The sequence below is a fragment of the Callospermophilus lateralis genome, chromosome 7 (genome assembly GCF_048772815.1).
Source record: "Callospermophilus lateralis isolate mCalLat2 chromosome 7, mCalLat2.hap1, whole genome shotgun sequence".
Taxonomy (NCBI): Eukaryota; Metazoa; Chordata; class Mammalia; order Rodentia; family Sciuridae; genus Callospermophilus; species Callospermophilus lateralis.
The window spans coordinates 70992031-71136209 of record NC_135311.1 but is presented as its reverse complement, the minus strand read 5'-3'; the positions used below and the strand labels follow the sequence as shown (position 1 = coordinate 71136209).

At 33.7% G+C, this 144179-nt stretch overlaps 1 protein-coding gene across 2 annotated transcripts; it reads left to right on the top strand.

The window, feature by feature from the left end:
- Positions 1-23646: 23646 nt before the first annotated feature.
- Pkn2 (protein kinase N2) lies at positions 23647-143468 on the top strand. 2 transcript variants are annotated; one of them, XM_076863612.1, is made up of 22 exons: positions 23647-24039; positions 70392-70692; positions 87568-87722; positions 95398-95515; positions 96756-96901; positions 96994-97207; positions 105272-105415; positions 106436-106545; positions 117922-118065; positions 118386-118461; positions 119127-119301; positions 121801-121927; positions 122742-122869; positions 122964-123039; positions 123117-123208; positions 128681-128857; positions 132807-132869; positions 134814-134890; positions 136406-136548; positions 140807-140914; positions 141123-141203; positions 141291-143468. In XM_076863612.1, the coding sequence occupies exons 1-22, from the start codon at positions 23992-23994 to the stop codon at positions 141492-141494; spliced, it is 2907 nt and encodes a 968-aa protein (XP_076719727.1). In that variant the 5' UTR covers positions 23647-23991; the 3' UTR covers positions 141495-143468. The 2 variants fall into 2 exon arrangements, with proteins under 2 accessions (XP_076719727.1, XP_076719726.1); XM_076863611.1 differs by having other exon boundaries at positions 105272-105457.
- The last annotated feature ends 711 nt before the right edge of the window (positions 143469-144179 follow it).

Sequence of the window (144179 nt, the reverse complement as noted above, 5' to 3'; positions counted from 1 at the left end):
TCGAATTCCATTGTAGGACCAGGCCCTCCATTCTGCCAAATGCCCTCTCTGCATCCACCACTGGACATTCCAGGTAAACTCCTATCTCTGGCCAACCTTCAGGTTCAGGAAGTGACAGTTGATTGTCTGATACTCCCAGTGTTATCCTGTGATGGGGGGGGGGAAGGGGGGGGGAAGGGGGGGGCAACCCCAGCCACAGCTTTCACAGCTACGGCTGATCCTTACTGTTGACCAGGTATATAGGTGGTCTTTTATTTGGGTCCTGGGTTTTGAGAAAAACCACTGAGGGTGATTGGGAGTTGTTCCCGGTGAGACTACCTCTCAGCCTTGAGTTAATCTTTACAGACTTCTGCCCCTATGTAGTCCTCCTGGTCAGGCGCCCAAGTGCCTTTACAGACCCTGCCCCCAACACTTACCCAGCAGTGAAGATGACCCCCTGAGCATAACCATCCTCTCAACTGGGTGATGCTAGAGAATGGGGGATGCCCCACCTTTAAACTCACCTCCTACATCTCACCATGGGCAGCTCTTCATCTATTTCCTCCCATAGTCCTCTAGGCTGCCTCTTGGTTAACTTAAGGTTTCTCTCTCTCTCCCCCCCCCCCCTCTCTCTCTCTCTCTCTCTCTCTCTCTCTCTCTGACCTAAAACCCCAGAACTTATCCATTTGTGCAATCAGATCTGGCCTCAATATCCTTTGGACTCTGAATGGCCACTTAACAGCACTCTAGATCCCAATATTATCAGGGATTTTTTTAACTATCATGAGTGTTCAGGAAAATGGAAAGAGATCATATGTTCAGACTTTCTCCTCTCTACATTCTAAGCCCTTTCTCTGCAACTTTTGCTCTCCCACACAAGTCCTCTTAGCTCTCACCTCCCCTATGTCTGCTTCCAAAGGGACAGAAGATCCTACCCAGGACTTCTCCTCCTTTGACCCAGCAGATGAGCCCCTACCATACCACAATTCTCTTTCTGATGAAGCCACCTCAGCAACTGTCCCCTATACCCTTCCACCCTTGTCTCCTCCTGTTACATGCTTATGGGCTGCCACTGCCCAACTCACATCTCTGTGTCCTCTACATGAGGTGGCCTCGGTAGATGGTGTAATCCAGGTTCATGTGCCTTTCTCTTTGTCAGATCTTTCACAGATAGAAAAGTGGCTTGGGTCCTATACTTCAAGCCCCACCACATATATCAGAGAGTTTCAATATCTGACTCAATCATATGATTTGACCTTCCATTATAGCCATATGATCTTGTCTAACAATCTCCTGCCTGAGGAGCACAGGTGATTTTGGGAGCAAGCTAGAAATCATGCTGATGAGGTACATCAGACCTCCCCTGCTCATCCGATGGACCCTGAAGCAGTCCCTGATTGGAACCCCAATTGGGATTATAATTCACCTCGAGGAACTACTAGAAACCAATTCATTACTTGCCTCATGGCAGGACTTAGAAAGGCATCCCATAAGGCTATCAATTATGAAAAGCTACAAGAAATCATCCAAGATAAGAATAAAAACGCTTCAGCATTTTTAGATCACTGACCAAGGCTTTGTTACAATATAATCTGGACCCTGAGACTCCAGATGGGAGACAATTATTAATGACCTACTTTTTCTCCCAGAGTTTCTCCAATATTAAGATCCAACCAAGGCACTTCCAGAGGGGACCCCTAACTCCCCAAACTGAGGTTCTGGAAGGTGGCCTTTAAGGTGTATAACCTTTCTCCAAGGAGAAATGAGAATGCCTGGAAGCAGAAATATAAGGAGCTTGCTCAAGCCATCCATCCAGCCTCAGCAACTGCCCCTGGTTCCACTGGTCCATGGAAGGTCCCTTGGGACTGCCCCGACGGTCAGATGGATCACTGGGCTTGTACATGTCCCAAACCTCGCAAGCCTCTGGGTCCTAGTTCTAAATGCCATCAGGAGGGACACTGGGCTGATGAATGTCCCCAAGCTCTAGTGGCCCTGACCATCCAGCCCTTCTGGTTTCTCTTTCCAACTCTTAGGACTGGCTGCAGAGGACTGATGAGGCCCAGGTCCCCAACACCCGACCACTACCCTCACTCCTTGGGAACCCAGGGTAAATCTGCATGTTTCAGGCAGGCCTGTCTCCTTCCTCCTAGACACCAGGGCTACATATTCAGTCCTCAAGGAGTTCTGGGGGCCTACTACCAATCCTTACAGACACCTAGCCTTGTTTGAGCTTTTGGCTCTCTAATTTTTACCCATTTTTTTGGTCATTCCACAGTGCCCTGTTCTCCTTATGGGAAGGGACATCCTCACAAAGTTGGGGGCTATACTTACCTTCTCCCCTCATATATGCTTCCATCCAGACTTGCCTGCTGCTCCCCTGATCCTCACCCTTACCTTAGGACTATCTCCTATTCCATCTGCCAGTGCCTTCCCATTACCCCCTTCTGAGGTGGACCCTACTGTCTGGGATGTTTCAAGTCCTTCTATTCCTCACATCATATCAGTCTCAAAAACCCCCTCCATTTTCTGGCCCAATCACAATACCTGCTCTCCCTCCTTGCTACTGCTGTCCCTTTCCTTTTGCAGAGCAGCCTTGTCAGGCTCCTGACAATAAACCCACTTCTTATCCCAGGTGTGTGTGTGATTAGTCCTGCACCACTTTTCTTTCATTGATGCCAGTGACTCCATCACATTCTCTCATCAGCTTTGCTCTCCTCTTGGGGCATTTGAGCTGCTTTGGGATCCTGGCCTGAGGGCCTAGGACAATGACCACACACCTTCTTCCCTTCACCTAGTGCTCTTTTTCTTCATCCACACTTGGGCGTCATCCAGGTTTCCCTGGTGGATCCCAGTCTCACATTCCACACATGCTCACCTTTAAACCCTGCTACTCTCCTCCCCACTCCTCAGGACTCTTCCACCTCTTCTCCTCTTACCCAATCATGAATGTCCCCAAGCTCTTAGTGGCCCTGACCATTGAAACTCTGGAGGAATTTCTTCCACATCCCTCCCACATACAGGAAGGCCCCTTGCTCCAGGCAACATACACATGTTTCACAGATGGCTCCTTCTTCCTTCAGGAGGGCGTTTCTTCGGGCAGGATATGCTATAGTCTCTAATCTTGGCTGTGGAAGTAGCTCCCTTTCCCAATGATACATCCAATCAGCAGGCTAACTTGTTGCCCTCATCAGAGCCTTCACTTTGGCAGAGGGAGCCTCCCTCAATGTCTACACTGACTCTAAATATGCTTTCCACATACTTCTCTCCCACTCTGCTATTTGGAAGGAGCACGGATTTCTGACCACTAAGAAAACTTTTATTACCAATGTCCCCTTTGTCTCTCATCTCCTTCAGGTCTCAAAGCTTCCCACTGCCATTGGAACTGAAGTCCGGCAGCTAAGTAACCCCTTCTCCAGTGGGCACTTCCTTTCCTGACCTCTGTCCTTGTCATAGGCCTTTTGCTAATGCTTGGCCCCTGCATCATTAGATTTACTCAAGACCAGATTCAAAGGATCTCTATCTCACCAAACTGTAAACCAGCTTCTGTTACAGAACTTCCAACCTCCGACCCAAATTAAGCCATCCAGAGTCAGAATTGCCCAGCATCTCCTGACCATCACCTTTGCCTCAGTGACACCCCACCCTCCTAACAAGGGTCCAGATGCCACCCCTTTCAGGCAGAAAGAAGCTACAGAGATTGATCTATGCCCCTGTCCCTTAAGGGGCCCAATAACAAACAAAAAAGGCGGGGAATATAAGGTCCTTGCTTAGCATCTGGGCGGCCATCTTAAGTGACAGCTGCCATTTCAAGAAAAAATTCCCTTTCCTGCCCAAGGGCATGTCTGAAAAAGGCCCGCCCCTCTCTCATACCAACTCAACCCTTAACCACAAGCATGAGGACCCACGGCGCTCTAATCTCTGAGCCTACCTCATAAATGTCCTGAACCCCAAGCCTGTTTTGCCTCTTTCTGTCTATGGAGAAATGTGCCTTTATTTGTCAGCTCTGACAAACTCTCATGTGTATCTCTGCCTGGACGCCATCTTTCATTTCTCATGGGCCTGTCTCCAGGTTCCTCACTTTCCTTTCACAATCATCTCTCAAAAAAACATTAACTCTCTTCCTCTTTTGAATTCAAACTCAATTTGCAATAATCTGGCTATATTTAATAGTGTGTAATTTATGCTCTGATTTTCTCCATCATGTATTTTCAATAAGATGGTGATGAGTAGCTCAGGTTGAATGTAATCCAAGGCTCAGAGAGATTTAGTGGCTTGCCTGAAGTGCACAGCTGTTACATGGCAGAACCAGGATTTGCATAGAAAGCCTGTTACTCCCTCTTGTTAGTCTGAACCTGTAACGTCAAATGAAAGTTAAGTTGTGCTTTCAATATCCTGTTCAAAAACAGGAAGATATATAAGAGCCTCAAGGAAAATTTTCATCTAAAATAGTTATTTTGTTAAGTTTTTTTGAATAGATAAAACAAAAGTACCTCAAATAAAAATTTCTTGGGTGTCTGGGATATCAGAAGTTTCTGTTTTGCTCATTGTCTCTTTGTTGTTGTTTTTTTCCTTCTTAATTAATTAATTTTTAAAATTTATTTTATTTTTGTTAAATTTATTTTTATTCTAATTTGTTATATATGACAGCAGAATGCATTACAATTCCTATTACACATATAAAGCACAATCTTTCATATCTCTGGTTATGTACAAAATATATTCACACCATTAGTGTTTTCATTCCACAATCTTTTCTACCCCCTTACCCCCTTCCTTATTATCCCTCCCCTTTGCCCTATCTAAAGTTCTTCTAATCTTACCATGTTCCCCCTCCCAACCTCACTATGAATCAGCCTCTTTATATCATAGAAAACATTCGGCATTTGGTCTTTTGTGGTTGGCTAAGTTAACTTAGCATTATATTCTACAACTCCATCAATTTACCTGCAAATGCCATGATTTTATTCTCTTTTATTGCAGAGTAATATTCCATTGTGTATATACACCACATTTTCTTTATCCACTCATCTACTGAAGAGCATCTAGGTTGGTTCCACAGTTTAGCTATTATGAATTGTGCTGCAATAAACATTCATGTGGCTGTGTCCCTGTAGTATGCTGTATAGACCCAGGAGTGGAATAGCTGGGTCAAAAGGTGACTCCATTCCCAGTTTTCCAAGGAATCTCCATATTCCTTTCCATATTGGCTGCACCATTTTGCAGTCCCACCAGCAATGTATGAGTGTGCCTTTTCCCCCACATCCTTGCTCACACTTATTGTTGTTTGTATTCTTAATAGCTGCCAGTCTGACTGGAGTGAGATGAAATCTTAGAGTAGTTTTGATTTGTATTTCTCTAATTGCTAGAGATGATGAACATTTTTTCATATATTTATTGATTGATTGTATTTTCTGAGAAGTGTCTTTTCAGTCCCTTGGCCCATTTATTGATTGGGTTATTTGTTTTTTTGGTGTTTAGCTTTTTGAGTTCTTTATATACCCTAGAGATTAGTGCTATATCCAATGTGCCAGTGGTAAAAATTTGCTCCCAAGATGTAGGCTCTCTATTCACCTCACTGATTGTTTCTTTTGCTGAGAAGAAGCTTTTCAGGTTGAATCCATCCATTTATTGATTCTTGATTTTAATTTTTGGACTATAAGAGTCTTATTAAGGAAGTTGGGGCCTAATCCTACATGATGGAGCTTTGGGCCTACTTTTTCTTCTATTAGATGCAGGGTCTCTGGTTTAATTCCTAGGTCCTGGATCCACTTTGAGTTGAGTTTTGAGCATGGTAAGAGATAGGGGTTTAATTTCATTTTGTTGCATAAGTATTTCCAGTTTTTCCAGCACCAGTTGTTGAAGAGGCTATCTTTTCTCCAACGTATGTTTTTGACAACTTTGTCTAATATAAAATAACTGTAATTATGTGGGTTAGTCTCTGTGTCCTCTTTTCTGTACCATTGGTCTACAGGTCTATTTTAGTGCCGATACCATGCCGGTTTTGTTACTATTGCTCTGTCGTATATATAGTTTAAGGTCTGGTATAGAGATGCCACCTGCTTCACTCTTCCTGCTAAGGATTGCTTTAGCTATTCTGGTCTCTTATTTTTCCAGATGAATTTCATGACTGCCTTTTCTATTTCTATGAGGAATGCCATTGGGATTTTGATTGGCATTGCATTAAATCTATATAGTGCTACAGTAGTATGGTCATTTTGATAATATTAATTCTGCCTATCCAAGAATAAGGGAGATCTTTGCATCTTCTAAGGTCTTCTTTGATTTCTTTCTTTAGCATTCTGTAGTTTTTGTTGTAGAGGTCTTTCATCTCTTTCATTAGGTTGATTCCCAGGGTTTTGTTTTGTTTTGTTTTGTTTTAGGCTATTGTAAATAGCCTAATTTTTCAATTTCCTTCTCTGTCTCTTTTAACTAAAAAAGGAAAAAAAGAGGAAAACAAGGCAGCAGCCACATGAAGTTAATAGTTTCTTTCTTTTTCTTTTTTTTGGTACTGGGGTTTGAACCCAGGAACATCTAACTACTGAGCAACATCCCCAGCCCTTTTTTATTTTTTTTTATTTACAGACATGGTCTCACTGAGTTGCTGAGGCTGCTTTGAACTCACAATCCTCTTGCCTCAGCCTCCCAAGCCACTGGGATAACAGGCATGTGCAACCACACCCGGTGAAATTAAATTTCTAAAAGGAACTATATCAAAGCTCAAATATCCAATTTGCTACAGAAAATTTGATTTTTTTAACTCAAATATTTATTTGTCTTAAATAATCACATATTTTAAATGAGAGTTCATAATGATTTTTAATTGAATAAAAATGCCTATATTTCTCATTAAATGAAACTAGAATGTATTACCCACAAGAAACACTTCAGCCTGACCAATTGCTAATTGTACTCAGTGTGTCTATTGTGCTGGGGCTGCAGGTGGTGTGATTAGAAAAGGAGATAGTTATTCTACGGATTATAGCCAAGCCTAAGAAGTTATGCCTTGTTCCATTAAACAAATTATACCTTTTTTTGTTATATTCAGGATTATTCAAGATATAACTCCTTGAACTTCCTTATATCAGTACAGAAAAGTTAAACCAGATTATAAAGGATTTTGTGAACCACCAAATTAATTGGACTTTCTCTGGGAGGCAATGAGGAGCCATCTTAGAAGTGGCAAAATCTGATTTACATTTTAGAAATTTCTTTCCAGTATGATATAGTTTGGATCTTGAATGTACCCTGAAGACCCATGTGTTAATACAGGATTGATCCTCAGTTTGGTGATAATTGGAAGATGGTGTACACCTTTAAGAGACAGGGCTTAGTAGAAGGTTCTATGCCATTGAGGGGTATAATGTCCAAGAGGACTATGGGACGCTGGTCTCTTCCTCTTTTTGCTCTGGCCACCATTAGGTGAGCAGTTTCCTCTGTTACACATTCCTGTCAGAGGCCAAAAAGAAATGAAGCCAATCAACTATAGACTGAAACCTCCAAAACAATGGGTCAAGATAAACTTTTCTTTTTAAAAAATTTATTATCTCAGGTATTTTGTTATAATAATGCCAAGTAATCCACACTGACAGTGTGAGAGATGGGCTGCAGAAGACTGAGACTAGAAACAAGGAAGCCTTTTAGGAAGCTATTTTAAAAATCTGGGAGAACTTGGAAGTTCTAAGAGAGAACCCTAAGTCAATGGCAATGAAGATTATGAGAAAATGAATCTAAATGTAAATATGAGTATTCAAAAACTAGGTTTAACAAAATTAAGTGACTAGTTAGATGAGAGGTAAAACATGACATGAAGACAATTCTGAGTTTTTCAGTTTTATCAAACTGGAGGCTTATAATACCATTTACTGAAGTAGATAATATAAAAGTTATTTTAGAGAAACAATAATGAGCTTAAAGATATAGCGATTTGAGGTAGAACTACTACGTTGTCAGGACAAAGATTTGAAGAGCATGTACATACATATGTACATCATAACCTAACTGATGGGAGCTGAGGAGTCTCACCACTGAATCATATATCACAGCCCATTGGTAACCATGGCAAGTTAGTGGCCTTTACTGAAATGTGTACTCAATATTCTCACCCTTGAGTTTTGAGAAGTAGAATAAGTGACAGAATCCTTGAGAATGGCAATACTTAAGACACCAGTGCTTAAACTTGTGTGTATGAGAGCACCCAGTGAGCTTGTTAGAATGAATATGCTCATAACCACCCCCAGATTTTGATTCAGTGGTCTTGGGCGGGGTTTAGGAAAATGGGTGTTTAAAAAGCAACGTCAAGTGTCTTATACACAATGAAGTTTTTAAGGTTCTTTTGGAAGATCTAGTAAAAAGGAAGAAGCAAAAAGTATTGAGAATTTGCATATGTTAATTCTGACATCAAAATGACCATGTGTTTAACTTGTGTCGGAATATATGTTTGCTTTTAAAGTTAATAATTATAGTCAAAACTTAAGAGGTTATTTTTCCCAGGAAAGTTTATAATAAATAAGCTTTTCTGCTTTGAGTCATCATAGCATATTTCCCTAAGCTTAAGAAGAAAAAAAAAGTCTACAAAACAAGCAGTGAAAAGCAATTGGTTTATAAAATTTGAAAATGACCAATTTAAAATTTTAGAGTCATGCTTACTTGAGAAGGATCTGAACTGAAAAATCAAAAAGCCTGCATTATGTGACATCAGTACTAACATTGAGCTGGTCCTTTGACATTTCTGGCTCTGTGTTTTCCCATTTATTCCAAGAGATCATAGGGATTGAAACAATCTCTAGATTCTGAATAAAACCAATGTGTGGTCTTTTAACTTATATTTTAAGTTGAGCCAAATTAAAAATGACTTCTAGCCATTTTGGCTTGGAAAAAATAACAGTTTCATATGGAAATGAAGGATGGAGATGACTCATTAGGCATAATACGTCCATGGGCTCTGTGTTCTTCCATCTCCCAGTGGACTTGCTTTGTTTTATTTTATTTGTTTCAAACTACATGTAGTCTTTCTCCATGGCCATGAATAGGCTCACCTATGCATCCATCAGGCCCTAACTTTGAAGGTCAACCTCCCTGTCTACCTTACACAGAAAGGTCCTAGAGAAGGACAAAGATTGTCATTTCTTGGATCATAAATTTACCCTACACAAACACTGTAGTCAGAGTACTATTATTGGTGAGAAATGTCTCACTTTCCTACTCTAGTGACCAGAGAGGTAGAACAATGTGCATGAATGGCAGCATTGTAAAACAGTGGTGGTGCTGAAAAGGCAAACCCACAAATATCCCCTACATGTCTGCATTTCTCTGGGTGTAGGGTTTTTAAAATATACTTAATTATTGAAAAGAGACATTGTAACAAGACTAAACTATGCCAGGAGGAAGAGATTTGGATTTAAAATTTTTATGACTTGGGAAGTAATTTTCCTCTTTTGAATTTATTTTCTCATCTGAAAAAGGTATTATAAATACCTCAAAGAGTTATTACGGAATTTCATGAAATCATGTGCATGAAACTATTCTGGAAATTGTAAAGCACTGTAAAAGATAAGGGATCCTTCATTCAATATGCATCTACTGAGTACCTACTGTGGGTTGTGAGCTTTATTAGATGCTGAGAATATAAAGATGAATGCAATGTGATATTTTTGCCCTCAATACCATCATGAACAATCTGGGAAACATTCAGTGTATAAATAAGTACAATACCTCTTAACTTTTTAATCTTTAAAATAAACAAAGTACTTGTGAATTGAGTCAGAGGGTATACTAGTTTAACAAATGCAGGGACAGACTATATATTACAGAGATATTACTCAAAATTTGAGTATAAAATGGATCCCTTTTAAGAAAAAATTTCACTTGTTGTTTCTCTAGTTTCACAACATTATATTTAATTCTGTTCACCTCTTCAACAAATTATTTCTTCCTAAGGTTAACATTGATTGCCTCTGTCTGACTTTTCTCAAAACTGATCTTGCCGCTAATTCTCTACTCAATGATTCTCATTCCTCTCTACATAATTAAACCTGAATACAATAATTCTTATAACTCTCTCTCCCACATTATCTCACCATTATTTTCCACACAAGTCACTTTTGTATCTCATTCATGTTACTTTTCATTTTTATCTTTTCTTAGTATAATTCTCTTATGTAGTCCTACCTGCACTCATGCTTTGGGAAGTGGATGATAAAATGGAGACTTGTCTATGTAATTTTTTAGACATTCTGAATAATCATTTATAATAATGATTATTATAAATCATTATATTATATATAATGTATAATATATATTATATATATAATAATGATTATTATAAATCATTTAACCATTTGCGTCATCACATAATCATTTTCGTCAATCTGATTTCTCTAATAACAGTTTATTTATATTTCTATCATCCTGAACTTCATTTTCAAATACAAATTTTTATAAATTTTAACAAGATCAAACAGGGAATTATAAGAAACTTTTCAGGAACTTCCTACCCCCCCAAAGAAATATTTGCATGCCTACATAGCCGAGTTTACATGCCAACTATATGCTTATTTATCCTGAACTAATCGTAGTATAATAATTTCTTACCTCCACCAGGGCCAAATAAAATTTTCAAGCCTAAAGCTGGCTTAGTGGTCATAATGCCCACTACTTATTGCTGGTACTTTACATCTATCATTTAAAGTTTCGTCATAGGTTCCTAACCCACTCTACTTGAAATTCTTTGCCCAGATTTGCTTCTTTCTTTCTTTAGGTCTAGTAATATGATAGGCGCTGTTCTTGGATGGGTAGGTATAACATTAGTAAGACACAGTATTTTCCCTCAAGGCTCTCACAAAGTATCGAGAACTAAAAAGATGATTACAATACAGAAAAATTAATGGATTGTGAGAAGTATAGCTTTTATCTGCCCCCTTTCAAATTCCTTCAGGAAATTCTTCCCCCACATTATTGACCTGAAAGAACCAATCATATGGGTTCAGGAGTGGATATATAACTATCCCAGAGTCCTCCAAAAGTCTATGTATTATCAGTTCACTCCTCAGCCTGTGGTGTTATTGGAAAATGGTGGAACTTTAAGTGGTAGGGCCTAGTTAGAGGTCTTCAGGTTTTTAGGGGTATGCCTTTGAACAAGATGGTGGGAGTTCATTACCTTTCTCTTTCTCTCTGGCCATAAGGTGAGTCGTTTATGTACTGCCAAACGCAGTTGATTGATCATGTACTGAAACTTCTAAAACCATAAGCCAAAGTAAACCTTTTACTTTTATATCTTGATTGTCTCAGGTATTTGTTATAGCAATGGAAAGTTGATTACTATAGGAGTATCCCTGCATTGCTTTTGGATCAAAAGCTCCAAGTATGAAGCCTATGCATGAAGGTAATTTCACTATTTGGATTAAGTGATGCAGGAGAAGCTTCTGAGACACTTTTCAGATCACAAGGAGAGAGTTCATCAGGAGAGATGGAAGCTACCACTCCAGCAGAAGTGGAAGCAAGCAAGACTTGAAGGATGAAAAAATTCTTGCCGATCCCTGGGTCTGGCATGCCGGAAACTATCACTTCCCTGGACTCATCAGTTTAATGTGGTAGGCAGTATGGTGGCTCCATGATCATCATGGGTCCAGGTTCCTTCTTTCTGCTCCACCATCTTTAGCAAGTAATTTCCAACTGCCGCAATTTGGCTGGGCACAAAATAACCAAGCCGCCACAAAGCCTTGTAGGTTCAAACAGCAACTCTTTATTCCCCAACTCTCACCGGCACTCTACACACACTTCCCGGGAACACACTCCCTCCACTGGGTTCCACACACCAATTCTCCCGAACCCCCATGAGAACTCAATGGGAACTCCAAAGTAGCGGGCGTCCAAGGCAGCAGGATCCGCCCTAAACCCAGCAGGATCCACCCTAATCCCAGCAGGATCCACCCTAATCCCGGAGCTGCCCTATTCCCCTCCCCCCAGGATCTGCCCTAATCCCGAGCAGGGTCACCTTTCAACCATTCCCTCTAGCAAAATGCCAGACATCATTCCAACTAAACTGTGGCTCTCAACATCCAACCTCTTGTAGTGCTGCATTTTTTTAAAAGGGAGAGTTTATATTGGTCTGTTTAAGCTATTATAACAAAATACCAAAAACTAGGTAGTTTATAAACAAAGTTTATACACAGTTCTATAGTCTGGGAAGTTAAGGTCAAAGCACCATCAGATTGAGTGTTTGAGGAGAGTCAACTTTCAGGTTCATTCTCTCCTGGGCTTCTTGTAAGAGTGCTAATCCCATTCATGAGAGCTTCACCTTTATGAACTCTAATCACTTCCCAAATGTCCAACCTATAATACCATATTTTGGGGATTAGGATTTCAATAATGTATTTTAGCACATATTCATACCATATTAGGGCTCCCCTATTTTCTTCAGTCCCAAGCATTTCTAAATATCTCTCAAACACTGAGTTCACTGAATTCAATGTCTGTTATCATTTATCCAAAGCTCACAATGTGATGTCTTGTGCTCTGCACTTAACAGTGCTTTTTCTTATTTACAAAAGATTTAAGGTTGTTCCAATAAGAACATCACTATTGTTTTTACTACATTCTTAAATGCATATAGAATGAGAGAGATCAATTCACATAATTTAAAGACTATTTAGGTTTATCCATACATGATATACTTAAACACATTTGAACTTTATCCTTTATGTATAGCCACAAGAGAGGTTGAAACTGTAGTCCTTAAAACAGAAAAATATGGTAAAACTTTGAAGGGGATAGGAAGTAGAGACCAATTGTCATCACCAAGCATGCAAGTGATTTCACTATTCATGGTAAGTGCTAAATGGGATTAATCTGTGGGTAAAAAGGTCCCTATGTGCTTAGTCAGTAGTCTTAGGAAAGGATGTCTGCCCTTATGTTTAAGAGAAAGACAGTGAGGTTAGATTTAGGGGATGAAGAATTATGGATGGGGAGAGAGAATGATTGATTTCTGAGACCATGGCTCACTTTTCTAGTAATTTAGAAGAAGGAAGTATAAACAAAGGAGTTCTAAGACTAAGACTATCTTCTGAATCAGAAATTGTATTAACAGAGAGATGGGCTGTGATACAAGATTTGTAGTAAATAGGAAATCTGAAGGAATCTACATACTTAGGGGTAGCTGCTAGCCCCAAATGTTCAAACAAAGAAATCTCCCAAGGGAAAAAAATACTGGAGAGAACCCAGAGAAGAATCTGATATTTGTTTTGTTGACTGTAAGCAGATCCCAGAACAGAAATTGGTACAACAAATTTTGTAGGAATAGTTCATCCAAATATCTTATTTGATTACAGAGAACACTTAGTATGAGATATTATATGCTTATGAGATACATTGGGCCTTAACTATGTACGTGGTACTAGAAAAAAAAAGAGAGAGATGGCTTTAAGAGATATTAATAAAGTAATGAAGAGACAACACCTGGAAATTGACAATTGGTAAGGTGGGAAGGGAAGAGAGAGATAGGAGTAAAAAATAGTGAGCCTGAATAACTAGAACTAAGATACTTTTCATACAAATAAACATGAAGGGGAGGCTGGTTTACGGGAACAGATAAAGAGTCTCAGGTAAAGATTAAATTTGAGTTGGAAATATTCAGAACACTCAGTAGGCAGTATAAGATGTGAGGCTGAAGAACGATAGAAATTGATTTGGGTGTTTTCCCTAGATTTTGGAATCAGTGGAAGCAGGATAAGATCACTCAGGATAAGATCACTGTGGAAGGTGCTGAGGGCCAAAACCTGGCATCTGAGAGTGACTTTTCTCTTATTTTCTACACATTAATGTTAAATATGTAGACTGAGGATATATAATTATTGCCTTGAACTTCGGATCATTTATTGCCTATAGTTTGAGACACACAACATCCAGAGTTACTTAGTTTAAATTTGAATTTCAGAATTAGATTGGTTCTATTAAGAAATTTAAATGTACTGAGTACAATATCTGAATACCACAAATTTGCTTCTAGCTTTGTCATAGTGCTATAAAACAAATCTTGTATCAGATACATTAAAATTTAAGATTGCCAATCAATAATGAAAGAATAGGTGGTCTTTACCTTACATTTTTCCTTAAATCAATTAAGTCTGTTTTTAAAGAATTTCAAGATCATTTCTGAATTTTCTTTGTTTTATACCTTAAGTTCAACAGATGAAAAATATGCCTTTTCACATATAGTGTTAAAGAGTTTAATACAGTGTGTAATCCAAAATGCCTATGCAAATGTTTAATTGTATAAAGAACATTATGCAAATGTTTAACTGAATAAGGAAGTAAAATGTCATTACTAATAATGACTTGTGGATGTAATTATAAATGAGTAATTAGGAAAAATACCACAGTAATAAAGAGTATATTTCAAAAGTAGTACACTGGGGATATGAAAATCAGCCTTTTATATGTCCCTTACATACCAGTACAATATACATACAGTGTTCCTGCCTATAAAAATGATTTGAAATGAAAAGATATGGATAAAAGGGTCATAATGGCCACCTAATTCCTTTGAATAATTTTAATATATGAAACACTACATTCTTTCTATTACACAGATTTGAGTAGACAGGGTCAAATAAAATATCACTTTATTGTATTCTGCCTCATACCCATCAATCAATGGACTTCACAGTTCACAGCTGTGTGTCAGCATAAAGGAGAACAGGCCCTCAAGCCAGATTTTTTTTCCCATATTTTTATTGGCACATTATAATTGTACATAATGGTGGGACTTGTTGTTACATATTCATACATGCACACAATATAACAATATGATTTGGCCAATGTTATTTGCCAGATTTTCCCTTTTCCTCTCTCCCTCCCTCCCTCCCTCCCCCTGCTCCCATTATTGATCTCCCTCTTCCTTTTTCCTCTCTAGCTTCCACAGGAGAGAAAACATATGACCCTTGACCTTTTGAGTTTGTCAAGCCAGATAATTTTGAATCCTTGTTCTGCCTCTTATAGCTTTGAAACCTTGAGTAGTTCACTTAACTTTTCTGAGCCTGAGTTTCGTATACAAAACATAAGTGTTGGTAGTACTTACATTATAGAGTTATTGGGAGGAAAAGATACAACACATTTAGAATAGTACTTAGAATAAGTGTTTACTCTAATAATATTACTGACATAAGTAAAGTATATGATCCATGAAAACACACACACACACAGTTATTATTTTTTTTAATCTGTGATGGTATATCCAATAAGTAGACAGGCCAAGGTGAATAGGGAGATGGAGAATCTTTGCTGCCAGATGGTTGAGCTTAGAATTTAGATCTGGAATAGACTCCACTAGAAAAAGGTAAAATTAGATGTTTTATTTAACTTCTAAGTTAAACTTTTTTTTTCCTCTTCCCTGACTCATTGTCCTTTGACTATTTTACTATCTGTGGCTCAATTAATCAGAAGCCAGTACAGAAAGACAGAGAAATTCAAATAGTTCAACAGTTAGGTAAAAACAGTAATGAAAAAATAGTAGGGGCAATTTGAACTAAAGCTTAAGCTTAAATATTAAACTTTGCTGTCTGAAACAGAATTAATGAATTTTCTTTTTTGTATTCTGGCTGATCCAAAAGTTAATTCAAATGAAAAAGCAAACAGGACTCTAACACAATCAATCCCCTGACATTTAAGAAAATTGAATTTGGATTACCTGTAAACAGATTAACAATTGATGGACAGAGAGATTTAATAAGTCATCAAATTAATTTAATTCTAATAATACATATATCTGAAAGTTATTTCTGTTGGTTTCAAAAGCAGATAGCTATGACAAAAGTCAGATTACTAATTGACAAAATCAGAGCGCTATTCTATTTTTCAAGCTGAGAGTGGAGAACTAAAAATTAATTAATGAAAAATATACAAGATTTTGACAAATGGAAACATTTTAAGACCATAATTGAAAAGGACTATCGGGGTGGGAGGGATTTTAAGGTTAGAACTGTTCTCTTAGGATGGGTAATTACAACCTATGTATCTTAATCTATTTTCTGTTGCTATAACTAAATACCTGAGACTGGATTATTTATACAGAATAGAGATTTGTTTAGCTCATTGTTCTAGAAGCTAAGAAGTCCAAAAGCAAGGTGGCACTGGTGAGGGTTTCTTTCTGCATTATGACATGGTGGAGGGCATCACCTGGTGAGACAGAACAACTGTCAACTCACACTTCCTTTTCTTGTAAAGGAACTAGTTCCATCATGGAGTTGTCATCTAGATAACCTATATTTAATCCTACTCACCCCCCAAGGGCTCCACTTTTAAATACTATAATATTAATTTGGGGTTTAAGTTTCCAACACAGGAATTTGGAAAACATATTTATACCATAGTTCTGCATGAGAACAATGGATAAAAAAATATATGCAGAGATAGGAGAAAAAAATCCAAACCCTGAAACATCTGTAGAATACACCCTTACTCTACATCTCTTTAATCCATTTCAAGTAATTTCTAACCATGTGAGTTAGAGGAGGAGGAGAATAGGGGAGGGCTGGAGGAAAAATGATGGGAGACTGATCACATATTTTGACACATAACTACCATTTGTCTACAAGCTATCTCCATCAAAAAAAAAAAAACTACATCAATATCACAGCAAGCATAGAGGGAATGAATATGTAGAAAATCCTATAACACTTCAAATCTTTCCTAGGAAAGTCTTGCCTTTCATCCATTAATACTGCTTTAGGCAAAGGATGTCCTGTATAAACTGCATTCAGATAACAAATCAAACCCTTAACACTTTGAGAAAGCTTTGTTTTTCATAAAAGTCTTTATAGCTTCTGGCCTCATTTACCTTTCAAAGAAAAACAAATGAGTTGACAGGATCATTCTAGTTAAGGAATATAAATTCTTTCAGCATTAAGTGATAGGAGAAGGCCCAAATTGAGATCAACTTTTGACATGGTACCTAGGGCATATGAAACAGGTGCTAATGAAAAATGATTCATTCAGAGCTGTCATAACTAAAATTGTTAATCTACATCATAAATCAGTGGGATGAAAAAGATACATTTGAAGGTTAATGGTTTTAGAAAGACAGTTCAAAAATGAAAAATAGAGGTGATGTAAAATGATCAACAGGCCATAAGAAATTATTTGTTTTATTATTCTATTACTGTACTCACATAATGTCAAACCAAGAGACTGAAAAAATGTGAAATTCCAGTTAATCAACTGTTTTTTAAAACAAATAAAACTAAATTTTAATACTTATATGATACCTACACAGTGAGTTTTGACATTATAGTAACAGCATAAATAATATCTTTAAAAATAACTGATTTAAAGAGATAAGAATGAGCACTTACTTTCTCTTATTCTGATATCTATGTCATTTTATTTTTATTTATATACTTATGAATATACTATAAATAGTGAATTTCAACTTTGATCATGGCTTAATTGATATCAAAGATTATATACCATAACTGATTAATGCAACATATTTTATTAACTAATTCAGCACAATTATTTTTGGAATATAGACCAAGTCAGGATGGCATGCATTTTTTAGGCAAACAATTACTTCAAATACAGATTTCATTGACATGAGAAAACAGTAAGAAAAGGGTGTTGATAATATAGGAAAGCTATATTTTTGAAGAATTTATAGTAAGATAAAATAACCCAGAACAAAACTAAAGCATGACAAATTCTTTTGGGTAAAACCCCTTAAAAAACGTTTATATCTACAATAAATGGAATAATATTATTATATCTACAACACTACAGATTTAGTAAAAACTCAATTTATAAGATTGATCATTTTCATTCTGTTTTAAAATAGATAGTTCTTGACTTTCCATTCTTGGCACGTAGAAAATAGGAAGCATCTTTCTCTGTAGCAACTGAGCTCATGAGAAAACTCTTGAATATCTTCTCGGCAGCCCCAATTTCAAGTCAATAGATTAAGTGTCCACATTGTTTGCAACTAAGTCACAGCTGTCTAAATTGCCTCAGAAATGTTTAGCAGATTGCTTTATGGTAGGATAACACAGTTTGAACCATAGTTTCTTGAACACATCTTGCTGAGAGCTTATCTCATTCAAATAATGAAGGCAGCTGAAGCATGGTATTTGAATCATCTATATTTTGCTCTAATAAAGGAGAACTTTAAGAAGCTCTAGTTGTGATAGACAATACAGTAGAGCAATTGAAATGTGGATCTTATATTTTATACCATTCAAACTGTTTGCATATGTGTGTGTTGTGATAAGATATTTTAAAAATAAAATTTCATCTGGTGAGAGGCTTAAACTGTTAAAGCAATACACAGATCATGTGAATTACCAGCATATAAAAATAAATATGCAAATGAGTGTAATACTCTTTTCCAAAATAGCACCTTTAATAGGAAACCCTTCATAAGAATCTTTATAAAGTGACATTTAAAACTGTTTTTATATTTTACAAGTACTTATAACTAGCAGTTCTTATTTTTAATTAGAAAACGCGTGTCTTTTCAGTCACACCTGAATAAATGGTATGTTCGAACATAAAAAATGGGCACATTATTGATGCTTCTATTTTGAATTTAAAAATTATCAACAAGTTTTTATCAAGTGCTTTCTACTCATAAATTGGGGGGGGGGCAGTACTAGGGATTGAACCCAGGGGTGCTTTACTACTGAGATACTGAGCTAAATTTCCAATCCTTTCTATTTTTTGAGACAGGGTTACCTTTAGTTGATGGGGTTTTTGCTAGAATGCTGAGGCTGGTCTTGAACTTGTAATCTTCCTGCCTTGTACTCCCAAGTTGCTGGGGTGTAATAAGCTTTTTCTATTACTGGGTGCTGTGAAGTTTACAGAGGTCTAATATATTATTTTTCTCTCTAAAGAAGCTTGAAATCTACATGGTACACTCAAGAGTACATATAACTGGATTCTACCACTTGCAGTTTGCTGATATAACCCCAGTAAATTATATAAATATTATAAAATGAGTGGATGAATTGTAAAAGCTATGTTGCTTTCAGTTGTCCAGTTTAGAGAATTTAAATATTCCAGAAAAATTCTATCAATGGCAAGTTTGAGATGAGGGCCTATTTAAATATCCAATTCAGAGAGTATACTTTGGTTATTAATTGCCATGTTTATTACTGCACCCCACCAAAAGAACAAAGAAAAAAAATTATGATTATTATGCTCACAAATACTAGCTTTGGGAAACTGGACAAGGCAGAGAGGGATTGTCTTTTTATCAGATACCTGGGGCCTCAAATAGGATGAATCCAATAGCTGAAGGTGACTTTAACTGATAAGAGTTGCAGTAATTGAGAATGGTAATAGATTTTCACTGTCCTGTTTATTGACTGAGTAGGGATGATTTGAAGACTTGGCTTAGCTTGGACTAGTGAGCATAGCAGTTACATATGGCTTTTTCATGAGGCTTTGAAAGTGGTAGCTTGGTTCTAACAAGGTTTAAGCTAGAATAAATACCAAAATCTTAATGTGTGGTGTGGTATGTTATGGATTACTACTCAACCACATTCACAGTACCCTTGGCTGTGGTACCTCTCTCTGTCAGAGGATTATATAGCCCTGTCTCTTATTCTCTGGTGTGACAGAGGTTTGGCTGATAAAAAGTGAAAGACATATGGGCACAAACTTTAAAAACTTGTGCATGATTTATCACTTTTATTTTCTTTGTGCCATGACAATGGCAATATTCCACAGAGAGTGCTCTGTTAGCCCAAGTTCAGACTGAAAATGACAAGGAACAGGGTCATGGTGAACATGTGACATTAGAGATTAATAAATCTTTTTGTAGATAGCTGAGAATCTTTTGGAATACTTTGTTACAAAGCACAACCTAGCCTATCCTGGCTGATAAACATGGTCTCTGAGCTCTTGCTTATTATTCCATCTCTTTGCTACAGCCTCATTGGCCCTTTGGTGGTTAAAAAATTGTTCCCGCCCACATTAGAACATTAATCTGTTATTCTCTCTCTTGCTGTCCTTGGAAAGTAATTTTTTTTCCTTTGCCACTGAACACTTACCCACCAGTGAAATCCCAGCCTTATATGAAGTACTCAGGAAGAACCTGTGTTCAAGGTACTCTGTGTTCACACTGTTGTGTCATTATATCTGTTTCACTAAATGACAAGTTCCATGAAGACAGTGACTACTTATGCTTTGGTAACCATTATATTCCCAGTGACATAATCTTTTCTCTAAAGAGCAGCATTTTTTTGTATCTTTGTGCATGTGGCAGAAAATGGCCATCATAACCCTAAGACACTTCTCCACTTAGGGGCAACCAATTAATTAGCATTCCAAAGTTCTGTTTCCAAATTCTTATAGATTCTGATTATCTAAACTTGTGTGTCGTCTATCAGTGGTCCAATTACAATTTACTAGAAGATCTAGATTAAGCAGAGTTAACATGGCCACAGAGATGTCTACTCTGGAGACAGGGGAAATTCTCAGGAAAGGGGGTGAGGACTGAACTGACATCCCCAAAAGTATCTGCTATAGTCAGCACAGCTGATAGGAGCTTTATGTGTTGACTTTAACAAACTTCTTCTCAAAATTATCCTCATAGAGTATAGTTTCTAATTTTTTTTTTTTTTTTTTTTTTTTTAGGAAAAAAAGGTGATAATCAGGTAGTTGTTTCTGTCTTCCTGAGTTTTCTTTTCTCTGGGATCCTTTCATTTTGATTGTCACTTCCACTTCACCCTGTTCTCTTAGAATTGGGGAGGGGTTACTCTTTTTCTTTTAATACTAATATTGGAACCACGAAACAAAAACAAAAGAAAACAAAACCAACCCCTCCCTCCATTTTCCATAATATTTTAGGTACAAGGCAGAATTTTCAAACACTTTCTTAACTATTATGGAAGAACAAAAAGGAAATACAAGATGGAGGGCAATAAAAAAGTGTGACTCACAAATTAAAGGTTCCTGACCCTTTCCCTGGATTTACTGTTTATATGAAGAACTGAATGTCAGTTTCAACAACACAGAGAATGAACAGAGCAAAGTCAAGTTACTACATTTTTCCTGTAATATTTATTCTATCATAATAAGAAAAATAGAAGATAACATTTTCTAATTAGAAACTTTTATGTTTAGTTATTTCTACCTCTGAAAAAATTTTAAAAGTACTCTTATAACTAGTTTTACAAAGCAAGTATTTTCAAGGTCTTAAACACAAACTTAAAAAATCTTTCCCTCTTTTTTGCTAATATAAATTAGACTATAGTGAGATGAACTGAATTTAGGATTCCCTAAAAACATTTGTAAATAGGGGCTGATTACAACTCATCTGAATAAACACGATACACATTGCCATTAAAACTTTTTCAAGTGTGCTTCTGACTGATAAGTATGATCCATGTCCTACTACTTTTTTCCTGAACAGAGACTGTGAGCTGGGTAATATATTTTAGTTTAAATTAATTTGATATTTTAACTATTACATTTTCCACATGATCAAGCAGTTTTTATATTGTGTTACATACCTCTTGTGTTGTACTTCTTACCCAGCACAACTCAGAAGAAAATCTCAGAAAAAAATTCCTGTAACTTTCAAAACTTTGTATATTTGCTGCTTACATTTGCATGTGGTTTGTAAAATTTAAATTATTACCAATATTTATTTCAGCAACAGAAATATGTGAAATATGAAGTATTTTAGTGGTAAAAATTTAAGGGGGTATGATGCTTTAAATCTGGTTTAAATGACGATTCTGTTGTGTAGGTTAAAATGAGCAGAGGTAGCAATTAGAAGACTTAGGTTCTAGTCTCTATCTCTTCCACTAAGTAATAATGCTGTAATGTTCCTAATTACCTCAACTATGGCTAATTTTTTCTATTTCAACTAGAAACTTTAAATTTCTTCTAAAATTCCATGTTGCTGAGTAAACATTTTCTCATATTTAAATTTGTTTTTATAAAAATGCCCACTGATTGTAAGTCCTTACATAGGTAACTCTTAATTCCATCATTATTAATCATATTAATATGTGCATATCAGCAATCTCAAATCCATTCTAGAGTAAGAGAAGACAAAAATAAGTAAAATTATCAGCATGGAGTCAATGCCCTTGAATTATACACTTAAAATTATTAAAATGATGAATTTTACATTTTGTATATTTAAGTATAATAAAAAATTATACACACACACACACACACACACACACACACAGAGGGCTTTCCTAACAATTTGACCTACAATTTAAAATTGCATTATACTTGTTTTAGATATTAAGTCTGTTTCCCCAAAGGATTCCCCAATAACTTGTTATAGACTTTCTTAATTCTAGTTGTAATTCCAGGGACCAACTCTGTATGGCTCTTAGTTACCAGGGACGGTAATTATATATCATGGCTTTTCCAAGTGTTGTTAGTGTATTTTAATTATTATTTTGAACACAGGCAATTCATTAAACATAAATATTTGTAAGGCTTTTGAAGTAGACACCAAAAAAAAAAAAATCCTTCATCATTATATCATGAGTTGGAGCTTAGAAAATGTGGTCACAGAACTCTAGAACTTCAATAAATGTTGATTCACGAATGAGACTTGATTAGACAAAACCTAAGACCTAGCATCAGCCCAAAGAGACTTTGCCCAGAGTGTAAAATAAGTTCACAATATTACAATTTTTAGGATGTATGTCAAATAATACCCTTCTTAAGTAGCTACTTATCCAAATAATCCCTACCACTTTCTCTAGGTATCTTTTAACAAAATTGTACTTCAGCCTGGAATCATCAAAAATAAGGTATCTGTCTAGACGATCCACAAAAACTACCTGTTGGAGATTTTTGTTGATTATTCCTGAATAGCATAGTGTCATTTCTTAAAAACCCGAACTTAAACCACTTAGCCGTATGTTACTAAGTACACGGGTTAGTCCTGATGTTTACCACACCAAGGAGAGTTGGCTTCTTTCCATTCCCGAGGCTGATCCCGCCCCGTCTCCTTCAATTAAATTCGGCTAAAACAATTCAACAAGACACCTAATTAAATTCTGAGCTCAGTAGAAATTTCCAACCCAAACCACAGTAGTTTAGCACTCAAGGAAAGGGAAACTTATAAATTTCACGTTGAAAGTTGCCAGGGACCCAGCCGCTGACATTTCTTGAAAAGTTACAGATCCTATGCTAGTTAGCCAGCTGTGCACCTTGCTGATCAGGAAGGAGCGCTGTGGGTCGGGGCGAGCGAAGGGCAAGATTTTGAGTTTCGGTGGACGAGGATAGGAAGGAAAGGGGAATAATCCATAAGGACTGAGTCCCGAAGCTCTTAGGGGTAAGGATCGAAAAAGGCCTATTCAGATCGGGCCACTGGACAAAACCACACAGGGAACGGGCTCCCAGATCTAGCGTTCGCCGTGTGGCCGTTAAACGCAACAGGAAAGTGGGCGTGTTTTCTTCCTCTTCCCGCCTCCCTTGAGACGCGAGCCCAGTCCTTTCCCCTGGTTTTCACCCGGGCGGCTCCAATGGCTGACAGGCCGCAGACCTGAGTCGAAAGCGCCCCGCCCCCCGCGCCGCTCGCGTCCTCGGGGTCCCGTCCGCCCAATCTTCCCCGCTCGGCAAGAGGCGGTGGCTCCGGCCGTCACGTGTGCTGGCAGCCGCCAAGTGAGGCCGCTTTTGCGACACGGTGACAGCCAAATGGTGCGACAGGAGGAGCTGCAGCCGCGGCCGCTGCGCCCCGCACCGAGAGGTTTGAGACGGCTCCTGGCGTCGCCCTAAGGGAGCGATTGAGCGAACAGAGTCCGGCGCGGCGGCGGGCGGCGAGGGGGAGCCGCTACGAGTACCCTCGCTCCCCGCCGCTCTCGATGAACCCGGCGGAATAAGCCGCCTCTCCAGCAGGAGCTGCGCCTCCATGAATCCTTAGTTGTTTTTTTTTTTTTTTTTTTCCCCTCTTTCTCTCCCGGCTCCTCACCTCCCACCCCGGCTCTCGTCCCGCCTTCTCCCTTCACCAGCGGCGGCCGCTTTCAGGTGCGGAGTCCAGAGCGGAGCGCAATGGCGTCCAACCCCGAGAGGGGGGAGATTCTGCTCACGGAACTGCAGGTAAGGGCCGCGGCCCGGGCGGGAGGCGCTGGTCGAGGACGCCGGGAGAAAGTCTGGCGCCGGGTCAGGGGCCAAGGGAAACCGTGTGGCCGCAGCGCCCCTGGCCCGCTAAGTGCGGAAACTCTGGGATGTCACTGGTGAACCGCTTCCCTCGGGAGTCAGACCCTACGCCCGGGCAAGACCCGGCCTGCCGCCGCTTTGATTGGATTTGACCTGCGAGAGGGACCCCATCTCTGCCGGCCAGCCAGGCTGCCTTGGAGTCTGCTCTTGCCGGGTCCCGGGAGCGGCCAGCTCACCGCCCCCTCTTGGTGTCAGAGTAGCCCGCGAGCGCCCCCGTCGCCCCCTCCAGTGGCCCGCCCGGGCCCCGCCCCGTCTTTCCCCCTAACACCGCTCGGTAAACTCCTTTGAATGACTCCTTAGCTGTTTGCTCGTCCCTTCCCTTCCCCTCAGACTCTGCACAAAGAGCGCCCCCATAACTTCCAGCCCCAAAACATTTTTTTTTTTTTTTAAGGGAATCTCACCAATTACTTGCTTCGCTTCACCAGCTCTATTCAGGTGACTTTCTATCCTCGAATTTGCAGGCTACCTTTTTCTTTTTTACCAATTAGTAGATAGATTCTCCCTTTCTTGGCGACCCCAGCTCACATCCGGAAGTTCAGATGTTGATGCTTTTCAGACTTTCATTTTCCCTCCCGTTTAAACGCCAGGGAAAGAGCTGCAAAAGTTGTTTACAAATGAGAAAGCAGTCGACCAAGGGAAAGCATTGGGCACCACATGTCAACAAAAGATGAGAACAAAGTAGAACCCTTGATTATTTAAATCCATGTCGAGCAGCAATATTATTATTTCCTATTTCCAGCTAAATATTTGATATAGGCACGATGTTTTGTTTTTAGATCCAGGTTGTAGGAGGAGATATGTTATCTGTCGGGTTTATTTTTCTTTACTTTGGAGTATTCCCGTCATGTTTACATCTGGATTAAAATTTTATTCCTTTTTTTAAAAAAAACTTACTTTGGTTTGTTTTAATGAACTCATGTTTTGGTTACTCAAATATTAGAGTTGGGAATTAAGAGAAAAAGGAAAATAGCATGCTTGCATTTCTTTTTGAGGATTGGACTGTTAATTTTTAAAAAAAGTTGAATCTACAAACAAGGATTGATTCTTGGTGTCAAAATTACATATTGAAATTTTGAATTTCTTGTTGAAATGCATTTTTCAACAGATCTCTATATAAGTTTGGTTTATTGTGTAGTCAGACATAAGCTGGAAGGCATTGCTGTGAATCTTGATTTTTCACAAAAGAGATTTCAGCAAGAGACACTAATACACTGTTGCAAATTTGGAATTCTTTGGAAATGCAAAGTTCAATTTCCTGTCATTGAAAATATTGCTATGTTGTGTTTTAATTATAATTATCTTTTTATAAGCAGATCTTAGAGTATACCACATTTGCTAAATGATTGGAATTTATTATTTTTAATTTACATGAACTTTTAAAATGAGGATGATTTGAGGCACATCTCAGAAAAACTTTACCTAGTCTGGAAACATGAAAATCATACTTTAACTTCTATGGCTCATTTTTCTTTTGAATTGAGTGGGGTTAGAATTATGAAGTATTTGGCATCCTTGTTTGTATTTTACTTTTGGCACCAGAAGTGAAAACATTTTTGTTTATTAAAATATTAACAGTATCTTTTTAGTTATATAAGGCCAATTTGGGCAATAATAAGGAAGCAAGTTAAAGAAATAAAAATTTTACCTGACAATTTAAAACATAAGACCAAAGAAGGGGAATATTTAATATAAAGCTAGACTTTAAAATAAACTAAAACTTAACTTCCTCTAGAAAAAGAGTAGTTCTTGCTGTGAAGGGTGACCTGTGCATATAATCCCAGCCACTCAGGAGGCTGAAGCAGGAGGGTCTCAGATTTGAGGCCAACCATTTCAATCAGCACTTAAGATAAATGGTCATATAATTTGCTTTGCTAAGTATATCCTTTTCAAACATTTTATTATTTCGTGGGGCCATGAATCTGTCATATAGTGATCGTTAATCAAACTTCTAAGAATCATTTTTTAAAGCTCATAAATTATTTAAATTTATTTAGATTGAAAAAGTTCAATATGAATTTCTTAATGCTTCTCTGCTGAACAGATTTTATTTCCATAGTAAGTAATGCAGCCAGTTTAAAAATGTGTTTAATTTTTAAAAACTATTACTTTGCTGTATCTTGTCTTAGGAATACTTGTTTCACTCTGAACATTGGATGTTACAACTTAACTTTAATGATGCTGATATTTATTTAGAAACATAGTTTTTTCATCTTTTTTTTCAAATCATACTGCAGAATTTGAAATATGTTACTACTTGAGGACCTGAAATTGTTTTGCTTGTTAATAACCTCTGTAGAAGGATAGAACTAAGAAAATCTGAAATTATAGTAGTTTGTCTTGTTAATACTGTAATGTTTCTTTTCTTTTTTTTTTTAAGAGAGAGAGAGAGAGAGAGAGAGAGAATTTTTTAATATTTATTTTTCAGTTTTCGGTGGACACAACATCTTTATTTTATTTTTATGTGGTGCTGAGGATCAAACCCAACCACAACAATCCCCCCACCCCCATACCAGGCAAGCAAATTACCTCATCCCAGCCCCACTGTAATGTTTCTATGCAAAATGTTCCTAACTTTCTATTAATTTGGGGAACTTATTAAATAAGTACACATTACTAAAATACAAACTTTGGCCAGAGATTTCAGAGTATAAGGAAGAATATTAGCTATAGTAAAAATAAAGTGTTTAAATTATAAGCTTAATTGGCAATTTCTAATTTTTATCTTTTTTAACTAATTTATTCTGTCCTGTTATTTTATTTATTTAAGTATAGAAGGAAACTTCTATATTTTTGTGAGGCTAAGGAAACTAAATTTTATTTCCAGGAAACTGAATTAATAAAACTACAGTGAATCTGAAATGAAATGTTGGCTTTAATTTTGTAGAATGCCAAACCAAATAGTGAGCAGCATACTAATAAGGTAACCTTGTTGATTATTGGTGATTTACCTTCTTCTTCAAAATACTAAGGGAAGTGTTTGGTTGGGAATCTTAAATTCCATTCCCAGCAGACTTTATAGATAAAGGGAATTTGCTTAAGTGAAAATTTGTGGTAGTTTGCCCTAAATTATAGGTATTAATTTTAACAAAGTTATTTAGTATCTACCAAAGCAATATTGGAGGATGTAAAAACAACAAGAAAATGGCTTTTTGGTTCTAGAAGAAACTACAAATAACTTTTGTTCTAGAAGAGAATTATATGAAAGTACAAATAACTTTTATCATTTGCTACATATTTAACACTATATTTAGTATCCTGTATACTTTGACAACAACCTAGCAAGGTAAAAATTTTTTTTTCCCATTTTTATGGGTCTGGAAACTAAGTTCAAGAATGTTAAGTAAGTTGCCCATGGTTGTAATAGAAGTCTGAATTTGAACTCAGATCTGTATGTTTCCCACTACACCATTGTTTAAGCTGCCATAATGCTGTGGACCCATAAATATTTTGCATTCCATTGACCTTTTTACAGGCTTTCTTCATTTAATAGTTACTGTTTCTGAAGAAAGATGTCAAATGTTTGCCAAAATCTCCCAAAAGATTTACCCTTTCTCTGTAGACTGTCCACAGGATCAATTTTGTAACATTTTATGCTTTTGTACAATCTAGCTGTGTTTGGCACTTAGTTGGTGCTCAGTATATTAATGGGAAGGCTATATTTGTCTCTGTATTTTCACTATTTTAAGAGAAGTTTGTTGGAATTGTGAAATTACAGTTAGCCCTTGGTATCCATGAGTTTCATATCCATTGATTCAGTCAAACGCATATCACAAGTATTTGAAAACATTATATCTGTACCAAGCATGAGACTTTTTTCTTGCTACTATTCCCTAAACAATGCAGTGTAACAGTTATTTACATAGCATTTACATTGTGTCAGAGACGTTCATAGATTATATGCAGAGTTGCCTCTTGATCTAAAGGGGATTACTTCCAGGACCCCCATGGATTCCAGAATTCTCTGAGTCCTTCATATAAAACAGTGTAGTATTTGCATATAACCTATGCACATCTTCCTGTATACTTTAAATCATTTCTAGATTACTTATAATACCAAATACAATGTAAATGCTATATAAATAGTTGTTCTATGATGTTTAAGGAATAATGACAAGAAAAAGTTTGTTCATATTCAGTACAGGTACAATTTATTTTTTCAAATATTTTTTGATACTCAGTTGATTCCTCCGATACAGAATACTTTGATATAGAGGGCTGACAGTACTGCACTGTCCCAAGGAACTTGAGCATCTATAGATCTTAGTATTCTGGGGGGATCCTAAACTCGCCCCTGCTCCCAATACAATTATATTTAGTTTTTTAAAATTTACATTTCTAATCCACTTTTTTTAAAAAAATGCTTCTTCAAAAAGAACAAAAGTAATTTCTGCAAAAATTAATTACACCTATATACACCATACTTGTATTTTTCCCATTTGATGGGAAATTAGGAGATGACATCTAATTTTGCAGTGATACTGGAAAGTGGAAGGTTAGAGTAATTTGGGGAATGTAGTATAAAAAGGTATATAGATTTTACAGTTTATTTGAATTATAAGTGTAATGCATTCTTATTGTATGAAATTTGGAAAAATGCAGAAAAGCACAAAAGAAAATAAAAGTTGTTTTTTTTAATGGTTTGTTTTTTATAATATTTATTTATTGATTGATTTTAGTTTTTGGCGGACACAACATCTCTGTTTGTATGTGGTGCTGAGGATCGAACCCGGGCCGCATGCATGCCAGGCCAGCGAGCTATCGCTTGAGCCACATCCCCAGCCCCCAAAGTTGTTAATAGTTCTAATATTTAGAGGTAACTGACAAACCTTTCCAACTTGAAAATGCATTTCCTTTTTTCCTTCTTTATCCCATTTTACTTATTAGAATTTTAAAGAAAATTGAAGTTCAAAGAGTTATGTTAGTTGGCTTTCTGTTACTATAACCCATTCCTGATACTATCAACTTATGAAGAGAAAAGTTTTATTTGGGCTCAGTTTTGGAGGTTCTACTCAATCATCAGGCTGACATTGCTTTTAGGCCTTTTTGGTGAGTGGGTAGCACATCATGGTAGAAGTGCATATCAAAGCTCAACTTATGGCTGAGAAGAGAAAGGGTTAGGGTCCCACTTTCCTGTTTTAGGACAAGCACCAATTACCTGAAGACTTCTCATTAGATCCCACCACTTAAAAGTTACCACCGCCTCGCAATAGCACTAAGCTGGGAACTAAGCCTTAAACAGCTTGCCCTGTGGGAAACATTATAGACTCAAACTGTAGCAAGTTGTGAGATAGAAATAGCTATAGATTAAACTTTCTTTTTTTTCTTGCCACTGGTTTTAAAGAAGTAGATCAGTAACTTTAAGAAATAAATATAAGTATTTTGATTTTGTCTTTGTGCTTTGAGATATAGTTAAGAATCTGAACATTTGGTTTAGGTTTAGTAAACTACGATGATGATACATAGTAACAACTCTGAACAAGTAAAACAATGCAGTGTAGTTTTCTTTATTGATTTATAGAAAATTAAAATATTTATGATTTTTAGTGTATACTTAGAATTAGACATTATTAAACTGGCATATTTTTCTTTTGGCTGTCTCAATAATAGTCTCTGTACAGAAACTAGTGATATTAAATGATAATTCTAAAATGGGTCATGCTTTCTTACCATTTCAGTAAGTATTGAGGTTAGTTCTAATCTCCTGCAATTCCTATCATTCTCATGTGATCAGTGTTGAAAAAAAGAGGTAGGATATTTTGTAGACATTTTGTATTTGTTCCAGGTCTTAGCATCTGATTCTTTGGGCTCTCTATTTTACTTAGATTCAAATTTGACAACAGTAAATTTTTCATGCTATTCGTCAGATATTCCTATGTCTACTTTTAAACAATTATGAAGAGCAAATTAGTAGTTTGTAGTTTGTAGAGGTGAATATCACAATAGTAGTAGACTTCCATAACATAAATGATATTTGAATAAAATAATTCTCCATTATTGCCTAATAAAATATAAAATGTTGAACAATTGTCAAATGTCTATTATAGAGTCTAATAAAATATGACACTGTGCTTCATGTATGTCAGAATTCAAACTTGATAGCAAAGTTAGAAAATTAAAAACTAGTTTAAAACTTTAAAAAGATATTTAAAATTTTGAATGGGAAAAACATACTAATGAAAAAGTAATTTTTAGTATCTTAGGAAAATAAATCAAGAACATTTATCTTGACACATGTCTAGCTTCTCTTAATTTATCTGATGATTTCTTATTTGAACTTAGCTTTTTCATCACATTTGGATATTCCAGCATCAAATTAAATTTTGTACATATGCATAAATATTGTCTGGAAAAAAAGAAGAACAGGAAAGCCTGAGAAGATTGTACTTGGTAATAATAAATACCATAGATTTGAAAGTAAATGGTGAGCATGATGGTGTATAGCTGTAATCCCAATGACTCTGGAGACTGAAAAAAGAAGATCACAAGTTTGAGGCCAGCCTTAGCAACTCAATGAGACCCTCTGCACTTTAGCAAGAACCTGTCTTAAAATAAGAAATAAAAAGGACTGTGGATGTGGCTCAGAGGTAGAGTACCCCTGGGTTTAATTCCCAGTACTGGTGGTGGGGGGGAGTAAATGTTGGTGTATTATATTATAAAGATGAACTGATACCTAAGAATTATATAATAGATACTATTATTATTGGTACCAGGGATTGAAACCAGGGGCACTTTACCATTGAGCCATATCTACAGCCCTTTTTTAAATTTTGAGACCAGGTTTCACCAAATTGCTTAGGGCCTTGCTAAGTTAAGATGGCTGGTCTTGAATTTGTGATCCTCTTGCCTCATTATTTTGAATAATGTTATTTTCTCGGCTAGTTTTCTAGCCTCCCAAGTTACTGAGAAATATCTGTTTAAAAATTAATGATGATGACTTGGTCTTATTTGTTAAAGCCTTATTGTCCTCACATATGTACTTAGACAATTTGGAATTTATTTTTGGTAATAGAAGATACTACCATCTAATCATATGTTGATTATCACATTTTATACATTAATTTACTGCTTTTCCCTTTTTTATAGTAGCTAACTTAGGAACTCTTCAAGAAAGTGTTTTTTCTGCTTACTTCAGACATTTCATTGAATAAATGGTGTGAAATTTTTAGATTTTTAAAAATTAAACCTCAGGAATACTGCATTGAATCATTATCTGTCAACCATAATATAAGTACTGATGTACCATAACTTTCCCTTCCCTTAAAAAGCTAGTGACTTAACTTACATATAGTTTTACTCCATTCCATGCCCTTACTTCCACCTTCTTGTAACCCAGGTAATCATCATCTTGATTCTTGTTGTCATTCTTTTTCCTTGATTGCAGTTTTATTGGGTGTATAATTCTAAGTTGTATCTTTTAATTGTTTTTATATAATTATGTTAAATATAATTTTTTTGTACCAGGGATTGAACCCAGAAGCTGTAAACCATTATTATTTTTTATTTTGATAGGGTCTTGCTAAGTTGCTGAGGCCAACTTTGAACTTGTGATCCTCCTGCTTCAGCCTCCCAAACCACTAATATTACAGGTGTGTGCACTACCATGCCTGTGAAATATAATCTTTTTTACCTGGATTTTCCACTTAGTTTAGCTAAGATTTATCCATATTATGAGATGTTGCTGTAGTCATTAGTTTTAATTATTGCATAATATTTCATTGAATGAATATCTCCCCATTATTAGATATTTGGATATTTATCCACTATCCCTGGTGGGGCATCGTTATTTTCTAGTTTTTGTGATAGTGAACAAAGATACTATGGACATTCTGTGCATGTTCCCTAGTGTGTGTGTGTGTGTGTGTGTGTGTGTGTGTGTGTATTAAGTTTCTATTGGTAATAACAGAGATACAGTTGCTGCCTCACAGAGTAGGTGAATATTCACTTTAAGAGATGATATAGAACTTCCAAATAGTTGTATCAATTTATATTCATAATAGAAATATATGAGATAAATGCCCCTTTAGTTATCCATCCTCTTTAACACTTGACATTTTTGCAAAACAAAAGGTTGTATTATGTCATGATCTTGATGCATATTTTCCTGATTATCACTGATAAAGAATATTTCTTTTTGTTTCCTGGCTTTTTATGTTTTCTCTTCAGTGAAAATTCTGTTGTTGTATTTTTCTCTCTTTTGTATTGATATATAAGAGGTTTTTTTTTTTCTTCTTCTTTTTTCTTTTTTCCTTTTTGGTACCTGGGATTGAACCCAGGGGCACCTAACCACTTAGCCATTGAGACAGGGTCTCACTAAGTAGCTTAGGGCCTTGCTAAGTTCCTCAGGCTGACTTTAAACTTACAATCCTCCTGCCTCAGCCTCCAGAGCTGCTGGGATTACAGGTGTGCACCACCTGGCAGGAGTTTTAAATATTTATGCCGATATTCTAATGTCGTTCAGTTTCTAAATTGTCTTTTTTACTTTATTTTAGAGGGTAAGATAGGAGGGATAGTTTTGAATGTTTTACCATTTTGTGAAATACAATCATTAACATCATTGAGCTCAACAACCTTGTATTTCAATTGTATAGATTTGATATAAAAAGGATAAAGTTATACAGTTTATGTGCCATGGATTGGTAAACTAACCAAATGAACTCCTGTACACAGTTGTAAAAATATTGTATTGTGCTGGGCATGATGGTTCACACCTGTAATCCCAGCAGTTTAAGAGGCTGAGGTAGAAGGATAACAAGTTTAAGCATATTTAAGCAACTTAGTAAGAACCTATTTCAAAAAAAGAAAGAAAAAAATACACACATACACACACACACATATACACACGTACATATTTTATTGCTTCACACAAACTAGGCACTTATATGTTAATTGACTCAGTGAATTTAGAAGCAAATAATGAAAATAAGTCATCAACTGCTCATTTTCCCATTCCATATCTCTTTGTTACAAGCTACTTAAAAATTATTATTGCAATTAATATTTTAATTTTTTTGTTTGAAGGGCAGTATATTCCAAGTATAGATTATGTGAGTCAGTTACTCAAGTATTTGCATAGCTTGCAGTTGACATGCTGGAGTTGGCCAAATTTGATGTTAGATGTAAAAGAGAAAACATTATTCTCTTGCACAATTTACTAGAATTTACAAGCCTAAAATCTTAAATGTAGTTTTTGTAATTGTTGTTTGATGAAGAAAAGTTCTTAATTTTAATAGAGTTTTTTCATCTTATAATTGCTTTTTATGCCTCAAACCCAGATCCTGGGTTTAAAAAGGATAGTTGCTTGTTTTCTATTAAGAGTCTCAAAGTTTTGGGGCTGGGGATGTGGCTCAAGAGTTAGCGCTCGCCTGGCATGCATGCGGCCTGGGTTCGATCCTCAGCACCACATACAAACAAAGATGTTGTGTCCGCCGAGAACTAAAAAATAAATATTTAAAAAAAAATTCTCTCTCTCTCTCTCTATCCCTCTCTCTCTCTCTTACTCTCTCTTAAAAAAAAAGTCTCAAAGTTTTATTTTTTACACTTAAAAATCATCGCATCTTGAGTTACTGTTTTTCAATAGACGTTGTTTTTATAAGAGTGGTTTTATGTTTATAACAAAACTTGAAAGGAAGGTACAGATTTCATATAGCCTTCCTGCTTAAACTTGTGTTAGTAGAGTGGTACATTTATTATACTTGGTTAAGCCACATTAATACATCATTATCATCCAGAGTCCATAATTTACTTTAGGGCTTATTTTTGATATCATACATTCATTGGGCTTGTATAAATGTATAATGACCTGTATCCACAAGGTCATTATACATATAGTATCAAACAGAGTAGTGGAACTGGAACGGTACCAAGAATCCTCTGTGCTTGCTGGGCCAGTGGCACATGCCTATAATCCCAGCTACTCAGGATGCTGAGGCAGAAGGAGGCGAATTCAAGGCCAGATTGGGCAACTCTTGGAGCCTTGGTCTCCAAATAAACAAGGTTGGAGAGGAGCTAGAATATAGCATGGTGACACAGTGCTTTCCTAGCAAGTCTGAAGTTCAATTCCGTACCACCACCCTCTCCCACCCCGCGCAAAAAAAAATCTGTGTCCTGCTAGTCATCCCCCCCCCCCTCCTAACTCATGGCAACCACTGATTTTTTTTTTTACTGTTTCCATAGTTTTTCCTTTTCTAGAATGTCATATAGTTGGAATCATGCAAAATGTGATCTTTTCAGACTGGCTTCTCATATGGTAACATGCGTTTAAGTTTCGTCTATGTTTTTTCATGGCGTGATCCGTCTTTTCTTTTTAGCATGGAATAATATTCTCTTATTTGAATATACTACAGTTTGACCATTCACCTACTGAAGGACATCTTAGTTGCTTTCAAGTTTTGGCAATTATGAATAAAGCTGCTCTAAATATCCATGTGCAGGTTTTTATGTGGACACAATATTCAGATCCTTTGGGTAAACACCAAGAAACCTGGGGCTGGGATTGTGGCTCAGCCATAGAGTGCTTGCCTAACACGTGCCAAGCGCTAGGTTCAATCCTCAGCACCACATAAAAATAAATAAATAAATAGAATAAATAAATAAAGGTATTGTGTCCAACTACAACTAAAATATATATTTATATATATACACACACATACATACATACATATCAAGAAACCTGACTGTAACTATTGGATTGTGTGATGAAAAAAATTTGGGTTTTGTAAGAAAATTACTGAATTGTCTTCCAAAAGTGGTTGAACTGTTTTGTCCCACCAACAGTAAATGAGAGTTTCTCTTCTCATTCTGTTCAGTATTTGGTGTTGTTACTGTTCTGAATTTTGGCCATTTGAATAGGTATACTGTGATATCTCATTTTAATGAAGTTATTATTATTTTTTTTTTGGTAGTTGTAAATGGACAGAATGCCTTTGTTTATTTTTATGTGGTGTTGAGGATCGAACCCAGTGCCTCACACATGCTAGGCAAGTGCTCTGGAGTTGATTTTTTAATATGGAGTAAAGGTCTAGGTCATTCCCCCCCACCACCACCACATTTTTTTAGTATTTAAATCATTATTAAATGTTAAAATAATAATTATTTTGAAATCTCTATCAAACTTCTTTATAATATAAACTTAAGACAGACTTCTTTTTCAGCTTTTAGGACATAGTTTCTCTGAATGGCCATATTTGATTCATTTTTATAAGTTTGAATTAAGTCATATAAGAACAATACCTGAAGTTATCATAACTAGCTCATTAGTAGTTCGCTTTTTTCGTACAACATTAGTTTGTTTTATTCCCTGAAATCTTAGGTCAATAAAGATGATTCTTGACTTACCTCTTGTTGATTCCCGTCATGTTATCCAGTTATATCTCAAACTGTCTTTTCCCTTAAGTTTTCCAATCTACTTGTGCTCCTTTGTAATCAGGTAGTCGCTTACCCAGTCACTGCCTCTTAAAGATATGTGGTGTTCAACAGTGTGAACTTTCCTTCTCTTTACTTTAAAATTCCTTGGAATTTTAGTCATTTCCCCCACCACCACCACATTTTAAGGGAAAATTGTTTCACCTTGCTAGGGTGTACTTTCCTAACCTTCTACGTCCTCCATAAAATCATGTTTTGCTTTTTTGCAGGCTAAGACTTTCATTTTTTCTTGTCTTTTTGCCTAAAAATAAGTTTATCTGTTGGGTTTTTAAAGACTGCCCCCCCACCCCCCCACTATTGGGGATTGAACTCAGGGGTTATTAACTATTGAGACAGAGTCTTGCTAAGTCACCTAGGCTGCCCTTGAACTTGTGATCCTCCTGCCTTACTCCCTTCAGTCTCTGAGATTACAGGCATGCACTACCGCACCTGGCTAAAGAAATTTCTTAATGACTTTATTTTATACAATTTTTTTTTGAGGGAGAGGGTACCAGGGATTGAACTCGGGGGCATTCTACTGAGCCCTTTTTTTGTATTATTTGGAGAGGGTCTCACCGAGTTGCTTAGCACCTCATTGATGCTGAGTCTGGATTTGAACTTTCCATCCTCCTGCCTCATCCTTCCAAGCTGCTGGGATTACAGGTGTGTGCCATACCCAGCTTATTTTCTACCATTTTTTTTTAACTTATTCAAATATAACTTCTGTCTCAATTCTTTTAAAACTATTCTCTTAAAAGACATCATTAGCCTCCAGCTCCTTCTAGACCTTAGAGGCATTTGATACTGCCTAAGCTTTAATTAAGTTTTGAGGACCCTGCCAAACACTGGTTACTTTTTTTTCCACCATCATAGCTGCCTCTATTTGCTATTTATTTCCTTTTAACTCCTTCCCTGTTTAAATATTCCACTTCTTTTTAGCCTATTTTCCCTGCATCATTCAGATTAACTACCAGAATGATTAACCACCAAAGCCTTGTTTTGTCAGATTTACAGGGAATAGAGACCCATTTAAATTAGCTTAAGCAAAAAATGAATTTATTGGAAAGCTACAGGAACATCTCACTTAATCCAAAGGTAATATCATATAGCCAAGTCCCATGAGTACTGAACAAGAAACTGGATGTTCTCTTTCTATGGCTACTTATTCTCTTATCTCTTTAATGCTGTAGTGCTAGTGCTAGTACATGGCTAACTGACTAACTGTGTGTCTGGATTCTAAATGCTTGGATGAGAAAATCTAATTGATCTTTGTCTCTGGAGCATGCACCTCTGATCTGTTCAACTTTAGCATTCAGCAAATGGGGTTCTCTAATACCAATGTTAGGGATAGAGATTATTCTCTATGAAGGGAGTGTTAGTTAGGAGAGCACTTCTACTTAAACTCTTTCAGTAATTTTCCATCTGTTGTAGAATAAAATAAATTAGACTTTCCATCATCTGGCTTTACTAGTCCTTTCAGTTTTTTCCTTACTGTGTATTTTATATTTGGGCATATTAAACTACTTGCAATTTTTTGAACCATACTATTTTTTTTCATACCTAAGTAGCATTGCATATGATATTTCAATTTTGAGAATACTACTGTTGTTATCTTCCTGAACAGCATTTATAAAACTGAGCAGTTCTTAAACTTCTGCTAAGAAAAATGTTAATATATGAATTTGTAGATTTTTAATAAATAAGTAAATGTCATGCAACATTTTGGGCCACTTGCAAATCATTCTGTTTCCCATTTTGTAATTCCTGTCATTGAATATATAGGTTAGGGTGGTAATTGTTAAATTATATATGGTTTCTACTACTTCCAGGACGGGTACTAGTTTGACTCATCTTTGTGTCCCTAGCTCCTTATGGCTTATGCTTCATAAATGCTTGAATAATCAGATTCTTTTTGTTATGACCATTAAGTCAAATGTGCTTTCTCTAAGTGTGTAAAACCTATCCTTCCCTTGGTTGACCATACTAGAAAACTGTTCACTTTCACTTACTACTATCTCAGCCTCTTCAGCTGATATCTTTTAATTATGTATTTTGAATTAATTCATTACCTCTATCCAAGTGCAGGTCCTCATTATCATTTGGGTAGTTATAAAACCTTGATATTCTACCTCTACCTCTGTAGTCTTATTCTGCTTTTATTTAGACTGTGTACAACTGCTGTATTAAGAAGTTGTCAGGGCTGGGGCTGTGGCTCAGCAGTAGCGCACTTACGTGGCATGTGTGAGGCACTGGGTTCGATGCTTAGTACCACATATAAATAAATAAAATAAAGGTCCATCAACAATTAAAAAATATTAAAAAGAAGTTGTCACTAGCATTCAATGACTCCTACTGATTGTGGGATAATAGTCCTAATTCCTTAGAAGGCAGTCTGGGCTGTCATTGAGCCCCAAAGTACTTGTCATTCTTATCTGACTCATGTAAACAGCCTATTTTTCAGTCACAGGATGAGTAGTAATTTTTTCCACACCTATGTTCGTGGTATATTCTATAAAAACTAGAATACTTTTTTGGAGCCAATTTAAATTTCTACTTTTTAAAAAACATTTTTCCCTAGTCATGTCTAATCTCTTCTCTTTTTTAAAAAATATTTTTTTAGTTGTCAATGGACCTTTATTTTTTATTTATTTATATGCGGTGCTGAGGATCAAACCCAGTGACTCACACATTCTAGGCAAGCTCTCTGCCACTGAGCCATAACCTCAGCCCCTAATCTCTTACTAAAACAGAATATTTTCTATGATAACATCATTTATTGCATTGCGCCATTGCTGTATTCTGCCCTATTTCCCCTAGTGACTTGAATGCTACAAATCTTGAGGAAAAGGACTTGAATGAAAAGAATAACTTGTACATATGGCCCCTAATTAATGTTTGAATAAATAACAGTCTTATGTCCCCAGATCCCCAAATTGTACATTTATTACTCATTTTTTTTCCTATTTTGTTTTTGGTATTTATGAGAGCAGAACTACATTGTATGACTTTTATTATGTAGAACCATCTGGCAGGTACAAAAATTTGTTAAGTTATATAGTAATTCAATTTTCCATTTCAAACTGAGACTCTTTTGCTGATGGAAGGACCTGTTTTCTGGCATAATTGAAGCAAATAATAAAAATAACATTTTTATTTAAAAAATGGTAACTAATACATGTTATTATTTTACTTAGTACTAAAACAGCTATATTTAAGTTAAGTAAACTCTTCATTTTACAGTCAAGAGAGCTAAAATTTAGAGAAGTTAAGCTTTCTTTTATTATTATTTATTATTATTGTTAAATAACTTCACTGTTGTCATAATTGGCCTGAACGAAGATGCAAATCCAAGGACTTTATCCCTACACATTGTACCTCTTTTTTTGCAGGGGCCGGGGCGTGTACCAGTGATTTAACTCCATTCCCCTTTTTTGTATTTTATTTAGAGACAAGGTCTCACTGAGTTGCTTAGCACCTTGCTTTTGCTGAAGGTGGCTTTGAACTAACAATCCTCCTGCCTCACCCTCCTGAACAGCTGGGATTACAGCATGTACCACCACGCCCAGCTCTCTTTTTTCTTTAGACATTTTGCTGTGCTCCTTCATTCCCTACTTCTGTTCCCCACTCTAGTAACCACAGTTCTGTCTTCCCAGGTCTTCACCTGATCTTCATTTAGTGCATCATTCTTAATTTTATATTTTTCCTTTTCCCCAAACAGTGCTTCTACTTGCTTTTTCACCTCGACTTTTCTTGATGAATGGCTAGTTATCTGAAGGGAAAATGAATGCTGTCCCACAATTTTGACCCTGTTCGAATCCCAGATCTCCCTTAAGAATTGTATGGTTTAAGGGCAGAAGGTACCTAGGTTCACATGGCACCTTGTGCTTCCTGTGTTTCTATTTCTACACATGTTTATGGGAACATACTCTGTTTCAACAAAGATACCCACTTTCCACTTTGTCCTTCCCCTCATAGTACACCCTTTTTGACTCCTGTGGCTGGCTTCTCACTTATTAACTTCATCCTATTGCCTTAACCTTTCTTTCCTTATTTGCCCTAGAGACTCTGAGTTATTCTTTTTCTAAGGAAAAAAAAAATAGATCAGTTTCCACAAATTCTTCCTCTTGAACTGTATAGCCAAATTCATTAAGTGTTTGGCTAACAAAATATTTTATATGTTGATATCAAGTGGCCAACATACATGCCCACTTTATATAAATATATAGAACGCATACTCACATAACATTTTCCTTAGTGTGAAAGCTCTGGTCCAATAGCCAATGCATTAGGGATGCTTAAGTATTACGCATTTTTCACCAATCTAAGATTTTGTCATTTATGTTTCTTTTTATTCAGTTCCTTCACTGATTATAAAATGTATACTCTTTTGAGGAATGTTGAGTGTAATTGATAGTAAAGTAATATTTTAACTGGCAAAATAAAAACAATCAGTAATCTTATGTATTTAGCAAATTTCTTTTAGGAAATGTACTTATCAGTAATTCTAAGGTCTAGTCAAAATCATTGGTCTCGTAAATAATTCAAGTTTTGAAATCATGAAGACCTAGGTTTTAATACCATATTTGACACATATTAACTCTTTAACTTTGGGAGAATTACTTAACTCTCTGAAATATGTTTCATTTCCTTTTCTTTTTTTCGTACTGGCAATTGACACTTACCTCTGAGCTACATCCCCAATACTTTTTATTTTTTGAGACAGTCTTATTGATTTGCAGGGGCTCACTAAATTGCTGCAGCTGACTCAAACTTGGAATGCTCCTGCCTCACCCTCCCAGGTTGCTGGGATTACAGGAGTGTGCCGTTATACACAATTGAGGAATATATATATATATATATGTATATTACACACACACACATACATACATACACACACACACACATGTACACACATATTTAAATAAAAGTGGAGATAGTTTTTGGCCCAGAGGATTGTTATAATTATTAAAAAAGTTATGTACATAAATTATCTGATATATTTTAGACAGTAAGTCTTTCCACTATCAGGCTTAAATTTTAAGATTACTTAATTTTTCTTTCAATATTTAAGTTGTATGTTTCACATGCTGGCCTAAAATGGGCATAAAAGACCTCAAGAATTGATCCTATTTCACAGAGTTTTTTCCCTTCTTTCTTCTTTTGCTTCATAGAGGGGACATTGATGGGAGGCATCTTAACATGTGGTATTTCCATGACAAGTCTTAATGCTCTGCTGAGTTTATATGTAAGCATAATTAAGCAAATCTTGGTTGATATATGATAAACTTCTGTTATTGAGCTTTCATTTAAGAATCTGTAGGCTGACTCATAGTGTGGTAGGGAGGGGGAGCATGGGAGGAATAGATTAATTCTACATAGGGCAGAGGGGTGGGAGAGAAAGGGAGGGGGCAGGGGATTAGCAAGGATGGTGGAATGTGATAGACATCATTATCCAAAGTACATGTATGAAGACACAAATTGGTGTTGGTGTCAACATACTTTATATACAATCAGAGATATGAAAAATTGTACTGTATATGTGTAATAAGAATTGTTATGCGTTCCGCTGTCATTTATTTGTTTAAAAAATCAATTAAAAAAGGGGAAAAAAAGAATCTGTGATACAAGCTGGGTGTAGTAACACATACCTGTAATCCCACTGACATGGGAGGCTAAGGCAGGAGGATCACAAGTTCAAGGTCAGCCTCAGCAATTTAGTGAGGCTCTAAGCAACTTAATGAGATCCTGTCTCAAAATTTAAAAAAACATCTGGGGTTGTGGCTCAGTGGCTAAGCACCCCTGGATTCTATCCCTGGCACAAAAAAGCAACTATGATATGTAATTTATGCATTATATATTATAATTATGAAACTATACATCAGTCCATTAACTTCAAGGAGCAGTTTAAATGAATTCATACCTTTATTTTGTCCTTTCCCAGAAGCTTTTGGACATTTTATAAATTTGAACAAAGATTATATACCTGCAATGTCCAAAATGGTTCTGCTTGTTTCAATACTGGATTTGTGGTAATATACTTCTGAATATTAGTAAATAATATCCACTTTGTAGTTGAGTATGCTTTAGCTTTGATATGCAAATTATAATAAGTGCCCAATTGTTTTGTTGCTTATTGCTTAACAAAATTAAATTTCTAGCTTATTTCTATAAAAATTTTTGTACTCCAGCATTAAGACAATGTTCATTTTGCTATAAATTTTTGTTCTACTCTAAGCTTTCAGTGTTATAACCTCATAGAAAGTCTACACAAAATTCTATACCTACTTTTTTGTTTGTCATTTTGAGAATTAAGTGTCTTATCACCAATGGAGAACTTTATTTTTTAATTTGCATTATTTTTCTTTTTAGATATACATATACTAGAGTGTATTTTGACATATTATGTATAAATAGAGTATAACTTAGTCTTAGGAACCCATTCTTTTGGTTGTACATGATGTGTAGTTTCTTTTTTTTTATCTTTTTTTTTTTTTTTTTTAAGAGAGAGAGAGAGAGAGAGAATTTCAATATTTATTTATTAGTTTTCGGCAGACACAACATCTTTGTATGTGGTGCTGAGGATTGAACCTGGGCTGCATGCATGCTAGGCGAGCGCGCTACTGCTTAAGCCACATCCCCAGCCCCAAATGATGTATAGTTTCAAAGGTCATGTGTTCATTGTGAATATAGAAACATTATATCCTATTAATTCTTCTGTCTTTCCTATTCCCATTTCCCCTTTTATCTAATCCAATGAACTTCTATTTTTCCCTCTCCATACCCTTGTTGAGTATTAGCATTCATATATTAAAGAGAACATTCCATGGCTGGGGCTGGGGCTGGGGCTGGGGCTGGGGCTCAGCAGTAGAGCACTTGCCTTTCACGTGTGTGGCCCTGGGTTCTATCCTCGGCACAGCACCACATAAAAAAATAAATAAATAAAATGAAAGTATTTTAAAAAAATTTATTAAAAGAGAGAACATTCCATCTTTGGTTTTGGGGATTGACTTATTTCACTTAGCATGATAGTCTCCAGTTCCATCAGTTTACTGGCAATTGCCAAAATTTCATTCTTCTTTATAGCTGAGTAATGTCCAATTATGGATATATGCCACATTTTCATTATTCATCTGTTGAAGGGCACCTAGGTTGGTTCCATAGTCTAGCTATTGTGAATTGAGCTGCTGTAAACATTGATGTGACTGTGTCACTGTAATATGCTGAGTTAAAGTCCTTTAGATTTATACAAAGGAGTGGGATAAATAACTGGGTCAAATGGTGGTTCCATTCCAAGTTTTCGGAGGAATCTCCATACTGCTTTCCATAGTAGTTACACCAATTTGCATTCTTACCAGCAATGTGAGTACACCTTTCCCCCTATAGCCTCACCAAGATTTATTGTTACTTGTATTCTTGATAATTGCCATTTTGACTAGAGTCAGATGAAATCTCAATGTAGTTTTTAATTTGCATTTCTCTAATTGGTAGAGATGTTGAAATATATATATATATATTATATATTTGTTGACTGACCATATTTCTTCCGTGAAGTACCTGGTGTTCAGTTCCTTTGCCCATTTATTGATTGGGTTATTTGTTGTTGTTTTTTTTTTTTTTTTTTTTTTTGGTGTTAAGTTTTTTGAGTTTTTTTTATATCCTGGAGGTACAGGCGGTGCGTTGGCAAAGATTTTCTCTCATTCTGTAGGCTCTTTCTTCATTTTCTTGATTGTTTCCTTTGCTGTGAAGAAGCTTTTTAGTTAGATAGAATCCCATTTATTGATTCTTGATTTTATTTCTTGCGCTTTAGGAGTCTCGTTGAGGAATTTGGTTCTTAAGTTGACATGATGGAGAGTTGGGTCTACATTTTCTTCTAGTAGGCGCAAGATACTTGATCCACTTTTGAGTTGAGTTTTGTGCAGGGTGAGATATAGGGGTTTAATTTCATTTTATTGCATATGTATTTCCAGTTTTCCCAGTACCATTTATTGAAGATGCTATCTTTTCTCCAAAGTATGTTTATGGCATCTTTGTCTACTGTGAGTTAACTGTATTACATAAATACAGTTTGTCTCTCTGTCTTCTATTTTCTTCTACTGTTCTTCATGTCTGTTTTGGTTCCAATATCATGCCGGGTTTTGTTTGTTTGTTTTTTGTTTTTTGTTGTAGATTGACACAATACCATTACTTTGTTTATATAGTTTTTTTTTAATGTGGTGCTGGTGATTGAACCCAGTGCCTCACACATGCTAGGCATGAACTCTACCACTGAGCCAAAACCCTAGCCCTACCATGCTGTTTTTGTTACTGTAGTTCTGTAGTATAATTTAAGGTCTGGTATTGAGATGCCTCCCTTTTTCCACCTAAGGATTACTTTGTTATTCTGGGTCTTTTATTTTTTCAAATGAATTTATGACTACTTTTTCTATATCTATGAAGAACATCATTGGACTTTTTATAGGAATTGTATTACATCTGTTTAGTGCTTTTGGTAGTATAGCCATTTTGACAATATTAATTCTGCCTGTGCAAGAACTCGGGAATTTTTTCCATCTTCTAAGGTCTTTTTCAATTTATTTTTTTAGTGTTCTGTAATTTCATTGTAGAAGTCTTTCACTTCTTTCATTAGATGATACCCAAGTTTTGTTTTGTTTTGTTTTCCCCCAGGCTATTGTGAATGGGATAGTTTTCTTAATTTCTTTTAGATGATTCATTGGTGTATAGGAATGTAGTTGATTTGTGGGGTTTAATTTTATATTCTACTACTTTGCTGAATTCATTTATGAGTTCTGGAAGTTTTCTGGTGGGTCCTCCAAATATAGGATCATGTGGACAAATAGGAATAATTTGAGCTCTTCTTTTTCTGTTTGTATCCCTTTAATTTTGTTTGCCTGATTGCTCTGGCTAGGGTCTCAAGGTCTGTGTTGAATAGAAGTGGTAGAAGAGAGCATCTCTGTCTTGTTCCAGTTTTTAGAGGGAATGTTTTTAAATTTTCTCCATTTAGAATGGGTTTAGCATATATAGCTTTTGCATTGTTGAGTATGTTCCTTCTATCCCTAGTTTTTCTAGTGTTTTGAGCATGAATGGATGCTGAATTTTGTTAAATGCTTTTTCTGCATTTATTGAGATAATCATGTGATTCTTGTCTTTATGTCTATTTATGTGATGAATTACATTTATTGATTTCCACATGTTGCACCAACTGTAAATCCCTGGGATAACTCCCATTTGACCATGGTGTACTATCTTTTTAATAAGTTTTTGTATGTAATTTGCCAATATTTTATTAAGAATTTTTGTATCTATGTTCATCAGGGATATTGGTGTTAAATTTTCTTTCCTTAATGTATCTCTGCCTGGTTTTGGTATCAGGATAATACTAGTTCATGAGAATGAATTTGGAACAGTTCTCTCCTTTTTTGTTTTGTGGAATAATTTGAGGAATATTGGTGTAACTTCTTGTTTGAAGGTCTAGTAAACTAGGCTGAGAATCCATCTCGTCCTGGGCTTTTCTTTGTTGGTAGGTTTTTGATGGAGTCTTCAATTTCATTTCTTGAAATTGGTCTGTTTAAATTTTCTATGTGCTCCTGATTCAATTTGGGTAGGTTGTATGTCTCTAGAAATCTGTCAGTGTCTTCATGATTTTCTATTTTGTTGGAGTATAGATTTTCAAAATAGTTTTATATTAGTTTGTATTTCAGTAGTGACCATGGTGATGTTTCTTTTTTCATCATGGATTTTAGTAATTTGAGTTTTCTCTCTCTTTCTCTTCATTAGCTTGGCTAAGGGTTTATCAATTTTATTTATTTTTTTCAAAGAAGCAACTTTTGTTTCATTGATTTTTTAGTAGTTGTTGTTTTAATTTCATTGATTTAGGCTCTGATTTTAATTATTGCCTGTCTTCTACTGCTTTTGGTGTTGATTTGTTCTTCTTTTTCTAGGGCTTTGAGATGTAATGTTAGTTATTTGTTTGATGACTTTCTATTCTTTTAGTGAACTTAATGCAATAAACTTTCCTCTTAGAATTGCCTTCATAGTGTCCCAGAAATTTTGATATGTTGTGTCATTATTCTTATTTACCTCTAAGTATTTTTTAATTTCATCTCTGATTTCTTCCGCTATGCATTGATCATTCAATATTGTATTACTTAATCTTCTGGTGTTAAGAGTAGCTTCTATTTTTTTTTATAATTGATTTCTATCTTAATTATGATCTGAAAGAATGCAAAGTATTTTAGCTCTGTTTCTTTTGTATTTGCTACGAGTTGCTTTGTGGCCTAAGATATGGTCTATTTTAGAGAATGATCCATGTGCTGCTCAGAAGAAAGTGTATTCAGTCATTGATGGATGAAATCTTCCATATATGTCTGTTAAGTCTAAATTATTAATTGTATTTTTTTAGTTCTGTAGCTTCTTTATTTTATTTTTGTTTGGAGGATCTATCTAGTGATGAGAGAGCCATATTAAATCCATTCAGTGTTGTTATGTTATGTTCTTTTTGATTCTTGAAATTGAAAAGAGTTTGTTTAATGTATGTAGATGCTCCATTGTTTGGGGCTAAATATTTACAGTTGTTGTGTCTTGATGATGTATAATTCCCTTAAGCAGTAGAAATGGCCTTCTTTGTCCCTTCTAATTAACTTTATCTGATATGAGGATAGAAACCCCTGCTAGACATGTGAATAATGTTTTTTCCCATCCTTTTACATTCAGTCCCTGGGTGTCTTTGCCTATGAGGTCAGCCTCCTGGAGATGAGAACTTTAACAGATCTAAGGCAAAAGTTTTATTCTATTACATTTCTAAGAAGGTGGATCTTTCCTCATTTTGAGATTGGCAAGATTGTAGATAAATATTGTATTACAGTGGTGGTTGTAGAAAGGAACTGGTGTAATAAAAGAACCTCATAAAATAAAAATAATTATGCTGAGAAATTATGAATAGTACTACTACTAAGTCTATTTGTGAATGATATATTTGTGGAGTGTTTTTACATTATAAAGCACTTTCACATGTAATGCAGTTAATTCTTTAAAGGGTTAGGAGAGGTTATTACACCTATTAGTATTATCAGCTTTTAGGGCTTTTTTTAACATTAGCATACATATAAACTGGCTTAAGATACATTAAAAGTTATTGTGAAAAAATTGGCTTTTGAAAGAACTAAAAATAACTATAAAGGGGAAAATATAATTTGTTACCTAATTGTGCATAAGTCATGGTAATAACAAAGTTCTCTAAAATAATGTAACATTAAAATTGTTTATTTCTATTCACTGTTTATGTAAAACTTAAAAGTCATTTAAAGAAGCTATTATAAATTAAGTGGAGTGTTATATTTATAAATTAAGTTATATATAAATTAGAAGAAGCCAACCATGTTACCCACTTACTTGGAAAGTAAGTGCTGTTGTGCACTGAAAAAACATTCATTTTTTAATATCTTTTAAAAAGATAATATACTCCTAAAATATACTTTTGATGTCAACTTCGTTCTTATTTCAAATTTGTAGCTGTTTGTGGGGGTTTCTTAGTCTGTTTTGTATTGTTATAACAAAATATGCAGTTTGGTTTCTTGTTAAAGGAAAGAGGTTTATTTATTTGGCTAATGATTCTGGTGGCTGAAGGGTCCACACAGCTTGGTGCCAGTGAGTACTGCCCCCTACTCCCAGGCTACTTCACAACATGGTGGGAGAAGCTGAAAGGAAGCTGGCAGCAAGCAGAAGTGTTAAGTGCATTGGGTGGTCTCACTTTATAACCCTTGCTCTGCAAGAGCTAATCTGGTTACAGGAGACCTGATCCACTCTTTGCGAGGGTGGCGCCCTCAGGATTTACCTTCCAGTAGGCCTCACCACTAAAAATTACAGTAGGTTAGCATCACCACATTGGCATCAAGATTGTTGCATGTAAATCTCTTTGGGAGACAAACTCAAAACAAATTCAAACCATAGCAGGGGGTAAAGGTTTTTTAGTGGTAAACTGCCTTAAATTAAAAAAAAGCTGGTCCTGTAATTCCAGTGGCTCAAGAGGCTAATAGAGGATGGTGAGTTCAAAGCCAGCCACAGCAAAAAGCAAGGCGCTAAGCAACTCAGACCTGTCTCTAAATAAAATACAAAATAGGGCAGGAGATGTGGCTCAGTAGTCGAGTGCCCTTGAGTTCAATCCCTGGTACCCACCCCCAAAAAAGATTTTTAAAAGCCTCAGAATAAATTAATTTTATCAGCCTTGTTCACTTGAGCATCTAGCAACTTTTCTAAAGTATTTTGTGTGTGTGTGTGTGTGTGTGTGTGTGTGTGTGTATGATATGATGACACCATGAGTGATTATAGCATCTAGGTACTAAATACATTCAGCTATGTGAGGAAAAGGATGATCTCTTTATATTTGTTATCTACATTGATTTTATCCTTTTTTGTGCATGTGTTATTTCTTATTAATGGTGGTATTTTCATGCCTTACCATCACTTTTTCCTTGCTATGTTCTTTAAAACCTGAGAGTGGTACTTTTATTATGCCTTTGCCCTAATAAAGTTGTTAGTCTTTTTAGGAAGTTTAACTATATGATTACATTTTTTGTTTTGTTTTTCTTGTTGCTTGACTTGTGACTTGTCTTTTCTTCTCCAACATACCAATTTAAAAAGGTTGATTTTTAATGTTAGAGGCAGGGAAGTATTTAGCTAATGGTACAGTGATATTTTGTGTAAAAACTGTTTTATTATATTGAAGTTCCTGTTAAAATGTTTCCTTATATCTAAAAATAGTAGTACTTAGCCACCCTACCTTCCAACACCTACTCCCCTCCACTTCTTGGTTTATTATTTATTAAGTGAAATGCTGAAGTTATTTTATGTGACTTAATAAACAGTAAATATTGTTGCTTAATTTCACTCATATTTTGAGAAACCAAATTCTTTTGAATTTATAGTGAGATACTTTTTATAGTGGCAGTTCTGGTTTTTTGTTTGTTTTTTTATGTGGTGTCGAGGATCGAACCCAGTGCTTCGCACATGCTAGGCAAGCGTTGTACCACTGAGCTACGACCTTATGCTCATATGGTAATTATTTTCTGTATTATAAAGTCTGAAGCATGTAATCATATTACGATTTAAAGCACTGTTTTATTAATAGTTATTTTAATTATTGGACACCCATTATGTGCCAGGTGTGTGTTGATTTTATTTTACAACCACCTAAGAGATATTTGTTAATTTCTGTTATTTACATGTTTTTTTTTAAAAAGTGAAGCATAGGGCCAGGTACAGAGGTGCACGCCTATAATCCTAGTAACTCCGGAGGCTGAGGCAGGAGGATAGCAAATTCAAAGCCATCAGGGCCCTAAGCAACTTAGCAAGACTGTATCTCCAAATAATATTTTTCAAAAGGTAGGGGGATGGGATTGGTATGTTGATCAGTGGTTAAGAGCCCTTGGGTTTAAATCCCTGGTACAAAAAAACCCCGTGAGGCACAGAGAGAGAAAGTTACTTGCCCGTGTGCATTGCTAGTTAGTCCAACTGTAATTTGAACAACGTCTGCTTAAATCCAAGCAAATACTGTTTTCTTTGTATGTTTTTTCTTTCCATGTTTTAAATTATTGATGTTTTATAATAAACATTTTTTCTTCTATCATTGACTGTGATCTGATTACAAAATGATTTACTGTAGCATTCTGTGAACAACATAATGTGTAAAAAAGCAAAAGGCTAGTAGTCTACATAAGTTCATGTACCATTAAGATGAACGTATGTCAACTTAGCTTGTGGGTGGCCACCGATGAGCTATGTTGAGCATTCTCTCTCAGCCTTGAGCTAAGGGAGTGTTGGTCTGGCATTGCATGCTGTAGACTGCATGATGCAGGGGACCTCCACCTTCCATCGGCAAAGAAGTTTTGCTTTCTTGTGGCTCTAGACTTGGGTGTTACCCATTGGGTCTTGACCAGTCCACCCCCTGCCTTATTTGGTGAAGAACATTCTATCCAAAATTCTTAGTTAATTTCCGTATAAATAAAGGGATTCTGGGTGCATGCTCTCTGGACTTACAGCATAATAATAGGACCTTTAAGGTCGCAGAACCATCTTACCCCCACTTTGTGAAAAAATGACTTCTGTCATTCTGTGTGTTCTTTTTGCTGCTAGCCCACACTACGCAGAGGGATCCTGATTCCACCACCGTCTGGGGACGTGGGAAGTATTAGCTTATTCTCATTTTACAGATGAGTCTGCAGAAGTTAAGTGATTTGTTCACTGTGTCACATGTCCTATAACAGAACACCTGGTACGAGTAATTTATAATGAAAATTGTGTTTGTTTCAGTCCAAGATTAGAAGACCCATTGCTGTGGACCTCCAGTGAGCATGCTGAGTAGCACTGTGGGAAGCACAAGGCCAAGTAAATGGCTCACCTAGTGGCCAGGAAGTAAAAGAGAAAGAGGAAGGGGCTAGAGTCCTTTGTGGTTGTACCCCCAGTTGTATAAGGATCTCACACTAGATCCCATCTCCAAAGGGTTCCACCACCTCTCAATAGCATCACCTTGACATAGGGACTTCGGGAAACACTTTTGCAAAACATGGCATCCACCATCTCTAAATAGGGCAACTGGACTAGGACTGGGGTATCCTAACTCTAGCAGATTATAATTTTTTATGAACAACCTTGATGTTAATAAGGGCAAATATAATTGCATTTATAGGAAGGCATTAAAAGAAGTACAAAGGCTTTCCCCATCAGTACCCTTACTGAGATATGAGTAGGCAGTAAACAGCACATATTTAAAATAAACAGATTGGGCTATAATCCCAATGACGCAGGAGAATTACAAGTTTGAGGCCAATCTCACAATTTCTTGGCACCCTGTCTTAAAAAATAAAAAGAAGAAAATCAATAAAATTTGCAGTCTATATTTTGATACACTTTTATGGTTGTGAATTCATCACTACTATCAACATAATGAAAATATATACCCCAAGAGAATTTTTTTTCATCCCTTGGTAATCCCATTACCCAGTCTCCCAATTTCTAGGCAACCACTTGCTGCTTTCTGTTACTATAGATTCATTTGCATTTTCTAGAGCTTTCACATGACAAGCATCATGTAGTTTATATTTTGGGAAGTGTATATATGGCTTCTTTGACTTAAATAGTACCTTTGAGATTCTATCATGCTGTTTCCTGCATCAGTAATTCACTCTTTTGTTATATACCCATACATTGTAGGGGTATGTTACAATTTGTTTCTCTGTTAACATTTGGGTTATTTCTAGATTTTGGCTAGTACAGATAAAGCTGCTATGAACATTTATGTACTAGTTTTTTTTAGCAGAATTTGGCTATCATCATTGGGTAAATGCCTAGGAGAAAAAATGGTCAGATTATATGGCAGGAAGATATATAACTTTTTCTACAGTAGCTGTACCATTTTATTTTTCCACAGCAATGTTTAAAAGTTTCATTTGCTCTGTGTTTTTAGTAATGCTTGTTGTGGTTGATATTTTTAATTTTAGCCTTTTTGGTAAAGAGGTTTTAGCTTGCATAGTGTATCATCATCTTTCTGTTAAAAACTTTTGTCCATTTTAATAAATTGGGTTGTTTTCTTATTGAAGAAACAGACTTAAGATTTTTAATATATTTTGGATTCAGTATTTTTATCAGATATGCAAATTGAAAATGTTTCCTTCCATTCTGTAGCTTGTCTTTATTTCAACAGTGTCTTTCCAAGAGCAGTTCTTAATTCTGATAAAGCCCAGTTTATCAGTTGTTGCTTCCCCCCCCCCCTTTTATGGACTGTGATTTTAGTGTTTGTAACAAAGATATTTTCTTTTCTTCTAGAAATTTTATTGCTTTAAATTTTTGTGTTATGATCCATTGTAAGTAATTTTTATGGTGCTAAGTATAGGTCAAAGCTCGTATTTTTCTTTTTTTTAATTTAGTTTTTTAAAGATGTTAATTTTTCTTTCTTTCTTTTTTTTTTAAAGAGAGAGTGAGAGAGGGAGAGAGAGAGAGAGAATTTTTTTAATATTTATTTTTTAGTTCTCTGCGGACACAACATCTTTGTTTTGTATGTGGTGCTGAGGCTCGAACCCGGGCCGCACGCATGCCAGGCGAGTGCGCTACCTCTTGAGCCACATCCCCAGCCCCTCTTTTTTTTTTTTTTTTTTTATGAGAGAGAGAGAGAATTTTTAAATATTTATTTTTTTAGTTCTCGGCGGACACAGCATCTTTGTATGTGGTGCTGAGGATCGAACCCGGGCCGCACGCATGCCAGGCAAGCGCGCTACCACTTGAAAGCTCGTATTTTTCTATGTAGGACTATATTTGTTTTAGCATCATTTATTTTAAAATGCAGTGTTTTCTCACTGAATTGCCTTTGCATCTTTGTCAAAAACCCATTGTCCATATATGTGTGAGACTATTTCTGCTCTCATCTGTTCCATTGCAGTATTTATCTTCTTGTCAGTCCTGCTGTTTTGATTATTCAGCTTTTTGATAAGTCTTAGAATGTGGGAATGTTAGCCTTCCAACCTTTTTTCTCTGTTTTGAATTGGTTTTGACTCTCTAGGCCCTTTGCATTTCCTTATTAATTTAGAACCAGTTTGTCAATTTCTAGAAAAGAACTGCAGGGATTTTTGAGTGGAGTCTCAGTGAATCAACTTGTGGAAAACTGACTTCTTAATACTGCGTTGTCTGTCTCATAATAGTTGGGGTATGTCTTTCCCTTTATTTAGATTTTCTCTAATTTTTTTTCATAATATTTTTAGTATTTAATGTACTAGTCTTTTACATCTTTTATTAAATGTCTTTAAGACTACATGTTTTTGATGCTATTTTTAAATGTTTTTAAATTACAACTTATGATTGTTATTCTACTATATAGAACTAATTGATTTTTACATATAAATCTTGAGTCGTGTAACCTTACAGAACCAATTCATTCATTTTGATAGCCTTTTTGTAGATTCCATAGTACTTTTTGTAATAATAATAATACATAAAGAGCTTCATTTTTCTCTTTTCCGGTCTCTAGTACAAAATTGAACAGAAGTGGTGAGGATAGCCATCTTTTTCTTTTTCGTAATGTTATGGGGGAAAGTATTTAGACTTTCACTATTAACATAAGATAAGCTGTTTGATTTTGTACTTGCCCTTTTGTGGCTTTGGGGAAGTTTCCTCCTTTTCCTGATGAATGATTTCATAAGGAATAAATGTTGGAATTTTTTTTCTTTTTTTTTTTTCAGAATCTATGAAAAAATCATATGGTTCCCCCCCCCCCTTTTTAAGCATTACTGCAGAAATTTTAATATTTTTATTTTCATTCAACCCAGAATATCTGCTAATTTTGTAGTTCTGAGTGTTGGATCTAGGGTCTTGTGCATGGTAGGTAAATGTTCTACTTCTGAGCTATACCCCAGCCCTCTTAATTTAATTTTAATTTTGCTCAAAGAACATCTCATTTCTTTCTCATCTCTGGAATAACTATCTTGTCTATTGTTCAATGCCTTAAGAACCATTGTGTAATATATACCTTGTCTTTTTTTTTTTTTTTTTAAGCTACGTGGATAAATCTTCCCATTTTTATTTTACTCTCTTAATCAGAAGTGGAAATCTCTAACCTTTTTTTTTTCTTTTTTAATAAGGAATTATTTCAAATATACCCAGGAAGACTGAGTATAATTTGTGTTGGTTCCCTGAGTAAAGTTTGGCTTTCCCAAAAATCACATTGTGTTTTTTAAAAATAAATGTTTTACAGATATAAGCCCTACTTTTTCTACTCTCTCTATCCTATTACCTTTCCTCATTCTCTGGAGGAAAATATGTTACATGGATAATCTCATGTTGATATAGTCTTTTTGCAAGTTTTTTTTTTTTAATTGAACATTCTTTTCCATATGTATCCAAGGTGATACACGTTTAGGTAACATTTTTGGAAGCAGTATGATACTCATTGCATTCATATATTATAAGTAAGTTCATTTTTGTATAGATGATTATGATTTTTCTTCTATTACAATAGTATAACCAACATTCTTTTGCATCTTATAAACATTTTATAGTTTATATTCATGTAGAAATGGAATTGAATGCTCTAAGCAAATGAATACCTTCAAGTTAATCATATATTCATTGCCCTCTATATTATAGTTCCTTTTTCTCACAGATTATAAATTTTTTCAATCATTTTGGTCTGAAAATTTATTACATTACTTTAATTGCATCTTCAATGGAGGATTGGTGTTTTTTCCATTCACTTATTGTTCATTCCTCAATCTTTTTCCTAACCAAAACACTGTGGTAAAGCAATTCTATTGTTATCTCACATTTCTTTATCCCAGAACACCCTAGATAATGGCAAAAATAATCCACTTATAATTAGGTGTTTGGGGTCTATAATTGTTGTTTTTCTTTTGAAGCATTTTTATTTTATGTATCTGAAGGAAACAGCTTATTGAACAGTATTCAGTGATATAGAATAATAAGACTAACTGGTTACATTTAGCAGCATGACTAAAACCAATACCTATCACCAACCTGGGGGACGGACTCTCAAATTATTCATTATTATAGTTTTCCTTAATACATAAAGCCTTATGATAGTCTGTGAATCTGCAGTGATGGCATACCTGTTATCCTCTATTATGGTTTTTGTGGTTGAACCTGTTAAACCTGTAATTCTTGTTATATGAATGGAAATAAAGGAACTAGTTATGGGTATTAAATGATTCTCTACAGGAATTTGTTGTCTAACCCCACCCATAATGGAATATGTCATTTTATAAATTTTATTCCACTTAGTAATAAAGTATAAGATAACTTAAAGCCATGCATGGCTATTTGTTTTCCCCTGAGATACCACTTATGTCAATGGAAAAGTTCTTTATTTTGTAATATGTGACTTGAGATATTGTGATGTAATATCATACTTCAAAATAACCGATTCTAAATTGTTGTTAAATATAGTTTTGCTTTATTACATTTGATTATGATACCTCATTTATTTGGAATGAAGTGTAGTATTCAAATAAATTAGTCCTAATCCCAAATAAAATGTTGATTTTTTTTAACCTGGTTTTTAGAAATTACATTTACACAATGTATGTCATATTTTGCTGTTGATTTACAAAATGTATATAGAAAGTTTTACTTTTTCTTTAAGCATGTAGTACTCATTATTCCTATAGTAAATGGTCTTAGTGGTTGGTGTTTCATTTTATTTATCTATTTTTTGCCCCTTCATTTCTCAGCTTTTTGTCCTCAGCAATATGTCAGTCTTAGTAGCCATTTCTGTATTCAGTAGATAGTTACTAAGCATCTTCTATATTCATTCAAGCTATTGTTCTGGAACCTGACCATTTAATAATTATCAAAATATTTAATGGCAATCAAATATACTTTCTCATGGAGATTAAAATATGGTGAGGGAAGATAGTTATTAAGTAATTCAGCAAAAATTTTGGAACCTCAAGGTGTTCATGGATCACACTTTGAGAACTACTGATTTAGCATAATGAGGGGAAAGAAGTAAGCATACAGTTCAAATCACCATTAAAGCAAAAGCTGTTTACAGGATTAAAAATGGTCATAATGTATACTTTGAGTTAAAATTAGAATCAATATTAGAAACATATATATTGTCCTAAAAATGTTACTTATAATAAAAAATGATACAGATTAGGAAAATTAAATGGATTTAACTAAATGTAAACACGTATTAACCAAAGGAACATCTTCAAAGTTGTGATTTATTAAAATTGTGCATTCTTATTTGAACTTTGTTTTTTTAATTAACCTGGTTCTCAGACTGAAAAATGACAAGTCTCAGGTACATAATCTCTTTTTTCACACATGCATGTCATGAAGGGATCTTGCAGAGGGAATGAATGAACATTAGGATACTCAAGTTTTGGCATCTGGCTGGATGTGATCAGAAAGGGAAATGAAATATAAAAAATGATTTCATGGGATTGAGACTGGGTGACTGAGGGTTTTGGCATCATTAGCAGAAATAGGGAGATCTGTGAAGGTAAGTAAGTTGTTTGTTTGGAGGCATGCTGAGTTTAAAATTGATAGAACATCTTAAGTGGTGAAGTAAATAATAGTTAGAAATGTGAACCTGGTTCTGGGAATCAAGATAGAGATGGACTATTAGATTAGTTGACTAATAATAATAAATATCAAATTAGAACAAAACGCAGGAATGATTAGTTTGAAGATGAGATTATTTGAATGAGGCTTCCTAGTAATAGGTTATGATTAAGACCTTAAAATTTTTCTAACAATCATGGAATGTTAAATGAAATTTTTTCCTAGGCCTCTTCCCCTATTTTATACTTAATAACATTATAAAAAATCTTTTTTTTTAAATGTTATTTTCTTAAATTCTGTGTCATTTATACTTTTAAGTTTTTTTAATTCAAATTCTTTTTTAAAATTATTTTTATTTTTATTTTTTGTGGTCTGGGGATTGAACCCAGGGCCTTGTGCATTCAAGGGATGCACTCTACCAATTGAGCTAAATCCCCAGTCCTTAATTTAAATTATTAATAATCATTAGAGGGGTTGGAGGGGAAGGGAGTAGGCATGGGGTAATTAATGATGGTGGAATGTTATGATTATTATTATAAATACAAATAAAGTACAAATATGAAGCTCCATATATGTAATAAGAACTGTAATACATTCTGCTGTCATATATAAATAAAAAAAAGAAAGGAAAAAAGTAATCATTGGAAATTAGTATAGCTTGACATCACTTTTAGATAAAACATAATTGAAACACCATTAGAGAATACTAAGGATCTTACAATAAACTGAAAGAACTGTGAGTAGAATTTAGGTTTTCTTTATAATTTCTCTTAAATATCTCATTTTTGCTTAATTGGTCTGAATCTTTTTGGATATGACTTCTATAAGAGGAATGTGCTTTTAATTATGATTATTACATGCTATTAAAATTTTTGTCTAGAAAACAAAGCAAATCATAACCTGAATTATGAAGAATGTAAAACTCGTGATTCCTTCAAATGGATAATAATCAGGGTATGTTATAAATCATTAAAAACATTAATTCCATACAATGTAAAATTTAAAATTAAGTTCAGAATCCATTTGAAATACTAACTAGTAAAGATTTCATTTGACTGTAACTGTTACCATTTTAATTGTTTTCTTTTGATATATTAAAATAAGCAAACACTGTACAATTTCATAAAAATGGAAGAGATGTTACTAAATATATAAGTGATAGCTAGGAGACTGCATTTTTCTTGGTCATCAGCAGATATGAAGACCCATGTGAAAGACAATGGGAAGGTTGCACTTGTTTTCCTTCACCACATTTGAATCACAGCCAGTAAACATTTTCTTGCTCCCTAAATATTAACTTGTTTCAACCAAACACTTGAATCTTTAATTGATTGTTTGTAAATAACTATTAATTACTTCTGTTATACTTGATACATTAGTTTTATTTCCTAAGGGATAATTGGTTTGTATTCTCCATATAGTTTCTTTATTTCTTTAACTTCCCAGTCTGATACCTTGCTTTGTGATTAGCAACTTGCTTTCTGCTTCAGCCTTTTCAATAAAATAAAACATCTAATGAAAATCCCCAAACTGATTCCCTCTCTCCTTCTGTACCTTCCTGTCAGCCCATCCCTTCATCCGTCCATCTATTTGTAACCTTGGTTTGGTTGCTTTTTGTTTTATACTTTCCAACAACAACAAAGGCATCTCTGCTGCTGCTTTGTAATCTTTTCTCTTATCTCTTTATTTAAGCCAAACACTTCTAGTCATTATAGTAGTAGATATTCTACTGTGTTTTCTAATTTGACTATGTCTAGTTATTTTAAAAACAATTTTTACTCTAGTACATTGGAGGGTTTTGGATATATTAGATTCGCTCTAAATTAAACATGACACATTAAAAAATACCTTTAGTCCTATCTTTTCCTCATTTTGATATCCGATTATCCTTTGTCTTTTTTTTTTTTTTTTGGCTGTATTTAGTAATAATGTAATGTTAGCTCTCTTGATGATTGAAGAAGTAGTAAGTGCCAGATACTGTGACAAAGTTTTGTGTATGTATTACTAATTTAGTCATTTTAATCTTCCTTCAGGTAAGCAGCATTATTTACATTTTCTTAAAAATTAAGAATCTGAGATCTTTGAAAGTTATGTCATGTACCCCAAATTTTGTTCTTAACTATTCTGATATACTTGTAGGCCTCAGTATTGTATTAGAATCCCTTAGCTTTCTGTTTCATAGAATCTCCATCTCTGCCTAAGTCACTGCCCCACCTGTCTCTTTGTTTTGATCAGTCTCTTATTGTTACCTTCACTACCAGAATTTCCACAGATTTCAAAACTCCCCCCAGGAGGAGATCCATCTTCATTTTCTTTACTTTGAATATTGCTTTTACTGATATAACATAATCACTTGTGCTCTTTTATTATTATTATTATTATTCATGGTGTATGGTTTATCTTTTTCCAACCTTTTTCTTTCAGACTACTTATGTCATGATATTCAAAGAGAAGTTTTTGTAAATAGCGTATAATTAGGACATACAGTAGGCCTCCCTTATCCAAGAAGGATATGTTCCAAACCTACAGCAAATGTCTGAAATTACAGATAGTACCAAACCCTGAATGTATTGTGTATTTTCTTGTGCATACGTACTTATGATAAACTTTCACCTTTTCATTTAAAGGAAGCACTTTATAACTTCTCTTTGGCATATCTTGTGTTTTGTGGCTATTTTAATAAATAAAATAAGGGTTAATGAACACATGCCCTGTGTTACTTGACAGTTGATTTGATAACAAAGATGGCTAATAAGTGACTAAAGAATAGGTATCATACGAGTGTAGATGTAAGGGACAAAGGGATGACTCATATGCCAAATAGTATGGATGTGGATGACACAAAATTTTGTTGCACTGAATGGTGCACAGTTAAAAATTTGTGAATTGTTTATTTTGGTGGTCTTCCATTTCATATTTTCAGACCTCATTTGAATATGATTAACTAAAATACAGATAAGGGGGGACTACTCTGTCTTTTAAAACATCTGTTATGCCAGTATGTTTTTAATTTTTGTTGTTTAGACCATTTGTACTTACAGTAACTGTTGGTAGGTAAGGGCTTAAGTCTGCTATTTTACTGTTTGCAAAATGTTTGTTCTCTTTATTGTTTTCTCACTTGTTTACTTTTTCTTGCCTGTTGGCTACTTGGCATTTTGTAGAATTATGATCATTTGGCTGATCATAGTGTTTTTAATTATATTGCTAGTTTTTCATTTGTTTTGTGGTTTCTTTGGGTAGTAAAATATGCAGAGATACATTGTTGGAGGCTATTGGCATTGACACTTTACTAATGTTGGATGAACTATAGAAATCTTATTTCTATTGTACTTTGCCTTTTTCTCATTTGAAAATTATAGTGATCTTGTTTCCTTTATATTGAGCACAACATCAGATGAGGATTTTATTTTCAACTGCCAAAAAATTCATGAAGAGAAAGAAAGTCTGTTACATTTAGCCATATTTTAATTTACTTTATCTTCTTTCTGATGTTACAGACCTCCATGCAGTTAAAATTTTCTTTTGATTTGAGCAACTTCCTTTTACCATTCTTTAATGATAGGATTGCTAGTGACAGAAGCCCTTAGTTTTTCTTTGTCTGAGAATACTTTCATTTCCTCTTAATTCCTGATGGGTATTTTCACTGGGTATAGAATTCATGATTAACAATACTTCTTTCAGCACTTAAAACCTTAGACCATTTTCTTCTAGTTTCTATTATTTCTATTGAGAAATACATTTATTTCTAGTGGCTTTTAAAAGTGTTTTCTTTCTGTCTAGTTTTCCAAAGTTAATTTTGATATATGTTTGCTTTCTTTGGATGTCTCTGGAATTATCTTTTTTTTTTCTTTTTGGAATTTTCTCAGCTTCTTTAACTTATAGATTTAAGCCTTTTGCCAGATTTTGCATATTTACAGTTATTATCTTTTCAGGTTTTTTTTTTTTCCTCCTTCTTGGCCAATGCTCTGCTTCTCTTTGGGACCCCAATTACACAAATGTCAGATCTTTGTTGTTATCCTGCAGATTTCTGTACTTTATTATTTTTTTTTTCCTTTCTGTTGGGCAGGTTAATTAAGTTCGATTTGACTGTCTTCAGATTTATTATTCTTGTTATTGTTTGGTCTGTCACCTTCATTCATTATTGAGCCCATCTAGAAAGCTTTTGATTTTAGTTTTTGTATTTTTTGGTAATTTCCTAAGTCTTTGGCATCTTTTTTTTTTTTTCTCTCTAGTTCTCTGTCATTTTATGAGTGTTAGTATCCATCTATTTTAAGATTGTTCGTAATTGTTGGCTGAATTGAAGTCATGACCAATTAATTTCACCTCTGAGTCATCTCAGTATTGGCATCATTTGATTTTCTTTTGTTAATCATAATTTTTTTTTTTTTTTTTCCTTTTCTGGGTCCTGGGTTAGTGACTTAAAAATAGTATCCTGGACATTTTGTTGTTATGATACCCTCTATCTTATTTAAGTCTCCTATTTTAGCCTGTAGTCATCCTGTTTAGGTTTAACACATAGGTCCTAGCCTACTTTTGTTGGCTGGATTCTAATAATTTACTTTCTAGGGTGCGTGCATTGATATTCTGCTTTGCTTTGCTTTACTTGTGACTTACTGGAAGCCCACTCTGAAAACCTGGATTTCATTAGTGTGGTATATTTTTCAACTTTTTCACTTATTAATTCATGTGCAACTTGGTTTTGCCTAAACCTGGTTCTACCCAAGACATTTCATGCAGGCTTAAAGAATCATTTTTTTTTCTAGGTTTCTCATGTTCTGTAATCTCCCTTTCCTACCCAGAGGTGTAAGAGGCAGCCTGTCCACTCTGGGTAAGAATAGAATTGTAAACTCTGCACTTGGCCTTTATTGGCAACATACCAGTGAGGTGGGAGTTGCTTTTTTAGAATATCTGCCATTGCCAAGAGGGAAGTAAAAGTCAGGAATCCTTACTCATTTTCTTTTGATGTTATGCAAGTGGGGAACCAGAGTAATTACAGTTACTTAATCATCTTCTCCCCCAGAATCATCTTACACTCCTGGAAGTGTGGTAGATCTTCATGGCCACCATGTTGATGAGGGAAAGAAATGTTATTTCCCTATTCTGCCTACTCTTGCTAGGTGGGAGCATAGAGTTACAACTTGTTCTATACTGATCTCTGATCTCTTCTGTAAGGTGAATAAAGCCATGCTGTACTTGAAGGAGCAGGAGAGCAGATTCTCCATTTGATTTTTGCAGATACCGCTTCACTAATGGGAGAAGGAAACTGTATTCTGGGCCCTTCCAGTGCCAAATGGAGATCAGGTCTTCAGGCTCCCCATTACATCTATATGGACAGGGAAGAAGAATACGGATTGTCTTGGGATATCTGCTGTTGCTATGCTAACCTGTTACAAGTCCCCACTGAATAGCCCCTGACACAGCAAGGAGGGAAATATCGAAGGTGCTTGGCTAGAGTAGAATTAGTACTGTCAGAAAACTTAATATCTGTCCTTAATAAATAGCTTGCCCTGTTTCGCTATTCTTTGAACAAAGAAAACAGGTTTTTCTTGGGACCTCCCCAGTTGCCCACATCTACCTTTTGGCTTTGGAGGGAAAAGAGAAAACCTGAAAAATTTACTACTTTGTCTTCCTCAAGATCTAAAGTCCCTAATTGGTCTGCTTTCTTCTTCTACCTTTCTTAGCATCAAGTAGGGACACCTTTCATTCCTTTTGGATAACTCTTAATCTTTCTCAGATCTGAGAATACATATTAATTCCACCAAGAGTTTTGGATAGGCTGTCATCAACACTTTAACCTAAATTATGAGTGGGCTTTTCATTTATTCCTTCTCACTAGAATGTCACTTCTACCACACACTATCAGAGTTAATTCAGGGTCTACTCAGCGTCAGCATGGAAGGGTATGAATGGAGGGAGGCAGGATTCATTCAAGACCTATCAGCTTCAATATGGTTTTCCGGTATCCCTCAAATCTACTCTTTTTTTAAAGAAACTGTGGTGTTTATTTATTAATATTTATTTTTTAGTTTTCGGTGGACACAACATCTTTCTTTGTATGTGGTGCTGAGGATCGAACCCGGGCCGCACGCATGCCACGCGACCGTGCTACCGCTTGAGCCACATCCCCAGCCCCTCAAATCTACTCTTAACACAGGAGGCCAGGCTGTATCATTTCTTTGCCTTAACCCTGCCCTGAGTTTCCATTTCATTCATAGTAAAAGCCAAATTCTTTATATTAACCTACAAAGCCCTATAGTTTTGCTTTAAATAAACATTTATTTTTCATCTAAAACAAGATGATTAAGGGTAAACAAGTAGGCCATCGGGAATTAAGATTTTTTTCTCTCCTTCTTTCCTTTCATAGTGTGTTGGTTTTGTCCTGAAACCCTTATTGTTGGTGCATTTTTAAGCCTTGAGTCTGCATTCCAGGCAAAAAAGAAAGGGAGGAAGGAAAGCTTTCCCCCAAATCCTGGACTTAGTTATCTTTGACAAGATTATTATATGACTTTAGGCAAGAGAGAATTTGATCTTTATACTTTATTGGATCTAACACAAAATGAGTTTTCTTAGTAAGGATATTGGAAGGATGGGTATTATGTAAGCACTTCTGCTTCAGTGCTATGTGTTAAGAATCTGGGGATAACCATTATGAGACTTAGAAATAATATAATCAAGATAGTTGTAATAATTTCATTATACTTTAGCCTGGTTGAAGTATCAGAATTTATACATGGCCAGTCTGATTCCAAGTGCTTCATTCTTTCCATTATATTACATTCAAACTGAGCTTTTGTTTAAAACAAACAAAAAACACAGTATGGCATACATTTGTGTAAAGGCTTTGCTACTTCTTCAAAAGTTTGGTTTTCCTGGCTGTATTCTTTAATAAATTGAATACCTGAAAGAAAGAATGGTCATGTCATTTGTATTTTTATATTTTTGTTGCCTAGCACTCACTGAATGTTTTGAGTAGATAGTTTTTTAAAAGCTTAAAGATAGGAAAGATAACTCCCAAATTGTAGATGAGCAAATGGGTGGTAGGGCAGTGGGATAACATGTTTGTGTTATGTAGTTCCTGACAACGATTGGTATTTGAACTGTTTCTTTCTGCTTGATAGTGCTCTCCCCTCTCCCCTTGAAGTACAGAAGATTAGATTGAGGTGAAATCAGAGAGGAAAAGAAAATGGGTCTGCCAATGTCCCTGACTTAAGGAGGGAATATCCACTAAAATATCCACTAATTTAATGCAAGTCAGTTAGGTCAAAGTATAGTTCAAAGATAGGCAAATGGGTATTCCAAAGGGGCCCATCTGAGAAGGTGGTGTGGAGTAAAGGAACACTAAACTAAGAGTAGAAGGCTAGTATTCTGAACCCCAGCAAGGTCACTGACTTTTCTTTGTCATGTCACGCTGGTTGCTTAGCTGCTGTAAAATAAAGTCAAGGGAGTTAGGCTGAATGATTTTTGAATTCCTTCTAGCTAAAACAGTATATGAATCATAATGCTTAGTGAGTTTTCATGGAACTTCTTGGCATCTATGAGGTCAGACTATTATATTTCTGAAATGTAGAAAAAGCAACAGCTTTTTCACATCTTCTCTGGGAATTTTGCCAGTAAGGAGTAAACATCCTTTCCTGTCTCCCTAAATGAAGTATTTAGTCACAAGTGACAGTCTTTTTCTTCATTGTCTTTCACTTGGTTTTGTCTTTATTTCAGGGATTTTCCTAACATAACTGTGAATTTATGTTTCAGCCTAAAATCAGAAGTTCACTTCATAAATTAAAATAGTTGTATGTAACACATACATATTAATATACACATTTGTGTATTTGAAATACTTGGCTGGCACATGGTGTGGTCTAATTAGAGTGGAATGTATAGTTCTATCCCTTGCAATGGAATTGTGTTGAATAAAAATAGTCTAATTAAATAGTAAATATACTACATATCATTGTAAGCATTTATATTTGCCAAAATTGAAATAAAGTGAATGTTCCTTTGAAGTCCTTTTAAATATCTTTTCTCCTCTATTAGACAGGCTAAAAAAATAGAACTTTTATTACTAAAGAGTAGAAAATATGAAACACTTTGAAGAGCAAAATAAATTTCTCTTAATTTTTCACAGAGATAATTAATGTTAATATTTTTATCTTTTCCAGTTTTTTTCTTATTTTAAACATAATTTGAAATAAGACTATGTACTTAGCACAAGCTGTAGATTAACTGCTGTTTGCAAGACTTATAATGGAGTCTTGTCTGTGCCCAACACAGTGCTTATATTATTACTTTAAAGTTATTAAATTGGCCATTCTATGTAACAGGAATTTCTAATTATTTTCTTAGATTTCTGTAATTAGAATTACACAGTCAAAGGGAATCACTGTTTTTAAGTTTCTTATTACAAACTTTCAATTAACTTTTTATGAAGGTTATTTCTTTGTCATGTAGCTGGCTTATTGCCAACATTATGATTTTAAAAATCTTATCAGTAGTCAAAAATGATACAGTATAGTTTTTTTCTGTCACAGCAGCATTTTCCTTTAATCCAGTTAACTCATATGACTAGTGAATAGGGGAATGTTATAAAGTAGGAGCTGTGTTAGTTTATTGGTAATTTTTCCCAGAACGATAATATTTTGAAAGTTTTTTTGGTTGGCAGTCGTTTGGTTTATTTGTTTGTTTATTTTATTTGTTTATTTTAGTATAAATATTTTTAAATATTTATTTTTTAGTTGTAGTTGGACACAATAATTTTATTTTATTTATTTACTTTTATGTGATACTGAGGATCAAATCCAGGCCCTCGTACATGCTAGGAGAACACTATACCACTGAGTCACAACCCCAGCCCTGGTATAGTGATATTTAAGACCTTAAGATAAAGGATGAAAATCTTAACAGAAGCTTGACAGCTTGAGGCCTCTTTTGTCAGTAAGGAAAAATTATCAGTTGGATGACATGGCACACTTCTATAATCCCAGCTACTCGGGAAGCTGAGGCAGGAGGATTGAAAATTTGAGGCAAACCTCAGCAATTTAGCAAGACCCTGTCTCAGCATAAAAAAATTAAATGAAAGGACTGGGAATATAGCTCAATGGTAAGGTGACCCTGCTCTAGTCCCTAGTACAAAAAAATTTTTTTTTAATTTGGAATTCATAATTTGTAGATAAAATGACATTCTGTCTTTTCTTATTTTTATTACTATTTTCATTTGTAACTTGGTGTGATCATCTTTCAGTCAAAGAATTTGAAACATTCTTCAGTACCGGGAAGTTTTTAACTCATGTCTCATAGTGCTCCTTTACAGCTTTTTTTTTTTTTTTTTTTTTTTTTTAATGTGTGTGTGTGTGTTGTAGATGGGTATAATCCCTTTATTTTGTTTATTTATTATTTTTATGTGGTGTTGAGGATCAAACCCAGTGCCTCACACGTGCCAGGCAAGTGCTCCACCTCTGAGCCACAACCCTAGCCCCCTTTCCTAGCTTCTTTATTCTCTAATTCTAGAGTTCTTATTAGATGAAACTTGGGTATTTTATTTTCTCTGCTTCTTAATCTCTCATAATTTTTATTTCTTGTTTGTGATTAATTGTAGTTAATTCCTCAGAGTTATTTGTCTGGCAGATACTAATTATCTTTGTCTAATCTGCTATTTAACGTATTCACTGAGTTTTTAGTTTATTTTAAATTTATTGAAAAAATCATGTAATTTTTATTCTTATTTTTACTTATTGAGTTTCCTGTTCTTTAGTCACTTGAAATCTATTTACTCAAAAATCATTTTAATATTTCTACCATAGATACTAACGGCATTGATTTCACAATTTCCTTATGTTTGGGATTCAACTCTCTGTTCACTTTAGGGATGATATAAAATTTAAAGTTATTAAAAATAGGAAGGTTGGACCGACCATGAAAGACTTATTGATATATTTTTCAAACAATTATTTGATTAAGATGGACTTATTGTTAATATTTTTTTAAAAACAACATAAAAGACTGCAAAAAGCAGAGTCTTAGGTTAATTTGACTAGAATGGATTGACTAAGCTTGTGATTTCAGTGAACAAATTAAAAGAATTATGATACTTCTTTTATGTATACCTGATTGGTGGAGAATCCTATAGAGTTAATAGGAGTTTTATGTTTAGAATTCATTCTTAGGATTCTCGTCTCTTATCCCATGCTTTCTGAAGATGATAATGAATTGTATAATGGAGTTTGCAATTAGAGGTTGGATCCAACTTTGCTTTATTTTAAAAAGATGAAAAATGATGTCTACTTTTGGGGGAAGCATGAAGTTTTTATTTTTATACTGTTGAAAGTGGTTGTGAACTAGTACATGAAAATATTAAGCTGACAGTCAGTATAATGGAATGGTATAAATAGTTGCTTCTACCCATAACAGAATCTACTGAGACAAAGGTCTCACAAGCTAATTTTATTTACCTAGTTCAAGAATATTATTTCATTGCCTATGTTCCTGGCATTATGATATAATTATTTTAGTTATTTTTTAGGGTGGAAGCATAATTTAATAGATGAAATATCGTATTTCAGTTGTTCCAAGTGCAAGACAGTTCTATTTTCCAATAACTTTTAGTTTATTGCAATTAAAATTTTTAGAAAAGCAGTAATGGTTAAGTATTATGACCTTTCTTATCTGCCATCAAAGAGCATTTGTTTATCTTAAATTATCAATTTTATGAGTCTCTTGCACCTTTCCAAAAGATATTTGAGCCATGTCACAACAAAAGAGTAAAACTATGGTTGATTAAAAAAAAAAATCTATGGAAAAGAAGAGGAAGCAAACATGCTAACCATTATTATGTAGCTCATTCATACCTCATTTTAACTAAACTAATTGCTATGATTGTATATGAATTTTGTGTTGAAGCTTACTGAAATACAAGTTCCCTTTATCAGAAAGAGAAAGGCACAAGTGAAAGATTCCTCTGAGTTCTAAAAGAAAAATAGTGAATAACAAATCATTTAAAATGGACACATCGCTGGGCATGGTGGCACATGCCTGTAATCCCAGAGACTCGGAAGACTGATGGAGGAGAATTCCACGTTTGAAGACAGCCTCATTTATTTAGCCAGGCACTTGGAAATTTAGCTAGACTCTGTCTCAAAATAAAAAAGGCTAGGGTTGTAACTCAGTGCTTAAGCGTTCCTAGGTTCAATTTCCGGTGCCCCCTCCCCAAATAAGATAAAAATTAAAAATAGGTAACAAATTAGCTGAGCATGGTTACACACATCTCTAATCCTGGTGATTTGAGAGGCTCAGGCAGGAAGATCACAAGTTTGAGGTCAGCCTCAGCATTTTAGTGAGACCCTGTCTTAAAAAATAAAAAGAGCTGGGGATGTAGCTCAGTCATAGGAGAGACCCTGGGTTCATTTTGTTCAGTACCACAAAAATAAAAAAGGACAATTTATTGGTACCAAGGGTTGAACTCACGGGCATTTTATCACTGAGCTACACCCCAGGCCTTTTTATTTTGTTTATTTTGAGATAGGCTCTTGCAGAGTTGCTTAACAGACTTGCTAAATTGCTGAGGCTGGCCTCAAACTTCTGATCTTTTTGCCTTAGCCTCTGTAGCTGCTAGGACCACAGGTGTACAACACCACATCCAGCCCTCAAGTCTTTTATTTCTAAAAGTTAATATACCACACATAAGCCCTGCTCTCAAATTGCTCATGGTCTTTGGAGTGGTTAAACAACAACAAAAAAGGGATACTTATTTCAACTAGATTCACAGTATCAGAGTACACAGGAAGGTCACTCCTAAGGGAGGGCATTGGGCAGGAAATTATTTCCCAGGAAGAGTTGTGGTAAACTTTGAAACAAAATAAAAGTTAACTGGGCCAAGAAGGAACTTGGAGGATATAGTTGAAGGCAGAAAGACAAGTGGTGCATCCTACATGTACAGCATGCATAGTGACTGAGCCAATAGAGATGATCTGTTGTAATAAATTTTTACAGTTTGATATGATTGGAATTTAGAGAGCAAATTGGAAAGATATTAGTTGAAATAAGCAAGAGCCTTAAAGATTCATATCAATTATAGAAGCCATTTTCATATGATCATTTAATTTTAATAGCCTTTGAAGCTTAGTATCCTGATTCCCAAATAGAACAAAACTCTAGGTTTTTCAGCAAACACTCTGGGTCATAAAATATATTTTGAATTTTGGAGGGAAACAGTGACACCCCTCATTGTTAGACTCCACATGAACTAACTGAAATCAGTTGTTAATATTAGGCTATTCTGGGCTGGGGATGTGGCTCAAGTGGTAGTGCTCTCGCCTGGCATGCGTGCAGCCCGGGTTCGATTCTCAGCACCACGTACAAACAAAGATGTTGTGTCCGCCGATAACTAAAAAATAAATATTAAAATTCTCTCTCTCTCTCCTCTCTCGCTCTCTCTTTAAAAAAAAAAATATTAGGCTATTCTACATTAACTTTGAAAAGTGGAACAGAATGATAATAGGAGTGTCTAACCTGATTTCAAGCTTTGAGAAATTGTGAAGTACTTGATAGGCAGACACATCTCATTAGTAAATAACTATGGTTATTTAAAAAATAAGAATTTTTCTTTTCTTTGAACTTCTGTGTATTTATTTCAAACAGTGACTAAATTTTCAAAACGTAAATATTTATTAAGTTATTTGTACCTTAGTGCTCACTATATGGAACTATTGGGTATTTTAGGCAAAATTGAACATTTGAGGTGTTAAGGATACCATAAACCAAGACATTTTGGGAACCTCTGTCTTAGTATATTTTATTAAAAACAAATTTGTTTAAGCAATTTGTGTGCTGTTTTCTGATAAATTTATAAAAATCAATATATAAATATCTAGAAGAAAGTGATTAAACTTCTTTCATCTAAGCATTGTTTATTACAGTGTACTTTTCATAAAGCTGGATAGCTAGAATTTTGGATTTTATTCTTTAAATACAGTCATATGGGGAAATATTTTGATAACTAGCCAAGGTAAATTCATAAACTAGGGAAACTAAATGAAAGATGGGACTTACATTCCATTATAATATTGAAAAACCTAGACAATATTTTGGCCCAGATAGAAATCATTCTGTATCCACATAGATGAAAATTAGAAATTTATAGCTTACCAGGTGTAGATTATGTATTCCAGGAATTTTTAGCCTAGGTCTGTGGAATCTGGAAATCATACAGACAAATATGAAGTTTTCTTTGATCTAATATTTTCTTGGTCATTTCAAAAGGGTTGTTGATCCTGAAAAGGTTAGATTAATAGAAATTAACTTCTTTATTTTTTATATAATATGCCTATAGGCAGAGGGTAAATTGGTATGAAAGCCAAGTCTAATACTCATAACATCTTTTAGTTTACCTTTTGTATTTTGTATTATGTATTTTGGTTGATAGTTTAAGGGATAAAAGATTAGATATAAAAAGCACTTGCAGCAAAAATTTAAATAGAACTTATTTATATGGCTGTGATGGATGAATTTGCAAAGAAATTAAAGAAAAATTTTTAGTTAATTAAGTTGTGTTTCTAGAGGTGCATGAGAAGCTATATAGTGAAGTATGTCTCCCTACTTTTTATGTCCTTCACAATCTCAACTCTTCCTAGTAGTAACTGTTATTTTTGTCATTCAGAATTACAGAAGTTTAAAACTAATGCAGTTATTTATATACCTAAAACAGTAAAAGATATATAAATAACTCGAACATAACTTAGACTGTTTTAAATACAGATTTAAGGCCAGGTTTGGGGATGCACACCTGTAATCCCAGCAATGTGGAGGTGGAGGCAGGGGGATTGTAAGATCAAAGCTAGCTTCAGCAGTTTAGCAAGATCCTGTCTCAAAATAAAAATAAAAAGGACTGAGGATGAAACTCATTGGTAAATATTACTTGAGGTCAATCTCCAGTACCATTAATCAATTGATACCCAACTTGAAGTGATTTGATTTTCATATTAAGATGAATATACTGGTCTTTAGTTCTCTTAGAATATAATTTAGAGGTATTTTCTAGTAATGTTTTTGTAGTGAGTCAACTAAATTATCAGTTTTGGTAGTTAGCCATGAAACATAAAAATGAAATCCTGAATAGCCTTCCCAAGTTATAATGTGTTTTAATTCATTAGCTTTAATTCATTAGGTCATAAATGTTTTTGCCAATATAAATTTATTTCAAAGTGTTTTCTTAAACAAGATAAAATTACAAACATAAAGGATTTAGTAATACATTTATTAGGTGACTAGTATAGTGGGCCAGGAATCATATTTGGAATTTCACATAATATTTTGGATTATCACAGTATCTCCAAGAGGTAGCTAATGTTATTATTTAGATTTTTAGAGATGATTAAACAAGTATTTAAAAGATAAATAACTTGCCCATGATTTGTAGTGTGGAAGTTGTGATCTAAATTAAGTTTACAGGATATCAAAATCCCCTATTTTTACATAACCTTTTAAATATAACCGTTAGATATCTTTATGTGTAAATATGTTGAATTCACTTTATTTTAATATTAAATGTTTTTGTCAAGTAATGTTACTTAGTGGTAAGAGTTTTTGAACTTATGATTTTATATGGTTATTAGGTAAATTAGTAGTTTTTTGCATATTAAAGAGAGAACTAAATATAATTAAGTATAATGTAATTAAGAATTTCTTTATGTTGAAAACAATGTAATCTTTACTACTGAATTTTTACTAAGTAGCCAACTTTCCTAAACTCCCATATTTCTGTTTATCTTATTCTGTAGGGAGAGCCCCGAAGTCTTCCATTTTCTGAGAATGTGAGTGCTGTTCAAAAATCAGACTTTTCAGATATAGTGGTGCAACAGAAATTGGATGACATCAAGGATCGAATCAAAAGAGAAATAAGGAAAGAACTGAAAATCAAAGAAGGAGCTGAAAATCTGAGGAAAGTAACAACAGATAAAAAAAGTTTGGCTTATGTAGACAACATTTTGAAAAAATCAAACAAAAAATTAGAAGAACTACATCACAAGCTGCAAGAATTAAATGCACATATTGTTGTATCAGATCCAGAAGATGGTACAGGTATAGTATTTTATTTGATGTTTATATGGTATATAAATAAGAAATGTATCATTTTTTAAAACTAAGTTTTGTGCCATGTAGTTTTTAGCTTACCTGAAAGGCCAATCTACTTTCTGTTGGTGGTTAAGGTCTTCTTTATATTCAATTCAGAAGGACAGTGAATTGATGGACACGATAATTGAAACATTTACTTAGAGATTAGTAACTATGGTGTATACTCTCTTATCTCGTGTCAGTGGAACATAACTTAAGAGTTATTTTCCAGTATTTTGTTTTGTATTGAGTCGACCACATGCTTTTACCTGATTCATCTTTGTGATCAGCAGCACAAGTTTGCCAGATGACTTTTTAAAATTAAGAATACATTCTGTGAACAAGGGATATTTTTATTCTTTGCAGATATAATTAATCAAACCTATGACCCTTGTTCTTTGTACTTTAAGCAACTGGATTAACCACTGAACTATCAGGTCTATTGTTCAGTAAACAGGAAAAAAATTTAAAACCCAAACATTAATCTTCTTTTTTTTCTCCCCTGTTAGTGTGGGAAATATCACCCAGGATTTCAGCCTAAAAGTTATTTTTTTGTTTTGTTTTGTTGTTTTACTATTATAGCCATTTGGGGGAGTTTACTGGGAATTGAATTCAGGGGCAATCAACCATTGAGCCACATCCCCAGCCCTACTTTTTGTATTTTATTTAAAGACAGGGTCTCGTTGAGTTGCTTAGCACCTCACTTTTACTGAAGCTGGCTTTGAACTCTTGAGACCTGCCTCCGCCTCCTGAGCCACAAGGCTTACAGGTGTGTGTCACCGGGCCTGGCCTGTTATAGCCATTTTTAATATATGAAGACTCTTTGATATATGATTTGTTTTGTTTAATCTCCCTTGGAATGGCCCTTTAGCTTTGTTCTGATGAAATGTGTAATTTTATGAAAGTCCTTGGAATATATTAAAAGTGAAGTTCTCTTAATTCCTAAATGCCTTTAGAATATAGACTTTTATAATACTACACACTACAAATTTTTAATAAATACCATTTACTACTTTTATGCAGTGTAAATAATATAGAGTTTAAAACATGGAAAATAATCACCACAGTTTGTTCATATAAAATTACAGGAACAATACATGAAATGCTTATTACTTCAAGAATCTTAGTTATCTAAACCTGTACAAAAAGTTTTAGTAGCCAGGTGCACAGTGGCTCGTCTACAATCCCAAAGGCTCTGTAGGCCAAGGCAGGAGGATTGAGAGTTCAAAGCCAAGCTCAGCAAAAGTGAGGCACTAAGCAACTCAGTGAGACCCTGTCTCTAAATAAAAATCCAAAAAAGCATTAGGGATGTTTCTCAGTGGTCGAGTTATCCTGAGCTCAATCCCTGCTGCTCCCCACTCCCCAAAAAAGTTTTAATAGATTTTGTGAAATGTTTTAAATTACATTTGCATATATAATTTAAACATGCTTCATTCAATCTCTAAGAGAATTTTTTAAAAACAATAGAATCAACAGATATGCATGTTGTAAATTTTTCAATAGTGGAGAAAGTGAAAATAGAAAAATTGCCTCTCTGTACCTGAGACGCTTTCCCTAAAGATAACATTACTAATTTTTCATTGTATAGCTTTGCAAAAATAACAAAAGTTTCTGTATTTGTACTAGTATCTACACATTAGTATGTATATTCTTTCTATAACTTTTTATACAAAAAAATCATAAAAGACATAATAATTGGTCTAACAGTTTTATCCTTGCAAAGATGATGTTTTGAATTTTAAAACTTTATATTACCCTCATTTTCTTACATAGAGTAAAATACCTAGCACTATAGAAATTTTAGAAGGACCTAATAAGAAATAGTAGATGTAAGTAAAATTAATCAACAATCTCAATACTTTCAGAAAACACTTCTAATACTCAGTATACTTGATAAAACTTGTTTACATGCATCACTTTCAACATGTGGGACTTAGGGATTTTACTTGGAGGTTTTGTATGAAGATTTCATCTATGCAAGAGTGATTGAATCTTTAAAATGAAAGAAATCATAGGAAACCAGCTTTGTTATTCTAGAATTGAAATAATTCTAAAGATCTGAATTAACTTGCTCAGACTCAAGGTTGTTGAAAAGAACTCTTCTCATTTTGTATTCTCTTACCCACAATTTCAATAATTACATTATAAATGGAAATATGTATTATGAAAATGCCATTTTTAGTAGTAATATTATATAAACTCAGAAATAGCCTGTTGTGTTTGGCATTTTGCCAAGCTCTACATTTTTTGCTTATTACATCTTTAGGAGAAGTCTAAAATAAGAAACCGTGCTGGAGCTTTAAACTGCTTATTTAGAGAAAACAGTTTCTTCCTCACAGAGTACCTTGTGATTCATTGAAATATGAAAGAGTTTAGCAATATCAAAAGTAATCTACTTGGTTTCCCTGATTCCTTTTAAAATATTGATTTAATTGAAATATATAAATTCCTATGATATATAATATATTTTGAGAGTGTAAGCATACATTCAATTTAATGATTTTAACAGATGTGTATAACATGATCAGCATATGATATCCAGAATATTTCCATCACTTAGGGATTCCCTTGTTACACCTTTCCAGTCTCCAATATCCAATACCTATCCCAACCCTTGGAAACCACTGCCTACCTTCTATAATTTTAAATTAATTTTGTCTTTCTTATAGTTTCATACTCTCTCTCTGTTTCTCTCCCTCTCCCTGTATATATAGATATATAGATAAAGACCTCCTATTCTTAATGTATGTAGATATATACAGATATAGATATAGACCTCCTTTAATTCCTCCTCTCAAATTTCTGGGCTCCCTTAAAAGACAACCTGACCCAGTGACTCAGGAGACTGAGGCAGGAGGATTGCAAGTTCAAAGCCAGCCTCAGCAACAGCAAGGTGCTAAGCACTCAGTGAGACCCTGTCTCTAAATAAAATACAAAAAAGGGCTGGAGAGGTGTGTGTGTGTGTGTGTGTGTGTGTGTGTGTGTGTATCACTTACTAAACTTTAAGCTCCTTGAGGGCAGAGACATGTTTTCATTCATCTGTTTTCTAGGTTTATTACAGAACTTGGAACATAGTAGGTTTATAGTTGTGAATATTATATATCATTAAAAGAAGGATGAAAATCATATGTTGGTTCTTATAATTAGTATCAAGGCATAATTTATCATGACAACTTAGGGAACAAAGCTGAAAATGAAAGTTATAGGATAAAGCTAGAAATTTTTTTTTACTGATCATTTTTAATACATTTCAGGTAATTGGAGGACAAATGAAGATTTCTAGTATGACTGCTTAATACTTGAGTTTATTTGGAATAAACTTGACAAGTTAGTTAAATTCTGATTTATTTTTAGAAAGTTCTCTTTGCATTTGCGAGGCTCTGCATGTTTTATCTCCAGCACTGAAAAAAAAAAATTTTGACACATTCACACAGTATTCACCTGATGAGTTTTTCCTTCTCGTTACTAATTTGACAATATTAAAAACACAACAACAATTCAAAGGGTTAAAAGTAGTTAATTTTACATTAATTTTAAGTCAATCTTCTATAACATTTTAGATGTATTACATTGTGTATCAAGATAAAATAAGTTTATTTTAGATTAGATTTAACAAGAAAATTCGAGGGATTCTTTGCTTTAAGTTCTTTAAAATTGAATGAACTTATAGCTGGAGTGTTTGGGTAATTTCTATTGTATTGGGGTTACATAAGTAGAATTAGTAACTGTAGGATAAAAGGATGAAATCTAAATCTGTATTGTATAAGTAATGACTAAGAAGTGAGGAAGCTTGTTCTTAATTCACCTCCAAAATAATTTAATCTTAATCATTAGTTCCTTTTTAAAAATAGAATGTTTATCTGATGGAATTTTTAAGTATAAAACTCAGAAATAATTGTTCATTTTAATGTTAGAGCATGATCATTTGAGACTGTTACTTATGAAAGAAATGTGTTTATTCTTAAGTATAATAGAAAATGAATTAGTTGATATTATCTTCAGGCCCAGGATACTCTGAGATTCCTGTTCATCTTCTATATTCTTTAAAAATAGTATTATGGGCAAAATGCATATGATTCTCTCAGAAGATGAGGAAAATGCATTTGATGAAAGTTCAACTTTCTTTTGTGATATAAACTCAATAGATTTAATATAAAAGGAATGTTCCTCAATACAATAAAGGCCATGTGTGACAAGCTGTTTTAGTCAGCCTTTTTATTGCTGTGACCAAAAGACCTGACAGGAACAATTTTAGAGGAAGAAAAGTTTATTTGGTGCTCCCAGTTTTAGAGGTCATAGTCCATACATGGTCAACTCCATTCCTCAAGTCTCACGGTGAGGTAAAACATCATGGCAGAAGGGTGTGACAGAGGAAAGAAGCTCAGGACATTGATGATCAGAAAGCAGAGTCTGCTCTGCTCACCAAGGACAAAATGTGTACTCAAAACAGCCATACCCCACCTAATTACACTTATCACCCAGTTAATCTATTCAAGTAGCCGAGTACGTTTGTTAGGTTAAGGTTCTCATGACCCAAACATTTCAGTTTATTTTTCTAACTTTCTTGCATTGTCTCACACATGAGCTTTAGAGGGACACCTCATATCTAAATCATAACACAAGTCCACAATTCATGTCATACTTAATGGTGAACAGTTGAAGGCTTTTCCTCTAAAGGTAGGAAGAAGAAGACCAGGAAGCCATATTCAATATGGTACTAGAATTTCCAAAGCAGTTGAGCAAGAAAAATACATAAAAGTTATCCAAATGGGAAAGGGAGAAATGAAACTTTCTTTGTTTGCTGACAACATTGTCTTATATGCTGAAATTTCTAAAGATTGCACCACAAAAGCTGTTAGAAAAAAGGAATTCAAGCCAGGCATGATGGTGCATATCTGTTACCCCAGTGGCTTGAAACTGAGACAGGAGATCGGGAGTTCAAAGCCAGCCTCAGCAATGGTGAGGTGCTAAGCAACTCAATGAGACACTGTTTCTAATAAAAATACAAAATAAATTGGGTTGGGGATGTGGCACAGTGGTAGAGTGCCCCTGAGTTCAATCCCCCCAAAAAGAAAAGGAAAAAAAGGAATTCAGTAAAGTTGCAGGTTACTAAATCAATGTACAAAAACCCAATAACATCTCTAGATACTAGCAATGAATTATCCAAAAAAGGAATTTAAGAAAATCCCATTTATAATAGCATCCAAAAAATTAAAATACTTAGGAGTTAATTTATGAAAAAGGCAGAAGGTCTACAGGGCCTGAAAACTATAAAATATCAATGAAATACATTGACGATGGCACAGTATATGGAAATATGTCCTGTGTTCATGAATTAAGAATAAGTAATATTATTAAAATGTTGTACTACTCAAAGCAACCTATAGAGTTAGTGTTCTATCAAAACCCTAATGTCACTCTTCACAAAAATGGAAAAAAAAAATCCTAAAATTTGTATGGAACCATAAAAGACCCTGAATAGCCAAAGCCATCTTAAGCAAAAAGTTGGAAGCGTCACTCCTAGATTTTAAAATATATTATAAAGCTATAGTAATCAAAACAGCATGGTATTAGCATAAAGTAATCACATCAACCAGTAGAATAAGAAACCAATACATTTGTGGTCAATTTTTGACAAAGGTGCCAGGGACAAACAATAAAGAAGGACATATATCATGAGCTTTGTAATGTTTTGAACAACCAATAAAAAAAAAAATTGTTAAAAAAAATAAGGAAGGACAGCCTCTTCAATAAATAGCACTGGGAAAACAATATCCACAGGGGAAAAAACGAAAATACACTCTTATCTCACCCCTTATGGAAGAATCAATTCACAATGGGATTAAAGGCTTTAACACGATTCACAACTGTAAAGCTATTTAAAATAGGAGAAATGTTCCCTGACATTGGTTTCAGCAGTGTTTTCTTAGATAAGACCTAACAAGCACAGGCAGTGAAAGCAAAATTAGACAAATGAGATTGCAGCTAAATAAGAAGCTTCTCTACAACAAAGGAAACAGATGAATAGACAACTCAGAGAATGGGAGAAAGTATTCTCAAGTCATGTATTGAGTAGAGGACTAATTTTCATATATAGGGAGCTCAGACTACACAATAACCAAAAATAAGTAACCCTATTAAAAAATGGCCAAGAGGTATAAGAAAAAAAATGTTCAACATTTTTCATTAGAAAGGTGCCAATTAAAACCATCTTACACTATTAGATTGGTAATTATTATCAAAAGCTGAAAGATAAATGTTGGCCAGGATGCAGAGAAAAGGAAACCCTTATATATTGTTGATGATAATGTAAATTAATACATCTAGTTTCGAAAATACCCTGGATATTCCTCACACAACAGAAAATAGAAGAAAAAGAAACAGAAATTGTAGCTTAGTATTAAAGGGTTTGCCTAGCATGCATGAAATCCTGGTTTCAATCCCTTGCACCCTCACTCCCCCTCCCCCTCCCCCCATCCCTAATAAAACACTTAAAAATAGAATTGCCATATGATCCAACAGTTCACAATAGCCAACATCAGAAAGCAGCTGAAGTGCCCATCAGTGAATGTGGATTTTATAAGTATGGTGTGTGTATATGTATATGTATGTGTATATACATACACAGTAAGATGCTACTCAGCCTTTAAAAAGTAAGAAATTCTGTCACAGCATGGATGAACCTAGTGGGCATTATGCTAAGTGAAGTAAACCAGACAGTAAGACAAATACTGTATTAACTCTCTTATATAAGGAATCTATTTAAAAAAAAAAAAAAAGTCAAACTCAAATACAGAATAGAATGGTAATTATCAGAAGCTGGTATCTGTAGGAAGTTGGTCAAAGAATATAAAGTCTCAGGAGAAATAAGTCTGGTGATTTATTGCACAGCAGGTGACTATAGTAAGTAATAATGCTTATTTCTAAGTAGCTAAAATTCTAGACAGGATTTGAAGTGTTTTCACTACAAAAAAGTGTTAAACATTTGAGATTCTTGAGTATGCTAATTAACCTGATTTGGGCATTCCACAATTTGTAAATGTAACAAAATAACACATAGTGTACCTAAATATATACAAGTTATTATTCATTTAAAATATAGTCTTTATTTAAGAAAAAAGAATAGTCTTAATAAAAAGCAATGGAAACTAAAAAGAACCAATGAAATAATTTAAAAAGCAATGATTTACATTTTGGGAAAAAAAATAGTCTTATGGGCTATTATTGTTACCCTACATGGAAATCATTAAGATATGCTTATCTGAGGCCGAATGTTCCTTACAAGAAAGATTACTGATCTGTAAAATGAGGAGGTAATGTAAGCTTTATTTGGCATCTGAGACTCCAAAAGGAAATACTTGAGAAAGAACCAGTTCCCTGAATCTTGATCTCTTAATTGAATCATCCCCTAAAGAAGAGAATAAGAGAATATACTATATTTTAGTATAGCTAAGTTAATGTAGTATATAGCACCTATTTCATTTTTTTTTTCATTATTTCTTATACCTCCTTGCTTTCCATCTTTTCAAAGCCCGCCAAACTTAGTTTTTATTTACTGATTTTTTTTTTTTTCCTGATACTGGAGATTGAACCCCAGGGGTGCTTAACCACAGAGCCACAGCCCCAGACCTTTTTAAAATATTTTATTTAGAGACAGGGTCTCAGAATTTTAAAAAAAGGTCCTAAGTTGCTTAGGACCTTGCTAAGTTGCTGAGGCTGGCCTCAAACTTGTGATCCTCCTGTTTCAGCCTCTAGAGTTGCTGGGATTACAGGTATTATGCTCTGGCAATAATTACTTTCTTTACTATCTGGAATAGACAGAAGAGAAATGTTGATTTAGTATAGAACTAATAATTTAGGGAATCTTAGTGAGTTCCAAATTCCAAGAATATAGCTATATTGAAGGAGCTTTCTGAATGACTAATATTTAATATGCAGTTCATAAAGTCATTCTTGGATGGATAGAGGTAAGAACTTAATTTTCTTTTTTATTATCACCCTATCCTCCTAAATATGGCATAGAAATTGTAGTTGTATTTTATGTGTAGTGTAGTAAGATATAAATGTGGAATCTATGACCTAGCTTGTGATGTAATTTCTACATATTATTCCTCATTTCTGATCAGGTTTCTCACTTTGAGGTAAACATTTTGAATTAAATTGTAAACTCTTGTGAAGGAAAGAGTGGCTATATGATCATTAGCAAACTACTCTTCTGCCCACCATTTGTTTTCTCACCTTTAAATTTACAAGGTTAAATGATTCATCAATCCCAAATATTGATGAATTATTTGAGTTGTACTTTTTTAAAAAAAAAGTAATAAAATTGTTTAATACTTGGTATGCCATTCCATGAATTTAAAGACCACTACCACAATCAGCGAAGGAATAATTCCATTGCTCCAAAAGTCTCCCTCATGCTATCCATGTGTACAACTCCCCCATTTCCCTGGCCAATACCAACCTGGTTTTTGTTGCTGTAGTTGATTTTTTAAAAAGAATGTTATATAAATGGAATCTTAAAGTATATAACAGCATATTGCCTTTGTGATTTATCTAAGGTGTTGGGTGTATCAGTAGTGGGACTGTTTTTTGTTTTTTTTTTTTTGTTTGTTTGTTTTTTGTTTTTTAATTCTGAGTCCATTATCTAGAAGTATCATGATTTGTTTATCTATTTACCCAAAACTGGTTGTTTTCCAGTTTGGGGCAGTCATTAATGAAACTGCTATAAATGTCCATGAATATATAAGTAAGTTTATTCTTGTATGAATAAAAGTTTTCAGTTCACTTTGGTAAATATTTACTTAGGAGTAAGACTACTATATTGTATGGAGGAATGCATTGTATATTATAAGAAAGTGCCAAAATATTTTTCAGAGTGACTGTGTTATTTTTCTTTTTCACCAGTACTGCATGAGACTTTCATATCCTCCCCAGAATTTGATATTGCTGATATATTTTTAACCAGTCTCAGAGTTGTGTAGTGGTTGATAATACACATTATTGTCATCAGAGGGAGCAAAGAAGAAAAAACTTTTAAGGAAAATTTATAAGAAGATTGTGTATGCCCTAAGTAGAGTTACTCACAGAATGAAGACGTCACCTCTACTAGGAGATGTAATGTGCAGTTTTCAAACAAAAAAATATTACAGATATAGGCAATCCTGAAATGTTTAATACTTGACAAAAAAATGTCTTGGCTCAAAATCTTATCCACGTCCTTTGTTTGTCATGTATTGAGAAAGCTAAACTAAAGACTGTAGTAATTGTAAAATACTTAAGCAAAATTACTTCCATTGGAGACATCTGACAAAGGTCATCCTGAGTACACGGAATAAGTGACTAAGATACATTAACAATAGGTATTCATTACAATTTGAGCGGGTTCCAGATGGCTATAAAAGGTAGACATATCTGTTTAAACAAGAAAGTTCGACTTTGGGGAAGTATAAACAGTTAACATAACTGCAACCCATGACAAGATTTTACAGTAGGTTAAAATATCAATTTTTTAAGTACTAAGTATAAACCAAAGTATTGACCAATGAATAGTAAACCTTGAGACATATTAGATAAGTTTGTTAAGGAAATAGGAAACCAGTGCTTTAGTATAATGTTACTGGCTAAATATAGATGTGGCTAGGTTAATTTCAAACGTTTTTCCTCTAAATTGTTATTTAAATGTAGTAAATAGCCTCATTTCATAAGCAGATGTTCTGAATGTACACTTAACAATTTATGAATATTGAACATAGAATATCAGCTGGCTATAAAATTAAGAACAAAGGTTATGTGATCTGAGCTGTCATCCTGCTAGACATAGTTGTGTGGTTATATACCACTTGGAATTCCTCCAGATCTTGATTTTCTCATTTGTAAAACAAAGAGGATAGATAGACTGTATGTACCTTCTCTAGGGTGTTTTGTGAACAAGGTGTTTTAATAGCTTGAGGAAAATGTCAAGCATAAGGCATGCAAGTTCATCTGAATCTGAACATGAAGCCCATTTGGATGTAAGTAAAACATAAGGAAGTTTTCCTGGGACTGAGAAATAAAGATTCGATCTGTTTAAAGCTGGAGTTAGTAGTAAGAACCCTCTAAAGACCTTGATTGCTCTCATGTTCTGCAATTCTTAATACATTTTGGAAGCAAACTAGTCTGCTATAGTTTTAGCAAAAATACTAAAAGTACCAGAAACAGCATATTTGAGCTGGATGTGGTGGTGTACACTTGTTATCCCAGCCACTCGGGAGACTGAGGCAGGAGGATCATAAGTTTGAGGCCAGCCTCAGCAACTTAGTGGTACACTGTGTCAAAATGAAAAATAAAAAGGGATGGGGTTATAGCACAGTGATAATGTCCCCTGGGTCCAATCCCCAGTACCAATAAATAGATATTGTCTTCAATGTTATTCACTGTACAATGATGTATTCACTGTACAATGGTGTAATTTCCTTTCATTTGATTATCTTTACATTTGTTGGGTTTCATCTGTCAAGATTTGTGTATTTCATTAATTATAGGAAATATGTAGTCTCTTTTTTTCATGTACGATTTTTAAAATTTGTTATTTTTCGACATAAATGGCAGAGTGTATTTTGACATACTATACATACATGGAATATAACTTATTCTAATTAGGATTCCATCTTGTGGTTTTTAAATGATGTGGAGTTATACTGGTCGTGTATTCACATATGAACATAGGAAAGTTGTATCTGGTTCCTTCTACTGACAGTCTGTCTTTTTAATATTGTGCCTCCTATATTCCTTCTGCTTTCTCCTTTTGGAACTCCAATTAGATCCATTTATTCAAGTGTCTTTCAGAAGTTTATTGTTAAAATTTAATAAAATGGCTGGGCATGATGTTGCATACCTGTAAATTCCTGCCATCTGGGAGGCTGAGGGAGGAGGATTGCAAGTTCATGGTCAATCTTGTCAACTTAACAAGACCCTGTCTCAAAATGAAAAAGGACTGGGGATACAACTAAGGAGTAAAGTATCCCAGTTTCAGTCTCCTGTACCACTAAAAAGAAAAAAATAGTGAAATGCAGATTTTGCTGTTTGTTTTAAAATATAGTCAATTTTTGCTTTTTATTTTGTGACCATCTTAATGGTAATGGTTACCTACAAATTTAGAATGGATACATATTTCTGGTGAATTGACTTTTTTATTATAATGAAACAACTCTTTTTATCTATGATCTTTCTACCTCAAAGTAGCTTTGTCTGTTAATATATTTTAGTTGTTGACTGATCTTTATTTTATTTGTTTGTATGTGGTGCTGAGAATCAAACCCAATGCCTCATACATGCTAGGCAAGCACTCTACTATTGAGCCACAACCCCAGCCCTAGGGTTAAAATAATTGATCGCATGGAATATCTTTTTTATATTTTTCAACTTTCATCTTTTCTACATTCTATATGTTTGTTATGGTTCTTATATGTAGCATATATTTGGATGTGGATTCATTCATTCGTTTTTACCACTCTAATTTTTATCTTTTACTTGGATCATTTATTACATTTAAATAATTACTGTTACATGTAGGTCTGTAATTACTAGCTTACTCTTTGCTTTTAATGTTTCTTCTTCCTTTTCTTGCCATTTTTGGAATTTTTTAAAGAAGTGAATCACTTCAGAAATTGTCATGTACGTATGCCTACTTATAAAAAAACTGTAGTGGTATTTACTACTTTCATCTGCTTTCTAGATAATTCATTCAGAGCCCTTAGAATGGTCCATTTACTTATATTCTGTCTTTTATGTTGTTATTGTCATAATTCTTTTTTTTAAATCCTTTTATGACTTTTTTATTAATTTATGTAGTGCTTGTTTAAAGTTACTCACATATAAGCCACTATCTGTTTTCTTCATTCCTTGTTTCTCTTTTGCTCTACCATTGGTGCCACATTTTTTCTTCTTAAAGTATAGATCATTCAAGATTTCTTTTTAGGAGTTTGTTTGTGACAAGTTATATCCATCTTTTTCTGATAATATTGTTATTTTGTCCACACTCTTTTGACATATATTTTTACTGGGAATATAATTCAACAAAAAGTTATATCATTTCCAAAAACGGTTATTCCTTCTTCCAGCTTTCATGATGTGTCCACGTTGGGTTTTGATTTGTTTTGTTTTCTCTCTGTATATATCTAATTGGAGTTGATTGGGTATTCTGAATCTTTCATTATTTCTTTTAAAAATGATTGTTATTACTTCCTTGTATAATGTCTTAGAATCACTGTTTTTCTCTTTTCCTTCTGAAACATAAGGTTAAAAGAAACTATCTGTTTTTCTGCATCTGATCTGCTATTGAAATAATCTATGACAGTAGATAAGAACAAATTCTAGTTCTCAAGATACCTAGAATTTCTTAGGGAAAGCAAACTTGAAAATAGATCATTATAAGGGGCAGAGGATATAGCTCAGTTGGTATAGCATGCTTGCCTCTCATGCACAAAACTCTAGGTTCAATCGCCAGCACCAAATAAATAAAAAGAAATTTTTAAAAATTAAAAAAATAAGAATTCAAAAAGAAAGAAATTAGATCCTTATAATACTATATAACATTTTAATGGAGGGAAAAAGTATATTTTGAAGATATATTAGAATGTGTATCTGATTAGACTGAAGAATGGTTAAGAAAGATGTCTTAGAGAAAGTAATGCCTAATGTAAGCTAACAGTAGTATGGAGGAAAGCAAGTACACCGTATTTCACAGAATTGGACTTTTTTTTTTTTCTACAGTATTTGACAGAAATAATAGTAAAAGGTTATCGTAGAACTACATAGCATAAGGTCTTTAGTCCCTAGATATGAAGTTGGGATTTTATTTGTAGACCAAGCAATAAAAATGTTTCAGTGAAGGAATTTAAGGATGTCCTGTTCACTAGCCACTTTAAAGCACAGCAATATATATTGGTTAAATGTGTATAATGACATGATTTCATAGGCTTATCTCTAGTGCTTTATCTAGAGGTGCATAAAAGCTCCCTGCTATATAAACATTAAACCAAGTTTATTGAATTTGTATGATGTATTTGAATTGTATAATGTTTAGAAGATTAGAAGCATGCCCAATTTCTTGTAACATCCACTTCCCCCTCCAAAAAAAAAAAAAAAAAAAAAAAATCCCTGTTTTTCTGTTTTGTTTGTTTTTGGTAATTTTAGCAATAGATAAGCAAATGGAGATTTGTTATAATGGATTTCATTTTTTAAAGAAGCAAATATTTAAAAGTAAATTGAACTTTTTTTCTTATGACTTAAAGACAGTCCTTAGAATGGAAAAATAATTTTCATCTTTTTAAAGAATTCAAAAAAGTTTTTGAGCTGAGAGAACATTAATGAAGAGTTCTGGTTATCCCAGTTTTGAAATATGGTTCATTATGAAGAAAAGTGTTTACTATAACCATATGTTTTATAAATTTACAATAACCTACACATGAGAGAAGAAAAGTAGCAAGAAGGAAAGCAGGTTAAAAGGAAAATGGGTAAAATTTATGAAAAAAGGTGGAGTATTTCTCTTAATTTCTAAGTTTAAAAAAAGCAACCTTATGAAACAAAGCATACCCAAAGCTTAATTTCTGCTGTGTCAAATATTTTTCTGATGGCAAATTATCAAAGTTTCAGGTGTTTTAACATTAATAAAATGAGATTCTGTTACAAACCCTTGTAAGTTTCCTTGAAGATTAACTGAATGGAAATATCAGCTACTTAAAGACTGGTAATTTTATTGAGGACTTAGTGTGTTTTAAATATGATCTAAACTCATAAAGGCTTTATAATTTAGAATAACCCCATTTGTGGCTGAGAATACGTAATCACAGATATGTTAAGTAAGTATATAATTAAGACCATATCTGTAAGTAGCTGCCCCAGGTTTTTAACCCAGGCATTCTGATCTCAAGAGTCCAGGCTCTTAACTGTAGTGTTATTTCTTATGTTCCTATAATCCTTATTAAAACTGTGAGAACATACTTTTCCATAAGAACAGTGTTACTTTTACAACTTCAGTGGATATTTCAGTGTTGTAGTACAACTTACTGTAGGGTACAAGAATTTGTTACATAGTATCTCTAACAAATTGTAATTTAACTTTTGTGTAAATGTTTCCAGAGGTAAGTAACTTTATTACATATCAAGGCAAACCATTTCATTTTTAAATAACCCAAAATGTAAGGATTTTTTTTTTTTAATCTTGTGATACAACTTTGGACCACATTACCTTTTACCCATTTGTTTTGATTCTCTGCCCTGTGGGAAAATAGTAAGTAGACAGATTTCATTTCATCTTAAGACAGATGTTTAAATGTTTAAACAGGAATCATCTCCCAAACAACACATTTCCATACATTTTTCAACTGAGGGTATTTTTTTAATGCATTTTACTCCTTTTTAACTGTGTTTTCTCTTAAACTCTTGTATCGTTTATATAAAAAGGAAAAAGAAAACCTAACTGTACCCTGATTTGTACTGTTCTTTTTTTATAATAGATTCAGTGAGATATACTCACTCTTCCTACAGTGACTACTACCAGTTAATGTTTGTTGAATATTTACTGTACACCACACCCTGTTCTAAACTCTTTACATGTAACTTATTTAATCCTCACAATAATCTTGTAGAGTACATGCTATTTCACTGTATAATAGATGAAGAAAAGGAGGTACAGAGCTGGTAAATAACTTACCCTGTGTTGCATGTTTGTACAGAATCTCAGTGTCAAAACATTCAAACCTAGGCACTCCTATCGACTGTACTACAAACATTAAGTAGTTGTTTTTTGAACTGATATGAAACCCTATCTATATATCAGTTTTCTACAAAAATGTGTCACTATAAAATGAACTTTTGTAGTAGTTCATTTGTAATTCAGTGAATTCATTTAAAATATAAACCTTTCATGAATTTAATCCCAGCTAGTAACTCTTTGTTTCCTGAAATGTAAAATGTGAATAATATATATCTCAAAAGGTTACTTGATGATTAATAACACACATATACATGTTTATTTGTATATGTAATTAAACTGTTACATGTATAAGTGTACATACACTCATAAAATAGTAGAGTTCCTTACAAAGCCTCTAAATGTAGAAAAATAGCACATAGCACAGCAATTAACAGGACAGATTTCAGAAAAGAACTAAGTTCAGATCCAGGTTTTTTCCACTTACTAGCTGTACAGCTTTGGGCAAGTTTCTTAACTTCTCAATACCCTACTTACTGTAACATTAATACTCATCATAGGACCATTTGTGAGATTATTGCTTATATTTTTAAAGCACTTAGATCATTACTTGCACCTAGTAAGTTGTATATAAATATTAAAACACTGTTGTTTTACTGTTGTTTATCAGTGTCACGCTTAGTATCTGTATTTTTATAATTAACAAATCATGTTTTCTTGTTTTTAACTAGTGGATTTAAAAAAATGTTTTTAGTTGTCTATGGAACTTTATTTATTTATATGTGGTGCTAAGAATCAAAACCAGTGCCTCACATATGCTGTACCACAGAGCCCCAACCCTGAACTAGTGAATTTTTTAAAGAATATGAAACAAAATATGAAATAAGTTAATCACTTATTACATTGCATGGAGAGAAGAGAACCCTGAAAGCCCAAGTTAAGTAACTTGCAGTTTAGATAATTTTCTAGTTCTTTATTGCCTGAAACAGGCCTGGTACTCAGATCTTCTAGCTTTTCTATAAGTAGGAGAGCTGGTGTGGATAAAAATCAAAATAACGAACTTTAGTATGAAGAATCGTAGTTACATGGTAGAATTGTTAGAAGTTAATTACTGCAAAATAATTAGATGATTCTTTTTGTTTGAAGTTTTTTTTTTTTTAAAGTACAAGGAACAGAGCAGGGAGGAAGAGCAGGAGGAAAAGATTAACATTAAGCAGAGTCATGAAGTGGGAGGGAAAGGGAGAGAAAAGGGAAATTGCTTGGAAATGGAAGGAGACCCTCATTGTTATACAAAATTACATATAAGAGTTTGTGAGGGGAATGGGAAAAAAATAAGGAGAGAAATGAATTACAGTAGATGGGGTAGAGAGAGAAGATGGGAGGGGAGTGGAGGGGGGATAGTAGAGGATAGGAAAGGTAGCAGAATACAACAGTTACTATTATGGTATTATGTAAAAATGTGGATGTGTAACTGATGTGATTCTGAAATCTTTGTAATGTTTTGAATAACCAATAAAAATAAAATAAAATAAAGTACAAGGAACACAGTATACTTTATAAGACAGTGTACATGAATGTAAGAAATTGTGAAGGTTTGCATGCTGTGATTAAGTTGTTAGTAATTAATGCTGTCACTTTATTTCCAGAACTCTGTTTACAAAGAACTATCTTAGTGGAATTGGTGTAATGTTTTAATATGCTTTGTTCTCTAATCATTCTGGTATTGTTAAATTAAGGCATTTAATTGCAGGGTAGACTATTCACATTGCTTTGATTTTATTTAAAAATAATAATGTTGGAAAAAGTCTTGGACCATCACCTACTTCAGTTGCAGACTCAAAGTAATCACTTCTTCAGGAAGCGGAATCTATCCTAGTAAGTGGTCCTGCAACTCAGATATTTCTTTTGCTTGAATTAATTATTGTGTGTTTGTAATGGAATGGGATTCCATTCCATTTAGATGACTTCAAGTTCATCTCAAACCCTGTTCTTCCGGTTTTAAGCAGCAGCTGATCCTAATAAGTAACTTTTTTTTTCTTTGGTGCTCTGAATTGAACCCAGGGCCTTGTGCATGTGAGGCAAGCACTCTACCAGTTGAGCTGTATCCCCAATTCTCATAACTTTTAACATAATATTTTTTTTTACAGATTGCCCAAGGACTCCAGATACTCCAAATAGTGACCCTCGTTGTTCTACTAGCAGCAATAGATTGATGGCCTTACAAAAACAATTGGATATAGAACTTAAAGTAAAACAAGGTGCAGAGAATATGATACAAATGTATTCAAATGGGTCTTCAAAAGTAAGTATAGCAAATAAGTTTATAGTTGATTTTCATTCTTTCGAGATTCCATATTTTTTTTTTAATTTGCCTACTTGCTAAAATTTATTTGTAACCCCAGCATCGGTAATGGTAATGGATTGGGAGTCATTTGATGTACATGCATAAAGAGATGAAAATGTGAGTCATCTGTCATAAATGGTTTCTTTTGAGATCAACAGGGTGATGCTCTGCCTTCTTAAGCTCTCATACTACAAATAAGTATACTTTTTGAAGTTTATTTAATGCCACATATTTTGTATTTTTGTATCATACTTTTAGCTGGTAATTTCAGTGTTTCAACAGTATTTTATGGTGTTTGAGAGTGCTTTAGCCCCAGAATTATAAATTATAGACAAATTTAAAACCAATTTTTCTTCAAAGCCACATTTGTTTATTCCTTCCAAAACTCAGTTAATAAATAATTTGGCTACATGAGTAAAGGGTATACAGGCACTCTGTATTTGAATCTTTTTTTATAAATCTAAAATTAATTTAAAACAAAATATTTTTAAAGTTCAGGCTATAATGTGTTTTTGATCACCACATTACAGGTTTCTAGAAAAGAACTAATGAAAAGAGCATTGGTAATTGCCTGTTTTATACCTGTATACACTTGGTAATTTCAGTGTTTAACCTCCAATGTGGATGTATAACCTCCAATGGAAAAAATTAGTATTGTGAGGAGCCACTTTTAATAATGAGAACATATTCTTGTTCTTAGGTTTAATGTGGCAAAAAAAATGTTGGGAACCACTGAAGCAGATTATCATGAAAGTTCTTTTGAGCATAAGGTTCCATCATTTTAATATATTATTTCTGAAACTTCACACAAAGATGTATCTGTTATAAAACTCTAAATTTAATATTTTCAACTTATTTATTTTAAAAACTTCACAAATCAGTGTTTCTTCATATCTTAATCGGGATTTGTAAATAATATCAGAATAAAGTTCTTGTGTTTTTGTTTCAATTTAGAAAGAATTTGAAATCAGAGGGGAAAAGATCTATTCTTAGAGTCACTCATTGTACTTCCAACCCTAAATGAAATTTGGGGAGACTAACAGAGAAATGTATATGTGTTATAAATTTTAAAAATTAAATTAAAAATTAAAGTTTAATTATGAAAATTATATACAATGCCTTATTTCAAAAGAATTTTTATTGTTTTTAGAGAAGTGTATATTTATTTGATATTATTTTGATACTTGATCGCTAATGTTGAAAATTTATTATTGGTTGATAAAGTTGTTATTTTCTGTACTGTTGTTTTTAATATTGACCTGAGTTTGGAGAATTTTTCATTTTTAGCAAGTGTTGTTTTGTTTCTGTTCAAAACTATGTTCCTGGAACTGTGAGTGTACCAAATGTTGCTAAGCATTTTAAAAGTAAATTAAGCAAGTTACTGTCCTCTATCTTTCTCTAGTAAGGTTTTTAAATTTTTATTGGTGGATTAGTTTAAGGGTTTTAAGAACCCTTTAAAGTTATGGGAAATATGAATGTATATGTTGATAATTGATGGACAAGGTTTTTTAAAATGGTCTCTAATCTCCACAAGATTAAGAACTGCTCCTCTAAATTGAGCAGGTATGGACATACTAAAAGAATTTCATAGAAAAGTTACAGTGACCGCAGGTCCAAAATATGAGCACTCTGTTAAAGCAAATACAGATTTTCCAATAGCATTTTATTGTTAATTAGGGAATTAATTTGAGAAGGACTCGAATGAAGGTTCAAAGCCTATTGGAAGCTTCTGTAGTCTCTGAGGTAGACCTAACAGTTTTTTTCTGTCTAACCTTATCTTTACTGTTTTCATTTCTCATCTTTAAACTTCTCAAAGGATCAAGTATATCTTTATGAAATTAGGAAAGATTTCAGTTTGAAATTATATGGACTGTTTATTCATTAGGGATTTAATTAACAGTTTAATAGTTATTATACTAGGTTCTGGGGTATAAATGTAATAAAGATGGTGCCTTGTACAAGTAGATAACCAAGCAATAATATCCTGCTTTTAGGAGACCACTGGCTTAGAAAAGAGATACTACATGTAAATAATTACAATATGTAATAATAGTTTGCTCAAGTTACTTTTGAAACACCCTGAGGAATCAGGATCACTTAACTACCAGAAAAATCATTTAAGTCTTAGCACAAGATTCAAAAGTTGATTTGGCATTTGAGAAGAAATTACTCTTTAGGGATGATATGCCCAATATGTATAGGGTAAGAAATTATGGAATACAATGGATTCTTCTAGGAAATGGAAGCCATTTGATATAGGTATAATACAAGTTCTTAGCATGTTTTTTACCTAGCGTATCTAGTAATAGAATATACTTTTAATATTAGTAGTTGTCAACTCCATGACCCACTTTGCTTGGGAAAAGTACTCTAGTTGATTCCAACAGAACTGTTTCTCACTTCCCCACTTTAATGATTGAGACAAAGTATGAGATGTAACATAACTGAAAGACAAACCAGATTGTTATAATACCTTGTATAAAATTAATTCGTTGGAATTGCATCTTATACATGGAGCTGCTAAAAACTTTTAACAGGGAAAATACACTATCAGATTTAAAGTTTAGAAATTTCACATCCATCCTCCTCAGATTTGAAGAATTAAACAGAGAAGGGTAAATCTATAGGCAGCAAGTTAAAGTAGGCTTATAGTAGTCTGGGTTAAAGAGCTTTATTTTTCCTAAACAGCAGTGAAAACAAAGGAGACAAAGTCAAGCTATTCGTATCTGGATACGAGGTGAAAGGCACAGTCAAAGATGATTCTTAGATTATTATGTGCACAGAGTGGATGATGGTGTTCTTCACAATGACAGCAAATTCACAGAGTTGGGTGGTAAATTTAGGGACAAGGATGATCAAATTCAGATTGGCGATAAAGTTTTCTTCAGAACTTCTATTATTGAATTCTATAGGATTAAATTATCACCCCTGTACATGTTATAGCCGGAATTGTCCTTTTAAAATTTAAGTAGGACATTTTTACCTTCCTATTCAAAACCTCCCGTGGCTTTTTATCATTGTCAGAACAAACCTAAAGTCTTTACTCTAACTGTAATCACAGGTGATTTATTTCTGGCTATGTTTCTCATCTTCTAAAAACATTTTTCACTCTCATTATGCTGTAGTTATACTGGCTTTTTTGTATCTTTTGAACATAGCAAGCACACTCTGAACATCAGGGCCTTTGAATTGCTGTGTTGTTCTCATTATTTCTTACCCTGTTTTGTAGCTTTCTCTCCCTGCATTAAAGCCTCTACTCAGGTGCTGCAACATCTGCAAGCTCTTCACTACAATCCTAATTAAAATAGAACCCTGTCTCCTTATCTCCTTTCAGTTTTACCACTTTCTGAAATTACGGTTTACATGATCACTTTCTTTATCATATTTTAAACATTAGAATGTAAATTTCTTGTTATCCAGCTTGGTATAATCACTCTGTCTCCAGTGCTTAGAACAATACCTGGCACATTGAGATATTTTACCAAAATACTCAATAAGTACTTGTTAAGTTGATGGATTCTGCTATAGTATGCATTCATTACTTCTTACTTCCGTTGGCCTAATATTTATAAACTATTCTTTTTTTTAATCTTTACATACTATAATTACTTTCATTTAACCCCTTATGATTAAGGTATTTCTATTATTAGTACAGAGATATGATGAAGGGCCACTGATTTTCCCTTACCCCTTAGAAATAAAGAGTCATATATCTTGGCATTTTGTCATTGGGTAGTTGTGCCACTAAGCAACACCATTGATTTTATGAAGGCGGCTGGTATCTCTGAGGGTTCAATAAGGCATACTGAAAAGATATCTGCTATTCATATGTTCGGATAAAAAAACAAACTCCTTATTAAAATGTGTGCTGTGCTTCTTTCCAGCATTTTGTAACTTCTCATAAGCCTTCTCATACTTTTTCCTTATTTGGATATACTGACTATCCATCTCTATCTACCCTAACCATCAAGCTTCCAGTCTTTTTAAGTTTTATTAAGATCCAATTAATATACAAAAATTTGGAAATATGTATAAACTCTTGAGACCATCACCATAATTAATATGCTTCCATATTTTCCCCTGTATTCTTTTGTGGATGTTTTGTTGTTGTTGTTGTTTCTCTTTTTTGGTCTTGGATGGAAGTTTTGTATTTGGGGGTTTTTTTTGTTTGATTTTGTGTTAAGACTACTTGACATGAGAAGTCCTCCAGTCTTCACATATTTGAAGTTAACTTGATGTTAACAATCTAGAAAAACTTTCTAAATTCTATCTGCAAAAAATGATCCCACCTTTCTTTGACATTTTCTTTGTCTACTTTTAACTTTCTGATACATGTAATTATTATATCTCCTTAATTAAACTATGTGCTTTATAAAGAAACATTCTGACTATTCTTCATATTTTCACTGGTCTGACAACATTTAGCATATGGAAAGTAAGCAATAAATATATTATAGAAAAAATAAAACAATAGTTGGTTTATTTATTTGAAAGTTTTATGTGTGTGAGATGTAGTTTGTTATCCAACTGTGACTTTAGAACAAAATTTAATATCCCATGGTGACTTGCAAAGTAGCAGGGTTTTTTAATATAAAATAATGTATAACTTGAAAACATTACAGAATTTATAATAACTTTTATTTATAGTTATAAAATATTATCCATTCCAAATATAATCACCAGACATTGTAGAGTGCTAATAATTAAGTTATTTAAACTAGTTTATTAAATTGAACCATTTTAGTTCAAAATCAGTCAAATGTTGACATTTTCATGTGATTCAACATAATAAATAAAAATTTTCCCAAAGTCTTCATCAACATAAAAGTCAATTATTCTCGTACATTTGGGCCCACCTTCTTTTGCCTTCTACAAATTAGGTGCTAAATTAAGAAAACCCATTTGATTCCTGAGAGCATAACTTATAGTGAAAATTCATTAAATGCTAGAAAGCATAAAATTGATATGTAGTAACTGTACATTGCCTGATTTGGGGGAGCCACTCTGAATGACCCTAGCCTTCCAGTCCTGAAGCAACAGGCTCTGACCAGTCACTACATTTGTGGTAACTTGGGCGTTGTCCCAGCTCAGATAGCAAAGGTGTAGGTGTTACCTTCGAGGGTTGAGCTACATTCAGGTGTCCTTTGTAACCCTGCCCCTTCTGGCCTTTTTTGGATAGAACTTTCTAAGAACAAGAATTCCCCCAATAAAAGCTCACTTCCGAACGTGCTTGCTCTCTCTTGCCAGCCTCTCAGTGACTTTCCCTTGCTCTGCCTTTTGGGGAGCCTGAGGCTGAGAGCAGAGAAGCTGTCTGAAGCTTATTTAAAGGTAAAGTGTGCCTGCGTTTTATTTGGTGTCAAGCAAGCTATCTTAAGTTCAGCTGCCCATGCAGGTCAGGGGCGGCAGTAGATGATATCCAAAATCAGTTTTAAAAGCCTCCATTATACATTGACATCTGTGCATATCCCCTAGAAGTCTGGGTGGAGAAAATTTACTTTCTTATAGATTAATACAAGTGCTATTACTTGCATGTTGACTTGAAATAATTAAGAAAAATAGTATTTCTAAAGAAATAAATAACAATTGTCATTTCACAAAATGATAAAATAATAAAAAGAGCAGCATACTTGAAAAGCATGTTACTGTATAGTTTTCTTAGTATTTATACTTACTATTAAAACTTAATTGAGGGGCTGGAGATGTGGCTCAAGCGGTAGCACGCTCCCCTAGCTTGCGTGCAGCCTGGGTTCAATCCTCAGCACCACATACAAACAAAGATGTTGTGTCCACCGAAAACTGAAAAATAAATATTAAAAATAAATAAATAAATAAAACTTAATTGAAATAAGATACTTAACCATTCTTTTTATTGCTCTAAAAGAGAATGTTTTAATGCCAATTAAATACTTAGTAATATAATTTTACTATCATCTAATGCTTACAAAAGCTATGTTTTAGGGTAATGTCCCCTTTTATACAGTTTCTTCAAGAAGCCCAAGGCTTTCATAAGATGGCCAATTTTACATATTACAATTTGAGCTGATGTCTGTCTGATGGCAGAATATTAATTGTGAGTTTTGAGATACTAAGTTTTTCTCTTACTCTGGTCTGATCTCAAAGAGTTATTTTAAATCTTCCATTTGTCTGATATTCCTACTACTAGTAGGTAGAGAAACTACCATAGGAAAATGTACTTTCCTTTTAAATTTGGAAGGTGAATAGTTACATTCATGAAAGCATATATAATGTGACACAGACAAATGTCAAATTCAAGCTAGTATTCTTCTTAATAAACCACAATTATCAAATGTGTATGTGGTATTTTTGTGTATATGCCTACTTTATGGGCTAAACTGATATCTAAGGTAAGCTATTGGAGCTCAACTCCTCGGTGTGAAATCTAATACTTTATTAGAGAGTAAAATCTGGCTAGAAGCTCCTTAAACCAATGACTTGGGGAACAGGAAAGAAGTGGAAGAAAAATTTATAAATTGCTAATTGTTTTTTCCTCCATGATATATATTACTCTGTTTGATATTTGACAGAATATTTTTAGCTCACTTTTCTTCTCTTATATAAAAGCAAAAATCACTATCTTACCATTTGTATCTTCTTTCTCCCCTTTACACAGTGTCATAACAGTGTATGTATGTGTTTGGTTTATTGAAATAAAACTGCCCAGCTGATACTTATCTCTTTCTCTCCCTTAACTTTGATAGGTTCTGGTGTTAGGAGAAGTTGATTATTTGCTGTTTTATTTCCAAATTAATACGTATTTCCTAAGTAATAAAGGTAGAGATACTTAAATAATCTGTAAAGATCGCCTTACTTTGTGCATAAGTATTTCCTAACCTGATACTTGCTTTTACCTATTATTTATTTTTTTCTGTAGATACCCATATTGACAACTAATATAACTCTCCAAGCAAATGATATTAACTTATGATATTTTAAAGTTCCAAATTAGTTTTCTATGGTTGTTGTAATAAATTCTCACAAATTTAGTGGCCTAAAGCAACACATTTATTATGTTACAATTTGGTAATTATTCTGTTTTAAGTAGATATCACTGAGCTAAAATCAAGGCATTACTGGGTGCAGTGGTGCTGGCCCATAATCCCAGTGGCTCGGAGACTGAGGCATGAGGATTTGAGTTCAAAGCTAGCCTTGGCAACAGTGAGGCACTAACCAACTCAGTGAGATCCTGTGTCTAATTAAAATACGAAAAAGAGCTGGGGATGTAGCTCAGTGGTTAAGTGCCCCTGAGTTCAATCCCCAATACCAAAAAAATAAAATAAAATAAAGGTGTTAGCAAGGCTACATTCCCTCCTGAAGGATTCAGAAGAGAATCTGGTTACTTGCTTTTTCTAACTCCTGGAGACTGTCTGCTTTCTTTGGTCCATGTGTTTATAAAAAACAGAAGAGTAGCAAGTATTATTTACTTATTTTCTTTCAATTTTTTTTTTAATTATGGAATTGTTTTTCTGTTATATTTCTTAAGTTTGATGGCTTTTTTAAAAATTTTTTTGTAAGTGTATCTACAAGTACTGATATGAGTTGATCTATTTAAAAGATAGAAGAATGTTTCATTTGTCCCTTTATCTGCTTACCTTTTCAAACTTACTTTTAATAGGATCGGAAACTCCATGGTACAGCTCAGCAACTGCTCCAGGACAGCAAGACAAAAATAGAAGTCATACGAATGCAGATTCTTCAGGCAGTCCAGACCAATGAATTGGCTTTTGATAATGGTGATGGAATAGAGATATAATGTCATTATCCTTTTATGGGCCTAGAGTGCTAAGTAAATCTTATAGTGAAGAGAGAGAGTGGTTCAAAGTTAAGGGGGAGAGAGCATTGTAGGGTTTTTTTGTTTTGGTTTGGTTTTTGTTTTGTGTCATTTCTTATAGATTTTACTCTCTTCACATGGGACAGATGATTTCAGATACTTGAACCTCAAATTTCATGAATATATTGACCTAGAAGGTATTTTTTCATTTTAATAAAGTATCAGCACTTTATATTTTTTAAATTTGTTTCTGCCTATGTAAGAGTATGGCTTTGTTTTGTTCTTTTTGTTATGTATAGTTTTTGTTTTTGTTTTTTATTCCAGAGGGAAACTTTATGGTTAGTTGCTACAAGTAGGACTAGAAACTGTAATTTTCCCTTGGTACCTTTGGGGAATTGAGGCCAGGATCTCTGATGGATACCAAAACCTACTGATGTTCTGGTACTTTATATAAAATTACATAGTATTTGCATAAAATGAATGCATATCCTACAGGCTTTAAATTATCTCTAAATTACTTATAGTATCTAATACAATGTAGATGCTATATTAATAACTTTTACAGTGTAACAGCTGGATATTGATTATACATACACACACATGTTTTTTTTTTAACTTATTCAACACATGAGCACTTTTTTAAAAAATCATTTTTGAAACTGGGATGATTTGAATCTCTTGATGTAGAGCCTATAAGTATGAAGTAAAAACTGTGTTTTGGTCTCATGATGTTATCATAATATAATAAATTCAATTCTAAAATCTTTTTTTTCTGTCAAATTTGTGATTTAGATTCATAATGACTAAATGGAAGGCTCTGAATTTAAACCTTGAGTTTATTATTACTTCAGTGTTTTGTTTTTTGATAGTAGGGATTGAACCTAGGGGCATTTAATCATAGAGCTGCATTCCTAGCACTTTTTATTTTTTATTTTGAGACAGGGTCTCACTAAGTTACTTAGGGCCTCTCTAAGTTGCTGAGGCTGGCCTCAAACTTGTAATCCTCCTGCCTCAGCCTCCCAAGTTGCTGGGATTACAAGCATGTGCCACCATGCCTGGCATTGTTTCAGTGTTTATTGATTTAAGGACTAACTTTTTCTAATGTTTGAGGAATTTGTTTCTTTTTCATGTTTTTTAATCACACAAGTTAGAAAGTCAAATAAATGTTCAATTAATGAAACTTTGTGTTTTCCCCCCTCTAGCAAAACCAGTGATAAGTCCTCTTGAACTTCGGATGGAAGAATTAAGGCATCATTTTAGGATAGAGTTTGCAGTAGCAGAAGGTGCAAAGAATGTAATGAAATTACTCGGCTCAGGAAAAGTAACAGACAGAAAAGCACTTTCAGAAGTAATTTTAAATAAATATTTTAGTATATTTTAGTATATTATTCAAAGAATGTGATTATTTAAGCAACAATAATTGTCTTTTTCACTTGCAAGGCTCAAGCAAGATTTAATGAATCAAGTCAGAAGTTGGATCTTTTAAAGTATTCATTAGAGCAAAGATTAAATGAACTTCCTAAGAATCATCCCAAAAGCAGTATTATTATTGAGGAGCTTTCACTTGTTGCATCACCAACACTAAGTCCACGACAAAGCATGATATCTACACAAAACCAATATAGTACATTATCTAAACCAGCAGCATTAACAGGTATGTAGCACACATCTCTCCTGTTTTTTAAGTTGTTTTGTGTGTATATGTGTGTGGCCCTGGGGAAATCGTTGTGTGCAGATTTTTTTAAAATTATGGGAAGATTTGCATAACATAAAATTTATTTGTTTTAATCATCTTACATTATACAATTCAAAGGGAGTTAATATGTTCTTAATGTTGTGCAACTATCACCACTATATAGTTCTAGAACATTTTTATCATTTTGTAAGGAAACCTATACCCATTAAGCAGGCACTCCCTTTTCCCTTTCTTCCTATCCCTCTGGCAAACACTTATTGGCTTTTTGTCTCTATGTATTTATTTGTTCTAGATACTTCATATAAGCAGAATCATATAATTTGTAGCCTTTGCATCTGTCGTATTTCATTTAGCATATACTCCTTTCAAAGTTTGCTTAGTACTTTATTCCCTTTATGGCTGAATAATATTCAACTTCATGGGTATATATCACATTTGCTTAACCACTTGTCAGGACATTTGAGTTCTTTCTACTTTGACTCTTGTAAATAATGCCACTATAAAAATTTGTGTGCAGGTTTTGGTTTAAGCATTTGTTTTCAATTTTTATTTTGGCAGGGGTGGTATGTATATACTTAGGAATGTAATTACTAGGTCACATAGTAACTCTATTTCTAAGAGGTAGTTGTTTGTTTGTTTGTTTGTTTTTTCCTGTGATACAGGTGATTGAACCACTGAGCTTCAGTCCCAAACCATTTTTATTTTTGAAACAGGGTCTTGCTATGTTGCCAAGGCTGGGCTCAAGCTTGCAGTCCTCCTACTTCAACCTCCCAAGTATCTGAGGTTATAATCATGCACCACCTTGATTAACATATATAAAAGTAGTGTATGGAGTGTTCCTGTTTCTGTCCATTCTCCCAATACTTTTCTTTTACTTCTTTTTGATCATAGCTATAATATTATGTCCTACATTGTTGAAAGTAAAGTTGTGGTCTCCACCTGTTTTTGTGGAACTGTCTATATTTCTTCCTTCAATTATACAGATTTTTGTTTTATATATTTTGGGGCTCCGTTAAGTGCATTATATGTTTCTAATTATTTTTTGATGGATAACTCTTATCAACACATAATATCCTTTGTCTCCTTTAACAATTTTTACTTAGTCTATTTTGTCTGATTTTAGAAGAGCTATATCTGCTGACTTTGGTTTCTGTTTGCACTGAATATCTCTTTCTGTCCTTACATTTTCAATCTATATGTGTATTTGCATCAAATTATGAGTTTCTTTTTAGATAACATATAATTGGATAATTTTTAAAATCTATTCTTCAAGTCTCAGTGGAACAGTTTTATCATTTACATTTAAGGTAATTACTAATAAAATGCCATAAATTCTGATGCCAACTAGTAAGAGTTAGGTAAAATTTTATTGGTTTTTGGCATATTCCCCACAACATTGCTTTCATTTAACATGCAAGCTTAGAGTTCCCAAGTAACTTGCACTTCTAACCAATTGATTACCAATTCTGGGATAATTCACCAAAACAACCTACAGAACTGTGGAAAACATTATTATAAAGTTTTATTATAAAGGATACGGATTAAATCAGTCAAAGGACAAGACTCATAGGGCAAGATCTAGAAAGGTCTTAAATATGAAGTTTTTGTATTCTTAGGATACGTAACCTTCCCAACACATTGGTGTCTGTCACCAATGAGGAAATTCACTTGAGTTTGGATATCCTGAGTTATTGGGACTTTGTTATTCTGTAGGTGTGACAGAGTAAATCATTGCCATGTAATTGAATTCAATCTCTAACTTCTTGCCCTGCCCTGGAGGTCAGGCTGATACATAGCTCAAAGTTTCAATCCCTTAGTAATATTATTAGTGTTTTCTAGCATAGTTGTCCCCCATCCTGAAACTGTCTAGGGGCCTACCTTGAGTTAACCTTTGAGCATAAAGTCATGTGTGATACAAGGGTTCCACCATGAAGAGCACATACATTCCTATTTCTAAGGTCATTCCATGATTTAGAGGCTTCTTCCCACAAACAAGGGACAAAACTCAGCCAAATTGATTTTTATACAACAAAAAAGCTTGCTTCTGACAGTTTGGTATTTGTTTCCTGAATTCTTATGTTACTGCCTTCTTTTGTGTTGGATTGAATTTTTTATTCTATTTTTTTGTTGTTTCCTTTTATATTTAATGAACTTGGTTTCATAGGGTAGTTTTAGATTCACAGAAAAATTGAACAGAAAATATAGACATTCTTTATAAATCCCATTTGTATATATGCATAGCCTCCCTCACATCATCATCTTATACCAGATTGACAGTTTTTTTATAATTAGTGAACCTATATTGACACATCATTATCATCCAAAGGCCACTGCTTCCATTAGTATTCACTCTTGGTGTTCTACATTCTATGGATTATGACAAATATATAATATCATGTAACTACCCCTTATAGTGTCACACAGAATAGTTTCACTGCTCTAAAAATTCTGTGTCTGCCTGTTTATACTTCCCTTCCCCCAACTTCCAGCCCTGGCAACCACTAATCTTTTTACTATTTAGGCTTTTTTTCCTGAATGTCACATAGTCCGACTCATACAATATGTAGTCTTTTTAAGTTTCCTTTCATGACTTGACAGCTCATTTCTTTTTTAGCACTGAATCATATTTCATCAACTGGGTGTACAAGTTTATCCATTCTCTTACTGAAGGACATCTTAGTAGCTTCCAAGTTTTGGCAATTATGAGTAAAGCTACTAAAAATATCTATGTGTGGGTTTGTTTTTTTTCTTAGTAGTTACCCTGGTAACTCGGTAGCCTACAGAAACTCTGTTCTTTTATAGGTGCACCTTCTTTGCATTGCTGTTGTCTCAAATTATGTCTGTACCTATATGTTCATTTACATAGGTTATAATTTTTTGCTTTGTCATTTAAATCATAAGAGTTACAAACCAACATAGTAGTACTTGATTTTATATTTTCCTATGTAGTTAATTTATCTGTGTTCTTTATTTTTTCTTTAGTTTCAAGCTACTGTCTAATGTTTTTTTCATTTCAATCTGAATAATTTCACTTACATTTTTTCTGAGCAATACTCTTATTGATGAGCTACTTTAGTTTTTGTTTTATCTGGGAATCTTTAATTTTTTTCTTTATTTTTGAGTGATGGATTTGCTACAAATAGGATTCCTGGTTGACAGTTTAACTTTTTTCCATTCACCATTTTAAAAGTGTCATCCTACTCCCTTCTGATGGTTATGGTTTCTAATTAGAAATTTGTTATTAGTCTTATTGAAAATTCCTTGTGGGTGATGAATTACTTTTTATAAAATTATCTCCTTTGATTTTTTTTTTTTTTTTACCATTTGATTTAATGTGTCTTAAGGTGAATCTTTTAGTGTAACCTATTTAGAGTCTTTGAGTTTCTTGATGTACAGGTTCATATCTTTCATCAAATTTGGGGAGTTTTCAGCCATTATTTCTTCAAATGTTATTCTTTTCACTTTCTTTTCCTTTGGAACTCCATTATTTATGTATTTGTGTGCTATCTGGCATCTCACATTTCATTTAGGCTCTGTATTTTTTCTTTATTCTTTTTTCTTTCTGCTTCTAAGACTTGATGATTTCAGCTGAACTATCACCAAATATACTATATTTTCTTCTGCTTGCTCAAATCTGCTGTTGAATAACTCTAGTAACTTTTTTCATTTTATCATATTTTTTCAGTTCCAGAATTTCTCTTTGGCTGTGTGTGTGCTTGTGAATGTGTGTATGTGTGTATGTACACACAGTAACATGTGGAAACTGCAAAGCCTTATTCCCCAAAGCATTTCACTTCACTTCCTTGGCTTTTTGGCTTATATATTGTTTGCCCCAACTGAGAGCCTGTGCCCTGATTATTTACTTTTAAATGTTTTTGACATATGCCCTCCAATTAGCTGATTCTCTGCCCTTAGAGATTTGGAGTACAATAAAGATAAGCCCTTGGTGTTAGTCCTTTAGGGATCCCACAGACATGTCAAAGCAGGCAACTACAGTTTGAGAATGAGAGTTCTCTATTTGCTCTGGCACCAAGACCCTATACCAGGAACCGGAGGCTGCCATCATCAAGCTTTAAGTTGTGTGTATTATTTTTCAAATTGTTAAAATGTCAGTGGTATCTTAAGTCAGACAGAACTGTTATTTAATACATAGCTCTTAGATATAATGTATATCCATGGGGCAGTGAAAAATAAATGATTGGAAATATTACAGCACTGTTCCTGAAAATGTTTGGGAATCTTTAGTTTAACCTTACATATTATAGTACCTGTTTATCTTTCTAACTGTTTTGTATCTTATACAACTCCTACCATTATTTAAATTAGTTTATGAACCGTCGTCTGTCACAATTAGTTAATGCACAGTCTTTCTCTGTTTAAATGTCTTTGCCTTATTCATCTTCTTACTGTACATATTTTTTTAATCAAAACTGCAATATAGACCTATAAAAACAAAGACCTTATCATCTGCTTACATATAATCGTAGCCACTAACACAGAGCGTTTAATACATGCAAAGAGTATTTGTTAAATAATATTCGATAATTAGGTAGGAACTATACTTCTTATCTTACTTTCATCAGCTTTTAGCTTAGTGCTGAACACATTATTGATACTCAAGAACTTTTGAATGATTCATTGATTAAAATATGATTTCAAATATTTGGGGCTGGGGATGTGGCTCAAGCGGTAGCACGCTCGTGTGGCATGCGTGCAGCGCGGATTCGATCCTCAGCACCACATATAAACAAAGAGGTTGTGTCTGCCGAAAACTGAAAAATAAATATTAAAATTCTTTCTCTGTTCTCTCTCTCTCTCTCTCTCTCAAAAATTAAAAAAAAAATCAAATATTTGAAAATCAATGGTATTTCTAGAAAAGTAATAGAACCACTTTTAAAGTCTTGGCTGGTATGACTGGAAAAAATTTCCCTTTTTATTGTAGTCTGTTCTTCAGTTATATAACTTCTTTTCAGTTTGTTTTTCTATCATTTATTTCCTTACTAAACTCTATTTAAAAATCATATAAATCACCATTCTAAAAAATATCTTCCAATTTTTAAGGCAGTTTGATTTTAAAAATGTCTAATTTCCTTAAGCATCTCCTGGATCATTAACTGAGTGTGGAATAACCAAGAAGAGAAATGGTACTTATGAAGGATTAGAAATGATGAAAGATAAACATGGATAAATACAGAGCATTTTCTAATCTGACTTTTTTTTACTGCTTTCTATTTGTGGTTTGTCTCATTTAACTCTAGTTTCTTTTAGTGGTTATATGATTATAACATTGAAATTCACAAATTTGTTGTTACTTTGATATAAGGTTATAAATAAGGTTTTTTGCTCTATATTGTGAGATTTTACTAGTTTTTAAAAGAGGAGATATCTTCAGAATCAAAAAGAATGTTAATTCAGTTGTACCAACATGTAATACTGAATCATGAATTAGTAAAATAGCTATTAGTTTTTCCAGTCAGTTGAAAGAAATAAGAATACATTTACTTATTCTATTATAATTCATAGCCTCTACTTAGGAATATAAGCATTTCTTGGATTTGCTTGTTTTAAAAATTTCACATTATAGGTTATGAAGGTAAAGAATGTAGTTTTAATCTATTTCTAATATGGTTATATGAAGTTGCAATTATGTCATCTCATAAAATAAAGAAACTTCTAGATGTTTAATAAAGATCTTAATGCCCTCCAGGTTTCTTTTGTTCTAAGTGAAAGCAGGTGGTGAGCATTGTCATGCCCTGATACATTGAAATTACTAAAATATTTAATAAGCTTCCAGGGTTTGAAGTAGTAGCCAGATGTTTTCAGTTTCCCCAGGATGGCTTTTACAGCTAAACATTTACTATGGAAATTAGCAAAGTTTGCCAGTTTACAAAAAGGCAAATAAAAAACAAATACAACAAGTTATTTTTTTGAACTAGAATAAAAATGATAACCACTTTACTTAATCTGTCTTATCACTTTATAGTAAAATAAGATTTCCACAGCACAACAACACATGAAAAAACTGAAATTCTACCTCTTTCCCCAACTTTTAATAGGTTTATTGAGGCATAATTTACATTCCATAGAATTTACCCATTTTTAAATGTACAATTTATGATTTTTTAATAAATTATGATTGTGCCACTGTCATCAATATCATTGTGAGAGCAATTTTATTAACTTTTAATTGACATATAATAAACTACACATATTTAAAGTACCTAGTCTTCCTTTCATTATTTCCAATAAGAAATTTGCTACCATCATTTTTATTATTATTTTTATTTCTCTGTGAAATATTTTTTTTCTTTTGCTACTTTTACTGTTTTCTATTTATCACTGCTTTTGAGAAATTAGCTTATGGTGTGGTTTACTTATTTCTTTGCTTTGGTATTCCTTGAACTTTTTGGGTTATAGTTTTCATCAAATTTGGAGAATTTTTACATATTCATTTTATATATACATACCTACATACATATACATATATGAATACATAGGTATAATATATATATATATATCTTTCCTCTTCCCCCTGCTGTTCATCAGGAACTTCAGTTACACATATGAGGCTACATGTTGTTAAATTCGTCATTAACATATGTTCTGTTCTTTTTTTTCCCCCTCTCAAGTCTTCTTTCTTCCATTTTTTTTTTCTGTGTCTTCAATTTCACTAATCTTTTAAATATTTAATCTATCACCTGTTCATTCAGTGTACTTTTAAAGACATCTCAGACATTGTCCGTGAAGTATCTCTAGAAATTTGGTTTGGGTCTGTTTTATTTCATTCATGTATCTGTTCAACTTCTGAACAGATGGAATATAGCTATAATAATTATTTTAATGTCCTTGTCTGCAAATTCTAACATTTATGGCAGGCTACTAACTTTGTGGTAATTGGAACACTGGGAAAAAACAAATACACCTGATAATCTTTGATTAGACGGAAAACATTTTGAATTTTTTCTTGTTGAGTGCTAGATACTTTTTAATTTCTGTAAATATTTTTAAGCTTTGTTCTAGGACAGAGTTACTTACTTTATCTTTTCAATATTGCTTTTTGACATTTGTTATGTATAACAAGAACACCATTTAGGGGTAATTGTTCTTTCTGCTGTGGAGCAAGACTCTCCAGTGTTCCAGGAATTAAGATTTTCAGTCCTAGTTGGTAAGAACAGCCTGTGTACACTGAGTATTGCTGTTTCTGATTTTTCAGATGGTTCCCTTGCCTTAAGCATTTTATTCATAAGCAGGTGCTGATTAGTACTTTGAATAAGGTATGAGAGAGACCTTGTGTGTCACTGAATTCTACCACTCTACCACTCTCCAAACCTTAAAGCAGCATTTTTAATTCTTATATAGTGTAGCCCAAATGATGACAAAGCTTCGTCTCCAGATGGCCTTTTGAACACTTTTAGTATTTATTTGCCTAAGAAAATAGCAATTATTTTATGCTTAATTACAACCTTTACTCATTTGACTAAATTCTCAGAATGGAAAGATAATATGGTAATTTTACATATCAAACAGAACAGTGGTTGTTTATGTAAAAAACCTGTGAAGTCCTTTTCTATGTTAGCTGAATACTAGTAACCATAACTATTATTCCCATCATCAGACTTATTTATAATTTCTGTATGCTATTTCAATAGATGTATTATTTAATTTCATGTTCCCCTTTCAAAGTTCTCTATCCACATAATTCAAGAATTTTTTTCATGTAATTAATAGAAATGAGTATTCAAATATAAGGTTCATGTAATTTATTTTATGCCCTACAGTCAGCTTTGGGGGGTATTGTTCTTTCCTTTAAAAGTTCTTACAGTTTTCTAAAAATTTTCAGTGGTTTCTCTGAGTAAAGCAGGAAAGTTGATAGTTAACCTTACAGGTCCTCTAGGAGAAGAGTTTTTGCTATTTTAGAAGATCCTTTTAATTTTATTTTTCTCTCTTTTTAAATATATAGCAGAAACATAGTTCTATATATTAAGAATTGATATTCTTATTTGTTTTTATTTATGCTACTAGGTACTTTGGAAGTTCGTCTTATGGGCTGCCAAGACATCCTAGAGAATGTCCCTGGACGATCAAAAGCAACATCTGTTGCTCTACCTGGTTGGAGTCCGAGTGAAACCAGATCATCTTTCATGAGCAGAACGAGTAAAAGTAAAAGTGGAAGTAGTCGAAATCTCCTAAAAACCGATGACTTGTCCAGTTCAGTAACCACACTTTTTTTAAAGAATATAACAAATGAAAGGGCCTAGACAAAGGAATTATCAATGGGGACAGAAAAGAATGGAAGGTGTCCAAGTGGGAAAAAAAACTTCAAAATTATAATTTGTGTAGTTAAATTTAAAATATTAAAACCTGTAATGATAGGAAACAAAAGGGCAGCAGAATTTATTTTACTGAAAATGTATGAATGAATGACAAACAATGGTAATTCTTTTGAAAAAATGAAATATTGAAAAATCACTCTTTATGCCCACCTGAAAAATATACAGAAACAGTGAGACTTGTTCTTCTTGTAGGATCATACCTTGATTCTTTTAATGGTTTGGTGATACTTCAAAACTAATATTGAAATTTGCATAACTAACTATTGGACCAAACCTATGTACTGGGATAGCAACCTGCAAGTCAACTTTAATAGGAATCAGAGGGTAAGGATTGAGGAGAATAAAATGAAAAAATATTTAGGAAGCACTTTGGAGACATTTTGAAGTATAGTTGTAAACTATACATAAATGTATATCTAGGATGAAAAAGCATATGACAGTTAAACCTAGTATAGAGTACAAAAGTGAACTTGTCTGTAGTTGATTGTGCTTAGAGAGAAGGTTTGTGAAAATAAAGAGTTGTTTGACGCTGCCAAACTCTAAATCTAAACAAGAGTAAACAAAGAAAAACTGGATTTTTGATCATCCATTGTGGCAAACGACGACTTCGAATCCTTTAATTCACATTCTTTTATGTACAAACTAGATAGCAGTTACCATTTGTGTTTTATCAAACACGGGATAATCTGGAAGGATCTAGTGGGAGTGTTTATATAGCAATTTAGGATTAAAAAACTAAAGAATTAAATATGAAAAAACATTTTCAAAGAATGTGAAGATTTTTCATTGCTGTAGTGATAGCATATTTTAAAGGTTTAAAGTCTTTAAACAAGCTTATAAATTTTAATTACAGATGATGTCTGTGCTGTTTTGAAGCTAGATAATACTGTGGTTGGTCAAACTAGCTGGAAACCCATTTCCAATCAGTCATGGGACCAGAAGTTTACACTGGAACTAGACAGGGTAAGATGAGGAAATTTTTACTTGAATTTTCATTATACTAAAAATTTTGTTTTGAATGTTTTAAATGTTTTATTATTTTGGAAGACTTTAACAGACTTTATTCTTCACAAGAATAAAAGAAAGATATATTTTTTTGACATTTCTCATGTAGTAAGTTACATAGAAGTCTACTTTTATGTACAGGTAAATATCAGATTCCTATTGTAGCTTTTATTTGTGCATTCTCTTGAAAAATGTGTGCTTTATATTAAACTAGAAAAATCAACAAACCAGTTAAATCTAATATTGTGTTTGTTGTTTTAATAACACACAGTCTAATCACTGAAGTGATTGTTCTGACCCATCATGTTCAGGGTATCTTATCAAAGCTGAGTTTGAAAGGAGCTCTTGGCGAACACTGTGGTGCACACCTGTAATCCCAGTGACTCAGGAGGCTGAGGCAGTAGGATTGCAAGTTCAAAGCCAGCCTCAGCAATTTAGCAAGGCCCTAAGTGAGACCCTGTCTCAAAAAATAAAAAAGGCTGAAGATGTGGCTCAGTGGTTAAGTACCCCTGGGTTCAGTCCCCCATATCAAAAAGAAAGAAAGAAAGGAGCTCTTACACTCAAGTTACACTCAAGTCTCTTCACTTTCCATGTATCTCAGTGTCTTTCATGAAGATATAAAATTAGCTAGAATCCATTCTGTGGCTGTAGAACCCAATTGAAATTAACTTGTCACAGTATATTCAATAGATATATAATCATGACTTGATCTTAGATTCAAATTCATTTTTTGAGTATGGGATGAAAATGTTAAAAATCAATCATAACTTTATCTGAAAATTAAAGAGTTTAAGCTTTTTGTTATATCATATTCAGAAAGCAGATTTATAAGGCTTAATGGTGATGTAATCTATGAAAATATTTTGGCTGTTATAGCTCCAGCTTTTATTAAGATATTTTTCCAATAAAGTCTTCAAAGCAAGCATACTAGCTCAGACCTTTATTATTGCTTTTTTGGTTCAAAATTATGTCAACCACTTAAATGTTACATGTACTTAACAAAATGCTTAGCCTGTTGTGTAGTCCAATTTTCGAATCTTTTATAATATCTATTTCAGTGAGATGTGTGAGGATCGAATCTATGTTAAAACTAGGCACTGTGATGCATCCCAGCAATTTGGGAGGCTGAGGCAGGAGGATTGCAAGCTTGAGGCCAGCTTCAGCAACTTAGCAAGATCCTAATCAATTTAATGAGACCCTGTCCTAAAATAAGAAGGGCAGGGGATGTAGCTCAGTGGTTAGTTTCATCCCTGGTACCAAAAGAAGAAAATGAAAATGACTAATTGGGAGATTTCACATGTAGTAAGGTTATTGAGAGAGCTGTATATTTAAAAAAGAGAACTTAAAATAAATTGGTCTTGCAGTCATTGAAGTAACTGAGAAACCAGCATAGTTACATATTAATAAATTTTAGAACTACTAGACTTTCAGTGTCCTGCTTCTAAAGGTATGTTCTTTTCCCTATGATAATTTGAATGAGATATAAAGATAGAGGTGGCACAGAGAGAAAAGTACAAAAAATGGTGAATGCCTGGAAAGAGAAAATAGTTTATAATTATCTAAACTATTAGTTTAGAACACTAGAAAGTCTGTGATAACTATTGGCTGTTCATAACTTGAGATCTACAACTAAAATATTTTTCTACTCTATGATATCAGACATTTTTTCCCACTTGGAGTTGTGCTCCCTTTGAAACTTTGAAGACATTGCATGGCTTAGTGAAGCCATATTCTCAAACCAGCTAGTCCTTCTTGCTCCCAGTATTCCTATTCCTTGCCCCTAATTTGATTATAAACCTCTTGGCAGAGACCACATTTCCTATTACAATAGTTCTTTATGTTTACATAGTACATTTTACATTTACATGTGCTTTTTACTCTTTTATTATTTCTTATGATAGAATATTTATTTATGGAAAATGCTTATAGAAATATAAGTCTTGGCTACTCCTGTTGTACTAGCTATAGCTATATAGGATGCTGCGGTTCTGGGAGGATCACTTACATCCAGGAGTATAAGACCAGCCTGGGCAATTTAATAGAGAGACCCTGTCGATAGATAGATAGAGGTTGTAGATGAAGTTTAAAGGTAAGTACACTTGCCTAGCATGCATGAGGCCCTGCGATCTATCACCGTCACCATTGAATAAACAAAGAATGAAAGAAATCAATAGTTCGTCTTAAAATTCTAAGATAATTGTAGAAATGACCTAGATCTAGAATTCTTCTAGAAAAATTAAAATTATATTCCAGGAAGTTCCAGTGTTCTGTAAAATTGTCTCAGGAGGTAACACGGAGTCCTTTTTGTTTTGTTTTGGAATTCTATGTAAGATGTCATTTGGATTTTGCCACTTAATGTTTTTTAATTACTTACGTAATTCAGCTCCTATATTGTGCAAATTAAGGAAATTATGGTTTAAAAGTTAAATAACTAGCCTAGAGTATAATCCAGAATTCTTAATAGCTACGGACTAATGGTTCTGTATTATATCAAGTTTCTCTTCTATTTTCTTATAAAACTGGTCTTTTTTATATTATAATAGCTGAGTACAATGGTATATACCTATAATCCCAGCTATTCAGTAGGCTGAGGCAGGAGGATTGCAAGTTTGAGCCCAGCCTGGACAACTTAGGGAGACCATGTCTCAAAAAGTAAAAAGGGCTGCAGGTACATTTCAGTAATAAAGAATCTCCTGGTATTCAGTTCCTAGTACTGCTCAAAAAGGGGGGTGGGCTGTGCAATTTCTCTTTTTCCTTGAATTTCCTCCCCTTTCCTGTGATAACAAGTTTGATCAAGCTATCATGGGAGATTGAGATCATCTTAGATGTTGGTTTTTTAACTTGTAATGAAGCTATAATGGTTTTCACCTTCCTTTGGGTCTTCTAGATTCTACTATTAAATAATATATCATGAACATGTCATATCCTCCTCAGACTATGTGACTCCTTGGGGATTATCAATTATATATAAAATCAGTTTTTTTTTTTTTTTTTTTTTTTTTTTTTTTGCTCTGGGGATTAAATTAGGGACGCTTTACAATGAAGCTACATCTCCATTTATTTATTTAAGACAGGGTCTCTGTAAATTACTGAATCTAGCCTCAAATTTATGATCCTCTTGCTTTAGCCTCCTAGGTGGCTGAGATTACAGGTGCGCACCTCTGTGTCTGGACCTTTTTGTTGTTGTTCTTTGTTTTTATCATTTCTTGATCATCAGGCATTCTGCTAAATTCATTAAGGATGACTTTGTTTTTCCCTTTGCTCTAACATTTGCCATTGTTAGGAGGGACTTAAAACACACAACCCATTCAACACACCCTTATTTCAAATTTCTTGTAACTCAGCTCCATTGTACTTTTATTCCTGGGTTATTTTAGCAATAAATTTTTCTATACAACTTAAATCTATTGTTTTCATTCAAAATTATTTTAATTATACATATTTATGTAATATAGTATGATAATTTGATACATGTATGTAATGTAGAATGATTAGGGTAATTAGCATTTCCATCTCTTTAAACATTTATCATTTCATTGTGTTGGGAATCTTCAAACTCCTCCTGTCTAGTTTTCTATAAAATATATAACAAATTGTTGAAATCTTAAATTCAGTATTCCAAACTTTCGCTACCAAATCTCTTGTTCTTCTAAATGAGATAACTGCATAAAACACCTAAAATAATACCTGTACATGATAGTTGAGTAGTAAATGATAGCTCTTATTACTCCCGGCTTTGTTTTATTACCATAAAGCTAACTATTTAATCACATATTTTCATTTCCTTAATATTCTAGATTTTTTTTTTAAAGAGAGAGTGAGAGAGGAAGAGAGAGAGAGAGAGAGAAAGAATTTTTTTAATATTTATATTTTAGTTATCGGCGGTCACAACATCTTTGTACGTGGTGCTGAGAATCGAACCCGGGCCGCACGCATGCCAGGCGAGTGCGCTACCACTTGAGCCACATCCCCAGCCCTCTAGATATTTTTTATGTTATTAATTCCTTCCAAACTTCATTTCCTTTTCCGTGCACCCTAAAATCAGTGTTATTCGGAACTGTTTCCTTGCTGATGTCCCCACAACATCCTTCGACCTTGTGTTTATACCATACCTGCTGTGGAAACCCGAAACAGCAAATTATTCCTGCCATGTAGCTTTTCTACTTTCATATGCTAAGTGCTGCTGAAGTTAGTAATACAGTGTGTATTTTAGTTTCCACCCTCAGTAAGGCTTACTCTAAAAGTTAATTGTACATTTCAAATCCAACTCTTACCAGTAATTTTTGTTTCCCCCATCTCATACTCCTTTACTTCTGTTTTAGATTAAGCCCATTAGACTTCATATTCCTGCTACCATTCACTAAATTTTCTGCATCATCATCTTGGTTTCAGAGAAAGAAGTCTGTCTCATTCCTATTAGAGTCCGTGATCTAAATTGTCTTCTAATTCCCATTCTTTGTAATCTCTTAAAACCTTCTTCCATCAATTATACCTGCTGTGACCTATATATCTTAACCTCATTTCCTCTTACCTTTGATTATTATTACATATTTGCATTCCTTCCATTATTTTATTTTATTTTATCGCTTCCTTGTAGCTCTATTGATCGGCTTCTCACAAACAAGATTCTTGAAAAAGTTAATCATGTTCACATACTACATTGGAGCTTCTGTTGCTGTAATAGGTTCTAAATAAGACACATTATATATAGTTTCTCATTTAATCCTTTCAGTAATCTTATGAGATATATATATAATTATTTTAGCTGTTCTAGGGATTACTGATGTCCTAAGACTTCTAATTTTTCTCAGGCCACACAGCTAGAAAGTGAGAGAGCTGAGAATCATCACAAGTATCTTGACACTAAAGCCTAGTCTGTCTAAAATAGAAGTCTGTGTTCTTCATTATAGCTTACTAACTTGTCTGTTTCTCATCCTTCTGCCTGGGTATATTTTTTTAATTGCGTATTACAGTAAGAAAAATAATAAAAATTTAGTGCTGGGCTTCTTTTAACTTTTAGTTCTCATACAACCCTAGACAACAGATAGCATATTATTGTGCATATTTTACAGGTAAGCAAACTGAGGACCAGAAAGGTAAAAGTAACTTGTCTAAAGTTCTAAAACTATCAATGATATGGAGCTGAGACTTGAACTATTGTTCTACAAAAATTTATTCCATCTGTAGGCATAAGATAATATGATCCTAGGGCTCTACTGTACTTCCTGAGATGATTGACCTCTACCCCTTCATGTTTTACCCTTTAGTGCTGGCCTATAGTTTCCAAGTTAAAGATCAAATTATTTTGTTGTCATACAAAGTGCTTCATGATCTTGCTCTACCTGACTTTTTATCCTTATTTCCCATATGCTAGGCTTAACTACATGAAACTATATCCTCTCTAAAATATACTGTCTACTTCTTTAACCTTTGTACATTCTTTTTCCTCTGATCATTGTATCCTCTCTGCCTTCAGTCTTGTGACTCATCTCTTAAAGCCCAATTTGAGTCTCATCTTTTTCAATCTTTCTTGTACTCTTCCCTTACAAAAATCATTTTATTACTCATATTTATTTACATTTCCACCTTTCCAATAAAACTATGAACCACTTAAAAACAGGAATATATGTTGCTTATCTTTGTACCTATCACAGAAGATACTTAATTTAGATAATCACTAAGTATTAATGGAATGAATAGAAATAATTTATGCAAGAATAATTTTAAACTTAGCCTTTTTCTTTAACCTGTATTTTTTTATATCAACATACCTGAGGAATATGACATTCTGATTGATACAGTGATTCCCAAGTAGATTCCCAAATAAACACACATAACAGAATCTGAGGGACAAAGACATGTTTCATGTTTACATGAAAATGCCTTCTTCCTTACCCAGTCTCACCCTCTTCCCCATAACTGAATCTGGTTTAAATTTTCATGCCTCACCTGTTGCTAGAAAATAATTGTTCTTAAATACAGTATAAGCATTTTAAAATGCTTTTTATGCCTCTCTGACCTTTAATACTGAAGACCTCCATTTAACAATGTGAGAAATAGAAAAGAATTAGAAGTAATACTACTGTAAAGAAACTTAAGCTCAGATTAGGTTTTAAAAAATTAATTTGAGGCAAAATTAAAACCTATTAAATATATTTTAGAAGCTTAGGGATGAATTCTATCCAACGTGAACTTTCATCCCAAATTTAAAAGTTCTGAGGGTAGACTCATTCCACTGTCTGATTCATTAAACTTCTATTCTTCACCTCCTCCCCTGACATTGTATATTAGCATCCACATATCAGAGAGAACATTTCAACCTTTGGTTTTGGGGGATTTGCTTATTTCTGAATACACCTAAGTGAATCTTCACATCATGTACAACCACAAGACTGGGATCCTAATCAGAATAAGGTATACTCCATGTTTGTATAAATATATCAAAATATACTCTACTGTCATATAAATATGAAAATTTATAAAATAAAAGTACATGAGGATAAACCCACCAATGAATATGCAGAAACATAATGGAATTGTTATATGGAGAATATAAAGTTTAATCTTTAAAGAAAGAACAAAAGAATTTTAAAACATAAGCAAAGAATGAATGATAAGCCAATAAGAGTAGGCAGAGATTAAATTAATCAAATAAAATGATATCTGGAATTTGCTTCAAAATAATGCAGGAGGGCTGGGAAAGTAGCTCAGAGGCAGAGTGCTTGCCTAGTATGCATGAGGCCCTGTGTTCAGTCCCTAGCACCAGGGGGGAAATAAAAGAAAAGAAAAGGAGTGGTTAAAAGTAAAGCATGATTGACCAATAGTTGATAAATTTTTGATGCTGCGGGGAAGAACATCCAAATAGAACTTTTAAAAATAGGTAATGTTAACTTTCGATATTGAAAACTAAGAGGATAGGCTAAAACAAAAGAGTTAGCTTAGAAGATAGCTAAAGAAGTTGCCTAGAGTACAATACAAAGAGATAAAAATTTTGAAGGAAAGTCTGAGAGACAGGAATAAGAATTAAGATAGAATAAGAATTAAATGAAGTTCCAGAAGGATGGAGTAGAGGACAAAGGCTGTCTGAAACAGTAATGGCTGGATTTTCCAGAATTGATGACAGTCACAAATTTTCAGATTTGAGAATACAAGTACCTTAAAGGGTTAATAAGGTAGCTAATTTAAAAACTCAGCAATGGGTGGGAGATGTGGATTGGATTTAATTAAGAATGTAATTGTTATAGAGGCAAATGTTTAATTTGATCTTCATGAAAAGAGAATTTGGACTGGTATGAGGAAAAACTAGTGGGGAAATCATAGGTAACAGTATAGATTTTGGTTGAAGAATAAGATAAAGTTTGGAAATAGGAACAATGTGTATTAAGTCATGGAGGAAGAAAAGTATATAATGAGTCGGGAATAAAAGGGAAACTATGTAACTTTAGCAGATATTAATTGACATGTTAAGTGACTATGTACACTCAGCACTTAATAATTTCTATCATAATTATTTACTTGTCTTTTGCACTACAAAGGGAGTAGAATTATCCACATCACAGGTGACTTCAAGCAGAGATCACATCCTTATATTCTTCATTTTCTCTATCCTGCTCTCCTCTCTCTATTTCTCATCCTCCCAAAAGGCTCCAAGGTTTCACATACATTTCAGCTCAAGAGTCTCCCTCACTGGACTCCTGAACTTGAAAACATATTACTGTTTCCTCAGGTAGTTGTTTTCTGTTTGTCTCTAGTGGATTCCAGTTTTTTTTTCTACCCCATCCTATTCTGTACTTCTATAGATTAGTGTGTGACTTTGAAATTTACTGGGCTCTGATTTAAGATGAAAGACAGTGGGAGATTAGTGGGCAGAAGGAAAAGGCAATCAGGATTTTTGTTTCTCTTCCTTCATCACTACTTTGCTGTTTTTCACAGCAGTGTATCTATGGCTACACCTCCTGCTGGAGAGTTTCTTTTCCAAGATCCAGTCAGTCTCAGTGGATCTTGTAATATTGCTTTTACACATTTAGGCTAGGGTTGGACTACTGCTTGTCTTTCAATTTTTGTTCTTTGTTAGTTCCTTAACTTTCATCACGCCTCTGAAAGCAGCCAGTTTCCCAAGGCTGTGTTGTCCACAGAAGCCTATTGAACACTAATAAATATGACATCTGTCATGTGTATCTTTGTGAAAACATCATCATTCCTCAGCTCTTGAATTTCCTAAGCTTTGAGTAATTTTTACTATTGTAGCAACAGAAAGTTCATGTTTTGCCTCTTTTCAGTAGTGGAGGCTTACTCTCCTTTTATTAAAGTTCCAAAACTTTCTCAGTTCAGTGTTCTTGCTGTTCTAGTAATTTTTTTTTCACAGTATGTCTCTAGAACAAAAGAAATACCCAATACTCCATTTATTAAGAAGTAGTTAATAAGTAGTGTTTATACACTAGATAATTAACCCCAATAGATTTTGAAAAAAAGTATTGAGAGAAAAGAGTCTTATTTCATTCTTATATAACTGAAATTAACAAATGGGATGTCTACCTGTTGTACATTGTATTATTTCTTAAAGCCTTGAATCAAATGGTTCTTCATTTCCTCTTCCGCAGATTTTTCATATGAAGTTGCTTTTTATTATTGTGAAAACCTAGCTTAGCATAGATATGATGTCATCAAAAGGCATGTATGTAGTATTCTAATGGTGAAACTATGAATTACCTTGAGCTAGTGGTTCCCATGGTGTCCAATAGATGTCAGTGTATCCTTTGAAAAATGAAAGTATTCTCTGGCTGATACCCAGAGCTTTTCAACAACCATTTAGAAACATCAGCCTTCTTTGTGCTAAATGTATACTGTTTCCATTATTTGGGGAGTTTTTGTTTGTTCTTTGTTTTGTTTGGCTGCTGTTATTTTTTTTTTTTTAATTGCCACACATTTTTTAACTTTTTGCTTTCCTTCCTTCACTATGGGTAAAGCTGATTCAATGTCCCTCACCTTTTTCTGTTTATATTCAGGCCTTAGAGAGATAAGCCACACAGATTTCTTATTTCTCTCATACACTTTTCTCATTGATCGTAGATTCAAATACAGCAAAATGAAACACAGGCATTCATGGTCTGCCAGTACTGCGAATTAGTTAACTTAACTCAAATCGTACCACTAAGCTTTTTTTTTTTGGCTGGGGGGTAGTAGATTTCTTCCATCTAGAATTTCATTATTCCTGTAGTTTTCAGTTATATATGAGCATGCCCTTGCCTTTTGACCAGATCTCCTTTATCTAGGAAATTTCTACGAAAGCAGCAGTCAAACTTGCATGTTAAATTCTAAACAGTAGTAGCTGCTTCAATTCTGTATCCCAGGCTAATTTACCCAAACTGCACTTGATATCAGGGGTTAAAAAGGATTGAGGATTCATGACATAGATTATGCAGTACTGAAATAAAAATTTCTAGATCACAGCCATCCCCCCTCTTATGTTCTTAAGAGTGATTTTGACAGGGAACAATGCAAAGCAATAAAAAGTAAAGAGGTTTATACCTAATTTCTCATTATAGAGCTCTAGGAAATCTAGCTTAAAGTCTATCCCATCCTAAATCTGTAACACATTTCCATTTGAAGCATGGAATAAAAAGCCTGAGGAAAGAGATGAATCAATATGTTAAGTTTACCAGAATGACTAGAATAAATAACAAATGAGGTGAGAGAATCCACTTTCATCCAGGGTAAAGCATAATTTCAGAAATGTAGCAGCGTGAAAGTATGAGAATCTGTAAAAAATACTGATGCCATCCCCAGCTTCTGTGCCACTTGTATCTGCCTGTCCATAACAAGTTTTCTTCCCTAAGGAAGAAGATAGGATAAAGTAATCCTCTCTCTTCTCCTAGTCTAAAAATAAGTAATCTAAATTACCATTTCCCAAATAGTTGTTCTACCATCATATTTCATAAAACAACTGTTACCAAAATAATTAAGCTTTTAACTTGAATGCAGTGTGATAATATTAGTATCACATCTATTCTCTATACCATTTGTTAATCCTAAAGTAATAATTATTATTCTCATTCTTTCCCTTTCATGATAAGCATCCTCTTCCATATTAATTATGAGTCAGAGGGAAGAATTGAGATAGGAAGCCCTGGAATCACATGCCATTGATATGTTGTTCTGAGTCTTTTCCTGATCGGCTATGAGTCTCTCTGAAGCATTGTGTTATGACAGATTTTTATCATGTTGCATTTTTATAAGTGTTTATCTATTCATTTGTATCAACTAGTTTTATAACTTAAGGAAAGAATTTTTATTATGTATATCAGAAACTTATGCATAGCTTCATAAATTGAAATTTGTCATATAAAAGAAGTAATTTATTACTTTGTAGACCCTAAAGAGAAAAGTATTTTTCTCTCTTTCTGGAATGTCTGCATAATCCTGAGAAAATAATGGAAGAGTCTAGTACTTTGTTATAATTAAAATGTATAGAGATTATAAGATATGTAGAGGTCAGTTTATGACTTGACTCCAACTTATAAACTACATTCTGTGTTTGCATTTAGTAATAGGTTGTAAAAACTTTAAATATGTTTCCTCCTGAAGCATTGTTTTTGATGATTATCATGTATTCTTTCCTAAGGATATGTTACATTTAACTGGTTCCTATGTTTTCAGTATTAAAGTTCTTACTACTTTGGTGTTCTTTTTTAAAATGTTATAATACATAAACATTTTAAGGCAGAAAGCATAAGCTGAATATCCCCTTTCTTCCCTACCTACTCAGGCTGCTGCACTTACTAGCCTTGCTACCAGCTAGATTTTTTTTTTGAAGATTAAATGATCTAATATTAATACTCTTAAAGTGCTTGCCACAGTGTGTGGCATATTGTAAGTGCAGAATAAATGCTATTTGGAGATCATTCCCTTGCTCAACAGTGGGAAAGAAATAAGGTTTGACATGGATTCTGTGAGGCAAGTACTGGGGTCTTTTCACAGTAGCATAGCAAGTGATACATATGAGAAAGGGAAATAAGAAAGTTTGAAACTTTAAATGGGAAGACTTCTGTGGGCATTCATCTGTACTAGTGGTTCCCATATGCATTCTTTAAGTGTACTTTGGAAATACCTTACCTAGAGAATGTCTTCTTGAGTTTGTGCTTTTAAATTAAAATGTATTAGTTTATTAAAAGAATATACAATTAAGAAACATTATAGAATTTTATTTAAAATAGTGTTATCTTTGTGTTACCTTTGTTTATTGTATTTGTATCTCATATTTTTTGTGATATTTTAATCAAGTGTGTGTCCAATGATGTCTTTCTGTTTATTTATTTATTTTTTTAATTATCCTAGTCACGTGAACTGGAAATTTCAGTTTATTGGCGTGATTGGCGATCTCTGTGTGCTGTAAAATTTCTGAGGTTAGAAGATTTTTTAGACAACCAACGGCATGGCATGTGTCTATATTTGGAACCACAGGGTACTTTATTTGCAGAGGTAATAAATGTATTTTATTAACTGTGTATAACTACAATTGAAATTATGTATAGGTAACATGATGTAGAATTGGAAAGAGTGTTAGGCTGAAAGACTAAGATGACTTGAATTCTTGACTCAGCTCTGCCACTGAATAGGTATGTGACCTTGAGAAAAATCATTTATCCTCTCTATATCTGTTTTCTCATCTAGAAAATGAGAGGATTGGACGAAATTATAGCTAAGATTCCCTTAAGCTTAAAATGCTATGAGTTTAGTGGATTTCATGAACCATAAATTCAGTGCTATTTTCATGTCACCTTGAATTTTCATCACTGCAGGTTACCTTTTTTAATCCAGTAATTGAAAGAAGACCAAAACTCCAAAGACAAAAGAAAATTTTTTCAAAACAGCAAGGTAATTACTAAGAATCAAATATAAAATGTTCTCGTGTTTTATTAAATCTTAAAAGTAATATCCATATGTAGTTTCTTTTTAGTTGTGCATTTATTTCTAGAATTTTATTACAGAACATTTTAGTTTACTATCACCCAGCTTCAGCAGTAATCAACTGATGGCCAATTTTGTTTTATTCACATCCTGTCTGTCCATACTCCTTAATCAGATTATTTGAAGCAAACTCAGACATTAGTGAATCATCCTTAAATATTATAGTTTGGCTGGGTGTGGTGGCACATGCCTATAATCTCAGCACCTGGGGAAGCTGAGGTAGGAGGATGGTAAGTTCAGGGCCAGCCTGGGCAATTTAGCAAGACCCTGTATCAAAATGAAAATAAAGGACAAAAAAACAAACAAACAGAAAAACCCAACTAGTTTGTGTCTTTAAAAGAAGAGATTCTTTTTAAAACCTTAACTACATATGTATAACAATTTCTTACCTATTTATTTTTTAAACTAATTTTGCACTAATATTTCATAGCAAATAGTTAAAAATAATCTTTTATAACAAATTTTGTTCTTCATTAATTTTAAACTGATGAATGTAAATTTTTTTAATTATGGCTTTTGGTAATATATAAAGAAATTACTCGTTCTGTTTTCTTTATTCACAATATCTATAGGCAAAACGTTTCTCCGAGCTCCTCAAATGAATATTAATATTGCCACATGGGGAAGGCTAGTAAGAAGAGCTATTCCTACAGTAAATCATTCTGGCACCTTCAGCCCTCAAACTCCTGTGCATGCAACAGTGCCAGTGGTTGATGTGCGTATTCCTGAGCTAGCACCTCCAGCTAGGTATGTGTCTAAGATTTTTAAGCATATCTTACACAAAATAGTTATTGGGACATTTGTACATATTGATTACCGTGGTTATTGAGAACCTCAGTTTTTTCCAAGTAGTATTTTTATTTATTTTTTTCTTTTATCATAGGTATTTATTTGTTTTTATTAGCACATGTGTAACAGTGGGGTTCATTTTGACATAATTATGCATGCACTGGATACAATTTGCTTCATCTCAGGCCCTAGTATCCTCTTTGTTTTAGTCAGATTTTCAACACTGTGACCAAAGGAAAAATTTATTTGCCTACTGTCTCAGAGGTATCAGTGCATAGATAGCCAACTTCATTGTTCTAGGCCCATAGTGAAGCAGAACATTATGGTGGAAGAGCATTGCAGAGCAAAGCAGTGGCACTGATATTTATTTTTCATTTCTTCTGTATGAAATATTCAGTGTTTGATTGTGGTTTAGTAGTTACAAATTTTTGGTTTCTACTTGCCATAGACCATTTTTTATTTCAGCTTCAATTCTGAAGGATAGTTTTGCTGGATATAGCAATCTTGGCTTGAACTCAGTATGTTCAGGACTTAATATATATTACTATAATCCCTCCATGTTTAGGGTCTTGACTGAAAAATCAGTAAAATTCTAATTGGCTTACCTCTAAATGTGACTGTTTTTCTCTTGTTGCTTTGAGAATTCTGTTCTTATTTTGTATATTAAGAATCTTATTTATAATTTATCTTGATAAGGACCTTTTTTGATTTTATTTAGCAGGAGCTCTAAATACTTCTTGAATTTGCATTTCCATCTCATGATTGAAATTTGGAAATTTTTCTGATATTTTTTGGGGGGATGGTACCAGGGATTAAATTCAGAGGCACTCAGCTACTGAGCCACATTCCCAATCCTATTTTGTATTTATTTAGATACAGGGTCTCACTGAGTTGCTTAGCACCTCAATTTTGCTAAGGCTGGCTTTCAATTTGTAATCCTCTTGCCTAAGCCTCCCAAGCCACTGGGATTACAGGCATGCATCACCATGCCCCGCTTCTAATTATAATTTCATTGAAAATGTTGTACATTCCTTTAGTTTGTATTTCAGTTCCTTTATGTATACCAGTGGTTGTTAGGTTAGGTCTCTTAATATTATCCCTGATTTCTTGACTAATCTGATCATGGTCTCTTACCATTTTTTCTTTGTTGTCAACTTTATTTTCAAGATTTTATACTTGGTCTTTGAGGCCTGAGATTCTGTCTTCACAGTGCTCTGATCTATTAGTGATGCTTTCAACTGAATTTTTTATTTGTTTATTGAATCTTTCATTTCCAATACTTCTGTTTGATTCTTTTTCAGAATCTCTCTTTATTGAAATGTTCTTTTACTTCCTATATATTCTCTCTCAGTTAATTCTTATATCTTCTTTTAGTTTATCAATTATTTCAATCATCAATTTCCTAAATTCTTTTTCTGGCATTTCCTCCACTGTGATGTCCATGGGGTCACTTGTGTTGTGGCCTATTTGGGGTGTCTTGTTCCCTTGATTTTTTTCATATTATTAGTATTTTTGTTCATCTTCTGGGATGATTCTCTCTTCTACTTTTATATAGTTTTTAGTGAGCTGCTTTCTCTTGACCCAGGTCTAACTTGCTACTATGTCCAGTCTCTAATACCACATTGAGAGGAGATAGTAATCCCTAGTAATTACAGGCACTTCAGAACAAAAGCCTTATGCTAAGAAATCTTTTTAAAAAAAAAAAAAAAAAAGCTTATTAATAATGTTCTTCAGCAGCTCACTAATCTGTTGTTCTTGGTCACAATTTTTAAGTAGGGTGTTTTCTTTCTGGGGTTTCAGTTATCATGCAGTTTATTTTCAGCTCTGACCCAAAGTGGTTGAACTTGTTAGTGGCATCTGTGTTCACCAAAGGGTGAACTTTCTTGGATGCCTGTGGGGTTGGGGGGGATGGGGTTGTGATCAGAACTATCCATGCAAAACGGTAGTGAAACTTTCATGTACTGGAGATAGGAGAATAGAATGTGTCATTCTATCTTCTAGGTCTTTCTAAGCTTGGAAGAGATGTCTTCGGGCTCACCAGATTTGTTGTGAATTGAATACCCCAATGTCAGCCAGGCTACTGATCCCAGCATTCAGATCACCTGTTTCAAGTGAAAGAGTTTTTCACTCTTTTCAGCATTGTAGGCTCCATTTGCTGGTGCTGAATTACTGTTTTGATTTACTCTTGGAAAGCTATGATAGAGTGGCTTCCTCTGAACCTCCTTATTCCATTCCCCAAAGGCATAGACTCATTATGATACCTTATTCCTGTCATTCAAATTGTAAAAAGCAAAACAAACGAGAAATGCCTCCTTCCTCTACTGTACCATCTTGCCATCTCAAATGATAGTTTTAAACAAGTGCTCTGTTTACTTTTCAAATGTTCAATTGCTTTTATTTAATAAATTAGTGAATATTTTGATTACTATTTTGGTGAATTGCTTTATCTTTTGTAAGTGATTCTACAGTAACCAAATTGGACTTTGATCTTGAGCCGGAACCTCCTCCAGCCCCACCAAGAGCTTCTTCCCTTGGAGAAATAGATGAATCTTCTGAATTAAGAGTTATCGATACACCTGGACAGGCAAGACATTTAAGACTTTGTATAATTCTTTTTTGCCACATGAATGCATAGTAAAAGTATCGTAGTGAATAAGAGCAATTTCAATTTAAAGTTTATCTGTGAACTATTTATACTTCTTATGAATGGACTGTTTTCATTAAATTAGACTAAGTTGACAAGAAATTACAAAATTATTAGTGTTGGCATGCCATTGTCATTAGCTGTTAAGCTAAAAAAGATAGAATAGGTTTCTTTAGCTAAAAAGGAGCATAGTAGCATGGTTGATATTTGTTGTCATATTACCTGAAATACTATTTATCTTCTAACTTGGTTAATAATATGCTATATACGTATTATTATAAAATTAATGCTAGGGATGTGGCTCAATGGTAGAGCACTTACCTGGCATGCATGAGGTCTTAGGTTTTTTCCCCAACACCCCCCAGCCCCGCCCGCCACACCTCCTCTCCCCTACCCTTCACTCCCCCTCCCCTCCACCCCCCACCAAAAAATAAAGAATAGCCAGCTAAGTTTTTCATCTCTAGTACTTGTATTGACTGTTGGAATATTTTTGTTCAACTTTATGATTACCTAATAAATCAGGGTTTTTTTTTTATTGTTGCTTTTCATTTTTATATGGGGGATTAAACCCAGGGTGCTTAAACACTAGGCCAGTCCTTTTTTATTTTTTTATTTTGAGGCAAGTTCTCACTAAGTTGCTGAGGCTGGCTTTGAACTTGTAATCCTCTTGCCTTAGCCTCCCAAGCTGCTGGATAAATAAGTTGTGTTTTGTTTTATTATTTTCATGGTTTAACAAGTATTTAATATCTTATAGGACTCAGAAACAATTTTTGATATTGAGAATGACAGGAATAGTATTCTTCCCAAATCCCAGTCTGACTATGAGCCTGATATTCAAGACTCAAGCCTAGGATATAGTGGTCAAGAACTTGAGGATAGAAGGTAAAGAACATATACGTGTATATATAGTGTTTTGCTACTACATATTGATATCATATTTTATTGCCTTGTATTTAATTGAAATTACTATTTTCAGATCTGAGCAAAGGTTTCAGTTTAATCTACAAGATTTCAGATGTTGTGCTGTCTTGGGAAGAGGACATTTTGGGAAGGTAAGCATTTGAAGGTTCGTGGATACCTATAAAATTAAGAACTAAAATGGGAAATAATTATTTTAATCTCATTTCAGGTGCTTTTGGCAGAATATAAACACACAAATGAGATGTTTGCTATAAAAGCCTTAAAGAAGGGAGACATTGTAGCTCGAGACGAAGTAGACAGGTTAGTTTTTAAAAATTGAAATTCTTTTCCTGAAAGTTGTATTTTAAGAGAATGGATGAAATAGGAAAACTTTCTAATTTTGTCATAATATGTAAAGAAATTAGTGTATTTATGTTTGGCATAAGGTACATTCCTAGCCAGTTCCTTTTTTTCCCTTCTTATGACAACTGATAAATGGATACCAAGGAAAGATAGTGAAACATTTAAACTAATTAAGTTAACGGTTTTGTAAATGGAAATGTTAAAGTATTTATATGAAAATTTTTAAAAAGAGTTTAATAAATGTAAACTATTGTGGATATATTTTTTTATATTTTATAGTTGTAAATGGACACAAGACCTTTATTTTATTTATTTATTTATTTTTATGTGGTACTGAGGATCCAACCCAGTGCCTCACATGTGCCAGACAATCACTCTATCACTGAATTCCAATCCTAGCCCAGATATATCTTTTTATACATTTCTTAAAATGCAAGGACTTTGAGGATAAAAATTATAATCAGGTTAAAGAATACACTTTAAATGATTCTCTTAATTGAATATGGAATATTATTGTGTAAAAATGACATTTATCACAGAGGTTTTCATTTGACATTTAGTAACATTTTTTCTGTCACTAGTAGAGAGCGTCTAATGATTTTAATGGAAAAGAGTCCTATATAATGAAAAGAACCCTGATCTATGAGTTAACAAGGATGTCTTTTCTAGTCCTGATTGTTTTTCCTTAGTAATGATTTGACTCCAGAGGATTTCACTGAACATTTTTGAGCCTCAGCCAGCCCCCATATATTTAAAAAATATGTAATTTTTATAACATTTGCCTTACTGAATTAAATTGCTACTTTTAATGTTTTTCCCATCATATAAGTAGTTCTTAGAATTAGGACAGGTCTTAAACACTTGCAATGTTTTCTTTATGAAAAAAATAACTTTTCTTTTTAAGTTTACCTGTTTATTTTTTTACTCTCTCATTCTCCTCAGTTACATTCAAATAAATGCTTTCTTGATACTTAGGAGTACTCATGATTTTGCTGACTATAAAATATTGAGTACCATATTACATCTTTTTTTTTTTTTAAGAGAGATGTGAGAGAGAGAGAGACAGAGAGAATTTTTTAATATTTATTTTTTTTTTAGTTTTTGGCGGACACAACATCTTTGTCTGTATGTGGTGCTGAGGATCGAACCCGGGCCGCACGCATGCCAGGCGAGCACGCTACCACTTGAGCCACATCCCCAGCCCCCATATTACATCTTTAGATCTGTGTTTTTATGTTGTATAAGCAGATGATTAAAACAAATCTTTGATATGCTGTTTATACTTGAAAAATAACAGAAGAGTCAAATGTTTTTCTTTCCTAGAATAGAATAATAATTGCTGTCGTGTTCCTCGTGACTAAAACACTCAGGTTCACTCCAGGGGAACTGGGCTGCACAAAATAAACACACAAGAGACAGAGATACCTTTTTCTTATGAAAAAAAATCATTTTTTTTTTCTTGTAATGGGGATTGAACCTCAGGATGCTATACTACCAAGCCACAACTCCAGCCCTTTTTATTTTTTATTTTTAGATAAGGTCATGCTAAAAAACTTGGAATCCTCCTTCCTCAGCCTCTTGAGTTACTGGTTTATTAATATATCCCACCATGTTTGGAAAAACACAACAATAAATTTTTTGTTAGATATGGGTCCCATCTCCAAGGTACTTCATTAGGTATTTGCAAATATTCAAATATTCCAAAATGGAAACACCACTCCCAAGTATTTCAAATAATGGGTACTCAACCTATACTACTTAATTCTGGTGGTTTATGTAGATTTTTGCTATAATGTTACTACTTTGAACCAAGTCTTTGTAGGAAAACATAATCCTAAAACCTTAGCCTTATTATAAATAATGATGTGGTTTTCCACTAACTAAAATATGTATTCAAGTTTGTAGCATATCTGATAATGTGTTGAACTCCAAAGGAAGTACACCAGAATGGATAGAATTAAACTAGTCACTTCAGAAAACAAGTACTGATAAATTTTATAAATTAAAGAGGCTCGATATGTTTGAGTTCAAAATAAGCAATAGAGACAACAGCAACTCATAAGATGGAGGACATCATGGTATACTGATGGATTTAGATAAGGTTTTATTTTTAATATATTTTAGGTAGGGTTTTATAAAGGAAATTGAATTTGTGTTCTATGAGAGATGAAAGATATTAAGTTTAAAGCTTTGAATAAGGTTGGATTATTGTATAGACTTTAAGGAGAATACACAATTTAGTAGTGTTGGGACAGGTTAAAGATTTTTGTGTAAATAGCTTTTAGGTTTGTTTTTGGTTTTGGTACTGGGGATTGAACCCAGGAATGCTTAACCACTGAGCTATACTCCCAGCCCTTTTTATTTTTTATTTTGAGACAGGGTCTCACTGAGTTGCTGAGGCTAGCCTCAGTCTTATGATCCTCCTTCCTCAGGCTTCTGAGTCCATGGGATTACTGGTATGCACCACCAAGCCCAGCTACAATAGCTTTTTTTGTGTGTGATGTAAATGCCTAAAATTAAATGTATTGTGACAACTGGGGTCTTTACAGTGTCTAATTCTATTTGATTGTCCTATGACATCTATCTAGTCCTTGTCACTATTGTCAGAGGATTCCTTTAAATGCTTTAAAATCACTCTCAGCAATAATCCAATCAATGATTCTCAATCTTCTATACCTCTTACATGTTCAGCACAGGTGTAACGTAATGATCATTCAATTGAGAATTAGTGAATTAGTTGAGTCACCCATGAAATCACTCATAATTAATTATGATTTATTCATAAATATAAAAACATAGACAATGAAGAGCCTGTGCTTCCTGGGCTCAGTGGTGCACACCTGTAATCCCAGAGGCTAGGGAGGCTGAGGCAAGAGAATCACAAGTTCAGTATCAGCCTCAGCAACTGCAAGTCCCTAAGCAACTCAGTGAGACCCTGACTCTAAATAAGATACAAAATAGGACTGGGGATGTGTGGCTCAGTGGTTGAGTACCCCTGAGGGTGGGGGGAAGAGCCTGTGCTTGTCATGTGATAAAACTCTTACTAATTTCATTAGAATTTATTTATTTTACATTTACTCAAAATTTAGATTGACTTAATAAGGCTGATGGTTTAGAATTGATCTTCTAGATCTTACCCATCACAGTTTTAGGACATTTTTCGGTAAATTTGATATGATTTGTAAAGTGATGACAAAAATCAAAGCTTATAATTTTAATTTCTTTCTTTCTTTTTTTTTTTTTTTTTTTTTTTTTTAGTGAATTTAGCCTTACATGGTAGTAACATTTAGAAACTTTCCCAAATTAAAAAAAAAAAATGTTATGTAGACAAAAGCCTTAAAAACAATAACACTGTAGCTTTCTGAGTATGTATAAAAATAAACATAGAATTCATGGAATCAAAGGTTAGGAGTTCATCTAGAATGTGATAGTATTAAATGGAGTTTAAACATTTTATCATAATAGCTGCATTTAGTGTCAGTATCTAAAACAATTATCAGATGTTTTCTTCATGATCCAGTAGAATCCATATTACCATAGCATTAAGAATACTAGACCTCCTAAATGAGATATAATTCATTTTTGTTGTTGTTGTTGTTCATTTGTTAAAAAATTAATCCTTTCTTAAAAGACTGAAAAAGGAGGAGAGTGGTACTATATATTTCCTTCTAAAATCAGGAATTTAGTTGGCTTTTTTTTTTTTAATTTAAAAATAAAAGCATTAAAACAAAGCTTATAAAAAACATACATGAATATCAGTTTTTGGTTCCAGTTTCACAAATAGAAACAGAAAAAGTACCTATTTTATTATATTAGAAACATACTTTTATAACCTAATTGCTAATAAAGTATATATCTTGATCTTTATTTTGATCAGGTACCAAAAATAAATTTAAATTTTACTTTAATAACTTTAGACCTAGTTTTCTTCTACTTTGAGTTATAAATCAAATTGATTTACCAAATATTTCAGAAGAAGGAAGAATTTTTTGTTATTGAGGCAAAATTATTATTTTACATCAATAGTTTTGACCATTGTTCTTTTTTAAAAATGTATTTAGTTATATATGGGTACAATACCTTTATTTATTTTTGTGTGGTGCTGAGCATCAAACCAAGTGCCCCACATGTGCTAGGCAAGTGCTATACCATTGAGGTACAACTTTAGCCCACCATTGTTCTTTTTAATAACTTGTCTTTGGCCGGGCACATTGGCACATGCCTATAATACCAGCTGAAGTAGTAAGTTAGAGGCCAGCTTCAGAAACTTAACAGGACCCTGTCTCAGCTTGGCATGGTGATCATGCCTGTAATCCCAGTGACTTGGGAGGCTAAGTAAGGAGCCTCAGCCTCAGCAACTGCAGGTGCTAAGCAGTTCAGTGAGATCCTGTCTCTAAATAAAATACAAAACAGGACTGGGGGTGTGGCTCAGTGATTGAGTGCCCAAGTTCAGTCCCTGGTACCAACCACTACCACCACCACTATTACCACTCTGCCCAAAAAAAGAAAAAAGACCCTATCTCTATATAAAAGAGCTTTGATATAGTTCAGTGGTAGAGTGCCCTGAAGTTCAATCCCCAGTACCATTTTTTAAAAAGAGAGAAAAAAAGACTTAATTCTCACAGTGTAAGTGTTTGATTGCTATAGATTTTTCTGTAGTATAATGGAAAAATTACATTATTCTCATGAAACTTCCTTGAAGCATGTTGTAGAGTTCTCCATGTAGCTTATTTACTTTCCATTTGGTCTTCTAGCTTAAATTTTTATGCAGCATATGTATATCTTTCAACTCTATTTTATGTGATAAAAATTTGAATAACATGTCTTATGAATTATAAATACTGCTTTTGAAATTGCCTTGGTTACAAACCTAAAGTTTTTAAAAATGTTTCAGTTTACTAAATTCTCTGACCTATTCCTGATGAATTCTCATAATTAGCCCCTAATTGAGCCTTTTTAAAAAATAGAATCAGTGGGCTGGGGATGTGGCTCAGGTGGTAGCACACTCACCTGGTATGCGCGGGGCGCTGGGTTCTATCCTCAGCACCACATAAAATAAAAATGAAGATGTTGTGTCCACCGAAATCTGAAAAATAAATATTAAAAAAAAAAATCCTCTCTCCCCCCCTCCCTCCTCCCCCCCCTCTCTCAAAAAACAAATAGAATCAGTAGCCATATGGATATTATTCTGATACCATCAGTGTAAACACTACAGTCATATCATGTTAACCATATTTTAGTTTTCACAAAAGTTATGTGTTATATCTAGAAGAATAGCTTTCATAGCATATATAACAAAATATACATTTTATGATGTTAAAGTTAAGATGTTAAAAATTTGCTTATTTTAAGGATTAGTAATTTTTTTAAATGTTATTTCCAACTAGAATATTTCTAAGACTATTTATTTTCAAATGTTTTCTCTTACAGCCTGATGTGTGAAAAAAGAATTTTTGAAACTGTGAATAGTGTAAGGCATCCCTTTTTGGTGAATCTTTTTGCATGTTTCCAAACCAAAGAGCATGTTTGCTTTGTAATGGAATATGCTGCCGGTGGGGACCTAATGATGCACATTCATACTGATGTCTTTTCTGAACCAAGAGCTGTGTGAGTATGCTTTAGACATTTGTCTCGAGTTTTTCCATGACTGGTTTCTTGCTGGAAAGAAAGCTCTCTGAATAGATTCTTATAAGAAATATTCGAATTCCTTACTTATCTTTTTGCCAGATAATTTTTGCATTTGTTTATTGTATTGTCCATGTTGAAAATGTCATGATTTCCTAAATCACACTTGATAATTTAGACATGCAGTTTAGGTTCATTTTAGTAAATGAATTTGTTTTCTTTTTTGCTGTTAGATTTTCTCCCTAGGGAAAAATCTGGACCATGATTTTAAAGACAAATTATACTTAAAGTACATTAAGTTTTAAAAAATACTGTATATTCATATAAAATATTTGTATTTGCATTTTATGGGATAATTTAAAAGAATCTGTATCAAGTACTTGCTCATATATTTGTATAAAATATTTATATTTGCATTTTTACAGGATAATTTAAAAGTATCTATATTAAGTACTTGCTTGCTTGTGCTTAATAATATTTCTGAAGGAGTATAAAGAGAAACCAAAATAGGTTGAGTATCACTTATTTGAAATGCTTGGACCAGGAGTTAGAGTTTGAAGTTTTTCAGATTTTGAGATATTTGCATAGTTAAATTATCTAGTTAAGTATACCTAATCCAGCACTTTGAAATTCTTTAAAATCCAAAACTTGGAGTATCATGTGGTATTCAAAGTGTTTCAGATTTAAGATTTTCAGGTTAGGGATACCCAACTTGTATATATATATTGCTCCCAAGGAAAGGGATGGAAAGCAAACTTTACTATAAACTTTTTGTAGTAGTTTTTTTAAATTTAATATTATTATTATCATCAATGCCTTTGCTTATTCAGAGACATTAGTAATAATAATAAACCCTTGATTATATGCATATATAGAATATATACATATTTATTTTTCCTGTTATTCAAATTTTATACTTCTAAAATGGTAAATCTGGGATTTGAACCAAAAAAAAGTACTCTTAACAGCAACTACTCTGCATGCTGATATTCACCAAGTTTATATCTCTAGCCCTGATTTCTTCTTTTAACATTCCAACTCTAATAGTATTCTTTTCCATTTGTAAGGCTAATAAGCATCTTATTTAGTATTTCAAATTGAACACTAGATTTTTCGTATTTTCCCTTCTACCTTACCTGCTATTCCCCAGGCCTACTGCTCTTCAACATTAAAACCATTAGAAAGTTCAATCAATTCTATCTCTGAAATACACCCAAATAATAAAACTTGATTTCTATAGTACCTTTATTGGTTTTACTCTTGAATTTTTATCTTGCATCTGTGTTCTGATAAAATAGCAACAGACATTTGTATTATACTTTAACTCCTTATTTGAATCTCATCACAACCATTAGATGTATGTAGAACAGACAGTAAGTAGCCTTCAAGCTTCAGATGAGAAAATAGGGATTAGTTCCGATAGGTATTGAAGCAATCCCAAAAGAGCAAAAGTCAGGAAGTATTAGAAATATTAGAAAACTAATATTCCCTGGATATTTTAAAATTTAAAGCAGAGCATTTAGACCACACCTAGCTTTGTGCCAACTGCCATTGGTATTTGTTCTATTTTTCCTTTATTTATTTATGACATCGGAATTTATTTTTGTTTTTAAAAGAAATGAAAATACAATTCTGCCTTAGAAAATTTTTATTTTTGTGGAGAATACAGACCAAATACAAATGAAACTATTAGGCTGAGTGAAATATAAGAATAAACTGCTACATTGTAATACTCCCAAATCAAGTAAGGTTTCTCTGATCACTAAGGTCCCAGCTCAAATATTTTTTCTTTGAAGGGCCTTTACTGACTACACAGCTTAAAAATCACCATATCACTAACCTTGAAGTAGGTCACTCTATCCTATTTTCTATTTTATTGTCATATTACTTTAGTTCTACTTGAAATCATCTAATTCTTTTTTAACATGTTTACTGTTTGACTTCCCTCACTAGAAGGAAGGAACAGGAACCATGTCTGTCTTGTTTACTAGTGAAACAACTGAAAGAGTTCTGGGACATACTAGGCAACCTGGATTTTTAATGACAGAAGCTGTGGAATCAGAATAATTTGATTCCTAGCTTTGCTGTTTCTTTGCACTATGATTTTAGACAAATTAGTTTCTTTGTCTGAGTTTCATTTTCTACTTCTTTAAATTTTTTATTGTAAAGCTTGACTTGAAGATTAAAATAACAAAATACTTATTATAGTAAGCATTCAGTGAAATATGTTAGAATACCCATTTATTTCTTAAGTTGATAATAATTAGAGCAGTCTGCTTACAAAGAAACAGAGAACTCATTTATTTCTTAAGTTGATAATAATTAGAGCAGTCTGCTTACAAAGAAACAGAGAACTCAAAAGTATTATAATTATCACAATATTGTTTTGCCACCAAAACTGTGCTAAAAAAGTCTATCTTAAGATGTTTTAAAATCATGTTTATTTTAACAAAATTCAGATAAATCCTTTAAACTGATAAGTTATTATATAAGGTCTAATGTACAATCAAATACATATCTCTTTTTCTTTTTTTAATATAGTTTTTAGTTGATGATGGACCTTTATTTCATTCATTTATTTTTATATAAGGTGCTGAATTGAACCCTGTGAGGCAAACGCTCTACCACAACCACAACCCCAGCTCAAATGAAATATATATTTCTAAATGTATTTTAAAAATCCCTCCAAATTATGGACCCATTTTCAAAGAAATAACATACAATATACTTATATTATCTACATGTGACTAAGTGTATTCCTAAGAACATTCACCAAAATGACAAGAGTAATTATTTTTTTGTATGGCAGTAGAGTTGGGATGAGATGGATAGATAGATGAATTAAATATTGTACTGGGGGGGCAGTGTGTATTTTATGAAGAAAATATTCATAATTGTTACCTGTGTATTAAGAACTAGTTTTCCTGGCTGGGATTGTAGCTCAGTGTTAGAGCACTTGCCTAATGTGTGAGGCACTGGGTTCAATCCTCAGCACCACATATAAATAAATAAAATATAAAGATCTATCAACAACTAAAAAAAAAAATATTTAAAAAAAATTTTAAAGAACTAGTTTTCCTAAGTGTTTCTTCTATATATTTGTATTTTAAAATTTATGAATTAATTATTCTCTCCATTCCCACTAAAGTTGACATATCCAAAGCCAAACTCATTTTCCCCACAAAACTTGGGCTACTACTGTATTTCTTTATCTATTCATTCCACCAAGATGGAAACCTTGAGAGTCATCTTTAACTCTTCCCACTCCTTCATCCTATAGTTAATGAGATACTGTGTCCTGTCATATTTGGTTTTTGTTTTTGTTTTGTTTTGTTTTGTTTTGTTTTGTTTTTTTAGTTTCACTCGAATCCATCTTAAGCTCTTTCTTGTCATTACATTGGATGTTCTTATCTTTTATTTGCATGTTTATAAAAGCCATCTATCAGAAAAATTTCCCTAACCATAGATAGAATCATTCTACCCTAACTCAAATGGCTTGATTCCCTATTACTAAGAAAATAAACTTCAGTAATCATGACACTCCAGATCCTTCACCAAGGCTGTTTTTTCACACCCCTATTCCTTTTTCCCACTTGGGGAAATGCCATATATTTCCCCCACAAAACTGGTCCTTGTACTCTGTCCTCCTGTCCTCACCACACATTGTAGTTCCTCTTATAGAACCAGATCACATGTCCCATCTGGGGTCCTCAGTGACTACCAGGCAAGGTTAAGGACTCTGTTATGAAGACTGTACTTTTCTTAGTTTTAAGTTTTACTCCTAATATCTAGTACAATATGTTATACATAGTAAGAACTAGATAAATGTTTGTGGAATTAACTACAGAGTTGTGCTTGAAAGCATAAGAATATAAACTGGAATTCAAAAGCATTGAAGTTTAATAAACTTTCTATTTAATTATTTGAACAGATTTTATGCTGCATGTGTAGTTCTTGGGTTGCAATATTTACATGAACACAAAATTGTTTATAGGTAAGTAATGTTTTTATTCTAATAGCTTACTTTGGTATGAATTAGCATTTAAGATGATCGATAAAGGTAGTTTATATTAATTGACTTCTAAATTTTTTCTTCATGCAATAAGTGAGTTCTAAAATAGTGAATCCCAACCTGTTTTATTTCCTCATTTTTTTTATTGGTGCATTGTAGTTGTACATAATGATAGGATTTATTATTACATATCTCATGCACACAATATAATCTGGCCAGTATCACTCCCCATTATTTCCCCTCTCCTGTCCTGCCATTCGCCATTTGGTCCATTTTTTCTACTGGTCTCCCTTTGATTTTTAGGAATGTTAGGTGATTTTTCTCATCCTTGTTTTCCTTTTTCCTTTCTAGCTTCTGATTGTGAGATAAAACAAAGGACCCTTAACCTTCTGTGTTAGACTTATTTCACTTAACATGCGAGTCTCTAGTTACATCCATTTTCCTGCAAATGCCATAGTTTCTTTTTTTCTTTATGGCTTAATAAGACTCCATAGTGTATACATACCACATTTTCTTTATCCATGCATCCATTGTTAGACGTCTACACTGTTTCCATTGTTTGGCTGTTGTGAATTGTGCTGCTGTAAACATGGGTATGCATGTATCAGAGTAGTAATATCCCTTTAATTATTCAGGGTAAATACTGAAAAGTAATATAGCTGAGTAATATGGTGACTCCATGCCTTTTCTTTTGAGGAGCATCTATATTAATGAAACCCCAACTTTGAAAGATATTGTCCACACAATAATTACACAATGAACTTCTTGGTTCCTGCTCCTCTGCCCATTTCCTAATTAAAATAGTTAAATTATGAGTTGGCCTATGATAGCACAGTTTAAAATATTCATCCTAGTGAACATTTTGCATTTGACTGATTCACTGCAGAAAACCTCTGTAGACCAGTACTACTCAAAATGTATTCACAGTGAGATAACTAGTTGTGCCAGGGTGCAAGCCACAGCACTGCTTTTTTCATTAAAAGAAGTCTTAGGGGCTATAGTGGACTTAAGTGGTAGAATGCTGCCTAGCAAGTGCAAGGCCCTGGGTTTGACATTTAGCACCACAAAATAAGTTTTGCTGTCATCTGAACTAAACAGTGTGTTGGTAACACAGCCAGTTTATGTCTGGCACAATCTCTTATCAGATTTTAGACCAGTAATATTGATGGTAGCTCATCAGCTAGTCTGTGGGCCATACACCAGAAATATTATTGGATTGAAAAACCCTGCTCAAAATTCAAGGATTACATTACTCATTCTAGGAGAAAATATAAGCCTGAAGAAAAAAGAATAAAAATTATTTAAATAGAAAAGAAAGACACTGCTTACACCCAAGTAAATTAAGGGAAGGCCAGTCAGAAACAAGATGATAAACTGGTTTATTCAAATTCTAACAGTGTTTTCAGGGGTAAGGACTTCCTCATGATCTATTTTACTTAAAGGATAAAATATTTTTAACTAGCTTAGTTTGTATAATAAATTAGCTTTCTCTATATTGTGAATTATCCTCTTAGAAGGTTGAACTTTTCCCCAAACCTGCCCACCTTATTTATACTGTTGCCTTAATTCTTTCTTATGATGGATAAAGGTGTATTTCAAATTTGGACTAAGTCAAATTATCACAAATAAAAAGTTAATGAAGCCTGAGTTAGAAAGCACTTGAGCCCTTTTCATACTTTATATACTTAAAAAGATAAAATATTCCTTACTTTCTTCCATTTCTACATAAAAGGAAAAAAAAGTATATTATGTAAAGCTTGACAAAAAGAAAAAAATACACATTTGTGATATAGTATTTAACTCTCAAATTATAACTTGAAAACCTTATCTTAGAAAAAAATGGGACTCCTATTGAAATAATTGTTTTACTATGACATCTAATGATTTTCCTTATTTTTTTCATTTTTTAATTTTCATCCTGAACAGAGATTTGAAATTGGATAACTTATTGTTAGATACAGAAGGCTTTGTGAAAATTGCTGATTTTGGTCTTTGCAAAGAAGGTAATTTGGTTTTAAAATTTCTTTTCTAATAGATTATCTCTCTTTTGTACTTTAGTAATTTTCCAAGTTTCTTTGAAAAACAAAATATATTTTTAATTTTAAAACTTTTTATTATTTATTTTAATTTAAAAATTCTTATTGTGAATTGCTCATGTAACCTCATGACTTTAAGCAAATATTAAGCATTAAGCTGTTCATTCTGTTGGAACTCTGCAGAGTGAAATATGTAGTCCTAATTACCTCTGCACCTTTTGAGAACTATTAACATTTTAAATAGAAAAAATACTTCGAGCTGGGTGTGGTAGAGCACTCCTCTAACTCCAGCAGCTTGGGAGGCTGAGGTAAGAGGATTATGAGTTCAGAGCCAGCCTCAGCAACAATGAGGCCCTAAGCAACTCATTGAGACCTTGTCTCTAAATAAAATACAAAATAGGACTGGGGACTGAACTCAGGCACTGAGTTCAGTCCCCAGTACTCACCTACTCGCTCCCCCCCAAAAAAAAGAAAAAGAAAAAATACTTGGAGATATATAGCTATCCTGAGACAGGAGATCACAAGTTCAAAGCCAGCCTCGGCACCTTACCGCAAGACCCTCTCTCAAAAAAAAAAATTGAAAGAACTGGGAATGTGGCTCAGTGGTTAAGCATCCCTGGGATCAATCCCTGGGACCAATAAACAAACAAACAAGTAACATGGATGTAGTCCTTTCTACTTAGGAGTGCTGTTAGAGTATGGGGCATACTACCCAACATGTTGGTATTCTTGACAGTTAATATATTGCATAGTAGCTGACATTGTCCATCTTCCCCTGTACACTAGCAGCTTCTTGTTTCTTATTCAACTTTATTTTCATAGCATGTAACACAGTACTTGGCACATCTTATATTCAGTGAATGTTCAATTAATTAATTCAATTAATGAATACACTTTTTTGCCCATCATATACTAACAGACCTCCTAACTATGGATTCGGTAAGTTTTTTCTCTAATTGTATCTGTGTAACCGATACTATTGGCTTAAATACTTTTGTATTTAAAAATCTGGTTGTTTGCTTGCTTGTCTTGTTTTTGTGTTATTTGGTACTGGGAATTGAACCCAGGGGTACTTAACCAGTAAGCCACATCCCTAGCCTGTTTTTATACTTTATTTAGAGACAGGGTCTTGCTGAGTTACTTAGGATCTTGATAAGTTGCTGAGGCTGGCTTTGAACTTGTGGTCCTCCTGCCTCAGAACTCCCAAGCCACTGGGATTACAGGCATGTACCACTGCACCCCACTCAAGATCTCTTCTTAACCCACTTTTCTTCACTAATTTTTTATCATGAAATCCCATGTACTATTACATTTTCCTTTATACCAATCTTTAACCATTTTTTAAATAAAAGTCTTTCGAGTGTCTAAGTTTGATCACCATGTACAGCAAATTTAATTGCCCTACAAGTATACCTTCTAATTTTTATGTTAGGTTTTTTTTCTTCCCTTGCTAACAAATAATATAAAATTTATCTTTTTCAGGAATGGGATATGGAGATAGAACAAGCACATTTTGTGGCACCCCTGAATTTCTTGCCCCAGAAGTATTAACAGAGACATCCTATACCAGGGCTGTAGATTGGTGGGGCCTTGGTGTACTTATATATGAAATGCTCGTTGGGGAGGTAAGCAACAGCCTGAGAGGAGAGGAAAAATGATTGAGAGAACAAATCATGTCACATATAAAACCATCTAACATAGCTTCTATATAAGTGGAACTTAAGTTTTATGAGTATTTATAGGATTATTATTAGCTGTATTTCTATACTACTTCACTAGTATATTTTCTGTTTTTATGTAATCTGTGGAATGTATTGCCAGTATTTCCAACTATTTGAAAATGGTTTCTTATATTTAGGTATTGTGCTATGGTTATGGCTTATGATCTTAAGGCAAACATGTACAACTGATCATTTCATAGGGAATAAAATAGCAGGAAGACTAAAGACTAGTAGAAAGAATATACTTTCCACAAACGGAGGAAAGTCAGCTATACATTGGTCAAAAATAAGTGTTACCTTCAAAAATTGTGGAGAGCTGAGTGTAGTGGTTTACACCTGTAATTCCAGTGACTTTGGAGGATTGCAAATTCAAGGTCAGCCCTCAGCAACTTAAGTCCTGTCTCAAAATTAAAAACAAAATAGAAAGGACTGGGGATGTACATCAATGGTAAAGCACCCCTAGATTCAATCCCAGCACTCCATATGTGGAACACAGATGAAAAGATTAACATTTTACCCCCTGTTTTCTGTAGATTAATTTAAAATAAATTTCTGAGGATACCTGAGTTGTACATTTATCATTTAAGAAATTAAGTTATATGAAGTAAATAAAGGTAATAACTGTCTATTGTGTTATTAAATTATTAGGAATAATAAAATGGAGGTAAAATTTTAAAAAGAGTAAGATATTTTTTGTTTGTTTGTTCGCTCTTTACTGGGGATTTAACCCAGGAGTTCTTTACCACTGAGCACCATCCGTAGAACTTGTTTATGTTTATTCTGAGACAGAGTCTCACCTAAGTTGTTTAAAACTTTGCTAAATTGTGGAGGCTGAACTTGAATTTGTTGTCCTCTTGTCTCAGCCTCATGAGTTGCTAGGATTATAGGCCTGCACTACCTTACCTCATAGGAAAGAATAAATATTTTGACAAGTAATTGAAAACTACCATAGAGGGATTTGATCTAGAAATGCAAGAAAATTTATTTTATGGACTTGATTCTAAGTTCTCAACAACCTTCCTCATACAGTCAAGGCATGAATAGGTTTGCAACTGAGTAATGAATGAACAAATTATTGAATGTTGGAAATTTTTATAGTTTTAGTCTGAGCTCATCACTTACTGGCATTTACACTGAACAAACAAGTAAATGAGTTTGTCCAACTATCTAAGATCCATTTGATATGACAAATTGGAGTGAATTTTCTGCAAGGGGAAGAAATGGACAATTAAAATAACAATTATCACATGCTACGAACTATGCTATGTGTTTTATAAGTTAGTCCATTTAATGTCACAGCATCTGTAGTAAGCTCCAAAGTGGTCTGTGCCCTTTTCCAGATGTATAATTGGAAACACAAAGACGTTAAAAAAAAAAGTCACACAGCTCTTGTGTGGAGGACCTGGAGTTTTTAACTCACTTTGGCTTTAGAACCTGATTATAAACCATTTTGCTTTGCTACTTCAGGACAGGGTATTGAATCCATCCAGCCTTCTTGTTAATTAGGACTAAAGATCCAAATCTGAATTTTTCACCTCTTTTTAGAAATGTTACTATATGGTACGTAGGATGAAAAGATACCCTTATTTACCACAGTCTCCATTTTCTAATAATGTTGTAAGAGTCCTCTAACAGTTGCATGTATAAGCTGTGGCAAACTTGAACTTCATTTTCTCCCATTCCTTTTTTAAAAAGTAACATTTTTGTGGATTTCTTTTTAAAATGCAGTATACAAATTAGTATGAGACTTAATTTAACAAAAATTACATGTTTGCTTAAAATTTACTCTATTAGTGATATGAAAATGTGAGATTATTGCAGAATACTATAGAATTAATAGCCTCTTCATTCTGCTGCTTCCAATTCTAAAGCCACTGCAAGGTTTAGCAGAGAACAAGAAAGTCTCCTATTTCATAGATTTTAATAAAGCTTCTAATTAATTGGTATCCTTATTATCTAGAAGGCATGGATCTTGATATTCCTTCACAGCTGGTTATTACAATTTCATTTCATTTTAGTATCTCCCAGAGGATGGATGGGAAAAGAACTAAGCTTAAAGCTCATTGGCCTGCTTTATGATTTTATAGCATTAGTGAAACTTTTTTTTTTACTATTTATTTTTTAGTTTTAGGTGGATACAATATCTTTATTTTTTATGTGGTGCTAAGGATCAAACCCAGTGCCACACATGCTAGGCGAGCACTCTACCACTTGAGCCACAACCCCAGCCCCAATTTGAAACTTTTTGTAAACTGATAAAAGTGTGGTTTGACTAAAGTTAATGTCTATTTTCTGTTATTTATTACAAATAGCTAAAAGTTTATTGGATATATCATGCATTTTAAAATTTGTATTTGTGTACCTCTGCTAGTTTTGAGAACTGGAAAAATTTCTAGAATAACCAAATATACCAGGTCCTCTTTTCCCTATGTCAAATGAGAGTGGGTATGCCAGAGAGGTTTAAAGAAACATTGGACACTAGCACAAGATGCTCTAAATGTTGATATCTGAACAGACTATTGATTTTTTTTTATATGTGCTTAAACTTGTTAGCCTATTATTAATCCTATTAGCTTATCTCTTGGCAGAAACAAGATACTTTTAACATTTTAAAAGTACGTAGATGTTTCTTTGCTTTTGATATACTTGTAGAGTGACAATTTCAAGTATAAAATTGTTGAAGCAGAAGACAAAAATCACCCTCTGTGTTGCCTCTTAAAATTCTGATTGGGAAGCCCAGTGAAATAGTTTTCCCCTGACTTGCTATTTCAATCACTAAAATAAATTATATTTATCCCACGTAGTAGGTATTTGATTTATGTGTGTTGAATGAATAAGCTAAGGTTTTGATAACTGAAAAGTGTGAAATTTTCTTAGTTATGAGCAATAAGATTGACAGCTCAGCCTTTGAGTGTTGAGTTTTGAATTTATTTTCACAAATTCCTCAGTTTAAAAATTTCTCCCTTTCTACTAATATTGCTTTCTGCTTAGCTTTTTTATTCTTAGCTTCTGACCTTATAGAACACAAACAACCGAATTAAACCTAATGAAACAAGTTAGCCAATATTTCCCTGCTAACCAGTGAGAAAATAAGGTTAGATACCCTGACTCATTTCAGTGATTTTAAGATATTAAATGATATTTAGACATTCCTTATTTTGAAAAATTACTAGTAATGAAACTATTTGAAATTGTGAGACAGAAATTCATCTTTCAGTTTTCAGGATGTGAGAATTTCTCCCTTTGTTCATCAAATTGTCATACTGTATATAAAAAGTAACTACATTTTTATGACTCACGGTCATTATGATCATAGTGAGCAGTAATTTTAATATTGTGCATATTAAAATGTTATATTGTGTTTGTAACATTAAATATCCCTGGAAATTTGTGTTTTTTTAAATTCCTTTCAGTCTAATTTTGTTGGCAGTTGCTTCTTACTGCAGTCATTATACCTACTGATTAATACTTGTGTTTCACCATTATTTATTTAAGTACATCCATATTTGATGTACTTCCACGACTATATTTTCCTCCATTATAACATTGTTAACCATGTTTATGGTACTCATTTTCTTCTGCCTTTCCAAAAATTGAACTTCTTAAGGATTGTTTCTTACCTAAATATTCCTCATTGTTCAGTACACTTTTAAATGATGACTAGCCAGATAGATGAATAAATGAATGAAATGGTGTGGAATGGAGTGAAATGGAATGGAATAAAATTAATGAAAAAATAGTGTTTTATGATATAAGCAAATTTTTACAGAGTCCTGTGTTGGCAGACATGGTGGTGCATGCCTGTAAGTATTCAGGAATCTAAGATAGGAGGATCACAAGTTCAAGGCCTATTAGGTATCTTAGGTCCTGTCTCAAAGAAAGGTGGGGGCTGGGAATGCAGTTCAGTAGTAGAGTGTCCCCGAGTTAAAATCTTCAGTATCGTAAGGAAAAAAGAAAAAAGAGTATATGGTATATAATCTAGGTAATAGATGATATTACATATTCATTGTGAATTCTCATAGTCCTTTTGTATTTATTTATTTTTTGGTACTTTTTTGGTTTTGTTTTCTTTTTCACTATCTAAATCTTGATTATGTTTTAAATAGATAAGATTTTACTATGTTGAAACTCATTTTAACTTAGTTAAAAATATTTCTTATAGTCTCCCTTTCCTGGTGATGATGAAGAGGAGGTTTTTGACAGTATTGTAAATGATGAAGTAAGGTATCCAAGGTTCTTATCTACAGAAGCTATTTCCATAATGAGAAGGGTAAGAATTAAATTAAGAGTATGAGTATTTTTAACTGCTTAAGTTTTTTTATGTTGAAGGAAATTTCCCAGTTGATTTTTAGAAGTTGTGTTATTTAGTTTGTAGATGTTGCATGGTTTAGACAAATACAAATAAAAATTATCTAAATCTCTGAAAATTATGAGAATCCTTATCAATAAATGTATTTTAACTTTTTATTTTATGTTAGCTGTTAAGAAGAAATCCTGAGCGTCGCCTTGGAGCTGGGGAGAAAGACGCAGAGGATGTAAAGAAGCACCCGTTTTTCCGGGTAAGTATGAAAGTTCAAAAATATTTATGAAACTAGAGTAATTAGGAATAGGAAACTAAATTGGTCATTTTATATTTTGTGATCCAGCTAATTGATTGGATTGCTCTGATGGACAAAAAAGTAAAGCCACCATTTGTACCTACTATCAGAGGACGGGAGGATGTTAGTAATTTCGATGATGAATTTACCTCAGAAGCACCTATTCTGACTCCGCCTCGAGAACCAAGGATACTTTCAGAAGAGGAGCAAGAAATGTTCAGAGATTTTGACTACATTGCTGATTGGTGTTAAGTTACTAGACACTGTGAAACCAAGCAGACTGACTCACAAGAAGACCTCTTAAAAATAGCAACCCTTCATTTGCTCTCTGTGCCACCAGTAGCTTCTGAGTTTTTTTAAAAAACACATGAAGATTTGTTTAAAAGTGCTATTTTAATACCTTCTTGAAAAGTGGCCTCTCACTGTTTTTCAACAAATCTGAGCACTGGAACCAGTTTCACGGAGTTTAGACTGAATGAACCTTGGCCATGAAAACCCATCACAGATGAATACTTTTGGATCAATAATCTATTTTAAAAAAAAAAGAAAAAAAGAAAGAAAAAGAACCACTCTTTTATAGTCCCTATCTTTGCCCTGTGTCTTCTGCCTTAAGTAGAAAGAAGATTGATCACTTGACTGTTTTACAAGAAGGAAAGAGTAGGGCTTGGAATGCTATTACCATTCACATAAAGCATGATTCTGTTTGACTAAGGCAACTGCTCTTATTTTTTTAAAAAAGAAATTACTATAATAACAAAAACTGTAATGGTAGTTTGTATACCCTTGGTGGCTTGATTTTTAAAAACAGAATGAATTGATGGCTTCTTTTGTAAATTTTCTATATTTATCATGAGAAAAAATTTTATTGCCTTATCTTTACCAACCATGTAACAGAACCTCATAGCTTTCCAACAGAGCTACTTGCCAAACAGTTTTTTATTAAACAATGCTAAAGAAATAGGAACATCGGCATTTACTTAAAATATTAAGAATGGAGACTTTTAATCACCCTGAACCAAGATACTGTATTACCTTCATGCATTCCCAAATAGACATCCATTATGTTTATGTTCAGTCATATCTTCTTCCAGAATCAGTGAACTGATTACCCCTTTTTTGAAACGCATTCTACATTTATCAACGTAGCTAACTTTGTTCTTGTGTCTGCTGTAGAAGGGAACTATATCTTTGTTAAACCATAGGGATTATCATTGTATACATGCTGTGAACATGTATATGTGCAAGTTGTAATGTATTCTGTGTTGTAGGCTTATTATTTAATTTCACCACTTCATCACTTTTGTACAGTGGCCAAGCAGACACCTCAGACTCCAGCATTTACATTAAGTGCATTTGTACATTTTAGGCCACTGAATCCAGATTTTTATATTGGCAGTTACTGAGGGCAAAAGCAATATATTGTAACAGAATGTATAAATATTTTTGATAAAACAGTCTATATTTTATAAAAAAGTTATTATAACACTAAAGCTGTACCTCAAAAGTCTCAAAAATAATTTGATCAAATGCTTTTTACAACTCTTCAGAGGATCCGTTTGTTGCTTTTTATATCTTATGGTATGTCTTTTTGCAAATCATGACTTTGAACTTACGTGAAGTTTGGGGGTTTTTTATTTTGTTTTTAATTTTTTTTTCTTCCTAGCTCATTACTTCATTGTTTTTCCTTAGTTCAACAGCAACATCTTTGATCCTGTACTTAGCATGTTAGGGTCATTATACCTCAGGAATAGTAAGTTTTTAACTAACCATACTGAATTAGCCATTTAATCATAATGAGCTCATCTCTTAAGAATCGTTCAAGTTTAAATCTTGTGAGAAACATGAAAGTGTACTGAACTATGAAGAGTTGAGCTTAAAACAAGTATTTCAGCCTTAGTAGGCATGTTTTTATTATACTCTGAAAACAATTAAAATTGTCCAGGGATAATTCTTATTACCTTCCAAATTATTACCCAAAATCTTTTGGGAAAAATCTTGTAAAAAAAGGAAAACCATGTTGCTTAAAGTTATTTTAAAATGCCAGTTAACTAGGAACTAAACATAATTGTCTGGCTTTAATTTAAACAGTATTAATACAACATTACAGTAAAACACTAAATACTTTTGAGGTACAGTCTGCTCACCTTTGCTGGTTTTCAACTATGCATAGAAAGCAATGTCTAAAATGGGCTTATAGCATTAAAAACTGACAGCATTTTATAACTACACAGTGTACAGAAGAATTTTTTTAATTGAAGTCAATCACTAAAAAAAAATTAGAGGGCAGGGTATATTCACACAATTAAGCTGAAGAAAGCACTAATTTTTTCTGTAGTTTTAAATATATATATATATTTTAGATTTAAAATTTATAAGAGTGTAAATATATTTTGCTATTACTGTATGTGTATGTGACTGCTCAAGCACTTTGTAAGGAAACTAAGATATTTTAGAATGGTACACTATGCATTCAGATGAATTGTGCCTTTATGTCATTCTAAGAAAAAAGTGTTTTGCAGTCATAAATTACCACAAATGCACAAATTAAAGTTTAAATAGAATGAAATTTGTAACTTTGGTTTTAAGTATTATTTTCACTTAGAAATATCCTAGTGATTAAAATATGCATGTTTTAATATATTCAAGCTCTCAAAAACTAATTTAAATTGGCCTTCTTAAAGGTACTTTTGTTCTGGGGAAGGCTAAAACCATGCAAATTCACAGCAAATTGTCTACTTCACCTGGGATAATGGGGAAATTTTGAATTGTATTCTTGTGAAATCATTACCATCTATCATTCAGTGGGTATTTATGGAAAGCCCACTGGCTGTCCACTGATGATAGGAAGATGGAAGGAAATAAGGCAACAAAGTGTTCAAAATAAAGAGCAGCAGGTATTAATATTATAAAACAAGCAGTGGCATTCTATGTACTTTT

What these genes read in the sequence shown, in the direction of transcription:
- Pkn2 (XM_076863611.1), top strand. Translation starts at nt 23,992, where the DNA reads ATGGCGTCCAACCCCGAGAGGGGGGAGATTCTGCTCACGGAACTGCAG. An exon ending in AGGGTACTTTATTTGCAGAG is followed by an intron (nt 118,066 to 118,385) that starts GTAATAAATGTA and finishes TCATCACTGCAG; the next exon opens with GTTACCTTTTTTAATCCAGT. An exon ending in TTATCGATACACCTGGACAG is followed by an intron (nt 121,928 to 122,741) that starts GCAAGACATTTA and finishes AATATCTTATAG; the next exon opens with GACTCAGAAACAATTTTTGA.